Genomic DNA, 144179 nt, shown 5'->3' on the forward strand with positions numbered 1-144179 from the left:
ATTTACACAGAGCTGATGGGAACCTACCTGCAGCTGCACCACCTTACTTAATTTAGTTTTACAAGCACTGACTCCTCTGACATTATTCTCTATGTAGTACACAAAACAGGAACCACACCACCCACAAACAGACAGAGAAAAATGACAAGGAAGTCCAAATAGGATATATAGATCTGAGACCTGACCCTCATAGGTCACAGGTGCACACCCACTGGTTGCAGACAAAAGCTCATCTTCTTCACTGTGATGGAAGACAATGGTTTCAGAGGTACAGATATGAGATAAGCTGATGTCTGGCTACACAATATATGAAGTGGAGATCCAGATTGAATGTTAACATTATCACAAGTGCCTAAATGCAATGGAGTGCTAGACAAAAATATCCAATATTACCTTTAACTGGTTGCTATGTCAATTATGTATATAGGCCAGTGGGGACACGCCAAAACTGCTATAGTCACTTTTGCTCCACACTGCACCCAAGCTAATAAATATTGTTTCAGTAAGGCTGGAGTATATTGCCTTCATGCATCTATCATTCTTCTAGTTCTAGAGCTGGTTCAGTCATTGCTAACTTGAACACTACACTGTGCTGTACAAGCTGACTCCTAAATCATGTTCCGGACAAAATTTCCATGTTTAAAACAGTTGTATTTTTTTTCCATTGAGAATTGCCAGGACAGAATTTCTAATAACTATGTGACATAGGACACTGCAAAAATTATATACAAGTGACCTATTAAATATATGCTTTTTTTCACAAAAGAATGATATTCTGTTAACATGAATGTTGATGTCATTCTTCCATGTTGATCCCTATATATTGCCCAATGTAGCAACCTATGTCTGAATGCTACATATTGCCCAATGTACCCAGTAGATTTTGGAACATATTTAATGGAAAATATAATAGTATACTACAGTGATCACAATGATTACAATCTTAGAAAAGGATTCGCAAGCCATCTCTAATCTCAAGACCACAAAACACCAACTTAACATGAGACTAATTGAGCAAAACCTTCAGGAATCAACAACAACAACAAAAGCCCTTCATTGCTAGGCAAATTGAAGGACAGGGCAATGTTACGCCATAGAAATGATACACATTCTAACAGCAGACCCAAATGGCATATGTTGCAACAAAACTCAGATTGTCAAGATGGTAAAAGAGAGATAAGTAGTCTCAATCTAGATAGATTGAACATCTTGATACTTTTAAAGACAGATCATTTTGTATTCTGTCCTAAAATTTTCCTCTGGTATATCATAGGAATTCAAATAACTTTTGATGAATTTCACTGATGAGTATTGGCTTAAAGAGCTTTTCTCATTACTGCGTTGACATTCAGAGAAAATAGGTAAATAATTCACGTAAGAGACACTCACCACATTGGGATGTGTCTTTTCTACATCAGCAAGCATCTGCCTTTGCAAAATGCAAATTTTCAGATTCTTCAGTTTTAGTGGAAACTGACAAATTCAAATTACTGGTTTGAACAGAATTGACATACATTTTCTTCTGTGGCAATGAAATTTTTGTAAGGAAGGCATGAAACCAATTGAAACTCATAAGGCTGTTAGATATTTATGCATTGTCCTGGTTCTGAAAACTGATCCATACAGTAGAGCAGAAGACAACTTGTTACTTCAGTGTATCCTTTTTTTTTTTTTTTTGAGTTTCTGTTAACAATCAATGTTTCCTTTATTCCTACCCACTCTATAAATGCATATATATGAAAATATATACATATATATACATCTTGATTTAACTTCAGACAACAGAAATTCAGAATAAAAACAACTATATGGCACCTCAGTTAATTTATTTTCATCTACCATAGAAAGTCATATATTATAATCTACAACATTATATACAATTGTCACATGGCAGGAGCTTTTTCATAGGAAAATTATGGCAACAGTATAATAAAAAGAATTAAGATGAAGTCATTAATAGTTCATATCTGAACAGAGCTTCCTCTGCTGTTCTGTACAATTAATTGTAATTTTTAAAGACTTCTTTAGAAATTAAGATTCTTTAGAATAAGAGAATAACAGCTTAAGAACTTTTAAATACTGTTGCTATAAGCAAAGATTTGACTCCTGAGGATATTGACCTGGGACTCTAAACACTACCCTGAGATCCAGCATTATAAACTTTATAGTGAGTATAAATATTACAGTGGTAAGGTGCTTATTAAATTTTAGTTTTTTATTTTTCTAAAAAAAACCTCTTCCTAAATCTTTATTAAAAAAAAATAAAAAATTATCTCCTTCAGAGGAGGAAAAGGGAAATATTTTTGATGTGTCTGAAAATACTGGTTGTACAAAACATGTGTTTAAGGGTACCATAGGACACAAACCCATAGAAGTGCAAGTGTTCAATACATATTACCTATTACTCTGGCTCCAGCCTTTGTGAGAAAGGATCCTTCCAATGCTGCAGGAATTCATTTTCCAAATTTACAGTGCCTTCTTGGTCCATATTAGCATGACTTTGCACTTAATTCATTCACTTGTTGTATTTTATGATCACATAAACATCCTTTTCACATCAGTCTTCACAGTTTACCATTTTGCTTATGATTTTTCTATGCAAAATGTGTACTTAATCTCCATTAAGAACTCTGGCCTGAAAATTAGATATCGATTTAAAGTATACTTCCCAGGACTAGCGATTTCTTTATTCTATCTGTAAAAGACTAAGCAATCTAATAAAAACAGTTATTAAAGTATCTCTTACTTTTACCTAGAACTTTCCTAAAGTTAATGGAATATTACATGAATATATCTGCTAATTTATTATTTTGTAGTAAGTTGACCTTGTTTGAGGTGGTAATCAAATTAAACTCTAGCTATTTTCTTTTGAAAGGATATTTTGATTAATCTTCTAACTGTCTCTCTCGAAGAAAGGAAGCATTAAAGAATAGATAAAAGAGGAGCTTCTCGAAGACAAATATAGTATAATAATCATAAAAAAATAAAGAACCCTAGGACTTCAGTCTGCTGTAAAAGACTCCAATTTTCTCTTTTGACTTTGTTACTATCGAGGGAGTCAAGCAGAGATAGGCTGTAGACAAAGAGACACAGAGATGAAGGATATATCTAAACACACAGATATACCAGGATTCAAACATTTTCTAATTAGCATTTCTTGACCTCCCACAGCTTTTTTACACGAGCTTATAAGTGGGTAGACAGATTGACTCAAATCCAGAGGTCTCTGGAAAGTGAGAAACTGTGAACATTTCCCACCCCAACACATACCTGATATAAAAAATACATGGATCAAGCACAGGCAAGGTCACCTGCACTTCAAAGTCAGCTTTTTGAATTTAGGAGTTTTTCATGTTAGCTTGCTCATTGTTTAAATTATCTAACACATGGCTTAACAAACAAGTTGTGTAATGGTGAATAGTCTTCATTAGTCTACAGCATTCACCATTTGAGACATTTTACTTTAAAAGTCGCATGTGATTCAGTTATCAGTGAGATAAATACTATGGCTGCTCTCTTTGTGTTGTTCTCATGACACGCCTTTGCTTGACTTTCACTGAGTTGTAAGAGGGCTGCAACAATAAATAAAAATGGAGAACCGTTCCATGTTTAGCTATGTTGCTTCTGTATGCTCTCTCTCTCTTCTCATTCAGAGCTTGAATGCGCTGTCGCATCATATAGGGCATACCTGTTTCAGATTTTGTTCACTACTTCAGATACAGCTTCCCTGAATAATACAGTTTGGAAATTGTTTCATGCTGATTAAGGATGATCTATGTATACACTTTTCTTCTGGAGGTAAAACTCAGGATGAACCCACTCAAAAAACCTGTCTGTTTAGTTCAAGAACTCTAGTAGGAACTAACACTTTTCATATTCTTGAAAGAATTTAAGTGTTTTCCTGTGATGCCAGAATATAAACTCTCTTCTTTAGCAGAGCAGGCCTGCAGATGGGAAGAGGTGAACATATGATCATGAATTACACTTCCTCCATCTATAGTAGTAACCATGCCTGAGAAGTATTGCAAAGAGATAACTAATGTCAACTTTCATGCCACATGACTTAATTGAAGGTCTGTTCTTCATTCCATCCTAATCTTACATTTATTTCCATGGTGATGCAGGTTTTGAACACATTCATCCCCGAATGACTTCCACTCCTTTGTTATTAGGCAGGTGTGCAGCATGAAACACAACCACCTCAGAGAAATTCTACACGTTCACATTGCTCCAATGAATACGAGCCTTTCTTGATGTTTTGTAAGCTGCACTTTCAGATGAGTCAACAGGGAGTAGCCTTAAATGGGTAGCCATGCTCATAAACAAGAAGCTTGACTTGTAGGCTTCATAGTCCATATGGGGTGTGCCATCTCTGAAGGCAGTCTAAGAAAGTTCAGGGTAGATAATTTAAAAAAAAAAAAAAAAAAAGTAACTCTATTGAAAGCCCTTTTTAATGATTCTTTTGTTCTGAAAGCTAAACCTCTGTGTAGTTATGCTGGTGTCATTAGTATGAACTTGTTCTTAATTTTTATCCTCATTAAATTGAAATATTTTGCAGTAAGGAGGTCTCCAAGTCACACTTTCTGACATGAATAAAGAAATATCCTATCATTCTGGTCATTTAAGGGTAGATTCACAGAAGAAATTTTAGAGAAGAATTTGTCAATTCTACTTTGATAGTTTTCCTTCTCTTAACTGTCTATATTGCAGATTAGCTATTTATTAGACTTTACTGACATTTGCATTTGAGATCTGAATGAGGCTATCTTAAGAGGAATACTGTGATTCAATTAACATTAACAGCAATGAAAGGATCTGTACAGATTGTGATTGTGACTAACGATTTCAGTGCAGGTCCTCTCAACTTATCCAAGAGTAAAACAAATCTTGTATATCAGACGAACACACAACTCTTCTGTGTGATCTCATAACACCTCAGTGAAAGAATATCTTCATGAAAGATTTGTTTAGATGTTAAACTAGTGGGAGAAGAAGCATATACCACCGGATTCTGTGATCATCATTAATATGCAATATGCCTAGATTCTCAATGCCTAGCAAACTTTACACTATAGCTGTACATTAAAGTATAATAAAATACTTTTGTTCAGTATTTGTCTTCTTTCCCACATGCTCTTTATAAGGCTATGAAGAGTTACCTTTGTACAGTTAGAAGGCAAGGAGATGCAGGGAAAGTACCAGCTGTTGAATGAAGCATCAAAACGTGAGCAGGACCACTAGCTGAGGCAGTTTTTCTGCCTAAAACCATAGGAAACATTATCTACTGGATATTAATTTTTAACAACAGATCTCTGAAGTGACTTTGAAGATAACAGGTGATTAAAACATATTGAGGAAGCAAAGAGAGGCTGACCCTGTGGAATGGGAGAAGCTGGGAGAGATGGAAGGATGTGCTGGGGGTTGCAGACAGGAGCCTGGCCAATCTACTCTCCAACTGATGCTGAGGGTCAGTACAACAGCCTTACTCAAGGTCTCTGTTATCAAGTGTTTTCAGGTATTCAATCTGCGCTAATTTGTTTCATAGAGAACAATGTTCTTTACTGCTGATGGTCTTCACCCCATGAAAGCGGTATGCTCACACTTGACCTGCTGTGAGGCCATGGGGTGAAGGACAGGTCCTGAGGCTCTTGGGAGCAGCTGCAGAGTGAATCAAGCTTAGGAGAAATTGCCCATCTACAGGAACTGCATCTGGGACTAACTGTGGTATTGTCTTGAGGGGATATTGATAAAACTCTACCTGAGAGCGAAAATATTCGTGGGGATAAGTCCACAACATACCCTTCACATTCTCTTAAGCTTATTCAGACAACTTTCTACAGACTATTCTTAACACAGAGTGGAACACAAGCTATCATTTCCTCTTCTTTCAGAAAAGAGTTTACTGCATCTGCAATATCGCAGTTGGTAATTACAGAAACATTACAGAGACAATTAAAAGAATATTGTGTAGGTTTTATCCATTATTTTACAAACTCATGAAAAATCTTTTTATTAGCATAGTTGGCATTAGCAAGCTATACTTCTGGAAATGTTAACTGCCCAAATTGGTACTCTGTTGATGTTAGAATATCAGTAAGGTGCAAAAACACTTCCAGAGCATCTAAACATAAATCTAAATACATTTCTTTTAACTCAAGTGTAAACTAACTTAACTAATTAAAATTTCTCCCCATCTACTATTTAGGGAGAAAAATAAAAGGCTACTTATGCAGTGCCAGTACAATGGTAATCATTTTCAAGCCAGAACAACAGTGCAAATTTTAAATAGTCGTTTGTTATTTGATTTCCATAGTTTACATTTTTTTGTGCTTGACTGCATGAGAGGTTCTTCTTTTTTTTTTTTTTTTTTTTTTTTTTTTGGGGGGGGGGGGGGAGTCCACAATCATTTTGTGGAAAGTGATGCTCTGTGAAGTAACAGCAGTTCACAGATCATGGGCTGAATAATATTAAACTAAATCAGGAAACATTAAAGCTGTCCAAATAAGAATGCAGTGCAAACCTAGTGCCCACAAAGATGCCTTGCATAGGCATATACTGCAGAAGGTAAAGTTATAAAATGCACAATATAACTTGCATATTAAACCCAAAGGTTAACATAAATAAATAGTCTACCTCCCTTGAGGATGTTTTCTCAGAGAAGGCAGATTGCCATATGAGAAGAATAGAGATGTCTCTGTGCTCAGCAGCAGGTACGGCTTCAGACTTCTTGCAGGAATGGGAGAACTAAGGGTTTCCCCTCTTAGGACTTTCTGCCTCCTGTGTCACATGCTAGAGACATGCCCAAAGCTGAGGGTGGCTATCGGGTGCAGGAATGGGACACACACCACACCAGGCTGCTGTCCAGAAGTGCAGCTCCTCAAGCTTCAGAAGGACTACATGGATGCTGGAGGGCCACACAGCAGCCATTTCTTTGCAAGTACCCAAAATTACAGTGGAAAAGCAGAGAGATGGGATCATGAGAAACAGGACCAAGTGCCGGCAAGAAAGTAGAAAAGCAACTTCTCCAACTTTCCAGATTAATTAGGACCACAGGATAATGCAGGCAGGAAGAGACCTCAGGATGTCCCCCATCCGACCTCCTACTGAAAGCTGAGCCAGCTGTGGAGTCAGGCCACGTTGCTCCAGGCTTTATCTAATAGGGTCTTGGAAACCTCTGAGGACTTAAACGGAACAACGTCTCTGGGCAACCTCCTCCATTTCTGGACTGCACTCATGAAGGAAAAGTTTCTTCTTGGGTTTAGTCTGAACATCTTTTGTTTCAGATTATTCCCTTGTCCATCCTCCTCAGTTCACACCTTCCTATATACTAACTAGCAGTGACATTGATCTCCTTTGCAAAGCAACATGAGGAAGGTTTTGTAGTAATGCTCACCCCAAATCTTCACTAATCTGAAAGGTTAGTAACTATGTGTGTTATGTGTGTTTAATCTGCCCCACAGATGAACAATAGAGAACAGAGTTCAAAATCAAAGATAAAAGTGAAATATTTATAGCAAAATAAGTTTCAGAATAATATTTAAAAGGAGTTTCTAGTGAATCATGTTTGACTGTTCATCCTTTCAATTTTGTATGCACACTCTTATTTGAAAGCCGGTGTTTATTCTGAACTGGATGGGCTGGAATTTCTGATACACAATGACTGAATGAAGTGGTCAGCCTATTCTGGAAAATTTTCATAAATCTTATCAAATTTACTGAAATAGCTTACCTTAGAGGGACAAAATGAAAATGAGAATCAAAATGGAAGTGCCTTCATTTCAGAGCATTAGTATCTTCCTCCAAAAAGCTTTCAGCTAAAAATCCCTCACCAGCTACAGTCTGTGAAATTTATATTCAAAATTTATATTCAGTCTACTTATGATCTTTTGTTTTCTTTAAGGAGCGATTAGATTTTATTTTTATTATTTTTTATTTATTTATTTATTTTTAATTACCAAGATACAAGTTTAAATGATCCTCTTATGCAATGACGTACTGCTAAAGATACTAGTTGCATGGGAGTAGGTTGCTGGCATAATAAATGATGAATATTGTCAAATAGGAAAATCTATAAGAACTCAAAAAAAAAAAGTTTGATTTTGAGTATTTCTGGTCCCATGTAGATGCTGTGTTCAAAGCACTTTTCAAAGAGTGTTACTATCAGAGAGGTGCTCAGTGTTTCATGAAAATCTCTCTCTTCCAAAGGATTTATTGCTGGTTTTCTTAAAATACTTACACAGACTTTTGTGGCTTCAGAGAATGTTGAGGCCAATATCCAGATCTACAAACAAAAGGAAACTGAGAATGTAACAAGAAAATTAAGTTTCTGATTTTGAAATAAGCTGCCAACTGATGGTGGGATTTATCTGTGCTAGCACAGTGCCCAGTAAGGGTGTGTAGCACATCGTTATGTAGTCAAACTTAGCCTCTGGCTTACAGCAGGTATTTCAGTAATTTCTTCAATTAGTGCAGCCACTCCCTCAGCAGGGCTTAACAAAAAGCTCCTTAAAGCATTTAAGGTTTGGGAGCTGCTGGCAGAGTTGCAGGTAGTTGATTTTATGTCTTTTGTGCAATGTCAGTGAGGAGATGAGCTGAGGCTTTCAATGGATGAGTGTTTCCACATGTGCCAAGGGGTCAACCCAAGGTCCTGGGAAGAGGTTTCCAGCCCCAGACCCCATGCCATTTCCCCAGTGTGGGGTCTTCATCCAGGCACACCTCAGCCCTCCTCACTGCTCAGCTTTCAGCCTCCTCACGTTAACAAGGGCTCCTTAAATTTGGGCTCACCTTGGAGCGATTTTGTAGAGCCATCTGATTCTGGCTGTGGCTGGCAAAACAATACTTTTGACAAAGAGTAAAGTGAAACTTTTTTTCCTGACTCTGCAGAAGGTGTGCATATCTTTATAAATTAAGGCTATCCCAGCTGAAACCCAGACAACCTCCATCATCCTGCTCACTAGCAGCTTGCTTCCTTTCTGCAGTGTTGTGTTTGCTTCACTCTCAGCCCCACAAGGAGAAGACACATTCATCCCTATTGTTCATCCATTTTCCCATCTTGGAAAAAAATCATGGGGAAAAAGTCAGATACCAAAGCGCATTTAATTCTACAAATGTTAAGCAACGTTTCTTGAAAAACAAACAGAATTAGCATTTTATTGCCATGGTAGATTTCCTAAAGCAAATTCAAACACTAATTTAAAAGCACCATTGAAACTAGTACAATGATTGAGGAATGAGTCATGTGCAAGCCTTCTTAGTTAAAATTTCAAAAGGACAAAGATATGCAGACTAGCTTCTGCTAGTATTGTAAATCATGGTGACTAATGTTAAAAGAGATTTACACGGCACAGTTGTTCCCATCTCTTTCATGAACCTAAAAAGTTAGATCCAGCCTATACAAAGAAGCCTAGTTGTAAGTTAGGGAAGTAATTTAGCAAAATGATGAAGCAGAAGGAACATATTCAGCACTCTGTTTCAAAGGTTCTAATAGAATTATTAAGGTTGGAAAAGCCGTCTAAGATCATCTGGTCCAACCATCCCCCTACCACCAATGTCACCCACTAAACCATGTCTCTAAGCATCACATCCAACCTTTCCTTAAACACCCCCAGGGATGGTGACTCCACCACTTCCCTGATACATACAACTGAGAAAATTAAAGGTGGATATCAGGGGTGGTTTAGGAATTTTTACCATCTAGCAGTAGCTAGTTGCCATGGGTACAGGGAAAATATTGTAACTTGTTCCTGCCAAGATGAAGATAAGTAAATGGAAGACTTTTTTTTTTATTTTATTTATTTATTTTATTTTTTTATTTTTTATTTCCTTGGGGTTACTATGTGCTGGAAAGAGCAAACATGGACCAAAAACTATATCAGCAAAAGAGCCACCTGCACAATACTCATTTTATTCACCTTGATACAAACTTTTCTGGATCACATTGATCTATTAGATTAGATCATTTCCCTGACTCCAGGTCATGGCACTGAGCCTGCAGGAGTTCAAGAAGCATTAGGACAACACTCTCAGACATGTGGTCTGATTTTTGGGTGTTCCTGTGTAGAGCCAGCAGTTGGGCTCAATGATGCTTGTGGGTCCTTCCAACTCTGGATATTTTATGATTCTTTGATTTCAAGCCTCAAATTGCTTCCTAGTTCCAGCCTATCTGGAAAAACAATGGACACCAGTCAGTTGTCATTTTATTCTTTTGACCATTAAAATGTTCTTTAAGGCATACTTAGATCTTGCTGGCAGAGAGAAAATAGAAAATCATCATATCTCTTACAGCTGTGCTTTTAAAGTTTCTCACCTAGGCTTTCCTCCATTTATTGTACTTGAAGTACCTGGTCAATGTACACATGGTCTGTGTGCATCCCTTGTTGGTGCAGAAGGTTCACACCAAGCTGAGGGGGAACTAGGAGCTCCTCCGGAATTTTTCCCCTGCCGAGCATTACTACTGAATCTGAGCAATCAGGTAGCAAACCCAGATAAGAAAATGGTGCCTGTTGTCTTAAGGCATTCAGTCAGGGTTTTGCATCTAGCTCTGCCTCTTTATTTTAGCTGAGAGGCCAAATGAAAGATACAGAAATGTGGTTGCATGGTCTGTTTAGAAATCAAGTCCTAACTGGTTATGTAAGAAACCCGTGGAAGAACTGCTGAGCCTTAATCTCCCAAGCACTCGTCCAGTCATTTATTTAAACATATTGCCCATCCTGAAAATCAGGACTTGGAACTACTCTCTCTTGGGTGTAAATCAGCATGGAAATTGCCTCAGTGTTATTTAGATGTAGCAGCTGTATGCTCTAGTATTAGCTGGAAGTAATGAATACATTATTAACTGGTTTGTACAGCCAGCAGTATCCATTCATTCATGCTGCTTTCATTTTATGAATCATCTTTACTTTCTCATCTATACAGGGAATATGCATCATGTACATGAAAAAAAAAAAAAAAAAACCAACACAAAAAGATGTTTGAAAAAGTCTGTCATCAGGTTCTTCTTTTCTATACCCTTTCTTCTGATGATCATCCCTTTATGCTTACATCATCATCATCATACTGAAAGAAAATTAATTACATGTTTCCTAACTATAATTTCATATAATTGATTACTAGCTAAAGCAAACCTCAAAGAAAGCGCTGTTCTTAATTTTGGAGGCCAGTGAGGAACCATCTGCAAAACCAGTCCTATTTATTAATATGCCCTTTATTCTGAGGCATTTTGCTACTTTGCTAGGCCAAGTACATAAATATTAAATATGTATTTATTATCTATATGTTACAGAGGTTATATACATATATATATATCAATCACTGTGTATAATCAGTAATCATATGAAGACTACCATGAAACCAACGCATTGGTGCCAAATCTCACAAAACATGGATTTAGTTGTCTGTTCTGTGATTGTGTCTATATTTTTGACAAAGCAAAAGAGGAGAGGTATCTGGGCAGGCTTTGACCCACGGCTCTTCACATACTTCAGCAATGTCATTATAACTATGAAAGTGGTTGTACCTTGAACATTTCTGTAGTGTATCCTTGTGTTCTCAGCAGTGACCTTCACTACTCTGTACTCACAGACACATGGGTAACAGTGAGGGGAGAGAAGGAGTTTCTTTGGGGAAATGAGGGAAAACTGAAGTCCAGATAATTTACCTTGATAGCAGGTATGAAATTTTCATCAGAGGAGGAATACTATGGACCAGACTTTGCTTGAGACTTCTCAGAAGTGTTTACAGGAACAGAGATATTAACTCACCTTACTGACAAGGTCAGATTCCTCCTTATTATGTTTTTATGTTTCTTTTTGTGTTTTCTAATGGAGAGCTGAAAAATTGTGCTGGTGCTCCTTTCTGCTTCCTCGATGCTTAAAAAGGGGGACTTAAAAAATATGAGGGTGAAGTAGGGTGGTAAAACTTTTCCACTCTTTCTGTATATGTGGTAGTCAAGAAGATAGAATAGTTTCAGTTGGAAGGAACCTATGAAGATGACCTGTGAAGTCCAACTGTCAGACTATCTTGGGGTTGACCCAAAGTTAGAATATACCACTAAGAGCATTATCCAAATGCCTTTTAAGAATTAAGTATTAGAATTCTCCCCAGGCTTATTCTGACAGAGAATAAGCCAGAACACCATACAGGTCGTCTTCCTCTAGGCTTGAGCTCCACACCTGAGATTAATAAATAGACAGGCTTATGGAGATACCTACAGAACGTTTGGATGGGAACTGCCTGACCAGGTGCTGAGAAGCATTAGGTCCACCAGGTGAGGCAGCATGAAGGGCACCCTGAGCACTGTGGTGGCACATATTCAGGCTCACCCCAGCAGTGCTCAGTGGAGTGGCAGCTCTCTGTTCACACAAATCACAGAGGTTTGTAGCTTTTGCAGCTTTCTGAGATTAATGTTTAAAGACCAAAGAAGCAGGTGGTTATGGTGTTCTGTGTAAAATGGTAGCCTGTGCTTTATGATGTTCTTACTTGCTACCTTACTTTGTTTGCTGCTTCAAAGGCTGCAAATGTGGTTTGTTGCTGACAGAGAATTAAAATATGCCAATGCAAACTTCAGCTGCCTTGGGCAGATGAAGACACTAATATCTCTTTTCTCTGATTCTTTTTCCTATTTAATTAAGAGATTTATAGGGGAGTATTGAAGTACTATGATATGAATACTTTGACCCATATTTTCTCTTGCTTTAAAACAATTTCTAAAGAGTTCAAGGGCATAATGGTTCCTGCTTCTCAAGTAAGAGGAAAAAGGTATTTAATTGCTAGTACAGAATGTGCTAAAATATTCTTTATGGTATACTTCTCAAAACTTGAGACAGCCAAAATTTGCAAGGTCATATCTTTTGTGTTTCCTATAATTTTGGAACCCAAGGCAGTTGTGTTAATGAAGAGATTTATTTAAAATTCAAAGAAAGAGGATTTATTAAGTAATAGAATGTGTTTGATCTTGGGGAATGAAAAATTAAGTTTTTTTCTTTTTTTAATAAATGTATTTTTTGTGTTTGAACTTATATATTTATATTTAATTAATTTATTTATTACTCAGACTTTCTAAGACTTGTCATCTGAAGATGCCAATGCATTTTTTGAAAATAAAATCTCTGAGTTGTCCATATAACCAAAATTCATTATGCTATTCTCTGGAAAGCATCCCCCTCTGAAGTGCATCCCTGGGACATCTAATGTGTGACTGACGGCATCAAAATCACCCAAGTAATTTTAAAACCTTAAAGATTTTAAAAACATTTTTTTATCTCCCCTAAACAACAGTGAGAATTAAGTAGGATTACCTTTTCAATATATGCTTGTCTACAAATTATAAAAAATCCAGATGAAAGGCTTAATTCTCCAACCCAGAAAGAAAAATCTGATCTATCTCAGTGGTTTTGAAAATGGGACTTCAATTTCCAAATCCCTGCAATGATTCTTTGTATTTTACTTCTAAGTGGAGCATGAGAGATTTATAATATTGTTTCCCTACTAATTTTTAAAAGATTGTGTGTTCTAGATCTTTATGCAGGTTTATAAAGAAATGTAATGCTCACTCTTTTTAATGAGGTTAAATAGTGCCTGCTCAAATAAATGATGTAAATAGAATAGAATAGAATTAAATAGTTCACTCAGAGGGGACCTACCAATATCATCTAGTCCAACTTCCTGACCACTTCAGGGCTAACCAAAATTCAAAGCATATTATTGAGGGCATTATCCAAATACCTCTTGAACACTGACAAGCATGGGGCATCAACCACCTCTCTAGGAAGCCTCCCACAGTTTTACTTCACTGTTTTACCCCCACAGTAAAAAAAACTTTTCCTGATGTCCAAATTGAACCTGCCCTAATATAGCTTTGTTCCTTTCTCATGTGTCCTGTCATCGGCTACCAAGGGCATAGCATTCTCCCTTTGCACTTCCTCTACTCAGGAATGAAATAGATGTTGATTGCATTCAGATTGTCAACTATCAAGTTAACTTGCTATTAATCAGTCTCTCAAGGTCATGAGATTAGCACTGTTATAATTGACGAGAAAATAATTCAAATAAATTCTAGTGTTGTGAACTGAATTATATATCGTCTGTCAACCTAAATACTATAAACTGTAAATTCTCTGCTGAGAAAGTCTTCTCTTTTAAACTGCAGAACATTGTTAAATATATTTGATGTCTTTGGAGCTAATCAAACTGGAAATATATATAAATACGTAAACATATAAGTTTCAAAATCAGGTGAGCCTTGACAACAAATATCAGCTCTGTAACAAGTGATACTCCACAGAAAAAATATTTCTCAGTGTAGATCCCACAGATGGGTGTATGAAATGCAATAAAGAGGGTATTAAACCAGGCTGTGAAAAGTGGTTTAGAAGACCAATGTATGAGGTGCAACTCAAGCCTACCAGTTTTTGACAGAGAGGTAAAACCAATCGGTAGTGCACAGGCCCTGTGCACTAGAAGCAGCAGTGTGAACACTGCCAAGTGTTTCTCACACAACAAAACCAAACAAAAACAGAGTTAAAAACATCCAGTGTTGCGGATATTGTCATGAAACGAATTATGCACTCCACTTGTAAGAGAGAATGGTCAACATATTTACTGAGGAAAATAGTGATTTAGCAAAACTTAATCGTGAATAGGATGGAGATTTAACAGAGTTCTAATGGCAAATGTGACATTACCAAGTTTTGTGATGGCAAGGTCACTTAATTATTTACTGCATAGAGGACATGGTCAGACTAAAAGCATCAGGGAGACCCTCACCTTGAGTCATGAGGTTCAGAATGGGGTCTCTTTTGCCATTGAAACTCTGAGAAGCCTAGATACAACCAGATCCTATTCCCATCCCAAACCTGATGGTTTATGCCTGAAGGACTGCATGCACAATCAATGCTTTATATCCCTTAGTTAGGATTACAAAGTTTCAGCTTGCTTAGCAAATTACTTGCAAAGTTTCAACAAGCTACCTATTAGTCACTTACAGAGTATCTGTCACAGGTAAGGAATCTCTCAACCTCAAGGAATAACCTTAAGAGTCGTCCCTTCTCCAGGGTAAGATCCTGGCACACAGCCCACTGCAGTACAGGGGAGCTCAACAGGCTCGAGGCTGTCCCGTTTATGAGGTAAGATGACTGACTACCATCATATGTGCGTACCAGCCATATCTGGCTGGTGCATGCCCTTGGATCTCTCTCTTCAGAATCCACCCGGAGCCTGGGCGGATAACAGCTGTCATGACTAGACGTGTTCATCATAGCCATTACTTATGGCTATCACCTAGGCAGGGTTACAGGTGACAGGTAAGAGGGCTAGGAAGAGTACACTGCCACAGACATTCTCAAATTCTGTAGAGGGAGGCACACTTCTCTCTTGTGTCTTATTCTTCCAAAAAGTGAGGACACTCCTTTAGATCCGTGACTTGTGATCCTGTCCCTGCCTGGTCATTTAAAACATTGAAGGATGATGGCACGGTCCTCTGGACGACTGCAGAGGGGCTCTGCTGCTCTGAGCTTCTTGACTGAAACAAGAATTTCTACAGCAAATTGCCCCCACCGCTAAAGACTTGCAGTGCAGGGACCATCCAGTGGTGGTTTTCAGTAACATAACTAGAAAAGCACAGTTTATTTTCTTAATTATCAAGTAACCGGTGACAGATGTTCTTTATGTGGGGTGTGAGAATAAAATTTTCTGACAAACAGGCTTCTGATCTCTCCAGTTCTTTTTTTCCTCCATTTTCTTGTGTATTTTCCCCTAAATCCTTGCTCTGCTCAGATGAGGAACAAAGGATACGAATCTTGAGGTATGCGTGCCACTTATTAGTGTGCTAAGCTTTAATGCAGCAGCCACCTGATTGTATTGATTGCTGTAGTGCTTTTAATTATGGGAAAACATCATGTAGAGTTTCTGGGAGCACCAGCCCCTGGCTGCCTCATTGACTCTTCATTCATAGACTGAGTCCTCATCAGTGCTTGGATGCAGGTGTTCATGGACCTCAGTAATGCTGTACCAAACTGTAAGAGCTGACAGTCTGTCCCACCTTGGAAAGCACAGAGATATTTTTATTCTGAAGAGCAAGTCAAAAAGAACAATTGTGAAGGCTGTGTCTGATGGGCTTGAAACTGGCCATTACACACAGAGAGTGTTGTTTAATCTTTTTAACTACTGAAGTGCTGATTACCTACTGACTTTTATAGCAATATAATGCCTCAAGTGCCACTAGCCACCATTCCTGGACAAAAAAAATAGCTGGGTGTCTCAAATACAGTACAGAAGCCAGTCATTTTTGAGATATATGGGGAAAAGCTGTCATATACAAGGATGTGCAATATAAAAAGTAACAGTTTTAGAGGCACTTAATAGAAGCGTTTCAGTTAGTAAGTGCTTGTCTGTCTGCTAACCAAGAGCCAGTTTAGTGGCTTTCCAAGCCATGAGTGTTACTGGCAAGGCCAAAGCATTGGCATTGGATGGAGGTAGAACGAGGTGACCACGTGTCTGAACTGATGGCTGCTCCTGCTTGTAGTTTCAGTGGCGATTCTGGTCCTTAGGCTCCCTATCCACCAAGCGGGGATGGCAGCTCTAACTCAGCTATGACCAGTTCTTGGAGATTCAAGTAATTCTGCAATAAACTTCAACCTAGTTCATCTGTTTTTCAACATTTTCTGAAATACCGGCATATTTTAACTTGCATATTGAATGGCATACACATACTTTCCTCTCAGAAACTCTCAGATCCTGTGGTCTTCAGTCTTGTCTTCATTTGGCTATAGGCATAGATTCCTGTTTGATCCACTTGATATATTGAGAAAATTAAAGGTTTCATTTTTTCAATATTTAACTAGTGCTGGAATGCTGCAGACAGAGTTGCCGGCAGGGTGAGGTTGGGTTGGATGTAAGTGAGGGAAACAGGAAGAATGGAAGAGGTGGGAATTACAATGAGTTCTTGTAGGTAGGAGCTGAGAAAAGGCTTGAGCTCAATTAAATGAGATGAATTTTACTTTTATTTCTACATAAGTAGAAGTTCCTGTCTAAGTTGGAGCCTCAGCATTATGCATACAGGTATGTGTATGTGTGCCTGTATACGCATCACCACAACTCTAAGCATTGATGTTTTCATAAGTGGTCACTGAGTAACCACCTCAGTGTTTTGTAACCTTTGTTTTTTTTTTCACTTCCTCTCCTCCTCTTCATTTCCTTCCTCCATTAAGTACAAACTGTAAGCTGTTCAGAAAGGTTAGTTTCCTACTTGTTTTCCAAAGGAACCAAGAGATATTCGTGACTGAAAATCAATTTCTCATTAGCCATTCAGTCGTAGTGTGCACTCATGCATGGAGAAGTTGCTGGAAGCTAATTCTGGCAAGCAATGTGATAGAAGTGTTTTTTTTTCAATGGTACTAGTAAGGCGAGGGGTAGGGAAAACAGACTTCTGAAGGATGATTCATGTAAATAGGAAACAGGAAATTAAGATGGACATGGAAGCAGGAAACAGAAAAGACTACTCAACCTGACATCATGAGTAGGACAGGATTACCAGGAAGCAAAAAAACCCACCAATATCAGAGCAAGGAAGTGATACAAGGAAAGTAAACATGGGATAAAAAATATATTAAACCTTACTCAATTTAATTCTTGCTTTAGCTTATTGCTTATATTTTATTTCAGAAATTTGACATTAAAGTGATGTCAGCTTTGGTCCTTTCTCCGTTTGGGTGGACTGTGGGTCCTGTACAAGGTACAGCAGCTCAGCAAACACAGATGCTGCCACATGCAGCCTTGAGACCTCTGTTTACAATTTGCTCAAGATATCTGATGCCACTTTTTTAAAAGACGTTCTAAATTTTGAAATGAAAAATGGTAATAACAATATGAGACAGTGAAAACAAGAACACACAAATGAGCTGAGCTTTAAAAGAAACATTTTATTTGGTAAAAAATAGAAGTAATAAATTATTTCAAGACACTTTTTGGTTTGTATCTGTACATACACAGTATATCCATTACATAGTTGCTATGTAATCCAGGAATTCCATATGAGAAAAAGGATTTACATATCAAGTAACAATTTTAGATGAAAACCAAGAGTCGGTTGCTGCCAGTATTGGAACCAACATATCAGTATTAAAATCAACTTGACAGAATTCCTTTTTTTCTCCTCAGAAATTACTCAGTAATACCTGTTCTGGGTATTGTGTGCTTGCAGCACCCCTCATGACTGTTTTGCATCTTCTACATCAGCGTTCCTCAGCTTTTTTTATTCAATGACCATCTAATTATTATTACTACTTGAGTCCTTATTTCAGTTCCGCAGCATTGAAATACCAGCTCTGTTTGAACTGATAAAAATTATATTACGAATGTTCTCTTGCATGAATCTTTTGATTCTACTTGCTTCCTTTGTTTTATGTGGAAATATGGGATTTTTTATTTTTTTTTTTTTGGTCTGGTCATGTTTTTTCAGTAATCTGAACTCACTTCCAAGTCACCTTTTGAAATCTTATGGATCATCAGGAATCCACAGACTCTGCACTAAGGAAAATTAGAACCTGAAACCATGAGCAAAGATACTCTCACACCAGCATAGGTGAGACTTGGAAGAAACATGACCAACACGATGTCAAAATGCAGCCATGATGTCATCATGGGTCAAAATTAGACATGGCCCAAAGAAAACAATGAAACTATATAGTCAACTGTTTCCCAAAATATATCAGCTAAGACTACACTGAGATTTTGACACCAAAATCTAACAAAACAAAAATGTATGGCTGGTGTTATTTTTTATCCCAGGAGGGTTTAAACCATTCTTCTTGTTTAAAGTTAAGTGGGTGTTTAATGCTTCATTGGATTTTCTGGGATTTAGGAAACTATAGACAACCAGTCTGCATTTTGAGCATGCTGATTGCTAAATGAGGCAAGAACAGACAATGTACAACAGACATGTAAGAGGCCTGTGTTTGAATGCTAACAAATAAGTTGCATTCATTTCTCAAACAAAACAAAACATTGCTACTTGTTGTTAGTCTTTAGGATAATGATTCTTGGACTGTCGTAAATTGTCTGTTTCAGAGAGACAAGAAATGTTTTTTTTTTCTTTTTTTTTTCTTTTTTTTTTTTCATTCCCCCCTCCTCCCAGCTATATTTACATTTATTTGTTTATTTGAATCCAGCAGCTTCTTCTCAAGGGATATCCAGTCTTTTTTATTAAACTAGATTCACTTCCAGAAAAATGCAAATACATTCTCAAGATATACAAATAATTGATTTGCTAATCTAGCACCCTAAATCCTCCCGGATTTTCAGAAACAGGACTTGCCTGCTTTTTAAAGCATTTCAATATATGGAAATTGCTTTTAAATACTGACCTGGAGGGGACTGCTCTAAATAAGAGGGTGATGAAGCAAAACTTAACAAATCAGTGTCACTTCAGTAGAAATCCAAACTACTAGCTCTGCCTAAGAGTAAAGCAGCTCAGTTCTGAGCTGTCCAAAAGCAAATGGTTTCAATTCTGTTTCTCAAAGCTGTTGTCAATATGCAATATTTCTTTGGCATCATGTCCGAATGTGAAAAAAGGAGACCTAACTGAAACTTAGTAAAGAGTTGAAAATGAAAAATTTCAGACTCTACAGAAAGGTACTAAGATATCTGTAAGCGCCTGCATAAAAGAAAGAATGAAATGGCAAAATGGCATTTGAGCAGTGAAGACTCCTCTCTTGTCACTGGGGTGCTAATGGAATACGTACTCATGCAACTGAAGACATAATCGGAGGAACATCTCTTAATTATGAACAAAATACTTCAGATTTATGTTGGTCTAACTCTAACATAAATCAAAATAAACTCAAAAAAAAAAGTCACTAGAAATATTGTGCTGCACAGTACAATATTGATCTGGGGAATAAGTTCTTACTGATCTCTGTGTGCTACGTGGTTGTACAGATACTTGTCAATTGTACAGCTTATGCCAAATGGAAAAAAAATATATATATTTATCATACACATTAGTGGAGCCATTTTACATTTTATTTTTAAAATACCTGTCTACAGATTTTGGTTTTATTTTCCTAACAACTTTTTTATAAACCACAACATTTCCTTACACATTTCAGAAAGTTGAAAAAAATGATTAATTTTTTTCTGTGAATGGTATTGCTCCTGCACCTATCAATGCACAAACATCTATTGCCTGATAAGCTTTTATTTTCTCAAGGTTTGTGACAAATAATACTACCCTCATGTGTTAGACAGTTGGAAATTTAATTTGTCTTATTTTTTAACCTTTCTTTACAAGCAGTTCATATTTCTTAGCATGAAAAAAGAGTGCTGCATAAGCTCATTAGTAAAATAACCATCATTTTGCAATCCAAGAGGCAGTAAAAACTGTTTATTACAAGGCTGAAGAAATGAAGCAATTAATTCACTGGATACTATGAGCACATATCGGGGTGGTTTATTTATGACATTAATTGTATGTGCACCGTATGCGGGGTCTGTATCTCCTGGCTGCATTGCCCAATGCTGTGTGCTCCTGAGAGCCACATTCAGAACTGCATAGCTCTGATCACCTGAATCTATTAGGGTGCTAATGGAGTTTTATTTAATGTGGAAATGACACAACATTTCACAACTCCCAAGCCATTTGGCCAAGTGACTGTCACGCATGGTAATAACTATTACTTCATAGCCTTACAAAACTGGGAGTGCATTGGGTGTGTGCGGGGTGTAACAAATTTGCAATGTGCAGAGCACATTTAGGACACATTGAACAAAGTGCATCTCCTTGGCAAAAGCAGAAACATCACAACAAGCTTTGGGAAAAGGAAGATCAAAAATATATCCTCTGTTCCAAACACACACATATCCCTTTTCTTTGCAGATGCAAAGAGCATGTACATTTTTTTCCACACTTTTCCTTTCTATTTTTGAAACAGCTGGGTTCCCACACAACCAGGAGGCAAAACAACACGAATGGGCAAGCACTGTTTTCCCACCTGTAATGAACAATTCTGGAGGGAACAAAATAACAGCCGATCCTCGCACCAGCTGTCCTTGGAGCTCCCCAGTGTGCTCCCCCATCTCTAAAGCAGTAGCTGCTGGCAGGGCATTGGGCTGCTGTTCCCATGGTGTCTGAGCCACATCCTCCCCAAGCAGCCTTCAGCCTTGTAACACTTCTAAAATAGTGGTGTCAGTGCATTAAGTGTCTGATCCAACTGCCACTGAGGTCAGTGGTGGTCTTTTTCATTCAGATCATATGATCTTTGATCAGAACTTAATGCAGACACATTCTCACGCAGGTTCTCTGAGGAGGTATCTGAAAATGAAAAAGGAAATTCTACTACATTTAATTTATTGCATTATTAAGTGTATGAGCAGGATCTTCACTGAAGGCTCTTTATCTTCTGTGCATAAATACAAAATATAGCTATCTATCTAAATAAGTGACTTGGTAAATTAAAATATCTGGCTTCTCAGGACTCTATAATTAGCAACCCACTCTGGAAAATAGAGTAAAAAATTTCCCAAGTGTATCAGATACATTTCCCCAGTATTACTACAAAATGCAAAGAACTATCACTTCAAAAGTTGCCAGAAGGCCGTCGTCCTCCCTCCCTCATTTCCTTCCCAAATCTAGTATTGCTTACAAGTGTATGTCAGAGCTCATAAGAGTATAAGGAAAAACTAAATATTCTCCCCAAACCTACCTCCACCATTCTTAGCACCTCCTGCATCTCAGTTAAGTTCATTTGCTGTACAGTTAATTCAGGCACCATCCTGAAAAACTGTCTGCCCTGCTAAAAGGTGTTAGGACTTGCTGTGCACTGCTGCATTGCTGTTTGCTGGGTAGCTGTGGAATTATGTTGTGCCTGTACTGATAATATGCCTGGAATACTAAGGAGACATCATTTGCCTTGGGATCAGAGTCTGAAATCGCTGCCTCTGGCAGGACAGAATATTTCAGTGTGAATGGCCATTTAGGAAAAATACCTGCTATGGCGTTTTAGCATGGAGTGAACAAAGCGACCAACGTTCGTTAAGAAGTTCATAAAATGTTTTCCATGATCAGGGGTAAAGAGGAGAGTGAAACTTTCAGCATAGGATTGAGACACCAGATCTAATCACCCTTAAAAATAAATACTATCCCCATGGTGAAATAATTGCTATAATGCATCAACCTAATAAGGCTGCCTGAGAAACAGTTTGAATGAAAAGCTTGCACTGCTTCACTGAAATCACTGCCAACAGCCGCGGTGAGTTCATGGGAGCCAGCAAGGATTTTCAGTGATGAGCATGAACTTGATTGAGCTGGTGAATGAAATGCCTTTCCGGTGTCTCTTTTTAAAGAACAGAGCCAAGACCTTCAGAGTGGGACTCCACCATAGAACACTGCATGACCTTTCAGATCTAAGAGTGAAGTGGTCTCCTAAAAGATGCCTCAGAAACATGAAGACCCTGTATAAGATATATATGCTTTCAGCACCCAGATTTCTGAATTTCTATTGTTGAAAATTTACAATACTACCTAAATCCCCAAAGTGGTGAGCTGTATGGTGCCTGCTGCAGGTATAAACTACCATCATTTTTTTTTTTAAAGAAAAAAAAAAGTATTTTTCAAGATCTTACTTGTGGAGCTTATTTTTAGTAGTTGTTCTCAAAGCAAGCCTAAAACATATCCTGAGAGGGGCAGCAGTGCTACCAAGGCAAGGATGTGAATATGCTTTTCTAATGTGCTGAGTGCCCTCATCAGAGAAATGTCTACCTGTTTGTCTCCAGCCTTCTGAATATGTAATTATTTGATGTGTGGTGGAACAGCCTTACCGAGTTTAAGTGGAGTAAGACTGTCCCAGAGCATCTCACAGCTAAATGGCTATGAGCATTAAGGGACTCTGCTAAGAGATAGAGTCCACAACAAGGAGGGCTGGGAGCCAGCTGAATGCTCTGGCTACAGGTTGCAAATGAGAAGTGGATGCCATGGTGCTGCCCAAACACATCACCCTCTCTGTGGTTTCTGTAAGCACTAATCTGGTGTAGGCGCTTAATATCAAGAAAATTCTTATGACTGAAAGACCTGGATGAACACAGATATGTCCCCTTAAATTGTAGTTAGGTGCCTAAGCAGCTTCGCTAAGTTTAAACAAGTGCTGCTATTGCTCTTCACTGATACTTTTTTGGCTTAGGAGAGGTAGTGATTTATGTGGTGATTTTCATCAACCTCATTTTTAGATGCCTAATTGCTCCTGGCCTTGTAACATTTATCCTGACGTAAGGCAACAGGGCATGGAAAATTTAAGCATTGCAGTACTGAGCTTACAATCTTCATCATATACCTAGTCTAAAGCACTTACAACCTTATTACAAAAAAAAAAAAAAAAGGTTATTAAAGCTAGAGTTGCACATAATCTGCCAACACCTAAAACATACAGTTACATGTGAAACTCAAAAACTTACCTGGGAAATGTAAGTCCACATTTTTTTTTTTTTTTGGAAACACCAAACAGAAAAATCTAACAAAAAATATTTTTAGACTACGTTACAGAATACTGGCATGTTATACAAATGTAATTAATCCATTGAAATTTAAACCAGTTAAGCTCTTTTCAAGGCACTTTGTTTTATAAATATATATATATTTTACTTTCATCCTACATTCACATTACTTTAGCCATGTAAAAAAGTCTGAGAAAGATGGGATTAAGGTCACTTTAAGATTTGTATGCCAAATACTTCGGAATAATATCATATTGCATGGAAAATTCAATAAAGTAATATCCATCTGCTGCCTAAACATTTCAATAAATGCTAAGGGGTAAATTATTACCAAGATGGAATCTAAAAGAGGGTTTCAAAATGAGTTTGAAGTTAAGTAACATACAATGCATTAACATTTGTGTTTAACATTTGAAAAAGTACATAAATGCTGAAAAGATGCAAGCCACTATTCCTAGTGCTATCTTATTTTTAAAGGGCAAATCTTAAGAAAAAGTATTATTTGAAGTTTAAAAACACTCTCCATCTTTTTTTACCAGCACATACTTTCTTCAAAAGGAAAATGTATAAAAGTAATCTTACAATATAAACACTATAAACAACTTTCTTGAGATATCTTCTGGACACAGAATTTCTGTAGACTTAAGCATAATAATTCTAGAATAATTATGTAAAAGTATGTACATTCATTCAAATGTCCTAGACCCTGAAGAAACCCAAGTAAGCTCTACAGAAGTTGCTTGTCACTCTTATCCAGTTAAGAATGTACAGCTTTGCTACTCTTGCTGTATTTCAACATAATCAACAGAAGTTTTATTTGTTTTTGTGTAGGAAGTTCCCAAACTTTTGCATAAATCCCCTCAGTTTATTTTCATTAGGCTGCAGTGGATGATAAGCAGTTGAGTTGTAGCTGACCAGGTGATTACTCCTGCCGTAGTTATTTCCTAAGGTCTTGTTTTTGATATCTGGAAGATGTGAACTATTTGGTAAATTTCCTACAAGTTGACTAGGATTTTCCATCTTACAGAATGGCTCAAAGCGACTATAAACACGCCTTTCACTCAAACGAGATCTTAGCTCCTCTTGATGTTTTGAGCTTGCCAGTTGTGGTGTCATTGAACTTGCTCTTTGTAGAGCACAAACAGCAGGACTTTCAGGGGTAGTATTTGTGGTAGTTTCCTTTACATCTTGATATTGAATCTGTTCTGTATTAAATCTTGGGGTAGATGCATCTCCTGCAGTTTCTATGAACTTACTTTCAAGGGGGCACAAGACAGGACACTTTTTATTGCTTTCATCAGATGGAGGTTTTTGAGGCTTTGGTGATTTAGGAGACTTTGGAGACTTCGATGGGCTTGCAGCGACATCTTCTTTACTTCTGTTCAAGCTACCTTGGGAATTTGATGTGTTTCTCTTTCTTCTTGGGGAAGAATCTGTCTTATTTTCAGAGATCTTTGGTTTTTGATTCTCTTCTTCAGAAACCAAAGTGTCAGAACTACTACACATCCTATAAAAGGCAGGACCTTTGTTTTTTGACAAGATTTCCTTCTTGTCTGGTGTGAGATTAAGAAGTGACCGCAGTTTCTGGGATCCTTTCTTTAGAAAACTTGGGGAGTTCTTACTTTCTTTCTTTGATGTGCAATCTCTACTAGACTCCTCTTTGCTCGCTTCAGCAAGAACAGCCATAGAGATTGCCTTGGTAGCAGTTGGGCTCTTCAGCTCTCCTTTGAGGTTCTTTTCCTCCTGTGGCAAATGGTTGGTCACACTGTGCAAACTTTTAGAGCTCTTCAGAGTGTCTTCTGGAAGTTTTGGACTAACTGGCTGCTTAAGCCTATGCCTGTTCAATGTGCTGTAAACATAACTGGATGCATGCTTGTCTGCACCAGGGTCTAATATGGACTTTGAATTAAACATGGGAAAGCTTCTCCTTTTAAGTATATTTTCATTTTGAACGTTCTTCAGATTTTCTGCATGTTTGTCGGCACAGAGGGTTGCGTATAAGTAGATAGGTGGGTCCCCTGCTGCATGTGAATTTACCATAGGTTTTCTGTTGTCTGCAGTATGAATTCTGTGGTTTTTTGGTGCCTCTGATTTAAGTTGGACATTTGTGCTAAGCTCTTCTAAAGTATTGTCTGTTCCGTTTTCCACACTTGGTGCATGATTTGATGTCCCTTTAGGTGTTGCACTTCCCTCTGACCCAATTATAGTTGAATTTGAAGAACTTGCACAGCTGCTTACCTCCTGCTGTTCGGGTAAAGTTGGCTGAAACACCAATGACGATCGTAAGCGAGAATGAGAGTACAGGGCATGAGCTTTAATATTTTCAGCTGTGTCATAGCTATCATATCTGTCACCCAAGGCTGACCCATTAGACTCCACTGGATAGTCAGATTGGTCATTTAAGTATGACTTAATTCGCCAGTTACGTAGGAATGATTTCGTTGTGTGTTCTAGGGTCGGCATCCTTTGCTGTAGATGGCGGATTTGATGATCTGTCCCATTAAAAGACCTCCTCACAATTGAATTTCTTTCTGCAAGATTTACCTTTGGTCGTGAAAACTGATCAGCGAAACTTTGTTGGGGTGGATTGCAGTTATTTGCATATCCTCCTCGTAACGAAGACACAATACTAAGGCTATCAGATGGCATTTTCCAAGTATTCAATGGATTATTGGCTCTATTAATAGCCCTGTTGAGCAATAGGTAAGGTGTCCTTTCTGGCTTCTCCCCAGCATAACTATGCCTCTTCCAATGCTCATTTTTTTCACTAGGTTGATACTGCTGGATTGGATTTTGCATATTAAAACCTGGATGAAATGGTTGCTTATTATAGGCTTGATTTCTCAATCCAAATTTATCTATTTCATTCACTGCATATCTTCCTCGAGTTTTCAAATACACAGGATCTAAATTGTGAAGCTTGTCTTGCCTACCAAAAAGGTTTCTTTGGCTAGAAACTGAAGCTAAGGAAGACACTGAGTGTTGGTACGTGTCATTATCCCAGAGTGTCCTGCGACTGTTAACCCGCACTAATTCTGGGGCAAATGAACTAGGAACAGAAGAACGAGCATACAGTGTCCTGAATTCTTCATCAAAGGATTCAACCAGCTGTCCTGTGATAACTTGAACCATACTGAGGTTGGTTTTTTCAAAAGACCACATAAAGCTGTAAGAAGAACAAATGACCATTAGAAACAGTTCTTTTGAACTAATGTATTTCACTGGACCTTCTTGATAGGAGAAAAAAAAAAAAAGGTTTTCACACACACTTGGATTTAGCACAAATACTTTCTTAATTAATAAATTATGGCATGATTCATGTCATTTGGATTTGAAAGGTCTAATCTAATACAATTTGAACTCAGTGGCAGACTTCCAGTGCTTCCAGGGGGAGCAGGACTGTGTCTATAACTACTTAATTGCTCTTATAAACAGGGGATATTGGAAAAAGGTATTCACAAGTGCACAACATCAAATACCTAATGGTGCAAAGTTACCTCTACAAAGACTAAGCCAGGATTAACTAGACCCACTCCTAAACCAGAGACAATGCATGGTTAAGTTGTGAAAAAAAGTATGTATGAAATAATACACAGAACTGTTTCCACAGGTATGAATAAACTTTAATCTAAACACATTCTCAAAAAGATGCACCTCAAAACTGTTAAACAGTTTACATTTTCTACCATGCACACCAGCTTGGATATTAATTTTTCTATTAACTGCAGTGTACTGTATCCTGATAAAGGAAGTTTTCCTCTTTTCTACCATACTTATAAAGGCTGAACACATGCTCAAAGATAAGTAGCTATAACTACTTTATAGCTACAAAATGAGATAAAATACATTAACAAGTACAGTCAGGATGTTTCAAAAATCCTGATATCATGGTGTTGAAACCATGTAATTTGTAGATTACACCAAAAAAAAAAAAATCTGTCCTATGACCCTTATTTCAAGTGAAGAAAAGTAAGTGAAAAAATGAAATGAAATCAATGAACTTGAACTTTGCATTTGTCTTCTGTAGGTTATGAAGGTTTGTTGTAGTCACATAAATAATTTGCTGATTTCCTTGTAATTGTTTTTTTTTGTTTTTTTTTTTTTTTTTTAGGAAATGATACTGTGCTGAAATTAAATCAAAACATAACACATTTTTTTTTCTGTTTCTTTCTTTTTCACAGAAGTTCTTATTAAGACATGATATTTTGCAATATTTGTAAATAATTAACTTCAAATTGAGTTCGGAGACCAAGCATTCAAAAAAACTCATCTTTGCTGTTATAAATCACTAGATTCTTTTTCAAAGCAAGTTTAATTTCTACAGAAGTTCATGATTCCAGGTCCTGTGCTAGATCTTAAAGCAGTGTTATTTTTCAAAATGAAATGAGAAAAACTATCACATTCTCACAGACTCTAACACTGTGTGTAGATGTCAAAGCAGGCAGACTCTCTGGTCTCTCTTACACTGACTCATTTATGAACTTGTCACTTACCTCACTACCATTTATACCTATCAATCTGAATTTGGGGCTGCTCAATTCTCAGAGGAGATAAAGAGACAGATTTTCAAAAGCTTAAAGTAGTTGAAATCTACAATAATCAGCAGCTGTGGATCTGGCACCCAAGCATCAGGCTGGCAGAAATTAATTCAGGAGACCAAAAGAGAGAAGCATACCATGAAAAGAACACATATATTTAATAATGTGTGAGATAAAACTGCCCCTGCTTTAACATATTTTTTTCCAGCTCTGCAAAGATGCAAGTTCTTCTGACCTATGCTTTGTGCAAATATACTGGAAATAAAATGGAAAATAAAATAAAATAAAATAAAATAAAATAAAATAAAATAAAATAAAATAAAATAAAATAAAATAAAATAAAATAAAATAAAATAAAGCTTAACCAAATATAGACTATTTTTGACAATTCTGAGTTTGACCATGCTATAGTATGAAATGCTATAAAGCTGGTCTACAATTTTAGCTTTAAAAGATTGCTGCAAGGATAAACCATCCAAGAGAGCTTATGAAATACTTTGGTAGCCTTTTTTGGAGTTACTTTTAAACAAGAATAGTTCTATATTGAACAAATTGGTATTTTTCTCTCTTTTCTCCAAAACTTTGCCTAAATCAAAAGCTATATACTTTATTTCTTATTTATGAAAAATTACGAGGGGACCTCAAAATTTGGCAACATGTTATGTTACCTATCATTAAGTATCTGTGACAACTTGATAGATTACTGGAAATATAATCAAATTTGCCCATGGAGTTTCCTGGAATAATTTTCAGAAATAGAAAAAATATATTTTGCAACAGGCAAAATTCTGAGATCACATGTTTTCTATGGGCAACTCAGTGACTGATCTTACCTGTAAGAACCGTATATGACTTTCTTACAGTCAACCAGAAGAAATTTTTGTTCCATTTTTCCATGGAATTTTGCTCCTGTTTTAGAATAGTAATCTTGTCCTTTTACTGTCCGCACCCTCATGTTCTGAAAAAGATAATTGAAATACTTTAATTGGTACACTATATTCTACATTTAGCAGCCAGGGCTTTAAATGTCAATGGTACAGTAGGAGTTACATTATTGCATATCAGTAAATTCTGCAGGACAGTAAATTCTAATCAAACCTGTCCCCTGGGGACCCAATATGGCAAGTTATTGCTTTGTCTTCAAGAATGATGAAATTTCCTAGGCCTTGGAAAAATGAATTTCCCCTTTTCCATAGCCATCACTCTCAGAAATGAGGCTCTGGCACAAGAGGACTTTGACAAGAGAAAGAGATTTAGTAGTGAAAAAAATCTTTTTAGCATCTTATGTACTATATATGATTTCCGAGCAACTCAACAAGTCAGAAATAACATCTAAAGCACCAGTATCACTTATTTTAATTGAACAAGAGCAGTGTATCTACACACATAGATATTTCACTCTGAGATGGTCTATCAAAAGATATCACCTGGCCTCAGAATGCCTTGCAGTTCCATCACCAAGAAGATTTCTCAATTGGCTTTCCAGCATGGGATCAATTACATTTCTAAATCTGGAGATGCTATCACAGCATGTATAGCTAGCACAATCCCTACAAAGCAGTTAGGCTTGAATTCCAAACTCTATCCATAAGCTTTCTGATTTACTCATGCAAACTCAGTAAATTCTACTGAGGAAATTTGCCATGATGGAACCCCAAAATGTGGTCAGTTTTTCTCCCAAACTGTTAATGAAGTTGCCTCAGCTGAGCCAGTATCTTTTCTGCACATGCAGTTCTGAATGACTTCAGTCATCTTTTTTTGCTTTAGTGTCCTTTGTTTTTTTTTAAGCTCTTAGCAAAAGAACAATTCAAAAGAAGTGTTAACAAACCTTTTGTACTGTACTAATAATAAATTTCAAAAATTTCTTCTACAGGTACAGAAAGAAATATAATAGCATTCATCATAAATTGTTACAGAAAGGTGTTTATTTATAACAAAAAGAAAATTTATGTTCAATGCAAACCAACCTACACCATCTACCTTCTGTAACTGTTGGATACAAAATGCTTCACAAGATATAAAAAGAGCTTGGAATACATCTGCGAATGACCACAACATTTACTGTGGTTTCTAGCCTTGAAATATGTGTTCTAGTGATGTTAATTTGTGGTAATTTACAGGTATTCCAGTTGGAGTGAAATGTGTAATTTAGCATTGGCGGTAAGAAAACAGAATCTATATGATTGTTGCCTAAACTATATATACAGAAATAGTGGAATATGACTTCTGAATACAGAAATAACTTGTTTCTTGTGACTATTCATTAACTGCCAAGGTTCATATCTGCCCCAAATTCTGCTGCTATGAGGAAAGGCTGAAAATCACAGCAAGTGTGCTCTGTAAAGTCCAGGTACAGGAGATGGATTAGATCTGTTTATGAAGTAGAATGGATCAGACTGTACAGCATAAACTCAGATTGCAGGATTTATAACTGTAGTCTCCACTACAGTCCACTGAACTCTCTCCAAACAGAAAATTCCAAAAATTAGGACAAAATCCGTATGAAATGATAAATATCTCTAAGTAACACATCCTTTCTAAAACCCTATATATTTTATTGTTTGTGGCTTATTTTATTTTTTATCTAAAGACAAATAATTCAAAGAAGCAAAACTTGCACATAAGAACTGCTGAGTTGGCAAGGTATAGTTTAACTCAAGCTGTTCAAGTTCTTTAAATTTGTTAGATGAGTTTTAACATAGCATTTTTTTCAAGCTGTTTGAACAAAAAATACAACTTAGTTAAAATGTACAGAGACAGCATTTTAAAATAATAAAAATTGTGACCTAAATGTCTTAAAAGTGTGCAAGAAACATAAAGTTTATCTCCTAATTTGCTGCATCAAGTTGATTCAATACATAGGTGTTAACTAGTAGTCCTGTAAAGTTTAAAAGTACTTGGGTTCAGTGAAAATATAGATGAATACCTAGATTATTTTCAGAAACAGTTAAAAAAAGAATCAGTAACAATAACAACCCAGTCTGCATTACTACATTGGAGGCTAATTTTTTGTCTCTTTAACTGCATCTCTAACTGCAATCACCTTTCACTGTCTTGCATTGTGTCCATGTATTGGGTTAATGTTGCAAGATTTTGGTAGCAGGGAGCTGCAGGGGTGGCCTCTGTGAGAAGAGTCCAGCAACTGCCCCATGTTAGATAAGGGTCAGTTTCAGCTGGCTCCAAAGGGACCTGCTGCTGGCCAGAGCCAAGATAATAACCAAAGTTGCTTGTGCCTCTGGGAGAGCAGATTTAAGAAAGGGAAAAACAAACAAACAAACAAAACAAACAAACAAACAAAAAACCTGCTGCACAACAGCAACTGAGAGACTGCGGAGTGAGAAGCAGCCCTGCAGACACCAAGGTCAGTGCAGCCGGAGGACAGGAGGTGCTCCAGGCACACAGCAGCAGTTCCCCTGTGGCCTGTGGAGAGGCCCCTGGTGGAGCAGGCTGTCCCCCTGCAGCCCATGGGTCCCACATGGAGCAGATCTCCACACTGCAGCCAGTGGAGGAGCCCCTGGTTGAGCAGGTGGATGTGGCCTGGAGGAGGCTGCAGCCCATGGAGAGCCCCTGCAGGAGCAGGCCCCGGGCCAGAGCTGCAGCCTGTGGAGAGGAGCCCACACAGGAGCAGGGGGCCTGGGGGGAGCTGCCACCCACATGTGGGGGACCCGTGCTGGAGCAGTTTGCTCCTGGGGGATGGACCCCGTGGTATGGAGCGGTGTGGGAGCAGTTCTTGAAGAGCTGCTGCCTGTGGGCAGCCCCTGCAGCATCAGTTTGGGAAGGACGGCATCACATGGGAGGGACCGCATATGTAGCAGGAGCAGAGAGTGACCATGAAGGAACAGCAGAGATGAAGCGTCAGGGACAGAACACAGCCACCATTGCCCTGTTCCCCTGTGGTGCTTGGGGGGAGGAGGTAGAAGAGGGTAGGTCAGGGGGGAAGTGAGGTGTTTGTAGTTTCCTTTATTTCTCAATGTTCTAGTCTCTTAGTGATAGGTAATAAATTATATCAACCTCATTATGCTGAGTCTGTTTTGCCCATGACGATAATTGTTGAGTGATCTCCCTGTCCTTATCTTAGCCCTTGAGCCCTTTCCATTGTATTTTCTTCCCCTTTCCCTTTGAGGATGGTAAGTGAGAGAGCACTTGTGCTGGAGCTAAGCTGCCCAGCAGGGTAAAACCACCACAGTCCTTCAGGTTCTCACTACTTTGATTTTTAACTTGGAATCTAAAAGAACAAATTCATTTTTCCTGCTTTTCCAATACTGTTGAACTTTGAACAAGCCAATTCCAGTGAAGAAAACTATTCTTTCCCCACCAGTTACTTTGACAGAAAGAAGTAGTTAAATAAAAAGCTTGTTTTTTTCGTAAGTTAAGTAGTGCGTAAATAGTAAATAACTTAAAAAGAAAAAAAATGCCCTATTCTAAAGATTATCACAATAGTAAGTCCTTATTTACTAAAAATTAAAATTGTGAATTACTTATTAATTTTACATTTACTTCAATGATTAAGTATTTAGATCAATTATATCATTTAACTGCATTTGTATGTCTGCTTTATATTTACATTATAATATATTTATGTCATAATTTGATGGTCACTTGAGATTCAGTTTATACATTTTCAAATAACTATAACAGATAATGTTGACCTAATGACATGCCAGCTGAACCCATCAAATCTTACTGAGATAAGACCTGGTAGGTATTGGACAGAATATCATTTAGGAGTCTGGAATGCTGTAGGCACAAGTAAAGCTAACGGTTTTCAATTTACTGTACTGTATAAAGAAACTTTTCCTTAGGTACTCATAAGTTAAAATATAACTTCAAGTAGGCTCTAAACCCTCAAAAAAATTACAATTCACATTAAATTGCTGTTTTTTTTAAACATCTTAGTTACTGTTTCCTCTATTATCTTCAGTTTTCCTTCTCTTCTGCAGTATTATTCCTCCTGCAGCATATCTGTCCTGCTTCCTTAATCCTGCCAAATCTTTCCCCGTCTCAGTATGTCATGCACTTAAAGATGGGAACATGGCATTATGAAGGCATGTGCCAGAGATCACGCTCACTGTTCTCATGTAACACTTCCTCTTCCTCCACAGCTCATCTGGCATTCTTCACTTACTTCAAAACTTCTAATTAGTTGCCAAGGATGCATCCTTTGAATAATCTCCCAAAATGCGTACTATTTTTGAGAACATAAAAGAACAATATGTTCCACTTAAGATTATTATACACATAATCACAAGCTTCATTTTGTATGAAATGCTGGACTTCTCCTTCCTACCTGGTTGTATCCTCAGGCTACAGGACTGCCATGCTAACAGCACTAACAAAAACCTGTCACTGATCAATACAGAAGTGATCAGTAATCAGCATCACAGTGGATAAAGCAATAATTCACTTATGAATCTTGAGAGAAAATTCTGGGCAGCTGGAACAAACAAATCCACACATTAAGAAGGAATTGAGAGGAAAGAATTCCTTGAGAGGAAGCTATCCTGAGAGGACACACAACAGTTTGTGAGACCAACTGTAGCAAGTCAAATGGAAAGTCTGTCTGGTCCTGTAAACTGTTTTTGAAAGTGACTGCTAGTGAATACATATGGGGGACTAATTTAATTGAGGACTTGATATTTTAGCAGGTTTGTGAAGCCAAAAATGGGATTTTCTCCCTCCTCCAAGAACTGATTGTACAACTCAGGGACTGTTTGCATTCCTGATGTTTAAACATCCACTGTCTGGATGTCTGAGCTGCAGATTGAGGATGGCCATCATAGCTATCCGATTAAATGACAGCTAAACGATGAACAGGAAACAAGCTCTAACTTCTCTTTTTATGTGTGACTGTGCAGCTGACTATCTTCCCCGAGATAACCACATAACCACGATTTAAAATGTTGAAGTATAATTCAACATTAAACATTTATTTTCATCAGTAAAAAAAACTCTAATGTGATAGATAAGAACAGTGAATACACTGGTCTCAAACATTTCATTGCAGCTCTTTTTATTTGTAGAGTCTGTTTTTATCAGCATTCAGTTACTCACCCCGTACTTGCTGTCAAGAAGTACATAAAGAAGAGAATGAATGTCCATCTAATACTTAGCCTAGCAACTTTAAAGAAAAATAAGTCGCATTTCTCATATTGTTCATTATTACTAGTATTATCTGTTATCCTAGGCCTCTGTTCTCACTACAAGATAGTAGTTTCTGTGCAAATGCAAAGTAGCTTTCCAGCTATGTTCTGTCATGACTTCCAATCAGGTTCAGTGACCACTGAAGTCAAATTCTCCATGACTTTACTGGAATCTGGCCCTAAGGACAGAAATTTGCTCACTGATATGACACTGAGCTTTGCACACCCATTTAATAACCAAATTTGACTTTGACTTGGAAGTACTAGAAAACTTTTAATGATTTTGATAAAACTGGTAAAAGATACAAGAGATAGAATGGCATGCAATCAGTTCTCATGAACAGTTCCTCCTGTGCATTTAAGCATGTGTATTTGGGAGTAGACTTCACAAAAGGAAAGTAAAACCAATTCTTTACTGGTACTATTTTCTCATTTCTCCCATTAACTATAAATACTGAGAAGACTATCAGCGGGTAAACAGTTCCTGCCAAATTGCTTTCAATATATCCTGTAGCAAGATGACTCTTCATAATTTCCAGAGAAGTAAAAATAAGTTTCTGCAGAGTATGGAGCCTCTACCACATGCCACAACTCATATCAAATAAAACACTAAGATGTGTTATCAGCCAGGGAACTTGGTTTTCTTCTTGGGTATTGAACAGCATTTTCTACATTGGTTCACTATTTGTAATCAAAAATGAAGTTACAGCTTAAGCATTCTGGTGATACTGGGGATTGCCGTCTCAGTGCTGTGTTTTGCAGTGCAAATCTATCTCACAGTTTGCTGCAGCACCTGTCAGCAGCAGAAAAAAAAATCTCTAGAAAAAAAATAGCAATTAATTTTTATACAGTACCTGAAAAAAAGTCATAATCTGTACTGACTCTTCATCTTTCAATGAAAAGGAGTTACTCACCAAACAGCAAGTCTGACTGGTGACAAAGTTAATAAAAAGAAGTTTAGATAGAGAAAAGAAAGAAAGAGAAATACATTAGCTAATAGGGAAAATGTAGGACAGTCAGTAAACAGATAAATTAAATTGAAAATGGGGAAGGAGAAATGGAAGAGTACAGGAAAGGAATTACGTATTTGAGTTGAGTTCCACTGATGATGTTAAAGTGAACTTTAAGTAAAAACCAACCCATGAGAAGAAATGTTGTACAAGAGACTGGAAAAGCTCCTAGTAAATTCAAGTTGTCATATTCTTCCGTATAGAATTCACATCATAGTCACATAATACATAGTCTATCAATACCTTCAGTATATACTCTTTCAAAAAAAGATGGAAACATGCCGTGGTATGGATTTGCACTACATATGAGACATTTAATGTAGATTTATTTACAAATAAATCCTCTTTTTTCCATATAGAAGACCAGTGAATTGTAAATCTGAATTCGAAAATACAGTCTCTCTCATTACAACATTTCATTTTTTACTGATTCAAAGGAAGAGATAAAGAGCCAGTGAGTATATTGACTAAGTCATAAAAGCTTGAGAGTAACTCCTCCTCATGAGTGCACAGGATGAAGAAATGTCTGCCATACTCAAGACTGAACCAAATCATGCCAGAGAATAACAAGGCCAGTGCTGCTGTTGCTACATCTTGAGGAAGAAGAAATATATCCTTACATCTGTCCTCTTCTTGCTTTCACTGAAGAGGAGAGGAGGGCCAAAAGCACAAAAAGGCAATGAAGCACCAAGGCAATGAAAAAAAAGACAGAAACCTTGCCAAAGTATTGACTGCTCTTTCACAGTCACCAGTGACTTCCCTTCATCCTGAAGAAAGACACAGGATAATTACCGTGGGAGCAGGAAGCTTTTATTCTTAGAGCAACAGTCACTGGGAGTAGCACCTGGATGAGGAGCCTGAAGAGCTTTACCACAAGCTGAACTGGAAACCCAGTACACAACAGGATTACTGTTTAGATCTTTGGCATACATTTTTCATTTTCTGATAAACCTTGAAGCATTCCAAGCAAACCTTTCAGTGTAAAAATGTTTCTCCCATTGATACAGAACAGAAACACATAAAGAATAAGGTCACAAAAAAGGCCAAATCTGAAACTCTCCAACCCATACCAAATCCATACCAAATCCACTGTAATGTATGTACTTGAGTTCTTTCAACCACAGTGTAAATGCCTGTAGGTCTATAAAACAACAGTAAAATGAAAACCTCCAAATCACTCCCAAAAGTTAGAAATAGCTATAGATACATATTGCACGGAATCAGTTTGAAAATGCATATTACCACATTTTTCAAGATAGAGCTTGAAAAAAATATTCCTAATTTCTTTTACATTGGCAGGATAAAACTCATGCCATTAAAAAGGAATGTACTCTGTTTTTATCAGCATTTATGGCAAAGTTAACCCAAGTTATTGGGAGACAATGCTGTCTGAAGTTCCAGTGTACTGCCAAATACTGACTTCATGAGGGCAATTACTACCAGGGTCTACAGACCCACAATATTTGTGGCATTTTCTTTTCAAAAATTCCCATAGCTTTGTGTATTAGGCCACCAGAGGGCAATCCCACATGCTCAAATCCCCCACATCAGAAATAAATATGGGAAGTGGTTTGGTAATACTTTCAAGGGCCTAAGTCAACACTCCAGAGCAAAACTTGGTATAAAATACAGGTTTGTTCCAAAACTTTAAGAAAAAAGCCTTCTTTATACTCACAAAAACACTCTACCTCCATCTGTATTTCAGACTGGGTTCTTAAAATGCATGCTTGTAAGAAGAGCTTCTGAGATATTTTTGCCAGGAGTAAACATGGCACTACTAGTTAAGAAACAAGGAACTGCAAATGGAGCTATATGGAAGTTCAGCCACAGAAGAGTTTAAGGCTTTGCAGAGAAACTCTGGTACTGTGCTTGGAACATTTGCAAAGATATCTACAATGACAGTAAACCTAGAAGTATTTATGAAGCATTTATGTCAGGTCAGTGCAGCATATGGTTAGCATTCTGTTCCCTAATATAGTAGGGTGGTGCAGGACATTGGGTGAAAAATGTAAACATCAGTCCTCTCTTAATTATCTTTCTTATAGGGCAAATTACATATGTAATGTATAAAAGTAAGCCTACTCATACTGTGTGCTGTAGACAGACAAAATAAGAAGTGCTTTCTAAACAGAAACTAAAACAGAATCCTAGTCCTTTTAATGCATTTTAATAGTAATCACATTTAACAAAAAGATCATGAAATGAAGTATACCATTTATTATTCCAAACAATTTGCATAAGCTTTATGATTTTATTTGCAGGTTAATTTAACATAAAGGAAAAGGAAGCAAAGTTTTTCAAAGCTGTACTATGCCTAAGGAGATAATAATGGAAAAAGGTTTTATAAATAACATGGAAAAAATACATAATTCTATCAAACATTCTTGTTTTGGCACACGAAAAAGATAAAAGCTTTTCTAAAGAGAATAACATTTGTAGAGAAGGTTCTGCTGAGAGTTTACCAGATTATACTTCATAGTTAATTTGATAAAGCAGTATTTGATAATGAGGTTTTGAATAATAGTGTCTTTTCTTTGGTTTGCAGAGGAATGACAAGCGAATGTTCAAGCACAGGAAAGAAGAAGTCTTACCCTGAGCCTCTGAACTTGACAGCCTTGTTTCTCTGTCATTTTCAGAAAGTGACTGAAGTTTGACTCATCAAGCAGGAGATACACTGCAATCCCTCTTGTAGATGCTTCTACAATTTCTCTAAAAATATCGACATCTGTAAACATATCCATAACTATGGCAATGACCTGAAAAAAATAAAAGACAAAAATTACTGTGTTGTATAAACACACATTTCAAACTCTTCACTGAAGTTTGCACTGTGCAGCTAACACACCAATGCTATTCATGCATCAGAAAGTTCTGATATTTCCCATGGGGTACCACTTAACCCAGAAGGCTTCTCAAGAGCACTGCATCTTCTTCTTGAGAGGACAGGTGACTGTTGATACGACAGTCATCACAAACTACAAACTCTGGCAAATTGTTGTATTATGTGTGAGCTTAGGAATGGGTGTTATAGGGAAAAGGAAAGCCAGTGGAACAGAAGGAAATGGGAAGTGATATTAATACAGTGAAAAAAAAATAAATGGAGCCAACTCTATTATGCAGTCTGACTGCGTAACAGAAAATCAAGATAACACTATTTTTGTACAAGGTGGTTGTTCAACCTAGTCTAAATGCAGTTCTTCGTCTTCACAGTTTTCCCTAAAACTAATAGTTTGAGAATTTGAAGGAGTCAATAAGCAGACATTGAACAGCTGGAGTTGATGAAGACTTCAGCATCCATACTGACTCATCACACTCACTGGGACGAAACTTCTTCAGCTGGTGAGAGGTTGGTTCAGGAAGATTAGAGAGTGCTGAACACCAGCCATTGCTGTCCTTCAACCTTGGGGAATAATGCAGGTATTTCTGACTGGGAAAAGCAATGTCCTGCTAATCGCATTTTGGAGATGATACACAATTTACTTATCATTAATAATTTGGAATGAAGTAATATTGAAATAGAGGAAATAACAGTGGGAATGTAACTGTGGAAATAACAGTGGAACTTTAAAAAATACTATTCTTACCCATTAGAGTCTTCACAAGAAGTTCCAATGAAACTTTTCAGGTGCAAATTCAAATCAAATAAAGCCTATCACAGGTATAAGAGTAGGCTTGATAGTGAGCTTGCTTTACCAGTTTCACTCATCCTTAAATTTTCCATACTTGAACATTAATGGTATAATTGTAAAGTTACAATCACTCATCTTATTCTGGAACTGAAACATTTATCTTACACACAAAATTTGGTAAAGGATGTTGCTCACACAGAGGTAAATGCTATGCCTCCAGTCAGTCATCTGAATTGCATTTTGAATGTGTTTGCTTAGAACCAGAAGACTCGCTTATGGCAAATATATACTTAGAACACTAGAAATACAAACGGGAGCTGACCAAGAATAAAAAATAAAATAACAATGTCATTAAGAAAGGTAAAGACAGCTCCTGAAGCAATAAAAATGAAAGGAGTTGGCTTATAATAACATGTCACCTGGCAGTAAAAAGACTCCTTACTAATCCACCAGTCAGAAAGGAACTGAATAGCATGAAATAACTGAATTCTTTCAAATGTCCTGTGTATTACCTCACTTTTTTACTGACTTTTGGGGAAAATAATAATTAAAAAAAAAAAAAACACAACACAACCAACCAAACAAAAAAACAACCAACAACACACAAACAACTGTTTTTTAACAGTACAAATTATTTTTCATCTACATTTGAAAGGAAAGAATGAAAACCACAGAAGTTTATTTTGACTCATCACTTCTGCTTGGTCTTGACTCAGATACACAAAGTTAACTGAACGTGGCAACCCTATTTGCTCATCTGTCTTCTTTCTCTTACATCCCAACAGAAGTATGCCAATATAGATCAAGTATGCCAGGTAAAAATGATCAAAGAAGAAAGTCTGCTCCCAAATAGGTTTGTTTCATTATCTGTGTCCCCCTCCCTCTGATCTCCTCAATTTCTTCTTAACCTTTCATTTTCTTTTAGAAATCTTTTAGAAATCTTTTAGAAATAGGTGCTCATTATATTAAAGAATGTTTTTAAATTATGGGATAAATCCTGAGTAAGTAAACTGACATAAATACATAAAATATTTAAAATCTACAGTACAGACTTCAAAAATCCTTCTAACATTTTCCTATGGCAGATATCTACGATGCTAATTTGCAGCATCTGTGGTTACAAAGACTAATATACTGGAAGCATATAGAAAACATATAAACAAACAAAAAAAACCAACAGCTAGAATAAGTAATCCAAATTGAGACCAAAGCTGACTAGAATGGCCACATTTGGCTTAGGAAGAGGGGAAGCGAGATATGAATTGAAAAAACAAGCAGGTATGAGAGTGCTGGCTGTGCACTACTAGTGAAAACAATCACTGCTATTGATGATATGCAGATACACCAAACCTTAGGAATGAACAGGGCACCCCTCTTTGTCTTCACTAGCAGATCTGATCTTAAACCTTTTAATTTCAAAATTTTAGACTTAATTCTATGAAGTACCAAACTATTATTGTGAGAAAAAGCAAGTTTCGCTTTCAAAGTTTGCAAAGGCATTACACTTTGAAACCTGAAATTTGTGCTAGATCCTCAACAGATTTAAGGACATTTGCAAAGCCACATTTGTGATTTGACAATCAGCTGGACATTTATTTTTCTATTCCCTGGAAATCAAAGGTTACTTGTGAAGTATACCCTTGTTAGTCTGCCCATTCACTTTTAGCAACACAATTAATCCTGTCAACACTAATGTTTAGTAGGCTGAATTGCTGAAGGAAGAAGAGAGCCAAATTTGCGTCACGTATCAACATACACAATAGGTAAAAGCAGTAATTTACAGAGATAAGGTTATTTCTATATATAGTTTTCTGTAAGTCAAACTAGATATTTGGTGATAAACCACATATTTTGATGCAGATAGTGGATCCCATAAATATCAGAATATTCTGGCTTTTAAGTGTACTAAATTTCCCTTGATTTTTAATTCCTTAGGTACATTTGCCAACTTTGAAGCAGAAGGGAGTACTGAGCTCGGACAAAGAGAAAGCCAATTCAGAGTCCCAGGTTTTGATTAAGGAGACCAAGACTAGGCAGATCCCCCAAAATAGGTATTCTGTAATGTGAAAATGCCTTTACTTAAAGCTCTAATATCAGCTGCAGGATTAGTTATTTGCTGCATAATGCTGGAAGAAAAGATGTCACTACAGTGTTATAAATTTGTTTCTGAAATTGCAGAATGAATTTTCACACTGCTACTTACAAGAGGAAGCCAGGTAACAATGAAATCCAGCAAGGAAAAGGAAAAGGGATAGAATTCAAAGAGCAGCAAACAGCTCAGAAAATTGGCTATGCCACAAATTCTGTTTCTTTTGGGCATAAGAGCAATCTCCTGTGTCAAGAAAATCCCTCAAGGCAGAACACTTCAGTGTCTTACAGTAAATTTTAGGCTTCCTTATAAGATGCCATTTTCTTTCCAAAAATATTTGTTTTCCAAAAGGCAGGGCTCTCTGCAAAAACAAGCACCAATGCTTTTATAAGGACATGCAAAGGCCATCCAACCATGTAGGGGATACTGGATAGGTGCAGCAGTTTTAGCTGAAAGTGTCAGATTTCTGGAAGAACTTGCCAAATGTAAGAAACTGATTATCACCCTGATCAAAAATGGCCCTTGGGACTAATTAAGCATTTTATATTTTCAGGGATGAGAGAATAGTTGGCAGAGCAGACATGCTGATATTATGCACAGCAAAAGTGGAGTACTGTCACCTGACTTGAAATTAGATAGGGAAAAAAAAAACACACACACACAAAAAAAAAAAAACACACACAAAAAAACACATTTCAATGACCAATTAAAGGTGAAGCCAGTGCAGAAAACAATTTTAATACTACTTTTCTACCCCCCCAATTAAATTTAAATCATCTTAGGTTGTTACTACTGATCTCTTCTTATTATCTTCCAACTCTTTTTCAAAGTGGTGAATGTTTTTTAAGGTTATATTTTGTGGCATCCTTACAGATGAAGAAAATCTGGTGAAATCAATAAACACAAAATTACTTCTAATAAAGCTGATAGTTTTATCAACTTAAATAGAGGCACCAGCAATGCCATATTATATCTTCCTCAGTACTGTCTTGAAACCAAGAATATGTCTTGCAGTAGAAAAGCAGCGCTTCACACATTAACATTTTAGAAACATTTAATTATAGGCAGAAAAATGGCCAGAGGAAGACCACCAACATGATCAGGGCTGGAGGACTTGCCCTGTGAAGAGTGCCTGAAGGATCTGGGCTTGTCCATTCTGGAGCAAAGGTGGCTTCAGGTCACCTTACAACAGTCCTCAGCACCTACAAGGGGTGTCTTGAGTAGATGTAGCTAAGTTCATCAAGAAGATGCAGCCAGTTGTAGCAAGACAAGAGACAATGGACAAAATGAAACAAGAGCAGTTCTGACTGGATACAGGGAAAAATCCTTATCTCCATGCAGAAAGTCCAGCATCAGAGCAGGTTGCCCACAGTGCTTGTGTAGTCTCTGTCCTTGGAGGTTTTCAAGACCTACCGGGATAAAGCCCAGAGCGACCTGGTCAGGTCCTATCACTGGCCCTGCTTGAAGCAGGAGGTTGGACCGGAGACCTCCTGAGGTCCTTCCCAAATTACCAAGTCAGCAGCTCAATGACTAAGATCTCCACTTCCATCCTTGTCAAAATGCAAGCACATCTTGCCATATTTGATAATAAACTCTATTATAAGGCTTAAAGAAACAAAACAGAGACTATGAATAAAGAAAAATGATAAGTTTTTCTCCCATTTTTGATGAGATATTTGGTAAGAAAAACCTTTGCAGTTGGATTTTAGGACATCAAAATCAACCCTTTTAGTGCGTGTGTATTGACATTAGGGCATGGATGTAATTAAAGGCCTTTTACTGCTAGTGATCTTTAGGTCTATGCTACTGACAGTTCCATTATCCCAGTATCTTTACTCCTTTTAGAAGCACTAATTACCATTCTTTGCTGAGTATCTTGCAGAGTGTGTCATTTAACACCTTCTTTCTTATAAACAGTAAAAAAGAGGAATCCTCTAATGCAGCTGCTTCCTTAGGTCAGGCTTCACTGGACACATCTACCATGATATCAATAACCTATTAGGAAATAATGCTAAGGGTCTACCTGCACTGCAAGAATATTGATTTCTTGTAACTTTCAGGAGGCTTACTTTGGGTTTACATCTTGCGACAAAAATCTGTACAGTGCTTTTGAACACCACTGCCCTTCCTCACCCCAGGACCAAAAAGCTACTGTTTCAGCCAGAAATGTTAACCCTATTTCAAATTTCTTTTTACATTTCTCTGTGTTAGGGAGAATCTCCTTGTGGCACAGGCGTGGTGCTGCCTGAATCTCTCCTTTCTCAGGGAACAGTCAAGGCAGGGAACAGTCAAGTCCTTGCAACAGAGTGCAGAAGGAAATAGTATATATATCTTGCTGCTAGGAACATGAGACAGCATGCAAATTGATTGCATGGGTTTCGGGTGCCATAAAAGAAAAAGAGACAAATCTCATGACCACTGCAGACAGTCTTCCTAGTAAAAAGCTGTAAAATATGTCTGTTACAAATTGTCATGTTTTGTTGGGAGTCCATAAGACAGGTCCAGTTTATGCTTGCTGCAATTCTTGTTAGCAGTATGCAGTCGATCTGTTGTGCGCGCTTTCTGTCACTATTGTTCAAACCAGAGTGCTCCTAAGACAATAATTTCATATTAATTTTCAAAATTTAACACAGCTCTGAAATGGTTTGCACAACACATTCTTCCACTGCAAAGTGTACTTCCAAGCCGTTGTGACTTGCACCTGAATATCCCAGGTCACCTTTGGGCTGCCAAACTGCTGAGATCTCACATACCAAATGTAGCAGATCGGAAGTCTAGAGATTAAGTGTTGAAGCAGAGTATAATGTGGGAAGCCCTCCTCTGTAAACAGGAGCGTGCACACAACTAATAATCAAACATCTGAGTATGACCCACACTGCTACAATTACGGCGGCAATATAATGGAACAAATAGGTGATTTACACTTACGCAACTTCCATGAAATTAATGTCACTACTTGTAGTGGCTTATCATGAAAATTGGCTGCTTGAGACCATATTTGATTTATTTAATTTGGCTCTGCATTCAGGGAGCAATAGACCATAACCATACAGCGTACTGCGAAATGTACTTCCATTATTACCTTCTTTAAATGCAATTTAATGAACTGTAGGCTGAAGTCTGGCACTTCACTCCAACATGCAGCTACACAAACCTCAGAGCAAGCCCTCACAGCCCTCACTATCCTCTTTTCCTCCGGCTACTCCAAAATCACATTTGTGCCATCAGTTCTGAAGACACGCAAAGTACACAGCTCAGAACTTAATGCATCTTCTGTTCTGATCACCCAGCCACAGCTTATTGTGTCATGTGCTGCCTACACAGCAAAAGTATTTTAAAGTGAAAACTAAGTTTAAATGGAATAAAAATTAACTTCAACATGCATGTCAGCAGTCTTCAACAACCACAACCTCTATCTGTAAAAGGGTGTGTTCAACATGACTGAAAACTTGTATGAATAAAAACAGCAGGAAAAGAGACACTGTGCAGGATGGAAAACCAAAAAGTCTACAAATCTCCTGCAATATAACATGGGAAACCAATGGAAATTATTCTCCCAAAATTATAAACAGTGAAATAAAGCAGTGTATAATAGTTTAATTGTGCTTAACTGACTGGCCCTCACGGCAAAGCCTAATCTGTTCTGCCCAAGAAACATGTCAGAATGCTGTGTGGTGGGGAACTTTCTAGCAATCAGTAATGGGGAAAAATATGCTTTGATTCTGGCAGCAACGAATGACATGGAAATGCTAACAGCAGCTCTGAAAAATGACATGATTTAACTTTGAAATACACTGGGAAGATCCAATCTTCACCATGTGCCATCTTATAACCACCTGACTGTTATACCTTTCGCTCAGTTTGGCAACTTCTGTGCTGCTTAGCAAGTCTCTAGGAGAGGATGAGGTCAGGATTAGCTCTTCTACAAAAGAAAATAAAAATAACAGAGAAGAAAAGTTCTCTGAAGTGAAGATAATACTGTTTTCTCTGAAAAGTAAATGTATAATAGCCTTCTGCACCACCTTTCAGAAAGCTATCACAGGCTGAGCTAGCTTGTCACATACCATGTAGTGTCTTAAAATGACACCTCCAGTGCTGTCACTTTGAATTCATGCACGAGTAAATTTATAGGTATCTTGCAAAACGTATGGGAGTGAGCTGCATCAATTCTATAAATGTGATCTGTATCTATGGGTTTGGTAGTTGTTATTCTGGCTGACGGATTAGTAAGAAGACAGTTTGATCTGACCGAAATAAGGAGGTGCTCCCTCACTGCGGCCAGCAGCAGAGGTGATGATTTCTCTGAAGCTGACTTCTGTGCAGGCAGTCTCGAGTTTCTGCAAGTCAGGGAGAGGAAGGGGATAGCTTGCGGATTCTTCCTGGGGGCTTTCCAAGAAGCATTTATAAGCCTAACCCTTGGAAGAAAGGAAAGAGCTAGAACACACTGCAGAGCAACAGCAGCTGCCCAGTGACTGGCACAGGACAGACAGGAAAAGATTTACCAAAATTAAAAAATAAAAATTAAAAAATATGACTTAAATCTGCAAAGAGAACTGCCAAGCCTGGTTGAAGCAACAAGCACTCACAGTGCTCAGTTTTAACACTTTCCTTCCTTCTTGCAGTGCTCCCATAAATAAGTAAACCACTTCTGGTATTTAACGAGCAAGCTGTTTTCTGTCACTGTGTAACAGCAGTGGGCAGAGGTCCTACAGAGAGGCAGATAACGCAGAGCAGAAAATCCTTGGCATTATGGAGGGAATGTGTCTGGGAGCTTGCTCTGCCCTTTCTTCTCTTGCCATTGATGTCCTTGCTGTATCAGATCCCATTCTCAGTGCCATGTGTGCTGCAGCTGGTTGGGTAGCAGGATTTTAATAATTGTATTGAGCTGTTCAGAATGTTCTTATTCAGTTGTTGTTTTGGGAGGCTGCCAAGCTTTTCCTGAGGAAAGCAAACAGAAAGGAAATGCCAGGATTTTCTGACAGCCTGTGACCCAGCTAGACCAGAATGGAAATTCATGACAAAAAATAAAAGGTACTTCTCTAGCCTCTGGCTTTCTCTACGATGAATTTCAAAGACTTGCTGCTTTAGAAATAATTTATTATTTAAAAGAATATTAGCAGCTTTAATATGTGGGTTCTCACCAGATCCCTTAATATTTAGAGAATGTTCAGTATGCTTAAATATTATAATATTATACTTTTTATTTTAAATTTGCTTGTAAGTAGAAGTACTCATACATGTGTGCATTAGTTAGTGACTGCCGAAAAACAAACAATGCGTGACCATGTGATAAGTGAGCCTTAATTATTTTTTTTGAAAGTGCCAACAGTAATTAGAACATGCTTTCTGCTAAACTCTTAATAAATTGTACTTTTTGATGTGCTGTGCAGGATTGAAAACCTCATGCCTTGGCGATTAGTCTCAATTTTGAGATTTCCACTGAATAATCAGAGTAAGAGCAGCAGATGTTCTGGGCAAGCTTGTACATCATCCAGGGAAGTATGAGTCTACCATATACCTGATACTACCATATACCTGAAACTATGAATGGCTGCCATGCTTTGTCATGCACAGCTACATATATGGGGAAAAGCCTCCTCAAACTCTGGGGAAAAAAAAAATGCAAAGTGGCAAAAGTGCTTGAAAAACTGTACTAAAATTGACCATTCAAATTGCTCCTGCTTACAAATATTTTTTATGTCAAAGAAAACCAGACTGGATGTCTTTTTTTGCTCATCAAGTCTTTGTTGCTCATCAAGTAATCAAAGTAATTGCCTGAGATTTGAACTGGATGACAATTCTTTAAGATTTTTTTTTTTTTAATCTACATATAAAAAAATGTTTTGGTGGAGTTTCTCAGAGGGGAAATGGAATGAAGTTCTGGGTCAGTATGCCGTCCTACTGCTCCTTTCAGAGGCCTCAGCAATCCCAAGTAAACAAACTGCCAACATTGAACCCCACTTCCCTAGAGTTTACATATTTATAAAATTTGACAATGTATAGAAAACCACAATATTAATAAACACTTACAGGCTGTAGACACTAACCTATAAAAACAAGCAATATTTCTTTAAAGTAGACAACTTTGCTGGCAGTTGTTAATTAGCCCCTTGGAAACAAAGAAAGATCCTCTTTAGTTAAAGGCAGATTTATAGGAAAAAGAGGTGATTCAGACCAACTTTTCTAGACCGGGAAGAATAACTTTGCTTTTAAGTTTGCTTATGCAAGTGCTGTGCAGTGTTTGTCATCTTCAAGACCTTAACAGTAAACATATGTTTCTGAAATGAAATAGGAAGAGTTTAATATCTAATATTCATATTTTATACATAAGCAGCATATTTAATATATCTTATGTGCTCCTGCTACTATATATATTATTTACATTTAAAAATTCCAATAAACTATAAGTGTATTGTTCAGCAGTATAATACTGCCTGCAATCCCTTGCTACTTAAAAGAACGAATATGTACTACAGATACATTCAGCACATAAGAAAAGAATCAAAGACAGGCAAGGGCTTAAGGCAGAGGTGGAAACAGCACTTCTGTAGTAGACCCTGGAAAATAACAGAGGTAGATGAAGTGTTTAAAAAACAATACCTTTGTCAAATGCTTCTAAAAGCAGAGAGATTTTGGTGGATCCAAGTCAGCACATAAAGCTGACATGATTCAGACTTGCTTATAGATCAGGAAGATAGACTTTTGAATGCATGTATGCAGTCCTGGTGATGGCCATAGAATTATAGAACAGCTCAGGTTGGAAGGGACCTTAAAGATCACCTAGTTCCAACCCCATGCCATAGGCAGTGATGCCACCCACTAGATCAGGTTGCAGAAAATAACAGAATTTCATTAGAAATATAAAAAAATAAGATGATTTTTTTTTTTAACATAAAAGGAAAACAAAACTATTTTGGATTTCAGTGCCTAGTGGAAAAAAAAAAATAATTGCTGGATTTCAAATTAGTGGAAGCCTACAGACCAATGAGCATGACCTGATTATACTCAATACTGAGAAGCAATTCCTAATTATATAATTAGTAGTTGGTAGTTAGTCATCTATAGACACCCAAAGCCTCTTCTTCCAAAAGGTATATTTCATAATCCTACAGAACACTGCTGGTGAAACTGTCTTGGAGATAAATGAGGAAAAAAAAGTGGAATAAAAAATTGGATGTCCTTTCACAAGACCTTTTTAGATGTCCACAGAAACCACAACTGAGATGAGAACCAATTCTGGTTAAAAACCTCCCTTACTTCACTGCATAGTGAAGGTAATTGCCAAAGTGGAAAAAGTAGTCCTCAACAGAGGCTCCTGTCAGTATTTGGAAAGAAAGGGGATGATGTTCTTTTCTCATATGGTTAATAAGGAATATTACAATCCATTAGCAATAGAGTAATATTTTGAGAACAACTGCAATTAGCAGACCTGGATAGTTCACACTTCAGTGAGGGAATTCCCTGGTCTGTTGCTGGTCATTTTTAATAAAACTGAGTATCAGGGAAATCCCAGAAAACTGACACAGTGCTCATGCTCAGTGTTCATAAAACAGCTTGATGAGCAACTAGGTCTGACTTCTGAAGGGAAAACCAACACAAGATTCAATGAACACAGAAATAAAGGCTAATCTTGTGTTTAGGGAAGGGTAAGTGGGAAAAACATTATTTCAAATATCACTTAATCTTTTTTCAAGATTACACCTTTTGCATTTAGCTCTATATATTTGATTAAAAAATAAGTAAGACACCTGAGGTGTACACATTTGAGGGCCAACCGGTTAACGGACAGATATTTGAGGCAATTGTCCTCTGAGAATATTATGACAGGGTGGGAGTATTTCCATTAGTTTGTAGGACTTAATGATTTCGAAGATTTTCACACTAATGCCACAAAGCTGCAAGCAAGATAACTATGATTTACAGATTATTATCTTTTTGTTACCCTCCCTCCCCTTTTTTCTATCTCGTTTGTTCTTCCTTCCCTCTCTCTTTCCCATTCTTTTTTTCCCATTCTTCCCTTTGCCTTTGTTCCCTTCCTTTCTTTCTCCCTCTCTCATGAAGAATGTCAAATTCAGTTAAATCTAGGATTGGGGAAAAAATATATATTTTGAATACTGAATGTGGGCTTAAAACGGGTTCCTACACATCTTACACAAACTCTATAATATGTTTTATTGCAACTTTTATGACCATATATAACGTATCTTTATGATATTCACAACAGAACTACTGCTTCCTGCTATGAACTTCACTGCCACTACTTTCAAGCCCCATAGATGGACCAAATTCTATTTAAGGAGCTCAATTCAAGAAATAATGCAGTAGTGAAAACCAGCAACGTAGAGAATTGAGGCCATTTAAAATTACTGGTGACAGTCAGTTATGGGTTAGTAAGAAGGCAAGCCAATGATCCTCCTGAACAAACAAGAGGATGAATAATGAGAAGTTTCCTCAGGGCTTAACTCTGACAAATTCTCAATTCATCTTATACATATATCCCGCAGGGTCATCTTTAATATTTTTCTAGTTCAGCTACGTGACATAGTAAAATGCATTTTTAAGTACAACTACTGTGCCTGGACGAATACCTGCAGTGACTTCTGTGTTGCCGACAAAACCAACAGCAATGGTTGGTCCGATCAGCATTTTGCAACACATATTACAAACTAATTTAAGTCTGTGTACGGCCATATAGCAGCACACCCTTCCATCAGGACACTGGGTAAACAACCAGTGGGATGATTGAACCAGATGATTTTAACTATTTATTTTTTTAACAGGGTGTCACTGAGCAGAGTTCAGCTCTCCTTTGTTTTGCTTCAGGAACCTTTGCTGATATTAGGGAGGAACGGGTGATGTCACCCGCTTGTGGAGCAGCTACTGTTAGTGGTGCAACACGTGGTTAATGACCGCATGCTGCCGGCCCGCATTTCAATTTCACCTGTTTTAAAGACAGGTTGTGAAACTAATTAATTAATTATTGTCTGCAAATCATCTTGAGATCCTCAAGTGAAATCCATTACCCTGGCATGCCGGACTATTTATTACAGATCAGATGAAAAAGGAAAAATAATTGCAGAGTATTCTGAAAGCATCAGCAGAATGTCCTAAAGATAAGAAAAGATTAAGCTAGTTCAAAAGTAATTATGTGTAGCTTTTCAGGGAAAAAATAATTATGCACATTACCAAATGAAGCAAGATGCCTGAAATAGCAGGGAAACAATTAAAAAAAAAAAAAAAAAAAAAAGAGCTCAAACCTCCAGTGGAGCAAACTGAAATGAAGTGGATAAGCAGCTCTAGAATCATTGCATACCCCAGGGGAGAGGATAGCAAATAAGAATGGAATAATGTAGCAAATTTCTGAATCAAGTATAGCAATTAAAAAAAAATAAATTTAAAAAAAAAAGATTAATTACAATTAAAATTACTATTAGTTTAAAAAATTATAATTTAATAGTAATATTATTCTTTAAAATACTGTATTTATAAAAATTATTTTGATTTTAAAACCCTCTGAAAACATTTATGATAAACCTTATTATTCTTGTCCAAAGGTGAATCTTCCAAGGAGGCTGTGTAATCTGAGGGAGTAGCCAGTCAATAGATAAGAAAGGAAACGAGTTTAAGAAAAAAAAAATAGAAAGAAATGGTTCTTTCTTATTTATTTCTGCAAGGTATTTGCTAAACTGATCTTGTGGTCTCAATTTGAGCTCAATTTTTGAGTAACCGTCTTTGTCAGAAAAGCCATACAGCTTAAGAATGATCTTGGTGACACTGTGTGCACATGCAATTAGCATCAGCTCTCGATGTTCGGCATACAGGTCTTCAGCAAGGCCATGGGAAAAGTATTAATTCATCATTTGCAATTTGATACTGTAATTATGCAAAAATCTCTGGTCTTTGTGACACAGTCAGATCAGATAACCATAATGCTCCATCGTTACTATCTACTAGTCTTTTCATTTCAATGTAAAAGTTTATGTTTAATGTTTAGAAGTTTTATTCAGTGTATTTACCGTAGTTGCTTAAATCAGTAGTCCAGGCTGCACCTAGGGAAGAGAAGACCCAGCTGGACTCCAGGACAGAGTTCTGTGATCTGAAGGCCATCGCTTCAGCCATGGACAGGTAATGAGAACCTTTTTTTCCTAGTCTACTCCTCTCATTTTTCTCATCCTCACAAGAATAATGCAAAGCACTACCTTGTGAATGAATAAAACAAACAAACAGTTATTAAAATAAATGAATTGTCAGCGAGCTGAACCCTTTATACACAATTGAGTTAGCAACCAACATCCTAAATTGATGAGATACTATTAATGGGTAGCAAAGAAAAAGGTTATCACGTCGTCTACTATACAGCTTCATGTCCATGAGATCATTCTCCTTTCTACAAAATATTCCTTGTGATGTGCACGGTATGCCAATTATACCCACAAACCCCCAAACATTTGGGTAATGATAATCACAGATCTCATCCTGAAGCTGCTGAACACCTGCGAGAAACACAAAGCTCGTGCTAGGGCAAGGGAGTCTCTTCCAAAACACAGAAGGATTTAAGAGTGAAGGAGGAAGAAAAACAGTCTCTGTGGCAGGAATTTTCTACAGTAGCTTTGTTTGAGATTGGCTGCATATTTGATGCACCTGCAGCCACCAAATGTTCCTGTGTTGAATAGGGGTACACCTCAGGGGTATTTATGGAATATACAGGCTAACATGGGGGATAGAGAGCCTTCCATATCAATTCACTTGTTATGCTACCAGAAACAATATTTTCTGCCTAACCGTAAGGAACAAAGGAAGAAACACCACTGAGCAAGCCACTTGTGGACTCCAATTAAGCCACATTCCAATGGAAAATTTGCTCTTGAAAAATGAGCCAAGCATGGTAATAACATAATATAATACTTGACTTGTGTGGCTTGAAATAAGTATGAAGATGAGAACCTCTGTGGAGGAGAGGTGAAAAATTTATTCCAAGAACACTTTGGCAAATAACTGCTTTTTGATGCAAAATAGTACCTTTCAAATAAACATTTGTTCTTATGAAGAACCTCTCTGATCTCAAAAGAGAGTTTCCCTTGAGTAACCTACAGATTTCATGCCAATAAGGCTCTGTACCCGACTGCTAGGCCTTCTGTGTTTGTGTGCACTGCTAAAAAACATGTTTTCTGTAACACAGCCTTTATGTGTGCATGTAGAGGAATGCACGTGCATACACACACAGAGAGAAAGAAATATTCTAATATTTGCCTATTTCCTTTACATAAAAAATAAAACCAGCATTATATGGAAGTGTAGAAAAAACGGCACTCATTTCTGATATAACAATAGGCTGCTTTTCTCCTTTTTTATTACTGCCTTAAAAATGCATACAGGTTTTGCTGTCCCTCAGAGTCTTTGTTCTGAATCTGCTGTCAGGTGCTGAACACCCGTGTTCACTAGACATCTGAGACACAGCTGTCAGGCAGGAATTTTTCAGGGAATTTATTATTTTTGGTCAACGGTGACTAGTAGTTGGTAACTGGAAGATGTTCCAGTCTCTTATCCACGATAAAAAATATAATCTATATCATCATAATTGAGGGAGAAACATTTTTTTTTGCAGTGAAGCAAGCTTCAGCTATGCAGCGGGTAAGACACAACATTTACATGGATGACTGAGCATTCCCTGAAATGCAGCCTAAATCAGAAACAGTACTTCAAGTGAACAACAAAATTATTTTCCTGTGTCTTGCAGCTGCACAGAAGGAATACTATGACAAAAAAAGGAACCGCAGAACACAGCCTGGAAATGGGGAACTGAACTGTTCTCTCTTGTATTTGGATACAACAGATATATTTCTGCTTGAATGCTCCAAAGCAAGCAACCAAACAACCTCATGGACAAGAACAGACACTGGAATGGCTGATGCAAATTATGAAGTTTTAAACTACTAGAAGAACTTGAGAACTTGAGATTACAGCTTAAGCTCTTGATACTGTGTTCACTATTCTTAGTGAACACAATGCCCTATACCATGTATGTTAACAAAAACCAGTCTGAGTGAATATTCATTTTGATAGATGGGAACCTAGATCTTTAATTTTTGTGGTATTAGAGAGCATAAAAGTCTTCTGAAAAACTAAGTCTAAACAATTTGCCGAAAGATAAATAGGAAGTCTGTGTCCTAAGAGGAATCTGTATGCAAGTTTTATAAGTCATAGACCAATGTTTTTAATCCTAAAACTTTCATATTCAGCAATACAAAGGATACAAAGAATAATATATATATATATATATATATAAAAGTATTTAAAAGATCTTTGAATCTATAAAAATGCATAGAACAGAGAAGGCATTCTAGCATTTTAACTAGTTCTTGAGCATATTAGCATAGGAATATATTTTTAATAGACTAATGTTATTTATAGCCTTCTAAATCATCCCTGGCATACCTATAAAAATTAAAACTTATTGAAGTCAGCTACTTCTCTGCCATAAAAGACTTAGCAAATTTAACAGAAAAACAAACAGCTTTTTGAATTCCTCTTAAATTACTTGCAATAACACTTAAGTGCCTATTGAAAGCTTTTCATATGTAAAGCACAAACCATTTCATAAATGTGGGAATAACATTATTACATCTATTTTTATCTGGGAAACTGTAAATTAACAGGGTGTGTGTGTGTGCGTGTCACACTGCTGTCCTGCACAGGGCCATCTGAGTCAGCCTGTGACTAATTAGTTTTGTTACTGGAAACAGTCTAGTCACGCTAACATGATGCTCTGGGAAGGCGAAAACGCCCTGCTTCTAGTCAATCTCCTCACTGTACTTTACCGTGCCATGTGAACAAGTCCTCAGAAGCTAATGGCCTGTGTTTACAGAGACGCTGAGCATCCCCAAGTCCCTCTGAATGCGATCCCTGCAGCTACGCAGCAGCCCGAGCCTCGCCTCACCCTCCAGTCCTGCATTTGCAATTCTCTGCACCTTCTCCTTTGGCTCACTGTCGTGTCAGAATGATGAGATATGCAAGCACAAAGCTCAGGCAGGGCTGGCCCAGACTTGCAAAATGGGTTTCTTCAAGCAAATTCCATAATTTAGAGAACAGGGATAGTACAGAGTACCCAATCTCCTGAACAGTTATGGATTAGTTTCCCAGTGCTGACTGCAAGGCCAGTGCCCAAGTGTTCTGAGGTCAAATTTATTCTTAGCATCAGCTCTTTGAAGATGCAATAGTGTTAGGCCTCCATTAAGCCTGAAGTCAGATTTCATTATCATAATGGTCCCTTCTGGCATCAAAACCCATGAATCTGTTCGTTTTATCAACCTCAGCTGATTTTGTGAACTGGAAGTGGCTGCAGAGATGGACAGGGAGGGCATCAAGAACACATAACATAGTATGAGATTTTAAAGGATACAAATATGGATTAGAGGAGTATGTTTGCACAGTTATTTTCCAAAACAGCTTCCAATAAAATCGATTAGAAAATTATACCTGAAATTAAAAGCAATGACAGAGCCCAAGGAGAGGACACACAAACACGGTACAAACAGCTGCCTGCAATCAAAAAGTAACTAAGAATAACTTACATACAAAAAATATCATAATTAAAATATCAGAATCATGACTAGTCTAGCAGGGGAGACTGTGGCTTCAAGAACAAGCTCAAAATTAAAGCCTTGCTGCTGGGATTTGGTGAGGAATGACTGAAACACAACAAGTTTACTGAATGCAGGGCAAAAGATCCATTGCCCTCAAAATCCCAGTCACAAAGCACCCAAAAACATGCCTGAGAGCGAGCAAGCCAGCAAATAATGCAAATGGATGATCCTCCAAAACACTGAGGAATGCCTTGCAATTTGAAAACAACTGGAATATGTAATTTGAGATTTTGTTGGTTCTGTGGTTTTTAGCAAATTTGAGAAAAGAAGGAAAAATAAGGTATGGTTTTTTTTTTTTTTTTTTTAATATTGAAACCTCCCCCCCGGACAGCCTGCTGACCTGCAGGACCCAGCCAAGGCTTTGAAATTAAAATGTCCTAAGTGACGTGCCATTGTCAGTTTTCATAATACATTAATTTAGTTAAACATGTTAATAATTACCACGCAAGAATTTTCACCTACGTCATATTCCCAAGCATTCCATGTTTCAGCCTGTGTGGTGCTCTGCTTGTTTCGGTAGCGGCTGATAGGCAGCTTTTCAAATTCCAGAGTGTGTGTGTGCATATTCATTTATACAAATATTATATAACCTGTTTACACAGGTCTTTTGAAAATTATTTAAAGGCACTTTTTTTTCCCCCTCTGCTTACAGGTAAACAGATTTCTGTAGTCACAAGATTAACCAAGCAGTTTGCTTTATGTTTTAGTGTTTCAGACTAAAACCCCTTCCATAGCCACAGCAAAGCAATTTAAGAACAAAACCAGAACAGATCAATGCCTGTTACTTACATCCCAATTGCTATGGACTTTATTCATAGCTATTGAAAAAGTATATATATATTGAAAAATATATCATACAAAAATATAATTAAGTATTTTTACTGTAACTCAGCACTATAGAACTCAAGAGGAGTAATTCAGAAAAAAATGCATCCTATTAGAGGACTTTTAGTTTATATGTTACCAAAATTTCCATATTTCTGAAATCCTCCTCACTAGAGAAAAAACTCAAATTCCATTCTTGCATAGTTTCCAAATTTTCAAAGAGGAAAATATTTAGTGCAATTATCAGTAACATCTCCACTGCTAGGACAGCAATACTCCCAACAGGCATTGCCAAGAGGTTTTTGTACTTTTGTGTCATATCGGGGATTTTTTTTCTCTAAACTCTGTGACATATATTCAGCCAAGACCAGTCAAGCATTCAGAACTGTTGAGCAAGACATGCTTTTTATGCTTAAACCTAGATCCATTCTATTTGTACACAGACTCCATGGATCCCACACAAACTGTGTTTTCAAGCTGTTTTGAGTAAGCTCCTTTTTGATTTTTAAAACTAGAATGTCTATGTGAAAACCAGTGTAAAATGAAATGTACCAATCAGAATGTTATTGTTACTTCTGAATGTCTTTAAAACAAGGCCAGGAGATTTCTCTATTTGGAATAAAAACACTGCAACTTTTTATTGTTTATTCAGCACAATAGTATCATACCATGCAATGCTATACAATTGTGCTGCTAGAACATTTCAGTCAATGCACTTTGCTGTAAATCAAAAATAAACAAACAAACACCTAGATTTTTGTGTTCTTTTAAAAATAATTACAGTTTTTTGGGAAAAAAAAAAAAAGCCTGTTAGAGATCATCACCTAATTCCTGCCTGGAATCCTACTATCCTACTCAGATTAGTAACTTCAATTTCTGTACTTAAGTACTATTATTACAAATTCCAGAAATTAAAGCTTTTTTTTTTTGTTTTCAAAGTATCTGTATTTTTGTTAAGTGTGGTCTACTACCTTCAACACTACCTTCAGCTGCGTTATGAACTAGTGAGTATAGAACTGAAATGCTTTCTCCTTTTACTTTATATCTCCAGAGGGACTACTTCGTATAATTAAATGTAGCAAGTCATCTCCTCAAATAGCATAAACAATGTCTCTCCATGCAATTTATCAGAGTACGAAATTCTGATCTCTACGAGTTTTTGAAATAACACTAACAAAATTCACAATAAATATGTCTATCTGTGTGCACAACATTTCATATCAGCATAGTGTCATAATTGGCCATGAAAGTATTTCTCAAGGTGTTTTGATAAATATTTAAGAATATGCGGCATTTAAAAATTAAAATAATATATTTTAGACAGTTCTATAATAATAGCTAGATTCCAGATATTCACTTCTTACTGAATTTTCTTTCTTGTTGCTTGCTTGCACATCAGCATGCATGAAAAAGTACGTGTGTTCTAAATATCTATTTTGCAATCACTTCAAAAGCGTCAGAGTACAAATTGAGAAACTCTGGTAAGGAATTTTCCTTGCACTGTGAATGAGCTAAGCAAGTATGTGCAATGTGGCAGAAGATAATGAAGCTTCCTTCCCAAGCACAAACTCTTAAGGCTTGCTGGCAGAGAACTCAATCGTTTCAATTCAGGCCACTCATATGAAGTTAGAGGAAAAAAAAATATTTTTGATAAACATTCTACATGGACAAAACTTATTTTTGCTCTTTCTGCATCAACACGAGAAATTAGTCTTGCTCTTAGAACTGATTTTTTTTTTTTCCCCTTCTGCAACATTCATGTGTGCGTCCATTCCCTCGGGTTAGACTCTGTGGCACATGTGCATGTGCACACATGCCTGGATCAGTAAAGGAGAACTGGGTGGTGCAACAGCACTTTGGGAAGGGAAGACCTTCTACCAGTTTCCATGCCTTCTTTGGGTTTCAGATATTCAGATATTATTTAGAATTAAAAAAGGAAGGCTGTTCGCTTGGAGAAGTGCTACTGTTTTTAATTGTTCAGAGTCAAAATCAACTAAAGATGCATGTTCATTTTGTATTACAAATGTACTTGTGGCACAATTTAATAGAAGATGATTATTTAAATATTTAAAATCCAGATCTTAATGATATATGGTCAGATCCCTAGGCATCAATCCTGCAAACACATAAGCGTATTAAGTTAATGGAAATTCTCATGTACATAAGTTGAAGTATTTAAAACCTTTCAGGATTAGGAATCTAATTTTGCTTCAAGAAAAAAATGTGTCTTCTTTGAGCAAGTATTATTTTTCTCTCTTTGCCCTTTACTAAATGCCTATAAAATTTCTTTTCAAGTTTTATTAGATGTATTGCTTGACAAAATGAAACAAATTGCATATACAATTCATTTTTATAATGAGTCTATTGCAATTTCTGACACACAAGTGCTCAATCTCTAAACTTCACCATTGTTCCTCCCCCCCAAAAATAAATAAATAATCAAAAATAACATTTCAAATCTTAATTTATCGCTAAATAAAACAAAGGACAAATAAGATGGTCCTATACAGAAAATATCTACTCTAGTGCTTAATTTTTTAGATCTATGACTGATAATAAATTATCTGACACCTGCCAATAAAATCAAGTGATTTTACTAATCAGGGCAGATAAGGGATGGGGGAAAGAAACCATGTACCACAAGTGCTTGCTTCAGGTTTGCAGGCTTGCATCCTCAAAGGCACATTTCTTTTGTGATTTAGGAGGGAGCTTAAATTCCCAGATTTCACACCTGGAACTGCATTCAAGCAAGATGACAAAAGTACCTGGAGCAGGCAGTGAACGCTCACCTCTGGCTGAGGTGCATGATGAAAGGAAAAAAGGCAGAGGAGAGAGGGTTGTCTGGTAGGAAGAGCTGGAGTTGGGGGCAAAGAGGGAGGGAAATAAAAACAAAATTTATAGGTTTCCTATCATACTGTAAGCACAGTCATTTCAGAGGATGAGAGCAGAAACGCTTGCATTTTACAGAAGCTGTACACATAGAACAGTCATAGAATCACAGAACCACCTAGGTTGGAGAGGACCTTTGAGATCACCAAGTCACTACTGAGTCACATCACTAAACCCTGTCCCTTAGTGCCACGTCTCTTAAATATCTCCAGGGCTGGGGACTCCACCACTGCCCTGGGCTGCCTGTTCCAATGCTTGACTACCCTCTCCATGAAGAAATTCTTCCAAATGTCCAATCTTAACCTCCCTGAAAGTATGCCTTACTGCTTTCCCTTTGATACTGACTCACAGAGTCACTGCTGATCAAGGTGTGACAGAGTGGAACAGAGCCCAGCTGAACCAAATATTGGCCCATCTGCATTTATCTCAAGCTGTCCCCTTCCTTCCACACAGATAGACTTAATCAACCCCAAGCTGCCAACATTTTCACCCTGGGTGATTGCTTCAGAGAGTTATGGTCCCCTGGGAGGTCCAAACAGCATTTAGCTATTGCACTGGTTTCTGAGAGGATAGCCTCCAGCAGCTGAAAGACTAACAGAGATCTCTTTCTTTGAGCCCCCAAAACTGCACATCTTTTCTTTCCTTTTTTTTCCCAGCAAAATGCACTCAGAGCCCTGACTCAGTGAGGCTGAAGTTTACAAAGAAGAACTTCTTGGGCTCTCAAGAGCCCATTGCAAAGGCACTGTTTAATTCCCCTGAACTTCAAGTCAGAAGTACCAAGCCCCTACTCGGGACAAAATTCCTAGGTCAGGAGACTGCAGTCCTTCCTCATAGCACTTCAGATCAGGGCTGCACCTCCGCCATGAAATTTAACTTATGCATAAGGAATCAAATCATCTGGTTAATATGATTTCTGGTTCAAGTGACTGTCACTGTAATTCAGTCAGCCTAGAACTCACAAACAAAATACTGATATTACTGCAAAAATAACTATTTCAGCATTATTAATTCCAGTCATTCACATACACTGTCAGCCTGGTGATCACATAGTGCTAAGAGGTGAAACAAAGTGACAGAAAATAAATAAACAAATACAAGAATCAGTCATAATTCCCAACTTCATCTCTATGTTTATTTTCCTCATTTCAGAAGAACTTCCTCTGAGCAAAATAATATAGTGTCTTTATGTTTTAAAGCAACTTTCTGTATATTTCTATCAGCACATATGGAAGAGCTGGATCCAATGAACAGCTGATATTTTTGCCCCTTCCAGCAAAGACAGGTTACAGAACCCTACCAAATAGTCCTTGTGCAATCACTTATACTGTCTATTATTAAAACAAAACAAAACAAAAACGCAACAACAACAACAACCAAATCCACAGCCTTGACAGCGACTTTCCAGGCAATTATTCTGTGCCTGTGCTAATCTACTCTTAGGTAGTGCCAAGGAATTATCAGCAGAGTAGACAGCTTCAGATATTGTTGTTATTATTATTGCATTTGTTGTGCTGGCTGCAAACCTGCTTGCTGTGACAGGCAATATATCCCTGGCACTTGTGCTGCTGGCTGACACGGTCACTGCTCGGGAGGTACGCTTCACTAGCAGTGAATTCTGCTTGGCTTAAAAAGGGTTGCCCTTCAGTGGCTATGTTCTTACTTCTTGGGAAGGTCCCTTAAGAGAATCAGCAGCTACCTGATTTCCTTCTGTGCTGCTTATTTCACCTTTTTTCACCTTTTTTCATCGTTTTTATGCCTGACGTATTGAGCATTAAAAGCCTAGTGGGAAAACACTAACTCCAATACCTTCTGTAGGTCAATGCCACTCAGATTCACCTGAATTAAAATATGATGTCTGGTTCTTTATCTAGTGCTCAACCCATAAAAGAAGTTTATTGAGCTGAAGTGCAGCCTGCTTGGTAAAGAGTGCCTGCAGCTCCAGGAAACAGCATGAAAATAAGGCTAAGATGTTATATCTGCTGTTTGAACTGAAGGCACACCCAGTTGGCCACCTGAATGTACAATCCAGTGCCACTGTTCAAGCCTGACTGCTAAGGGATGAAGCAGATATCAAAGTTCTCTTTTCATCTCTAAGATACAGTGCATAAGTTCTCATATTATCCTATCGCATGGCTTCATCTCTTACAGCAGATCACTTGCAGAAGCAAAAAGGCCTGAGGAGATCTGGTGCTGCAGTTAGCAAAAAAAAACTCTGGATAAAAGGTGCAGCACAGAAGTTTTCTGAAGGCAGCTTTGTGCCCGCATGCCTCGCTGATGAGGGCAGGGGTCACAGTAGACCCTGGTTTTGAGGAATTTGTTCTGGTTCCCTCAGGTCTTACATCTTCTGGGCAGCGAGTGCAAGCGCTCCAGACCAAGAGACAGAACTGGTTAAGGTAATCTGCTCTTACCTAAGGTATGAGAACAGCCTGGGTATGTCTTGAAGAAACACCCTCTTTATCTGAAGATAAGAAAGACCTTTACACTTTTAAAAATATTTTTGTAAAGTAAGCACTACAAAGCTACTGTCATATACTGACGCAAACATGTCTGGAGAAGTACTGATGTTCCTCAGACATCAGTTTTCATAAATATAACACTAAATGCACGATTACGATGTTTTATCAACCAGAACCACAGAGACGAGAAAATAAAAATTTGTTATCTGGCCCCTACTTGCTTTGTTTGCTAATGTATATTACTCTCAGGCTTTTGGTTTATAATTGGCTCTTTTTGAACTGCGATATATATTAATTCAGTGCCTTTGTGGCTTAGCATTCTCATCTACTAAACTCTAAACACTTTGGTCATGTTCTTTGATGGCTAAGGATAAAGGAGAGCATATAAATTCTGAACCTACTGTTTATACTGTAGCAGTGGCATTTCTCCATGGGCTGGCACCAATCGGGACAACTAAGATACCAGTTGAACTGTATGATATACAAACTTGTAGCAAAACATAATGATGTTTACAGCTTAAGAAAACAAACACCCAGGATATGGGAAAAGATGTCAAACAAAGGCAGAGGAGCACAGACAGCTAGTTTGGTTGCTTCCACTTACATATTTATAATGTAAATAATACTACTGTAAATTCAAGTGCCTTACTGATACAGTACTTCAGTGGACTGCATTCTGAAAAATTATTAACTTTGTTGATCAAGCAAGCCATCATTGGGTGGGCCTTGTAATTATTTATTTTGAACAGCTCTACTGAGGTGAGTCATTTTATGGATGTCAGTAGAACCTCCTGTGAAGTAACAACCCCAGTTACACTCCCTGATTATTCTGGTGGCCCTCGCTTCTTCCCTCTCTAAAGTAAATCAGGGTCGGATTTTTAAGTATAAAAGCCCTGTGAGATCGCAAGCATACTGAAAACCTTTTTGAACACAAGGACCATAACTTTTATTGTACAGAATAGTACCTTTTTATTGGGAAACAGTCACAGATGTAATTTAACAGCAGGCTAAAAGGAAAATTGTGATTGCACTGGTATCATTGGCAAGGTCTGCACTTGCCTTGAAGAGGTGAATTCTAAAGTGTACTTTGACTATCAGTGCCTGCACTGGAATTCTTGCACTGCTCCTTGGGGAAAATAGCACAGCTACAAGAGAGCTGTTCAGAAATAATTACAAGTGAAGTATATACTCGTAGTCAGATCTGACATATGAGGGAACTAAATACAAATAACTCAGTGGCATTTTCTCCCACCCCAACCAAACAGGAGAATGGGAACTTCTGATAGTAGCTAGTAAGTTTCTGTGCTTCAGGACTGTTTTATTCCACATCAGCATTTCTCACACTCCATGTAGTTTCTGTTGCATTGTATTACACAAATACTCCTACAGCAGGGCAGAGTCTGTATATGCTCCTTTAAAACCCGTTCATAGGTAGTAGAATATTTTGGTTTCCCAATTCGCATTCACGACAAATGAATTTAAAGATTAAAATTGCCCCCAAATGTGTCCCCCATCCCTGAGAGCATTGTTGGCTATGTTGGAAAGCTATTAGAGATCAAACACTATGCTAAGTCTGCAAGAGATCTAAAAAGGCCGACGGCAATACTGAATGTGAAGTCATTAAGCCTAGAGTTCTTCAGGCAAGATTGTTCCCTGGCTGAAAAAAAATTATGAAAACTCAGATCTCTTGAGGATAGGAATTCAGAAGAACAAAAATAGCACTTCCAACATTATTAGTCTTCTTTCTAAAAGCCAGAAAAAGAGGGAGGGAAATGCAAATACACTGGGCTGGGTACTAGCAGAAGCATTACGCCTGGGCAAAATCAACGGTTTTATATTTATAGCATATCTTTACTTATAATTGTTTCAGCATATTGTAGTACAGAAGTATTGCTGAATATGATAAAGAACACTTTACTGAATGCACAAAAAGTGTGAATGACCTTTTAATAGCACTCTTTTGTTTTGCCTGACAAAGATTTATGTCAATGAGAGAACAGGTTTTAATGAAAAATATTCCTACGAAACATATGTATGTGCTTAACTCTTGTATATATGTGAATGAAAGACCTTAATAAATACAACTGCCTACAAGATCTGTTCTTTAATTTTCTTTATTGCATTTTGAAATTCATGATAGATGTCCGATATTTTCATAACATATTAGCACAGTGGTGACGTAAAAATAGCAATACCCATACATCAGCCCATGGTACCTTTAAGTATAAAATGCAAGCATCAAATATTGCTAAATAGTCTTGTAAACCTGTGATATGACAGAAGCCTGTGAGTAAAAACACCACAACTGATGAAAACTATTTTGTTAGATTCCCCCTCCCTGTGCTAGCCCTAGCCTTGGTCTGCTCTTTAACTTTTGATCCTTCTCCTGAATGGGGAGGGCCACCAAGGGAAAAAAAGGGGGGAATAATGTGTAGAGGAACTATGTGTAAGAAATGCATTTAACAGAAGTCCCAGACCTCCTGGTGTTCATTTGTGCTCTTTTACATCCCTTCCCTCCTAAACCGTCATGTCTCAAAATTGTCCCAACTTCTTGTCTAGAAAACTTAAAAAAGTTCTGCTGTACGTTAAAAATTCAGGATGTATTAAAATGATTTCCTGTTGGCAATTAAATTAGCATTTCCCCACCCTTTAATTTTAAGGACAGTTTAATAGTTCAGTCCTTGCACTTTTCCCCTATGAAATCCGAACGGTCACTTCAAAGGACAGAATGTGTCCCATGGATGCCTCTTCTCTTTGTATGTATTGTCATTTGCATGACTATGCTTACGCAGAGAGTGGGAGGGTGGGAGGCGAAGGAGACAAGCAGATAAAAAGGGTGAAGACTCCAAAGGCAAATCCGAGCAGGTAAAATACCTAACATGGTTACTCGTGAGCAGATAAAAAAATGACACCAAATCATATAGTAGGAGAACAAAGAATTTGACACGTTCTAGTGCAATGCATGGCATGTGTGCTATGTGATTAGAAAAGCTGGGACACAACCTCACTCTCTCTAATAAATCTGTCAAAGGCTAACCACTGTGTTTCACCTGGAAACTATACACGTGACTGCCATGCTGGTTTTCAGATACGGGGAAACCATTTGACAGAAGGTGAGCAGAAACAAATGCTGAATGTTCCTTTCACCACAGAATCATGATCAAAAAGCACCTGTTGTTGGCAGAATATTTTAGCAGGGAAAATGTTACCTATACATCTACAGCTGAGAACTTAAAAAAAAACATCCATCATTTATCAGATGCTCTAAAAAGAATACAGAGCATTTTTTGAGTAGGATGGCTATTTCATTTACCTGTCCTCTCACTGGATTCAGCAGATTTCTCTAGCTTTTCTGAACAATAAATTGTAGCCCCTCTCTCATCTGCTTGGACTGTTGCAATTAATGAGCTAAGACAAGCATTGCCACAAGCACAATTCATTATCATTGTTCCAGACTCTGTTCAAATTGTATTTAAAATAGCTGGCAAAGAGTATTGTTGAGAGAGTAAGAAATGATTGCACAACAGTCTTCCACACCCATATTCTACAAGGTTCTTTCTGTATAGAGGCATCACTCTTCATGTAGGCATGCAAAGAGCTTGATTTTCTTTCATACTAGAATGCAGCTAGTACTAGGTCATGATTACTGCATTTATACATCTAATCAAACAAGGAGATCAACTGTGAATAATCATTTTTTTTCTGTTATACACAACCTCTCACTCTTGCCTGAAAGAAACCAAACCAAACCAAACGAAAAACAAACAAACAAACAAAAAAGAAACCAGAAGAAAACATTTTCCTTTTTATATGGTTATAAAATGAGTCAACCGTTTTTGTTTATTTGACTTGGGCTGGGGCTCTATAACACAACACAGAAATCATACTTAGATTTTGTACAATAGCTCTCTCTCACGAGAACTCAAAAAAAGTCCTCTGTGACTTACTAAAGGCCTACATGCAGTGGATCCAGCAAGACTTAATAGCAAATTACACTCCTTTACAGTGTAACTTAATTCTTTCCCAAGGGTCCAAGTTTTGCAAACATTTCTCCCATTAAAAAGCACAACCATGAGTAATTCAGCTAAAACGTCTGCCTTTTTTGATTTTCTAAAATGGTAATACACTATCTAAATTTCCATTTAACCTTCTTAGCAAATAACTTTTTAAAAAGTCTTACAACTATCACTGATTTTATAAACCCAGGTTTAAGACTGCTAATAAAATGAAATGAGTGCTGGGTTGCATGTTTATTGAATAGCCAGCAACTTAAAACACTCCATCAGAAATCCCAGAAGTATGTCAGGGAGGTCTTTCAGTGTTTTCTGGCTTGTGCTGCAAAGCAGTAACCCTTGGGTTGTCTAAACAACGTGGTTCTTTACAAAACAGGTTTGAATTCTCTCCAGGAAGAGCTGATCCTTATTTGGATATCAATCTAAAAGACTCAGAGCTATGCATTCTCTCTAAAACTATGTAGGAATGTCTCAGTGGTGGAGAGAGGAATCCAGTTAATGCAGTGGGAGAAAAACAGAGCCAGAAGGACCCCTTATTGCTCTGTCCTGTCCTCTCCCCACTGCCTCACCCTGTCAATCACGCCTGAGAGACAGTACGGGATGTTTGTTGCACCCATGTACAAGCCTCTGACAGTTCTGAGGCATCTCTTACGAGAAGTCATGCAGAGAAAAAACACTTCATTATTGAAATTTCTGCGTTACTTTATAGTAAGAGAAGGAAGATTCACATTAACCTGACACAGATGACTAATCGTCTTGATACCATTTCCCAGATGAATAATCTTGTCAGGAAAAACTGCTAAACATTATCAGTTGTGGTTCAGACAGCCCAGCTGGGATGAGTCAGGCTGTAGGAACACCTCAAGCTTCAGAGAAGCCGGAAACCTGCCAATGATTAAAGGCAGAAGCCTCCAAAACACACAAGAAATAAGGCTACCGGTTTGTTTGCAAAAGTCTGTCCATCATCAAGGTCAGACAGACCTTGCAGTGTTTTGTTTTGTTTTTTTCTTTCCCACACGGCTGTATTAACATCTGAAAAAGACTCCTGTTTCCCTAGCTGACACAGTCATGGCGAACAGCCTCCTCATATGAACACCAGTTATGTCGACAGAGGAGGGCGGCTGGCAAGCTGTATCATTTGGAGATGAGGTCTAGTTACACCAACAGTAAACCCATTTTGTTGGCATGTTAGGTTTGACCTAAGGCACTCTGCTAACCTCACTCTGACAGCGTGCCTATCCCACAGAAGTGCTGTAGCATACACTGTAATGTAATGTCATCCTATGTACGACACAGCTCCCCTATTAGATGTTCACAAACACACATCGCAAACATGGACTCATCTTCTTGAAGTGGCTCATTTTCTAGGATTCAGTAACACTGACCCTTTTCTGTAAAAAGCCTCCATTATTATATTGACTGTACTTACCATGAAGGCGATATGCATAGTATTTCTACATCTTATACATTAAGAAACACGAGACGAGATTTCCTTATGACACTTTTTCATAATCACCGTTTTCAGCCTAGTGTAGCAAAGCCTTACATATGATTTTCCTCTTTAGTCAGGAAAAAATCACTGTCAGCCAGCAAGTTGCCTAATGTTGTTTACAACGTCTTCTTAAGGTCAGAATTAACATATGTAATAATCATTTTAAGGAGTGACACTGTGATGCATCAAGCATGAAAGAGGTCAAGAGTAAGTCCACTAATAATGTCATCTTATCCTTGTATATCTTCAAATATTCAAAAGAATCTAGGTTTCAACTAGCTCAGTCTCATCTATTAATTTTGGGGCTTGTATATACATATAAACATATCAAATAGTTTTCTTCATAGGGCAAATTGGTGCAGAAACATTCTCTGACTTGCCCTTGTAGGAGTTGGTTTCCCACTGCACCAAGCTCGGGTAGCCCAGGGAAATCAGTGCCTGAACCCGGGCACGCAGGTTTGGTGCTTAAAGTTAGGTGGTACAAATACTCCCAACTCCTCTTTTTTTTTCCCACAGAAGTATGCTGAAATTCCCATAGATTTTGCTTATTGGTTTAATGTGATTTGCTGAAGAACTTGTTTATTCTTTACAGGTTTCTTTTTTTCATGTGTGACCTTTTTCTATTTCCTTTGAATATTCTCATATGACTACACATCTCCACTGCTACATAACAAAGAACCATGTTTAATATAACTATATTTTTAAAAGTGGCTTAGGAGAAGTAGGTTAGCCTGTTTACAAAGTGTTTTCCTGCTGTAGGCATGTTTTAAATGCCTTATTTTACCTTACTTAGAAATCCTTTAAACTCTTCTATTCATGTCACTTGTATCTGCAGACAGAAGAGACTACGTCTTTTAGATTTAATTGCTGCTTCCGAAGCAACTAACCCATATCACTGTATCAAAAGTGTTATGGTTGTTGATCTTGAGGTTTTACTGATCAACTAAACAAGCCTTTCAGCTGTCAGATTTGACAGTGACACATATATTATATCCTCTTTGTAACGTGGAAATGACACAGCATATCAGAGAGCTAATGTAATATATATTAAACTTCTTTTTCAGAGAGGTAAGAATCACACCTAGTTTTTTTTACCTAACTGAATTCAGAGGAGGCATACTCCCTAAAATGATGTTTAACAAGACAGTACCATGAGCCAACAGAGCCCTTGGAGAGGGCATGGTTTGCACATAAACAAAACAGGCAGAAGAACCGTGAAAATTGACTGGAAACAACACTTCTTTACAGCATTTTGAGACCTAACAGAACTGAACTAGCCTTGGCATTGGAGTTAACTCCATTTTCCTTGTTTCCCTTACAATAGATACATTCATAGCTCAGAAGCTGCCGTTGAAAAAGATAAGAGTATGCCAGCCAAGTCAAGGTTAAAAGTCAAGTCTTACTACATCCAAAACCAGAAAACACCAACTGTCATTTAGAAAGGGACACAGAGGGGAAAAAGCAATTCCTCTCTTCCTTGTGATGAGAGCAGACTAATTCTGTGCTGTAAACTGCTTGACAGAAGGTCTAGTGATAACTCTATTGTGGCAACAAACTATATACTTTATCTAAATAGAAAAGAGACATCATAAAAAGATGTCCTTCCCTTCCACGTCCATGTCAGTCCACTTCTATTACACCCATTTACAGACACTCAAGTCAATATAATGTTTACAGAAGCACTTGAGCTGGATGTCCTACAGAGTAAAACCCTCACAGAGCCCAAATGCAGAAATAAACTGAAGAAAGGAGAGTGTGGCATATTTGCTAGGAATACTTCTGAAACTTTGTAAGATCTGTTTAGTGAGGTAATTTGGTGCAGAGTCAAACAGAACTGCACACTTACGTGCTTTAAAAACAAAACAAAACAAAACAAAACAAAAACACCCACTTGACACTAGGAAGTAAGAGACACTTTGTACATCTAGGTCTGAGTCTTAGGAAACTCAAGATGGAAGTGCCCCTAAGCAGAGGCAAGTACATTTGGAGAAGTGTTCAAATTTCTTATAAATTAGGCATTAGCCAAAAATGAAGGTAAGGAACCTAGTTAACACCCATTTCATTGTTTCCTAAATCTATTTTTTTTCTTCCCAGCTCTCTCTAATACTTTCCTGACTAATTTCCATGATGACAGTTGGCATGCAAAATCACAAAAGCTGAGAACCTTAAGGTACATGAGTCCCATATACATAAAGTTGTTATTTTCTTATAACAACAGGCCAGCATACCAAACCGATGCATGTTCCAACTGTACATATTCATTCCCACTGACACAAGGGAGAAACCTTAGGATATATCCTGAAGTTGGATAGAACTGTGTCATCTGAGGTATATTCAAGTGAGGTCAAAGAAAAGGTATGCTGATTATCTACAAATTTCTCATGGACTGGTCAGCATTATAGTAAAATGGTAATTATGCTTCATTAATCTCTCTAGTTAATCCCTGATCCCTTGTAAATGAAGCTAATAACATTGGTGCATATGATATAGCAAGGGACTGATCTCAGCCTGGGAGAAGTTTTCAGTTTAAATAGTTAGCAGCCAGATATTTTTTTCCTGCCGGAAGAGAAAAAAAACACACTTTTGATAAGACACCTACTAGATTATTACTGCTACCTTTTTTTTCCCACAGTATTTTTCATGTTTACCTTTCTTGCATCTCGTATCATCTTGCGAACAGTTTCCTTTATGGTGTAAGGCTGTGCTCGTGGAGGATGAAAAAGCAGATCAATGTTTGTGCCACCAGAAATTCCAGGCATCAAGTAGGGCCAACCTAAGTCAAGATTTGGAGCTTCCACATCTGATTCAATAGGCCAGTAGGTTCCCGAGGAAGAGGTGTCATCAATGGCATGGTTAGAGGAATAAACTGTGTTTTGGGGAAGTTTATGAACATTGTTCAAAATATATTCGATTTCCTCATCTGCAAGGAACTCTGAACATCTCTCTTTGGAAAGAAATTCTTTGTAGGCTTCTAAACCTCCTTCAATTAGAGCATCAATTGCTACTCGGTACCATTCCTTGTAATGAGGTTCAATGTAGTTGTCTGATCTGCATTCATCATGTAGAGATGACAACAAAGATGAAGTTTCCATTTTCACATATATTTTGTATAAAGCCTCTTAAACTTCCATTCGTGAGCTGATGAAATATGTCTGTAAGGACAGGAAAGTAAGACAACAATCAGAATATTTGTAGTAATCTGAGACACATACACAGATACTATACAAAATACTTTGCTGAGAATATTGCCATAAGTTTTTATAACACCTTCCAAGAACCTAAAAATGTTTAGAAAATCCTTGGGGATGACCACTCCCAAATGACTATTAATGAGCTAGTTAAAAAGCTTCTTCTACTTAAGGCAATACTAAACACGTATGATATTTAGTGACTTGGTGAAGCTCTTATACTAAAAGCTCCAGCAGAACTCATAATACAAGGTACCAGTAACAGCAATACATACCCAGGGTATATTTCAATTCATGACTACAGATACTGTTTCAAAACTCTTTGTAATAGCTGACAGAGTAGTGTTGAGAGAGGCACCTCAGAACCCAATTATATTTCCTAATTTTTGATGCAACACGTACCTTTTCTCTGCCTTCTTTGAAACCACAGTCATTCAGGCCCTTCTCCTTATCTATCTGTCCTCCCATGCTGATCTAATCCACTTGTTGCTCCCAAGCAGGACCAGCCTACCTCATTTCAGGGAGTTATGAGGAACTCCAGAATGATGTCTCCTCCCACATCTGGAATCAAACTCTGAATCAGCAATCTGATGTCTAGTTTCCACCCTGCTCATCCCTTCTGCCAAAAGGAGCGGCTGCTTTAATCTTACCTTTTTTTTTTTTTTTTTCAAAACATTAATAATAAGTAAGCTGTTTACTGCTGATGATTTATAAATTCATTCTTACCATCTTTTTGTTTCGTTTAACAAGGATTGAAAGGCTTGGTTCCTGCTACGTCAGTTTGGGATTTAAGGTCGACAGAGGACAAATGGCCAGTGTCTCTTCCCTCACACTGGTACAGCCCTATGAAACCACAGCTACTATTCGCCTAAAACCTAAACAGCAGTGATTTTCTGCATTGGGCAGGAAAGCCAGAAAAAGGGGGATTTACATGAGAATGGAATGACCGCAGCCATGTGAAACAGAGAGATGATGCATGTTTCATCTCTCAAGGCTAGGGCATAAGGCTTGCATCATTGTGAAGCTTAGGAGAAAGACAGTAGAAGTAGGAAGAACAGCCAGTGAGGCGAGAATAATTATGATAAGCATATACAAAGTATTGTTTGAAAGTTAACACTGGGTTTCCTTGCAAGCCTAATTATTGGTATAGCAGTATAATAGGAACAGTCGTACGGTGTTTCATTTACTGGCATATAAATATAATTCTCACATCAAGACCTTTCAGATATTTTTGAAAACTGCGCATTCATTTTCCACAATCTGCTCAGAATAGCTTAAATCTTCTTAAAAGGAAATTTAAGTTAGCTACATTAACCTACAGAAGGAAAATCAAAATCTCCATACACTACCGGTACTCTAAAATGCAATTAAATGTTCAATGAACTGAGATTTCTGGGGAACTTGGGAAGTCAGAGGTTAAAAAAAAAAAGACAAGGAAAGAAAAATCCAGATCTGAGGCTGGCATCAGCATGTCATATGAAATAATCCCATTTGAATCCTGTCTCCCAGCCAAGTAGCAGGATAGATCTTCCCAGATAGGATTGCTTTCGAGCCTGAGGGAAAGGAGTGTTTCTGGCTGCTTCCAGAGTAGCTCTTTGTGGTGAACTGGAAAGCAGCAAGTGAAAGGGATCTGATGGCTCTCCACTGATCAAGAACTACATGTATTCCTGTGACAGATGTTCAGGGCTTCATTCTTCACTGCATTAACATGTAGAAATACAATGTTACCAAAGGGGAACAATACTGTTTCCATGCACACTTTGTTCTGTTGCAGATGACAACCTGTGGTATACTATGGCAGAGAACCAAGCATGCAGTACAGTCAAAACAGACCATTTCTAAGGTCATACTCTTAAAATATTGTACAACTAAAAGCTTCATATCAGTGTCCCATGAAAGGCAATCACATGGAACAGCTTTTCAAGAAAATTTAGATTAATGGTGAAAAACTGCCAAAAGTACAAAGAGTTACTGAGCTGAGTTGTTCTGAGTAGCCTGAACACAAATATAAGTAACTTGCCTGAGAACCTAACATACCCCTTGCTGTAGGACCTTCCAGGACTAGAATCAATCCAATGAATGTAAGAAAACAGTCTTAGTATGACTTTAAAGGCTGAATCCTGATTTTAATACGGCAAAGGAGAGATATTTCTGAAATGATTATTAATTTAGAATGGATATAGTCCTTGAACAGGAGTTTTGCCACTTATTGCATATATATAGTTGAGAAAGACAGCTACGTGTTTGTTTCAAAACCTTTTCTAAATCCCTTTTTCTTCTCTCTCTTTCCTTTGAAAAATAATATAAGGGAACAGGACTGTATTTAGTATATGAACTTGTGCAATATAAAACATTGAATGTTATGAACAAATAAAAATGATTGCATGTATGTGCCTGTGTGTCCATACAGGTGTATACACTGACTCATGTGCTTTTTTTGTTTTGTTTTGTTTTGTTCTTTTGATATATATATCTATTTTTTTGTAATATTGTAATTTTCTTTTTCTTTCTCTCTCTCTCTCTTTCTTTCTTTCTTTCTTTCTTTCTTTCTTTCTTTCTTTCTTTCTTTCTCTCTTTCTTTCTTTCTTTCTCTTGCAGTAGTACAGTATATTGTTTGACTTTTTATTATAATTGATGAACTAATTAATTGGAGCATGGATCAAATGCAATAACATAGGCTTAAACATACAACATATGCTGAAAGCAAGGTGTAAATACACCGTCATCTCAGAAAGGTGAGACTTTAGTCAACATTACTGCACTATCTTCCAAACAAGAATAGTTGCATTTCAGGGAACATCTTTGATGTTGATCTTTGATTTACAAGTGCTGTTTATAAAAGACATTTAAAGCTGTATACATTTATTTAAGAAAATAAATGTTAAATCTGTCAGCATGGAAATAAATCACAGAAGATGAGACAAATGAAATAATTCCAGTTCTACTTTTTTGAATTAAGGATATCTGCATGTGATACATTCACGAGAAGAAACAAAAGAAAACTCTCAAATTAAAATTATGGCTTCAGGTATATTTGACAAAAGCTCTAGAGGTCTTGAAACAGGGACTTTCCTCCTTGGGAGACAAGAACTATTTCATAAGAAATTCATTTATGACACCACTAAAATCTTTGATAGAGAGACAGAGGTTTAAAAAAATTCTAAAATATATATTTTTGATGTCTTCCTCAACCATGTAAAATGATTTCTGCATAATCAACTCGATTCCTCAAAGATCAGTATTTAACCTCCTCAGGTAAACACAAGTCTATCAGCAAGGTGGTGTAGAATGAGGCCCATCTCTGGAGGCTTCCAGGGAGCCCGGTTAAACCCATCTTCCCACCTTTGTAGATGTCATCTATGCTTTACAGGGTTTTGTATACATGACCACAAATGTTACCAGGAAAGCTGTTGTTCATACCCTGAGAAATAAGCTTAACTGTTAGTTCCAGTCCAGTGTATCAGCCATCTTGAATGCAGCAAGAAAGCTTGAAAGAAAAGTATATTTGTGTTTTTAGAGGAAGATACAGAGTATCCCAGCTTCCACAAAAGCAACAGATGATGAGTGCCCACTGAAGAAAATGATGCAATATTATGCGGTGGTTCCAGGAGCACAGACCTCCAGGCTAGAGCTAAAGACAAGCAACTTCCCAGCCTTACTAATATTCTCAGGATTTCAAAAATTTCCTATTCAGCAACTCTGGGGAGCAGCTCTACCCTCAGGCTCGCACAGCCAGTCCATGGGAAGGCCCTGGCCGTGGTGCTCTCCCAGGGACGTCCTTATCTCTTTCGCAAAAGAAGCCCGCTCAAACTTGGCCAGTTTCTGCACAAAGTTGCCATCTTGCCACCTCGGTAAAGGGGACTTTAAGCCATGTGGGCATCCCCCTTGTGTGCTAAAGGGATCTCGGAAGGCTCCCCGGCACTCTGGTGCCGCTGTGGCCAGGCTTTTAGGGAATAAACAGGCAATTTTCCACGCCTGCTCTCCACTGTGTCAAGGAACCCTATGAATCGCAGACGATAATTTCCAGCAGCGGCCGGCAGCAGCTAATCGTTTCACTCGTGGGCACCAGACCCGAAGGCAACCCCTCGAAGGCTCCCCCGCTCGCCCCGTTTTTGGGGCTAGAAGTTCACTTTCCAGCCCAAACGGCCTCCGCGGGCGCCGCCACGTGCTTGGGCACGCCTCAGCCTTGGGGACACCGCGCGGGTGCCACCTTCGGCCACCTCCACCGCGTCCCCGAGGGGGGACCCCGCAAACCCCCTGCGGGGCGCGGGGTGGCCGGGAGGGGTTGTGAGCAACCCCCCGAGGGCCGCCAGCCCCCCGCCACCCCGACCCCATCCCCACCCGTTCCCTCAGGTGCCGCCGCCGCCTCCTCCATTTTGTGCCCCCGTTCGCGGTTACGGGGCGATGGAGGGGGGGGACACACACACGAGGCGGCGCCCCAAGGGCTCGGCTCCACGGGGGGCCGAGCGGCCGGGCCGGGCCCCGTCGGGGCAGCGGGAGGGAGAGCCACTTACTGCCGGGCTGCCCCAGGGGGGACTCGCCTCCGGAGCGGCTCCTTGGCGGCGGGGGGGTCGCGGCTCGTTGCGATCGCGGCTGCGGGGAGCGGGGCCGGCCGGCGCACGGCTCCTCGCAGGTACTTCCCGTCCGTCGCTCTGAGGCGCGGTGGGTGTGGAAACCAGTTACAACATGTCAGGACGGTGTCGCACCACAACCCGCCGCCGCCGCAGAGAAGCGGGGCGAGAACTTGTCTGAACTGGGGAAGCCCGGCCCCAGCGCGGAGCGAAGGGCAGCGCCTTCCCAGGGGCGCGGCGGGGCCCCCGGCACGGCTCGGCTCGGCTCGGCACGGCCCCGCGCACACCGGCAGCCCCTGGGGTGTGTGTGGGTGTGTGAGGGTGTGTGAGTGTCTGTGGGGGTGTGTTGGGAGGGTGGACTTGGGAGATGAAGCCCAAAGCTGAACGATGAGTTGGGGAAAAGCTGCACCCCTCCGCCTCGAGTCGCAGTTTCTAAGTTAACTGCAGGGAGACTGTCACGGCAAGGGAGCTATACCTGGCTGTACCCACACCTTTACACTAGGTGATGTGAACGAGCCTGCTTTTCATCGCTATATTACATTAAAACGCTCTTCTGCTTCATGTCTCTGGTTAAGAAACGCCACAGCCCCCCACCCTGGCCATGATGCCCGCTGGGCCTTCCCGCAGTCCCCTCAGTGCTGCACAGCCGACCAGGCATGCCAACACGGCTGTCCTCTGCCCAGCTGCAACTGACGTCCTTCTCGGAAAGGCTCTTCCTTCCAAAGCACGGCCATCCTCGTAGCACAACCATGTAAGTGCCAGTGGATCAATGTATCATGCCCACGCTTGGCTGGAGCATGCTGGGTTTGTCAAGCAGACAATGAAGTGTCACCCATGGCACTTGATCAATAACAATTTGTCCACTCAGGCTTTAGACACAAACTTCTACCCTTCGCTGCCCAATCTGTCTTTAGACAAACTTCTACCCTTCACTGCCCAATCTGGCTTCCGACGTAAACACCTACCCTTCCCTGCCCAGATGTAAGTGCAGGGTATGTCCTGTTTCTGGAGCTAAGCGCAGTTCCACTGAGACTTTACAACTTTTCTGTAAGGAAAAAAATATGAACGTGTGTGTGTATGTGTAAAAATATGCAGTGTCTACATAACAATATACATGGTTGTGTATGAAAGTATTTATCTGGTGGCTGCCAGGCAGTAACTTGTTGCACAGTGAATTCACAAGCGGAAATAGCTGCTGTCAGTATACTTCTGAATTACTGTTTACAGACATAGGATCACCTGGATTAACTGTTTTAATCCTTCTTACATCCCCAAAAGTATTTGCCTGTGTTTTTTATGAAGCACTTTTTATCCCATGGAAATATGTGGTCAGGAAGAACATGTATCAATGGAAACTTGTCCATTAAGAAGTGGCCATGTAAATTCTTAAAAGAGTAGATCTATTTTCTAAAATTATTTTAGGAAGGATAAGAAGGTGAACAGATGATCCCAAAAGGACTTTTGATCTCAAATTAATTGGTTAAACTTTACATGAAATTTACAAGTGTCACTGGGTCTCAGTTTTAGAAGTCAGTGCTTGAGTACAGGCTTAACAAAAACCAGTAATGATTAGAAGTTTTCTAAATAAGGAAATCTACATGAAAAAGAACTTTTTTTTTTTTTTTTTAACCTTAGCATCTGCACAAGAAAAGTTTATTTTTTTTTATTATTATTTTATTTTATGTACCTCTATAGTGTCCAGCTCAGTGGGAAACTGGTCTGTTATTGAGATCTTCAGCTACACACATGCACATATGCAATACAAATGAACAATGCGGTATAAAACAACAACAGTAATGTCAGTAATAACAGGGCATTATTACTACTGCTGTTGCTACTAAGCAGAATCACACGCTCTCTACATAGCCATTACCCCATGCTAACTTTAAAATTGATGGGTAAACAGAATGATGAGGAAAGAGATGAAGGAATCTTAAACATATCTTTATAAATCATGAGCAACCCTTTACAGAGATGATAGAAAAAGGGGATGGCAAATGCTGATGCAGATTCTTCCATGCAGTTAGGGGATGCTTGAGATTATCAGTGGATACAAGGCCTGACATTTCATAAAATCCAGCTAGGATAATGTGTTTCAAAAACCAGCTACCTATAGTCAACTGTTAAAATAAGGAACAATTTCATTCAGCAGGTAGCAAACTTCTGTGTCTTGCATCCACAGGAGGTGATGGAGGGAGACAGCTATCAGCAAGCTCAATAAGCAGTAAGACAAATTATTGAACACCAGGTATAAAACTGGATTCTAAAAGGAATAGGCAGGGATGTGCCTTTTAGCATCCTTACTCCTACAGCTGTGGAGCTGCAGCAGTTTGAGCAGAATGGACTGCACAAAGTGGACAGGTTTTCATCTGCCTAAATGGACTTTGATTTCACAGGTTTTGGAAATAGAACTTTGGGCAAGACAAAATTCCATTCCTATTGATTGTAATCATGTTACTGGAACCCCACCGATTCACGAAAACTACAACAAAAAATGTTTATGTTCTAGAAGTAGCTTCATGGGAGACAAGAAACTGCTGATATCACCATGTTGAGAATACAATCAAAAAGAACACTGTCTGAAATGACCTAGGAACTCTGATGATGGTGCTGATGGATGGTCATCTCTGTGACTTCCATCACTTTTCAGTTGTCAAGTCTAGGACAGAACATTTTGCCTTTTCTGGGTCTAGCTGAATGCAGATTTTTATTGCACATACAATGACACCAGCCCATAAGGTTAGGATACGAGTACTTTTTAATGATAAATATTTATATGAATGATACTTTTATCCATACTGCATATTAAATATAATTTAATTTAGATTTACTGAAGGGGTCTTTGATTTGGAGCAGTAGATGTTTATGCAATACATGATGTTTAGGATTTGAACTTCATTAGATTTTAAACAGATGAAGAAAGAGTATAATTTGGAAGATTCATGCTATTTAAAAATCAAGGGCCATCTCATCCAAAGCATAAGAAAAGAGATTTTGCACAGTAACCTCAAAGAAAATGTACAATTACAGATATGGATATATATGTGGGTATAATGAGCTGTACTGCATTTGTAAGGGTTGATTAGTACTAAAGAAACTCCCACCTCTCATAAAGCAGTGGAGAGAAAAATGACACAGAAGAATACAAATGAATATGAAAAGGTTAATGTCCTACACTCAATACATACTTTTTCAAATTAAATAATCATAACCCACTCTTTTGATATCATATTCCCTAGTCAGGGGTACAATAAGTTGTTATAGGGACATAGTGCAAGTTCTCGGGAATGTCCAAATAATTATTAGTTTTCCAATCACCCCTGCAGGTTCTATCAAGAAATGACCAATACTTCACAGCACAAGAAATTAAACTCAGGATCTTTCACAAAGAAAGACTGGGAGAGGGTTCCTAACCCATAGATTTTGGCCGGATATATATGTTATATACTGCACGGCAGATTTTTGTCCTAGGTCAGGTCCTGTATCAAAACCTTGTAAAAACTTAATTACTTCAGGAAGTTCAACTGTGAAGATAATCTGAGGGCTTCCTTAAGAAATTTGTGGTAAGAGCTGAATAAAATTATTCAAAATGCTTTATTTCTGAGACACAAGTACATAAATAAAAATGTATCTGTCTTTATATTTTGCCCCTAGTATATATAGCTTACAGATAGGATTAAAGAGCAGTGTAAGAGGGGTGATCAAAGTGGTAGAACAGCTTCCATCTGAGGAAGAACAACACAGACTGGGACTCTCCAGGCTGGGAATGTAGTTGGTACCTGAGGCCATCTGATGTGGTTCATCACATAACGTGTAGCTCTGCTGTAAAACAGGGCTGAATACAGAGAAGGAAACTTCTCTGAGATCTCCTCTTGTACCTACCAGTTAGGACTCCAAGCTTACCAACACCTTCATATTTTCTGAGGTCTTCTGAGATTTTATGTGTCCTTGTGATTCAGCCTAAATATTACAAATCTTTTCTCCCAGGTGATGATAGCCATGTGGTTGTCATAACTGCAATACGTACTTCATGTGGCTCTTGTTATTCTTTTTTTCACCCTCAGTAAGTTTGCAGATGACACCAGGTTAGGTGCGTGTGTCGATCTGCTTTAGGGTAGGAAAGTTCTGCAGGAGGATCTGGATAGGCTGCACCGATGGGCTGAGGTCAACTGCATGAAGTTTAACAAGGGCAAGTGCTGGGTCCTCCACCTGGGGTGCAATAACCCCAAGCAGAGCTACAGGCTGGGAGATGAGTGGTTGGAGAGCTGCCAGGCAGAGAAGGACCTGGGAGTGATGGTTGATAGTCGGCTGAATATGAGCCAGCAGTGTGCTCAGGTGGCCAAGAAGGCCAACGGCATCCTGGCTTGTATCAGAAACAGTGTGACCAGCAGGGCTAGGGAGGTGATCGTCCCCCTGTACTCGGCTCTGGTGAGGCCGCACCTCGAGTACTGTGTTCAGTTTTGGGCCCCTCGCTACAAGAAGGACATCGAGGTGCTTGAGCGGGTCCAAAGAAGGGCGACGAAGCTGGTGAGGGGCCTGGAGAACAAGTCCTACGAGGAGCGGCTGAGGGAGCTGGGCTTGTTCAGCCTGGAGAAGAGGAGGCTCAGGGGTGACCTTATCGCTCTCTACAGATACCTTAAAGGAGGCTGTAGAGAGGTGGGGGTTGGTCTGTTCTCCCATGTGCCTGGTGACAGGACGAGGGGGAATGGGTTTAAGCTGCGCCAGGGGAGTTTTAGGTTAGATGTTAGGAAGAACTTCTTTACCGAAAGGGTTGTTAGACACTGGAACAGGCTGCCCAGGGAAGTGGTGGAGTCACCATCCCTGGAAATCTTTAAAAGACGTTTAGATGTAGAACTTAGGGATATGGTTTAGTGGGGACTGTGAGCGTTAGGTCAGAGGTTGGACTCGATGATCTTGAGGTCTCTTCCAACCTAGAAATTCTGTGATTCTGTGATTCTGTGATTCTGTGATTCTTTTCTTACTTGCCTTTACTTTAACATCCACCTTTGCCTTACTATTACTTACTTTACTGTTACCTCTACAAGTAGACAGTAATGCAAAATAGAACAGAAAGTAAAGTCTATATATATATCCATATATATACATGTATATATACTCACATATATATATATATGAAGATATATATATATGGTATATATAACCATACATATACATGGATATATATATATCCATATATACATACACATATATATCCACATGTACGTGTGTTTGTGTGTATGTTTGTATGTATATCTTTTTTCCAGTTAGTTGGAAACTCTCTTATATCTGGCTCTCCACCTGCTCACTTTACCAGGAAGATAAATTTACTGAAGTAACTTCCTTACTGGACTTAGCCTGTCCATCACACCTTCCCAAGAACTTTAGCGCTGATGGAGATAAAATGACAAGATCATATCTGTGTTTTGTGATCTGGGTTCAAGTCTTCAGAAATAAGGGACAAATATACTTGTGTCTTGAAGCCAAAAATTTGGGGTAATGCAGAAATTAATAATGAAAATTTTATATTAATTCAGCGAAAGGGAAACTTACAGAAAATTTTGCATAATATAAGTTTTAATAATATATAAACTATTATATACCACTTGGAATTGTGTAAAAGTAAGAATCAAATTAGGAAAAGCTAGCCTGAGACTCAGAACACTAGCTTGGCACCAAAGTTTTCTGTTGATACATTAGTAATGGATAATATGTTTTCCCATTTAAGCTGTGTCACCTCAGTACAGGTTCTGTGAGTGTTTAGCTCTTTGTAGGAAGGGAGGATAGTTTCCTTTAGGACTGGCAAGCTTTCCACTGTTCTTTGTTTTTAATGTTTTAGTGAACTTTGGCCCCAAATCTTGCATTAGGCTGTGGCCATGGACCCAAAACAAGGATATGATGCTCATATAAGCACGCTCTAGCCATAAGGATCTTCTGTTCACGAAATTTTACAAGTAAGCTCCTATGTTGTTTCTGACTGAGAAGAAAGGTGAACCCTGCAAATAAATGCATAGAAAGAGAAAAAGGAAATAGGGCTAGAGGGAACAAGTTGTTGCTCGATTTGCACATGGCTTATTTTCAAAGCTATTACCATTTTGACAGGCCTGTGTTGGCGCTTACAAGGACCCACTTTTGGCCTAGTATTCACCTCTGTGCTTGGAGGTGAGGTTGGCAAAAGGATGAAAGGTCTTTGTCTCCTTCCAATCCCAGAAGTGCCTGAAGCTAGTTTTCCTCCCAGTGCTGGTTACAGTGGATGCTTGGAGCCTTCAACGTTACCGTAGTGTTTACTTGAGTGCTTGTGGTCCTAGTGAGCTTTGTAAACCCAAGACCATTTTCCTTGTAACTTTTTTTTAGTGCAAACATTCAGAATGGAATAAAGGTCTCTAGATGCCTTTGGGAGGTCTCTGGCCGTCAATAGTAATACTGGAAGATGTAGAAGGGAAGAATAAACCAGGGAGTAAAGCAACCCACATCAAATAATGAAATCATATAAAAGTCTCACCAACATAGCAAGGTCCATTAATCTTTAAATGTATCAACATTGTAAGTCTGAATACAGCTGCTACAAAGGGCAGGCTTATTCTTTTCTGGGTAGATTCTTGAGCTGTCAATACATTTATAGCCAAGAAAATTTCAATCAACTGTATAAGCTGAAAAAAAAAAATCAAAATATTCCAACATTACAGACAAGGTTTTCTTAACTGTTCACATACCTGTTCAGAAAACACAAATGACTTATCATTAGGGTTCTTTTATTAGAAGAATGATGCATGCTCACACATGAGCTCAGCAACTGCTTTCCCATAAATCTGTTGTTTTACAATTAGGGTTGTTAATTGACATGTGCAATTAATGAAATAAGCATTGTTTACTCTGCTTTTACCGAGCTGTCCTCAGAAATAACTTAGAAATAATGTTACCATGACTATGATTAAGGAAGGATATAGATGATGCAGTTTTAAGTAGGTGAATTAGTCTTTCATCAGGTCAGCTAACACTGTTATGAAAAGTATACAGGCTTATGGATGCTTGAGCTTCTTCAGGTCTGAAGCAGAAGGAAACATCAAATCCAGGAACAAATTGTGAACTGCTCTGAGTTGACTTACAGATGTATCACGTACGGATGAGAAAGAACTTACCCATACAGGAGTAGCTGCACTAGGCCTATCTAACTCAATATCATGTCTCTGACAGTGCCCATTAAGTGGTTAGAACAAAAGATTTGGGCAAGGTTGTAGTCTCACATCTTTGGTTGCCAGCTTTTTCAAGGGACATACAGGAATTGAGGATGATTGGTAAGGTATGCTGAAAACCCAAGCATAACTGAAATTCCAAGTAGAGAGAGAGAGTCGCTTGTTTCAATATCAGTTTTTAAAAGCTCTTGCCGTGAGGTTGCAGGAGGAAGCAGATACACACAGTGCTGCCCGTGACAATGAGATGACGAGAAGCAATGTTCCCATGTTGCAGCAAAGGAAGTTCTAATTGAGGACTGGAAGGAAGTCCTCTCTGCGAGGGTGGTTACGCACTAGCGTGTGCTTCCGGCCAGACCATGGGATCCGCCTCCGTAGAGATTTTCAAAACGTGACTTGACAAGGCTTTGGCCATCCTTTTCTAAACTTTTTGTTAGACAGTCTTGGACCAGGAGTATGGACTAGAGGACTTCCAAAAACACTTTCCGAGCTATTCTTTCTGTGATACCGTGATTCTACACTTATTGTCCTTCCTACAACAGCTGTAATTCAGAAAGTTTACTTCATATCTAGAATAATAAAGAAGTCCATAAAACTTCAATAAGAAGCCAATTTTCCATTAGGCTTCTCTCTCACAGTCTCCCCAGTCTTTAACTGGAATTACCTGGTGATAAACAAAATTTAGGTTTCACCAGCATAAAAGTTTTTTGTTATCAGCATGTAAGAGCACTGTAGAAGCTACCACAAGGAAACTGATGGACTTTCCAGTTCTGAAGAGAAGCAACTGAGAGAGATAATGAGTAAAGGAATAGCTTGAGATTATGAAATAATGTTACTACCTGATGGTGTCTATTAATATTATTGGTGCAGAATGGCTAATTTCTCAGATATGTAAATTGTCTTTTGAGTTGAAACATCAAGAGTAATGGAAACTATATATTCCCAACACTGGAGTCATCAGTTAGCTCTGTCAAAGAATTACAGAATGGCTGATGTGGGAAGGGAACTCTGGAGGTGATTTGGTCCAACCCACTGCCCAAGCAGGGCCACCCAGAGCAGGATGCCCAGGTAGCCTTGGAAGATCTCCAAGGAGGAGACTCTGCAGCCTGTCTGGGCATCCTATGCCAGCGCTCAGTCACCTGCACAATAAATAAATTTTTCCTTCAGACAGAATATCTTGTGTTCCAGTTTGTGCCCATTACCTCTTGCCCTGGCACTGCGCACCACCAAAAAGAACCTTTCTCTGTTCTCTGCTCCCTCCCTTCAGGTTTTTATAGGCATTGATAAGATCCTTCCAAGACTCCTCCAGGCTGAACAGTCCCAGCTCTCCCAGCTTTTTCTCATAGGAAAGGTGCTCCAGTTCCTTAATCATCTTGGTGGCCCTCTGTTGGACTCTTTCCAGTATGTCCATACCTCTTGTACTGGGGAGCCCAGAACTGGTCACAGGACTCCAGGTGCAGTCTCATGAGTGTTGAGTAGAGGGGAAGGGTCACCTCTCTTGACCTGCTGGCAACACTTAGCCTAAGGTAGAACATGTTCTTAAGGTCTGTCTTGAAATCTTGAAGACCAGAAATATGTATTATTTTTAAATGTGCTTCAATCTGAAACCTTAATTCCATGGTGTTAGGTGGATTCCTTGTAAATGGACTATGAATGACTATTGCTTAGGAAACTGCAAGTCAATCAAAGTAGATACTGTGAGAGTTTACTGTAAATTTACAGTAAGCACTGCGAGAATTATAGAATATCCTCGGGTGGAAGGGACTCACAAGGATCATCAAGTCCAACTCCTGGCTTATCTTTGGACCATCTCATGTCATAAAAAAAAAAAAAAAAAAGTCAAATATATACAGACAGACAAGGTGAAAAGTTTCTGTATATTATCATTAACATTGATAGAGCTGCAAAAGATACTATTATGCAACAAACCTTGAAATACTTGAATACTTTGAGCCCTATACAATATTGGAAGGTTAATTTGAAATAGTCAAGTTCATAAACAGTATCTTGGGCAAAATGTACTCCTAAGTTCTAACATTTATGGATTCAAATCCCTTTAGCTATCTGAAATGGAAAATTGTTAACTTTTGTGATAAAAGTCCAGAGGTACATTCAAACAATCATTTTAAATTCATTGATTAGAAGACATATACTTACAATTTATTTTGACCAAGCAGATGCATTAATATTTAAGTGGAAATCCTATACTGAGTTGTATTTAGTAAGTAAATAAATAAGGGTAATTCAACTCAGGATAAAAAATCTGTAGGCAAAGGAGTCATTCTTTAAAAATGACTGGTTCTGAATGTGCAAATTGGCAGTTGCCTCTGCCAAGGATCAAACTTCTTTTAAAATGGAATTGTTACACAGAAAAAAAAAAAAAAAAGTGTTTTGAAACTGAACAAATTCTGGAGTTCAGTTATGCAGAACTATAAATGTATGGCAAGCTAAAATGAAGCAGAATATCATAAAAAATATAAGGCAGCATAAAAAACTTCTGAAAATTAAATAAGTGCTCTCCTTTCATTCTTTTATCGAAGCCTAGGCAACTTCTGAATGAAGTAGCCAAAATGATTTCAACTCTAAGAAGGGACTTGATGACTAACACGAGACCTCAGGCACCTGTGCTGAAAATTGCTCATCTAATAAGCCCTACTCAACTGTTATTTAAACTGACTCCACAGGGTCTTATTTTTCCATTTGAAAGCTGCAGGGTGCCTGTTATTCTATGCCTTTACATACACAGATCTTTGCCCCCGTGGGCACATTCACACCTAACTCATAAGCCCGATCAACATCCAGAAGCTTTGATTACCTCCTCTTACAGACCACATGATGCTCAGATTAAAGGCTTTTTAGGTACTTAAGTCCTCTGTTGCATCTAGTCCTCTCAGCTATATTTCATTTTTCATTTACTGTCTGATTTGCAGTGAAATGAAAGAAAATGCTTCCATTTTGATTTCCTTCAATCAGCCTTAGTTCAAGCCTTCAGTAAACAGGAGAAAATGTAGTAGAAAATTTTGAAGAGAGCACATCAAAGAATCATCTAATTATGGTTTGGGTTGAATGAGACCTTTAAAGATTATCCAGTTCAACCTTACTGCCATGGACAGGGACATCTTTCATCAGATCAGGTTACTCAAAGCCCCATACAATCTGACTGAACAATTCCAGTGGTGGGGCATCCACAACTTTATGGGGCAACCTGTTCCAGTGTCTCACCATTCTCATAATAAAAAAAAAATTCTCCCTTATATCCAGTACAAATCTACCCTCTTTGAGTTTTAAACCATTGCTCCTTGTCCTGTCACTGTGTGCTCTGGTAAAGGATCTTTCACCATTTTTCTTATCAGAAGACTGATGCATAAACTGCAGTGACTAAGGAAGGCTTCCGGTGACCTCAGAAACATACAGTACCAGTGACTTTCTACATCATGAACCAGCATGCAACGTGTCCACACCTACAGGAAGAAGAGCAAATACAAGGTCATGTCCAGATGTTATTATGTATATCCTAGTAGCAGGAAGCAGTTAAAAAATAGTGGATTTGGAAGACAAGTAAACAACCGTACTTAGATTTTGATCAATAACCTCAGAATTGGCAGTAACATTAAACATTTAATTCTTATATTATTCATAGCAGAAATAGTTTTCCATAAAGAAAGTTCACAATGAATCATGGACTGAATTTGGGAGACAAATGTGTATGTGAAAATTAACACAGAGAGAGACAAAACGGTGAATGAGAAATATCAATACAAGTAATTGCAGATGTGATAAGACCAAAAGTGTTCCTCGAGGGCTATTTTATAGGCAAATGACTTAATAAGCTGCTGTGTAATCTCCCTTATCCCCTTACCTGAGATGTGTACACACAGTGTTGTAACATACCTTCTCAGCAAAATAGTTTTCATTGTTAGTATTTCGCTCTTTTCATTGTCTATATTCAGTTTCCAAATAAAGCCTGCCATTTCTGAAAAACTAAATTGTCATTCTCCTCTCCCTTGTTGGTTTGTCCATTGATACATGATAGTATTTCTATATCCTGACAAATTGCAAAATATGAGTCTGAGTATAGTGAGCCTGGGTACTGTGTCAGTACATTCTGGTTTGATTTTATTTCAGATTGGATACCGCAGAAAGCTAAGCACAACAAACATCCATGATCATTATGGTAAGAAGTGCTTGACTGACTATGTGTTTGACTGAATTCTACTAAGTTTGTTGCCAGATAGATAGTACAGAACATTATGGTGTCAGCTGACACACAGGAGTCACACTATCCCTAGAACAAGCCTTGAAAGATTTCTTAAACTGTTTGGATGTAAAGGTGATCTTGACCTTTGAGACTGGAAATCTGAAGATGGGGAGAAAGGACATTCATATAAGTTTAAATTCAGCATAGTGTGAAATAAAAGTATTAATATAGTGCTATAACTTGTAAAGACTACTTGAATCTACTTTGTAAACAAGTAGGACATGCACTAACCAGAATGCTGAAAAATGTATAAGAGCAACTGGCAAATTTGAGGACAGCTGTTGCAGTGGAACTGAGTAGATGACTCCAATGAATTACTGACATCACAATAAATGGAAATAGAGCTGGAAATACAAATGATCCATACTAAGCTTAAAATATTCAGGTTAGAGCTTAAAATATTCAGATTAGTAAATTTAATAGAAAAATGAAGTGCATAGAACATTTAGTGGAAAGGGGGAAAAAGGACAATTTGACATCACATGACAACAATGATTTAATTCATAAGAAAAACTACTACATGCAACTATTGGTGGTTTGACCAAACACATTTGTCCAGAAAATACTGGTGCTTATACTTGGACTATAATGTTTTTCAGATTAGGATTAGTTATTAAGAGGAGAAACAGATATTGTAATGCAGGAAAGATTGTAGTGAATTAAGGACAATATTTTTGTGTATTTATCTGCATTGGGAAGCTTTATGCTTCATATGTTGTACCCTAAATGCAATGGAATTTCTGTGATATTAAATGACATGATGCTAGTAAATATATTAAAGCCTGAATGTGTATGAACTACACATTTATCTACATTAAATACAGATAAATACATTAAAGGCTATTAAATGCTCATAAATACAATGAAAACCATTTTCTAGTCAATGTAGATTTTATTTCTTGTCTTTCATCAATTTATGAAACCCCACAGAGTTTTGGCTAAACCTTACTAAGCAGCATGAACAGCTCATTCTGTTTCTTTTCTTTTCTTTTCTTTTCTTTTCTTTTCTTTTCTTTTCTTTTCTTTTCTTTTCTTTTCTTTTCTTTTCTTTTCTTTTCTTTTCTTTTCTTTTCTTTTCTTTTCTTTTCTTTTCTTTTCTTTTCTTTTCTTTTCTTTTCTTTTCTTTTCTTTTCTTTTCTTTTCTTTTCTTTTCTTTTCTTTTAGAAGGAAAGTTGTTTAGATTTTATGCTGCTTGGTTTTGCAGGACTTTTCCAAGGAAGAGAAGTGGGCTTTAAACAAAATGAACAAATTGGAATGTCTTGATTAGAAAATTTAAGACTGAAGTGATGCATTCTGCTTATGAAATGCAAATTGCTAAACATGCAATGGTTATTACTTTCTCTCCAAAACAATTTAACTCTTTTTGGAATGACCTGCAAAACATTCCTTCTCTTGGAAACTCACTCTATCCTTATGCAGAAAGTTAGATTGTTATGCACAAACATGCGTAAGAACATCCTATTGGAAAACAAATCTCTTTTAAAACTTTTTGATACCATTTGGACCTTTTTGTATTGAAAAGTGTTATTTTAAATTGTCTTTAAAAAGTCTATTTGTTCATTCATCCTACTTCAGCCATTATGTAATTTAATGAAATTTAAAATTTGAGGAATGTAAAAATAAAGGATTCCTGTGCAAATAAATTTGATTCTGCTTTTTTTATACATTATCAGGCAGCGTTTATTTATATGATTATACAGATATTGTTTTTTTCTCTTTGAGAAATTCTGCCTTATTCAGTGAAGGGTTAGTTACTCCATATTTCTTATTATCTTTTTCCTTCAATAACTGATATCAGATCTTACTCAGCATTCAACAGGCAAATCCTGAATAGAATGTAAAATTAACTAATATCTTCATGGATGATTGTGCTGTGCTCTCACCATGGCATGTAAGTACTTCATAAAATTAGCTGATGTATGGTTCTCAACACAATTAAGTGCCATTATTGGCACTCATTATATATCTGGGAAACTGAGATGCAAAAATTAAGGTTAGAATTGACAAAAGTATTCCCTAATTTTGGCTGCCAAACTTCAGTTATCTCATACTTCACTTTCAAAGTATGATTCTATTCGTGATTTTACTTATTTATATATTTATATTTATTTTTAATCTTCAAAGCACAGCTTTAATCATCCTCAAGTGCACCAACTTTAAGAACAGTATTGTAGCTGTGTCTCAGCCTAGGGAGAGACCAAGACTGAATCTATAGCATATGGATTTATAGCTCTGCATCTGAGAGGTGAGGTACACTGAGTGTCACAACTACTCATTGACAGAAGAGTAAAATGGTGCTTTGTAAGGGTGTATACTTTAACAGTTTGGGGTGTTCCTTTGATAGCATGGAGTGCATTATAGAGACCCCAAGATAGTGTCACTTGAGTCAACATGTCTAAATGATGTTATTCATATTAGGAAATACAAGCACAGATCCTATGGTGTAAGATAAGTAATATCTCTATATCTGCATGGTGACACACCTCTAGTAACAAGCCTCAATTTTCGGATAGACTAATTAGCTCACACAGTAATTTAATGGCATGTTAAGTTACCTTGTTTTGGAGCCAGCTTGCTTGTTTCACTCCATTCACAGGGTAACCTTCCCATAGAAATATCTTTTCCAGCTGTTCTTAATCATGACTAATACCCCCCTCTTGTGTCTATCATGTCGCAGCAGCATGTAGTCCTTCCTCATAGTTCTCCTCATAGTTTTCTATCAGTCCCAGAATTCATGCTTACCATTACAGGTGATCAGAGTACTGTAAAATTTATCTTCTTTCAATGTTCTTTGTTCTGTTTCTGGTCTCAGTTTTCCATTAATGGTTCCTGGCTTCTTGCTCCAGCCATGTGGAACAGCCAAGTCCAGCCTTCCTCCACACCTCTCCCTCTTTCACCCCTTGTTGCTCATTCCTTTGGGTTCTAGCACCAATTCTTTTCCATTTCTGAAAGAGTCCATGTGCTTCCACTCACAATCTCTTTCTGCTTGACCTGTCAGCTGGCTAGGTGGCATGTGAACCGAACAAAAAAAAGCCTGCTCAGAACTACTGCATGATGGTGAAGCACAGGGAGGCATCTTTCTCTACTGGGCAATACAAGAACAGAGATGGAAAAGTAAAAAAATGATCAACAAGATTCCTAAAATAAGAGATTCCTGCCATGGAAATTAACATTTCCTTCCAAGCAGTCAACATTTGACCAAACTTGAGATAATGTTTGTAAATTTTCCATTATCCATGAATCAAAACCAACTTGTCTAATTTTCTAATTGACTCTTTATAGTCATTTTAATAGAATCATAGAAATGTAAAATCATTTAGTCTGGAAAAGACTTTCAAGATCATGAAGTCCAACCACCAACGTGACCTACTGAGTCCAATCACTAAACCATGTACTTCAGTGCCACAAGGTTTTTCTTACAACTTTTATTTTATTTTATTTTATTTTATTTATTTTTTTTAGTACATATCTGTCTCATGTAAGACTCCATCAAACACAACAATCTTAGCTACTTTCTCAAGGCCTCATGTTTCCACCATAATGTGCACCCTGTCAGGGCAAGATCAAGACATCTTCCTTCTGACTGATTAGCCATTCAGGCAGAGAAACAGAGGACATGGGAAGCTTTGAGTCAGAAACAGAATTACTGTGGGTTTCTTTTCCCTCCTCAGAAGCCAGTTTTTGTAAAATTCACAGCAATTCAATCAGGTGTTATCTACAAGCTTATTTGCAGTTAGCCAATAGATTAAAAGTACTGAAGGAATGGAAAGGGGAGGCAGACACCAGATGGACTGATAGAGTAATCACAGACAGACTGGTCCTTAGGTAAAATAGGCTCAAAAGTCATTTGGAATTAAAACTGGATCGCTGAAGGAACTAAACAAAAGCTTTTCATTAAATCAGTTTTTCAGTTTTTATGACTATGTTACCAACCTTTAAGGAGATAATGCCAAAAGTGTCTAGAATTTGTGAAAAATATGTACTGGTGCTAGTGTTTACAGTAATAAAGCAGAGTCACTAAGGAATTGGAAATTGGCTGCTGGGAAAGGAAAAAAAGCCAAAAAGATGTCTCAAACTGTTTTTTATATTTATTTTTATTTATATTTTAACTTGAAGTAGTGTATCAAGAAATTCCTATTAAAGAAATAGATAGGTAAAGGGAGAAACCTTTCTGAATAAATTAGGATGGAGCTTAATCACAATGCCTATTTTTTAATGCTTTTGTGGCCTTTAATGGAAACCAAAGTAACTGATCTGAAAGATGATCTGTTGATAACTACTGTCCCAACTTACATCCAGTCTAAAGGTAAATTGAGACAGACATGCTTAATTATGTTAGCACCTGAGCAGTCTCAATTAATCTGAGATGTGAACACTTTATTGCTATGAAAGACATACGTGCCTTGACAGCTTTTATGATTTGCTGGAAGTGATTTTCTGTTTCGCAAATTTATTCACAGAAAAGATGTTACTACAAGGGAAAGTGATAGTAACATATTATTTTAACTGACAGCACCAAGGAAAACCTCTTTTCTCTTTCCTTTTAAATGAATGAGTGTGGGCTTGAATTTTCACTCAGTTACAAATTTCTGTATTTCTTCTCTGCTAAAGTTTCTGTTAAAAAGCCCTGTGTCTTCTTACTATGGTACCTTAAAAACCTTTGTTTTATCATTTTCAGGTGTTACTAGTTTTACTTTCCTTTATTTACTTTACTTTTTGTTGGTGGTGGTGGTAGAATTTTTGTATTTTATTGTACTGGTAACCATATTAAACCGATGTCTACTCTTCTCGTGTCTTACCATTCCATATCTTTTATGGAATTCAGTTTAGATGTAGGAACATATATTTTGTATCTTTCTCATTTTTATTTCACTTACCCAAATGCATTTTCCATCATGTTTTACATGTATTTAGTATGTCTACCTTTGATTTAAAGTTTTCCTTTAGCAGTATCAAGTTTCTACAGAAAATAATCAATTTTTTCTTTCTCCCACATACTTGTGACTACATGCTGTTGGCAACTGCCTAAGAGAGGGGCTGTACTAAAACTCACTGCCTTAAGAAGGACTTGGTTACCTGCTTTCAAGGACTGCCCTTCTCTGAACCCATCACTACATGCCTTTTTGGAGTACATTTTTCTTTGCCATGTGTGGAAAGCTGCCACTATTGCATGATGTTTGGGAAAGATGAAACCAAGCTCAGCTCATCTTTACTTCTTTCCACATCTCAATTTAAGATCCATGCTCCTAAATTGCATTAATAATAGAGTAGCTCCAATGTGCCCTAAAGTTAACTGCTGTGTTTGTTTGACGTAATGTAGGCCATGCAAGATTGGTTCCTGTCCTCAGTTCCCTGTGCTCCTCTATATAGACATGCAGGAGGGAAAGGAGGACTATCCATAAGGACATAAGGACATGTCCAGTGTTCATAAGGACACTGTGAATGATACATTTTTCCACAAATATTCTGTACTATACTTCCTTTCACACATTTCTAAATAACAAATCACTAAGCCTGTGTGATGATATGCAATCAGGTTTTAGTGCACTTTTCTGCAGAGTCCAACGGGATCGCTTTTATCGTTGCTATTATTTCAGTCTGAAATGCACTCTTAGAACTGATAAAAACCAGTGATATTGCTAGCATGCTAATGGCATATCTGAATTTTTGTGTAATAGTAATGTGGTTTTTTTTTGTGTTGTTGTTGTTTTATTTTGTTTTGTTTTCTTTGCCATTGTTAAGGATTTTATCAAGTGTGGTCTGAGCTCTAGTTCAGTGTCCAGTGCAGAAAAGATAAGGAAAAGGAAATGTCATACTATATATTGCAGAGTAATATGTTGGAACTTGTTGAAAATACCTGAAGAATTTTACATCTTTAGTTAGTGCTGCTAGTGAACAGCTTATTTTTGTATTGGGTTTACATGACAAGGTAGTGGTGGGACAGAAGGGATGGGCTCTTTGAGAGGACCTCAAAAGCTGCGCCATCAGATCAGACCCCACTTCAGCTGTCTCCAAAGGCACACACTGCTGGCCAGAGCCAAGCCAATAAGTGATGTTTGCACCTCGGTGAGAGCAGATATAAGAAAGGAAAGGAAAGGAAGCTGCTGCAATAGCAGCTGGGAGAGAGAAGAGAGAGAAAATGTGAGAGAAGCAGCCCTGCAGCCCCCAAGGTCAGTGCAGAAGGAGGGCAAGAGGTGCTCCAGGCACGCAGCAGAAGTCCCCCTGTGGCCTGTGGAGAGGCCCCTGGTGGAGCAGGCTGTCCCCCTGCGGCCCATGGGTCCCACATGGAGCAGATCTCCATGCTGCCAGCCCGTGGAGGAGCCCCTGGTGGAGCAGGTGGATGTGGCCTGGAGGAGTCTGCAGCCCATGGAGAGCCCCCGCAGGAGCAGGGGTCTGGGGGAGCTGCTGCCCTTGGGGGGACCTGTGCTGGAGCAGTTTGCTCCTGGGGGATGGACCCCGTGGTACAGAGCCATGTGGGAGCAGTTCTTGAAGAGCTGCTGCCTGTGGGCAGCCCCCACAGGCTCAGTTCAGGAAGGATGGCATCCCGTGGGAGGGACCCCATGGGGATCAGGGGCAGAGAGTGACTGTGAAGGAGCAGCAGAGATGAAGAATTAGGGACTGACGGCAGCCCCCATTGTCTGTTCCCCTGCGCCACTCGGGGGCAGGAGGTGGAATAGGGTGGATGGGGTCTGTTAGCAACAAGAAATAAATTACATTAATCTCCCTTATGCTGAGTTTGTTTTGCCTGTGCCAGTACTTGGTGAGTGATCTCCCTGACCTTATCTGAAACCATGAGCTTTTTTCATTATATTTTTTCTCCCTGTCCTTCTGAGGAGAGTAAGTGAAAGGATGTTGTGGTTGCATTGAGCTGTCCATTGGTGTTAAACCACCACAGACTTACAGAAGCCTATCACACTTTGTAGCATGGAAAATGCTTTCTTTCTGTTTTGACTCTTTCCATTTGTAAGTATGGGCAGAGGAATCTTGCTTGTCATCCTATAATCTATTACAGCTATTAGAGCTACCTCAATTCTTTGCCTGGGTTACAAACACTGATTGTGTCTTGGATGTTGACAGATGTGACATGCTGGAACTTGAAGCTTGTTTCTAGAATACATGTTATTGAAATTTAGTATTCCTATTCTTATCATTTTGCCCGAGAATGGTAATTTGTAGACAAGACAGAACTTGGAAAAATATTTGGATCCAATAGAGCTATCTCCATGTTGGGCATAGTTCTCATCCCGGGAGATAAAGGTTGCGAGGCCTTTGGTAAAATGGTTAGGATGCAATTTACATGTGAATTATTCCCTCCCAGTGTCAGCTTCTTTAAATTGATGCACTTGTGTCACAGGATTATATGATAGAAATAGGCCCATATGGATCTGTAGATGTACAACTCCATCACATTCATAATGTTGTGGCACAATGTTTATTTCAGCTCCAAGAGCCTTGCACAGACTTGTAAGAGCATTTCGTGTTGCTGATGGGTTGTGCTGTTCAGCAATCGCATCCCAGCTTTCTTGCCTGGGTGAAGCACTGGGTGAAACATTGAAGCAATAACACAATTCATTATTAGCAACTGATGAGCTCAGTCAATAAGAGGGAGTAAACAACTCTGTGCCTATATGGATGTGTCAGCAGATAACAGGTGGTGCTACTTTCGGTCACTTGGACATTGCCCATTATCTTTGAAGTCTTTTTCCTATTACCAGGTGAACTTTTGGAGAACTCAGGAGTTTTGGAGAATGGTTACAATTCTCAGTGCACATAAAAAGAGTGACCTCTTACACCGCTTCAGGTAGATATTTTGATTTACACTGGAACCCGTAAAAGCTAAAGTAGGGCTCCTATTAAAAACAGCTCCACATATCGTAGGAATATTTTGTCATTTATTCAGTGATCTATTTCTGTTGATTTTGCAGTGTTAAAAGACAGATTAGTTGTTATTTTGAAAACAGTTTGAGGTTAATTGATTGTTGTGACCTTTTTGTTTACTCAGTTCTTACATGGCTATGAGGAAATAAAGACATTATTACCTGCCCAAGCAAGATCAATGCTTTTATTAACTACAAATGAAGTCAACATGTGTAAGAGCCATTCTTAAGAGTAAAGATTTATGAAACTTTGTTTTATTTGACTGTGATTTCATATGAATAAAAAAACACCAATGTCTGGTAAACAGATTAAATGCTGTATGGAATTTAATGTTTATACTCACTACATGTTATCGGCAGTCTTCCTGTAGCCGGCATCAAGCCAAAATTAAAAACATTAATCTGACCGATTCAGCGCATCATGTTTTGTGGCTACCTGCAATGGGATTGTATACCGCTGTGTGACCCAGGACAAGTCTGGCTTGTTCAGTGATGTGGTAATGCACACGCCTGGTCTTTAGAATGGTGAAATCTCAGCCTTGCTTCCTCCCTGGGTTGTGCTCTCTTTTGTAAGTACTGAGTAGGCTTAAATCCTCTTTTTGCCTGATATAACAAACTCAGAAGCAAGCTTAATTAAAACTGAAAGAAACATTGCAAATATAGCTGCACATCTAAACTCAAGGATTTTAATCAAAATGTAAGGTATTTGAAGGGCAAATTGTACAAAGGGTGTTTGATGTTTTTAGGAGTTTAGAACTGTATATAAAAGTGATAAAAGTGATAAAAAGTGCCATTTGCTGACACTTTGATACAATATGAGAAGTCATACTTCTCAGATCATAAAAGATGACTGAGATTTCTTATATCTACAAAGCATGACCTATGCAGTGACAATGTGCTGCTGAAAGTTACTGTGCTTCATTTTTAGCGTGGCAGTAATTTACATGGCTTTTACTGCTTGTATGAGACTGAAATTGTGTTTGGGTATTGCTAATCCATTAAGAAATATGTTTATTCTGCAATGAAATTTGCATGAAGTAAAAAGCAGAGAAAGAATATCTAGTAGGCACTGTGTTTCCCAGATGACTGCTATTTGACAGAATCATGTCAAGCAGGTACAGGCAAATGTTGGTGTAGGTTTTTTTCTGAAATCAGAAAAAATCTAGCTACTATTTTCCTTGGGCTCTGAAGCTACCATTCCTGTAAGTTATGTGATTTCAACGATGTGAAATAAGCCAGAAGGAAAACTTCTAGTTAATATTTTCTTAGACAAAGAATTTAATTCACTACACACCTGTAACTTTTAGTGATAATGGTCAAGGAGGAGGGTCTATGCTTGTTAAAGGCACAGAGATATATATGGCTGCATGTAATAACGTGGCTATAAACCATGACAATAAAAACTAGCTATGTAAATGAAATATTTTTAAACATGACTATGTAATTTAATGCACTGATCAAACTGATGTAGTAACTGACTTGGAATAGTTGAGATATATTGAGAACTACTAATCTGGACAGCAATGTCAGATCAACCCCATTGTAATTAGGGAATCACATAATAGAGATTGTTACTTTATTTCCCAATAAATTGGGATAGGCGTTTCAAGTCCAGCACCTGTGAAATGGCCTAATGCTTTCTCTTGTTTTGTGTTTTTCCATCAAGCTTAACTTATTATTTGGGAGGCTGCAGTCTCAGCAGTGCCCATCATGTTTGCACTCTGAGAATCTCTGGTTACTTCACCAATCTCATGGGCATTTTAGTTCCTGAATTATTTTTACTTTTTCTAAAGGTAGACCTGACTGCACTGAATGCCTTCACTCAGAAGGCTCACTACAGGTTCAAAAGACATATTCAAGCTAGTTTTACACAGCTTAGATTGGTATTGCCACTCAGGCAGTAGCAGTATAGTACAGCAGCGTGAAGCTGGGTGTGTTCGTTGACTTCTAATCTGTTTACTTGGCTTTCCTGGTGGATTTTACAGCCTCATTCAGGTATCCCTGCAGCAGTGTAAACAAAAGTGCAGTGTAAATGTATCCTTCACATGAATTTCTCTCCCACAGCCACCAATGCCAGGGAGACAGTGGGGTAACAATTCAAATACAAACAACAGTAAGTTTAATTCACGTAGCTCTGAAAAAAAAAAAAAGAAAAAAAAAAAAGAAATATACCTAAAGTTATATTTTCATTTAGCATATGGATGACACTGATGAAAGTACTGCTCAGGAGATGTTACAAAATGGAGTTTGGCAATGGTGGAGAGGAAAGTCAGAGTCACTAACTGCAACTGAAAAATCAAGAAAAATAGAGGGATTTTTGTGTGTCATGGGCCTTTAACACTGCAAAATAAATGGATTCAGATAAACTTTACATACTACCTTTTGGTGAGTAGATCATTTCAGTTAAAATGATCTGTAAACCAATTAAACACCAGCAATTTCATAGCTGTTAGAAAGACCATCCAGGATGCATTACACAAATCTATTTTTGTGTGAGATGTGTAAGTTATTGTACTCAGGAAAAGAATTGCAGCTTAAAACAAATAGACATAAGAGAATACTTTAGAGCAGCTATATACTCAAATATAGAGTCATAAAGCTTTTAAATGTCTTCATTGATGCCTTGAAGACTTCAGTCTCTCACAGAAGCAGAACTCTACTGTTTTAAAGTGTGCAAAAATTTTGGAGAGAAGTAAAATACACCAATAATAGACTTAAACTGTAAATTATTAAGCTGAAGCTACTATATGTAGACTTAGATATAAAGCCACCCATTTTAATACTGTTTCAAATAGTAAATTGTTAAATATCTACATTTGTAACAATTGTTCTGGGTTTGAAACAGAAGGAGACGATATTTTTGTATGTTGTTAAAATAAAAGACATTAAATAGAAATTACGTATACCAACTAAACGTATATTATTTGTCAAGTTCTCTTTTATTTTAAGTCCTCTGGATATACAATTTCTCCCTTGCCAATTGTATTATACAGTTTTTCTCAATATACCTGTAACTGTCCTTAAAAACTAAAAGCCATAAAAAGATGCTTTCTTTGGCAAAATTCAACTGGCAATAAACTTGAGAAGTGTAAGACAGTATTAGTTCTACAAAAACAAACTGGAACTAGACTCTGTCATATCAAAGATTTATTGGAGTTTGATTCATAAAGAAAGGTCCACAGAAAGTAAAAATTACTGAATTCCAATAGTAGGCGACTTCCACCAAAACAATCCATTTCATGAGGTTGGCACATAGGCAAGAAAACTTTATTAGCATGTAAGAGTGAACATTACTTGCCTATGGATAATATTTTTTTAATAGACTTTGCTGCAGCTTTTAATTCACATGCTTTTAGACACTAACCCAGCAACATGACGTTACTTGAGCAAGATGTTGCAACGTTAGCCAAACCTTCCAACAGAGCACAAAGAAGTGATGGGTAATAGACAGCCAAAACACTACTTAAAGAAACCTATAAACTTCCTTCCATGAACATTTACATGAAACCTGTTGGATATGCAGGATGACAGTACAGGCTGCAGCGCCAATGGTTTTCAGATGTATCTGTCATTTTTTCAGTGGTGTAACCACTACCACTAAAAAGATACCACAAAACCTTCAAGAAATGATTTCCTCAAAGAGGAGCAGCTTCCTGAATCTTAAATTGTCCAGACAAATATGGATTTTTTTTACAGATGTTATAATAAAAGCACTCCTTTCCTGCCTTATACTACCAAACTCTTCACTGTGGACAGTCATTAGTCCAATTTTGCTATTTCTGGAACAGATGTCTCATGGTTCTATGCCTCTTACTTCCTTGGAGATAAGATTATCTAACACATATTTCTTCTTGATCTCCAGAGAGGTATTCTGGACATAGTCAAAACTTCTAAACAAGCAGTGAGACTGTGTGTGTGAATCTGTACTGACAAAGATTAAAATAAGAGCCTTTTTAGTCTTGTAGTAATCCCTCTTAATGTCAACTGCTGCTGCAATTCTTTCTCTGTCCTGCTAAATTTACCACCATCACTTCTAAGCAAGCCAAACTGCTTGTGAAAATCTGGGATGTGGTGATAGGAGAGAGAATGAGCGTGTGATGTTATCTCCTTTGCCTATATCTCCTCCACTGTTGTTGGGGTAACAGAGCTGAAGCTCATAATAAGAGGAAGTGGCAAACCTGACAGTGCCTGTAATCAAAATGATAGGCAACTCCCTGTAATTGCTAGAAAAGCCCTAAAGCTGGGGAAGACATAGCAACAGTACATAATACTGGCACCTTTAACATGCTTGTTTTCAGTGCATGAAAGACATATGCCAGATTGACTACATTTTAAGCCCTCTCTGAAGCAAAAAGTCCAGAGAAAACCAAGTCCATGAAGGTGGAAAGGACTAAACATCCATCCTCACCTGTGCTGTGCAGGAAAAGACTGCAGTCCTCCAATGCACTTGCCTCTAAGGGTTTCCAGATATAACAATTCCCAACACAGGCGGGCAGACCAGATCATACTAAGGGCTTCAGAAAACATTTGGGGCTTCAGCAGACAGGCAGCAGTCTGTACTGAAAGCAGGAGAGACTGCCTCTGTGTTCTGCTCTTCAAGGTGAACTTTCTCCTCTTCCTCATAAGCTACAGAGCTGATGGTCCAAGGTGATCCAAGGGTCAGGGTCATGCAGCATGGCAATTTTGTTTGGCTGTGAGTCATCAGGCCAATAACGTTGAGGATACTCCTGCATTTGTATTGCTAGGAGAGAGGTACAATGCCAGGACAAGTGTGACAAGGTTTATTAGATTAATTAGGAGCTGTATGTATTGATCAGACCCATGAAAAATGAGTGGCCCTGAGTGCAGAGAAGTTGGCCATCCTGATCAATATAGGAGACATGCACTGCAGGACCAATGCTTCAGAAATTCATCTCAGAAAAATAAGAGATTCTACTTTGACTTCACTGGAATTATTCCAGATTTATCTTACTGCAAATATATACAGGGTTTATTTTTACTCTTTGTCACAAAAATAACAGAATTTTGTGGCCCATTGTCTCTATTTACATTTGGGGAGCCTAAAAATAGATATTCAAAATGGGGCAAGAATTACTTCTTCATACAGTCACATGCTGTGTTAGATTGCATGCATGCAGTAGGTCTTTATAAACTTTTGCAGTGCAAGATCACCCTCTGCAAACAACACATGCACTAACAGTAAAAATGTAAGTCTCAGAGATATAAGCAGCTGATGAAATGTTCCTAGGATCAAAATGTGTAAGTGCTTGCTTATGGGTATCACTCCGTCCTTTAACTATTACATCTACATGTATGTTAGTCTCTCTGTTTAGAAGACTGTGTACACCCATATGAACACGTGTCTGTGTTAACATACGCCTTTCTCACTCATATACATGCAAGCTTTCAAATCCCTTCTCAGATTTCACTGCACATCCACCCAGCCAGAATGATGGGTTTTCTCAAAGCATCTTCCAGCAGTTAACTTTCCCCACACTCAAGCTTTGAAACCATTTGTCTTGTTACATCTCAAATATGATCTCCAAGCCCACTGCTGTAATTTCTTACCCACTGTTACCCAGCCACCAGTAAGCCCTGTGGGCAAAGTAGGTTTGACTACCAATCCAAATGAAACAAAAAGAAAACCCACACCCAAATATTAACATTTGCAGCCTTGAGTATACTCGAAAGCAGCATCTCCCAAACACTGCTTCTGGACTTTCTCACTGCATATCTTTCACCAAAGAACTCACATGATGACACTTCTGTGCAGCATTGTAGTTAGGTACTATCAGTGCACTTTTATTTTTTCAATGGAAGCTAGGTTCTTAGTAATAGGCATAGAAGTAGATTGGAAATAAAGTGGGAAACATAAACACAGAGGTCTCCACCTGCAGTTATTTACATATCAAACTTCAGGACTGTGTCTAGCTCCACCAGTAATCAATGAGATGGCTCATGGTAATAAGTTCAATGTGTATATAAATCACTCTCAACTGAGGGCTCTATCTGATTTAGACTGGAAGTTAATTGAACGTGGATTTTATTTGCCTTTATACTTGTGAAATGGAGTGCATATCTTTGGGACTATCATGTAGCATAAGAGTGATCTGTGCGTGAAAAGAAGGTGTGGGTGAGTTTTGTACACACCAGGGTGTGTTTTTAATTTTATAAGTGTCTGTGTAGATTTTTGCATATCTCATCACCTCGCCCCTGCTTTTATCTTCCTTCTCGTGTTCCTTCTGTTCTTCCCAATCCTTTCATTTTCCTGCTCCTTTTATCTGCTTTGCTTCCTTCCTTCTTTCCTGCTAGAATACTTTTTTTTTTTTTTTTTTTTTGCTTTCATTTATCAGACCCTCTTCTCTGCAATCTTCCCCCCAAATGCGTATCTCCAAACCAACTCTCTTCTTTATAATCCACATTAATAATCCCACACATTTATTTATTTTGGGCTTTAGTCTTATGTTCTAGTATGCTGTATTGAGGCTCTGTAGGGCAGGGAAAAAACCTTATCTACTACTGTAGTACTGTGCACAATTCCCTACACAACATAAAGTGTAAATTGATTTTGCACAGATTTTTTTTTTTTTATCCTGTACCTGTCTGTCTTGTTTGATAACATAAGATAACCTGTACTCAGGTAATTATTTTTAAAATCAGTTTTTACTCAAGAAACTACTCAGGTGTTAGATGGTAAGAAAGTCAGCTCTTTTTAATATCTGACAAAAATACTGTATTTCTGTTAAAAATAATTTTGAGCTTGGTACTTTCTTCCTGATATCATCTTGTAATTGCATTGTTCATAGTGAAAAAAATGAGTGTGCTCATCATGAACAGAGTGTATTGATCTCATCTGTGGGAGGTAATCAAAGAGTTTATGCAGACTTTCATGATTACATTGTGACAGCCACACTTGCCTTGTATGGCAAGAGCAACTCAAAACAAATGATTGGAAAACTGTCATCTATTCTTTGTCTGGATTTGGAAGCCTCTGGGCTATAATCATCTTCAAAATGTAATAACAAGTGAACATTCAGAGTTACTTTTGACTTTTTTAATATGCTCTGGCACCTGTCAAGTAAAGCAGTTGGCATATTTTAGGAACATTTCAGATAGGTTGAATTTTAGTCAGAAACTACTCATTTTATGACTAGTTCTGAAAGCTAGATTCATTTTTTTTCTGAAAAAGTATGTTTGCTGTCTTAACTTAGGTACATTATATCCATCTCAACTTAAAAATGGGAGAGAAATATGAGGTTATAGAACTTTTCAAATGGTCTAAATCTGTAGTTATAATGCAGAACATATCATATGATTCATAAATGAAGAGAATGTAAGCTGTGATCAATAATAACCCTTTCTGCTTAAAAATAAATAAATAAATAATAATAAAATCACAAAATTTGATGCAGACATACTTTTTGAACTTTTTTTTTTTTTTTAAGTAATATCCTCAAAAACGTCAATATTTTTATGTTTTACTCAGAACATGAAAACGTTCTGGATGTACTGGAAAATGCACTGTAGTACTGTGTCCAGTTCTGGGCTCCCCGGTACAAGAAAGACAGGGATCTCCTGGAAAGAGTCCAGCGGAGGGCCACAAAGATGATACGGGGCCTGGAGCATCTTCCCTATGAGGAAAGGCTGAGAGAACTGGGTCTGTTCATCCTGGAGAAGAGAAGACTGAGAGGGGATCTCCTCAGTGTATATAAATATCTGAGGGGTGGGGGACAGAAGGATGTAGCCAACCTCTTCTCAGTGGTTTGTGGGGATAGGACAAGGGGCAATGGCTGCAAGTTAGAGCACAGGAAGTTCCGCACTGACATGAGAAAGAACTTCTTCACGATAAGGGTGACGGAGCATTGGAACAGGCTGCCTAGGGAGGTTGTGGAGTCTCCTTCTCTGGAGATATTCAAGGCCTGTCTGGACACCTACCTGGGCAGCCTGCTCTGAGGAACATGCTTTGGCAGGGGGGTTGGACCCGATGATCTTTTGAGGTCCCTTCCAACCCCTACAGTTCTGTGATTCTGTGATTCTATGTTTTCATATTCTATCAGCTAAAATATGATTTTTCTCATCTTGCCCTTCCCTCCAAATTGAGACTTTAATTTTTCAGCAGAAACAAATTCTAGAAATGAAATTCCAATAAGAATGTTTCTCCATTTTTTTTTTCTCAGTTAAATGGTGTTTTTTATTTATTTTTTATTTATTTCTGCTCAGCTGTACTGAACAGAGACAAAGAGAAGGAAAAATAACAGAAAAAACATGTTAACATACAGGTAGATGGAATAGTTGTTAATTGCTATAATTTCTGTCAGTTCAATTTACTCTTGAAGTTTCTTTTCAGAGCAGACATCCCTGGTATCTCTAAGATCAGAGATAATGTTAAATGAAGCTTCCTTATCTCCTGAGCTAATGTGAAAATAAAACTAACTTCTCTTACTTTCTAACACATGATCTCTTCAACAGGTGTTGCATCCTTGTCTGGAGAAAGCACTAAACTTATATATCCTTTCAGACCTCAAAGGAGTTCCTTTCACTCAGAGGCTGCATGCTGTTTTCACTTGTTCTATCCGATTTCTCACTCTCCAACACCAGGAAATTGCACCAAATGTTAGCCATCTTCCACCCTTCTCAATTCCCAAGTTTGAATGTGCAATTTCCATCTTCTTTCTCATTTCTGGCCTCAAGCAGGAAGTCTCCAGAGACCACAGAAATCCTTAAAATGGCTGAAGAGTCCTCATCATCTGAGGATAGCCCCAGGCAATTTGTGTATTTGAAGTAGGAATGCAAATGTGGAAGAAACCACGCATGAGGAAAAAATGTTTTGACTTGCCATGTGTTATAATATAGGATGCCACAAAACTTTGGGCTGGCTCTAATACTTTAGTGAGAACTCACCTTTCATTTATGACGTATATACAATATTATTATATTAATTTAAGACAATTTTAGAGTAAATAGTGTTGTTTTCTTAATATATGTAGGAAGAACATGAAATTATCTCTATTTTGCAAAAAGAAAAACAAACAGGAAGATCTGTATGATACAAAGTTTTTTTTTAATTATTTTTTATTTTTTTTTATTATTTTTGCCACTGGCATTTGACTGCTCGTGAAAGAGCAGACTCCTGGTAAAAATGAGAACTGAAAAATAGCCTGCTAGCTCTGACTCCCGCTGGCCATTCAGCTGGCCTTGTCTGATTCATGCATTTCTACACTGCCCCTTCAAGCAGCCATTTGTGGCAGACTGAGCTTTATTAGGGCAGATTACACTTGTCACTTCCACAGTACCCTTAGGGATAAGAAGTCACCTAAAGATAGTTGAATATAAGGACAGCTGAAGTTTTTACTTTCTCTCCCTTTGTCACATTTCTGCCTGATGCTTGAAGCCCCATATGGACATGTTTCATACACGGTTTGAAATGCAGGTGCAGCTGAGTTTCCAGTACATTTGCCAACAGTGTACTGTAGACTCCTTATGTCAAATACAGGATGAAGGATGGGACATAGGACCACCAATCATCCAGTATATTGATTTCCCCTACCTGTGCCAAGCATTCATTTGACAACAGAGAGACCTAAATTTGGTCAGTGTCCTGATTTGTCAAGGCATCAAGCTTTATTTATTTATTTATTTATTTATTCATTTGTGTGGATATCCGTTTCTGATGTAGTGATATAAGCTTCCCACGTTTAACAACCTTTCTAGCTTTTAAAAAGAAATATCTTCCCTTCATCCAGAAAAGAAGCAATAGGAAAGTTACATGCATAACTTCATATTATTACATAGATTATCAGAGGATCAGGTTGTTCAGTTCTCCTCTCAGTCTCAGAATGAGTAATAGATTTGACTCGTGTAAAACTGGTGTAAAGTAGTACAGATTAATGTCAAAGAATGTGCAAGCTGAAATAAAATATTAGGTCATCCTGTCACCTTCTAGAAGTGTAGGATTGATCCTTAATACTGTTTTTATCAGTTAAAATAGCATGGTTAATTTTTAATATGCTGGGCAATGTGATTTTTCTGTTTCTCCTTAATGTTTTCCCACATTTTCTTTTGGTGAATTAATCTCACAGAATTTCTTCTATCCATATTAGATGGGACTTTAAGTAACCTTGTCTACTGGGAGGTGTCCCTGCCCATGGCAGGGGGTTTGGAGCTAGATGATCTTTAAGGTCTCTTCCAACTCCAAGCATTCTAGCATTCTAGGATTCTAGGATTATGCATAGACACAGTTACTGTGCTAAAATACACCTTCTCTTTGCCCTCAGTGCTGGAAGAATGTCAGAAGGAAACAGGAAGCAAGGTTAGAAGAGCTGGTCTCTTGGGAGGTCAAACACCATACCGATAAATATGTTCTCTGTTTACAACTTCTGAGTATTTTCAGGCTCTGATGTCCTTTATTCTTTCTCTATACCTGTGCTGGTTTAACACTGACAGGCAGCTCAGCACGATCACAACACTCTCTCACTTGTTCTCCTCAGAAGGACAGGGAGAGAAAATACAATTAAAAAAGCTCATGGTTTCAGATAAGGTCAGGGAGATCACTCACCAAGTACTGTAACAGGCAAAACAAACTCAGCATAAGGGAGATTAATGTAATTTATTGCTTGTTGCTAACAGACCCCATCCACCCTATTCCACCTCCTGCCCCCGAGTGGTGCAGGGGAACGGACAATGGGGGCTGCCGTCAGTCCCTAATTCTTCATCTCCGCTGCTCCTTCACAGTCACTCTCTGCCCCTGATCCCCATGGGGTCCCTCCCACGGGATGCCATCCTTCCCGAACTGAGCCTGTGGGGGCTGCCCACTGGCAGCAGCTCTTCGAGCACTGCTCCCACACGGCTCTGTACCACGGGGTCCACCCCCCATGAGCAAACTGCTCCAGCACAGCTCCCCTCAGACCCCCTGCTCCTGCGTGGGCTCCTCTCCACGGGCTGCAGCTCCAGCCTGGGGCCTGCTCCACCAGGGGCCTCTCCACAGGTCGCAGGGGAACTGCTGCTGTGTGCCTGGAGCACCTCCTGCCCTCCATCTGCACTGACTTTGGGGGCTACAGGGCTGCTTCTCACTGCCCTCTCCCAGATGCTGCTGCATAGCAGTTTTTTTCCTATTCTTAAACTTGTTCTCCCAGAGGCATAACCAGTGTCACTCTCTTGCTTGGCTCTGGCCAGTGGCGGGTCCCTTTCAAGTCTTGTGGAGCTGGCTCTGATCTGACAGATTTCTCTGGACTGTTTCTTGCTAAAGAATCTCTTTCTCAAGAGCATATGGACTTCAGGTGGACATAAGATCATTGTTGTCACCTGTGTTGCAAACACAATTGCCAGAATTCTCTGATCCAAGCAGCCTCTGACTCTTCCACAACCCAGGTAGCTCAGCTCATGCTGGCAGAACTGCTCACATGACCAATGCAGTGTATTTGTGCAGTTTTCAACTGATTTACATGTGCAAATTTTACGTGTCACCTACTGCATAGATGACTCTTTCACAAAATGAAATGGTGATATTTCACCAAGTGAAAAGTCCCCATGTAACTATGGTTCACTTTGGGGTGTTTATATTTGTCTTGGAAAAAATATGACTTTTTAGAAGTTTAAGGAACCACTGCTTGACTGCTGCAAAGTCACAACATGTATCTAAATAGCAAAGGGGATATTCGTTTTTTTCTTCCCTTTCATCCCTTTTTGATCACTCACCTTTGTTTTATTTCTCCAGACCCATTTCCTAAGGGGATTTCCCATTCTAGCAATATCTCTGGTGAAGGTTGTGTTACATGTATGACACCAGGAAAGAGAGTTTCCTTTGAAACTTACCTTACATCTTTGAGGGAGACTTCTAATGAAATATGCATGCTGCTATTATTAATACTTAATAAACAAGCATTTTGACACTGTATTAACCCAAAATTGGTAAGACCAGTCATAAATACTTTGTCTCCCAATGCTTTCTAGGCAAAAATCTGCTTCAAATCATTCAGAAACATAAGACTTTAAGACTTTGTGTATGCTGATCACACTAGTGGCTTTCACTGCTTCTCAGTGGCTTCTGGTGGTGTGCAACGGCTGGCAATGTCTTCTGAGAATCTCCTTGCCCAGTTTCTTGCGTCCATTGGTACTTTGCCATCCCTCCAAGAATTACTGCAGTTAACACAAATAATAAAATACTGTCAGTTATCAATGATTCTTCTGATCTTTCACTGGCATAGCTATCTCTCCAGGAACAATGAAAATTAAACTTTCCTATTGCTCTCTCTTAAGGGGTTTCAGTATCTACAGGTGGAAACCCTATTCCTTATTATACTGGACTTGTCTCTCAGAGGCTAAAATTACAACTTTTCTCTTCATGTGTATTCATTGATACATGACAAGCTGTATCAGGTGTTTAAGTTAACATATGTAAGGAGGCATACCTCACATTTAGGCATAGACTTGACCTTTAACACTATTTCAGTGGTTTGGATTATAAACAGATATCTAAAAATCTGTCCCCCATTAATTCACCAATGCTTTTATAGGATCTGTTTTATCTCTAATTGTAAAATAGTTGGTTACCAGGAGGAAAATGCTAAGCAGCACAGTTGCAGCTGGTTTCATTGCAAAATGAAATGTTTGATGCATGTGATTAAACTAACAGGACACCTGGGAACATCCCAGGGTTATTTCCAGGCAGTGCTGGCAGGAAGGCAGGCTGAGGTAGAGTGCTATGTCAACCCACCACAGAAGAACCTAGCAGGGTTTTGATTATCACACGGATATTTATATCAGCACCCCATCACTTCCCAGTTAAACACAGTGCTGTAAGTTTGGAGGAGCCACAGATAAGAGGGATGACAAAGAGCAGAAGGAAGGCTAAGTGCAGCAACTTAAAGCAAGCACTAATGCTTTGATAACCAGACACAATAAAAGTGTCAAATGGAAGGGTAATCTTGGAGTAAAACATAAAAATATGCTTATGCATCTGACACACTTTCACATAGCTCTTTTCAAAGATCCTTTGTTCTTTTTCTAATCTTTTACTGCCTGGGAGAAAACTCTACATGAGAGCATCCTATGCTTGTCAGTTGTTGCAGTAGGAAGCAGATAAAAACCTACAATGTTTTAATTTTCAGGTACAGCATTTGGGCCTCTGGATCCAGAAACATGAGCTACATCTGTCTGCAGATATGTACGCAATGGTTTGTTGCCTGTCATTGCTATCAGAAGGAATATGGAGATTTATTATCCTGGGATTTCTCTCTGAACTGTGGCTGCTGGCTGTTTATCTGCATCTTCTGGGATATAGAGACCAGGGACAGCATTTCTTTCAGCGCTTCCTCAACTTGGGAAAAGCTTCAAAGAGTCCCAGCATAAGGTGACAGGTATAGTGTACTTGCCTTTAGGTACTGCAGAAAATGTACCGTGTCCTTGCTTGCAAGTTTAGAGAATCCCTTTGTTAGGACAGCTTTGTTTACATGTAGATGAGTTAGTCATTGTGATAGCTTGCAAATAAGGAAAATGAATTAAATTTAAGTATCTTTTGAGCTGTTGTCTTCTTGAGAGTAGAAAAGGAACAAACTTACTAACTTACAAATTTATTTCAGGGGCTTGAAGAGGACTGATTAAAAGAATAAATTGTTATGCAAATATTAGGTTGAATCTGGGGTGAATCACTGGAAATAATAACAATTTTAAGACTCATCCTTTTAATTTTTAGGTTCCCTGATTTTGCGATCCTAGCTAATTAAAGGAGTTTGGAACAAGGTTTGTTATCTTTAGCCAAAATTACATATTCATGACTGATTTTATTGATTTAGCTGGCTGTACAGGAACAAAAGTAGATACATGTTAGCACTGGAGTCAGCTCAGAAGAAGAGATAAAGGGTTAAGCAGTATAGTGTATGCAGTGGTCTGATAAGAAGACCACTGCAAATAGGCCAAAGAAATACATAGGAGTAACAAGTGAAAAGACAGAAGCCTCAGTTAACAAAACAGCCTTGTGTTTCAGACGCTTATATGAGCAATGAATCCCTCTTTATAGCAATATTAATATCTTTCTGGAACACACAGGAAAAAAGCAAAAAGAAAGTGAAGGAAGAAATCATGTGAAGATGTTCAGTTTTTGTTTAAGTTTTTGTGTCTATTATGCATTAATGTATTTCAAACCAATAGCTTGTTTCCAATACTTTCTGTACAGGATTACACTGTGATCTGATTAGGGTGGAAATTAATCAGTTATGCTGAGTGTGAGAAGATACCTGCAAAATCCTAGATTTAATAGAGAGCCACTCTTTTCATTATGGCTTGAAGCAAAGAGTTTCATTGTGTCACAAGAACACTGAAAGTACACCATTTGTGGATCGATGTATCTGAATCACTGTCTAGCAGATTTGAACCTTATTGCCTTTGCTTATGCACAGTATCATGGGCTGTGTCTCTGAAAAGGACTGTAATAGCAAGTTTTGGGAAGTAGAAGCTTGAGAAGTATGAAATTAGTACAGAGTTGCACACAGTAAAAACCCTTTTATGCCAGCTATGAGCTTCTGAAGGGATTATCTCTGATACAGGACCTCAGTATTAGAAGTAGCTTTGGACAGCCAGAGAATGAATTTCATTTCTGTCAGAGAAATTCCATGTTATCATTGAAGCATTGGTTCAAACTGTCAATAAGAATTTTGCCATCCTCTTTTACGTGTTGTACGTGTTGCTTCAGTTGGAAAAAATGACAACAACAAAATCATTAGAAATGGTGTGTCCTCACAAACAGTGCTGACATAGTTGAGCATTTACAGAAATATATACTAGCAGTATTGCACCCATAATTATGTGGAGCAATTCCCAGTGTGTTTTGTAACTGGATTTTACTGACAGCCAGTAAGTTTGTTTTTCACTGTGGTTGCAACAAAGAATGTTGTTTTTCTAAAGCAGAGACCCAACAAATGTACTAAGTGACATGAGAGGGCTACCTTTAAAGTGTCATTAATGGAATGATTTAAGTTATTGGGAATCATGAGGTCAACGTCTATTATTTTTTTTCTAAAACTAAACATTGGAAAACATTTTTTGAACAGTGTTAACAGACAGTAATTCATATTTTTAAGCTTATATTTTCACTTCAGTTAGTCTGAAAGGGTAGGTACGAAAACCCATTTGGGAATATTGTACAAAAAGTGGATGTTGCATGATATGAGTGTTATTGCCAGTACAGAATGTTCACATAAGATATAAATAGTCACAGTCAGTGTCATAGGATCATATGGTAATTCACGTGTGAAGGGACCTCAGGAGGTCTCTAGTCTGGCCTCTTGGTCAAAACAGGGTCAGGTATAGGCTATATATTCAGGCCAGGCTCTTGAGGGCTAGACCAAGGCAGGTCTGAAAACCTGCACAACCTTTCTCTGGGGAATTTGCTCTGCTCCATGCTGCCCTTGTGGTGATAAAGTTTCTCCTTATACCCACTCTGAACTTTCAACTTCCAATTTGCTCTCTCATCCTCCCACAATTCATCACTGTGAAGGGCCTGACTGTCTCCTCAATAGCTTCTCAGTAGGCACTGGGATCTAATGTTAGGTTCCCTCCAGAGTTGTGTCTTCTCCAGGCTGAAGAAGCCTCTCTTCACAGGCCAAGCGCTCCATCCCTGACCATGTTGTTGGCTTCCACTGAAATCACTTCAGTTTATCAATGTTTATCTTTTATTGAGGGAGGATCCAATGTTGTAGGTGTGGCCTAATGAGTGCTGAATAAAGGGATATAAACCTTTGTCTTGATCTACTGATCATGCTTCTGTTAACACAGCCCTGAATGCTATTTACCAACCCTACTGACAGGGCTCACTGATGGCTCTAGTTCAGCTCTCTGCCCACCAAGCCTCCCATGGCTCTTCAGCATGGCTACCCCCTAGTCGGGCAGGCCGCAGCCTGGATCATTGCCAGAGGTTATTTGCCTTTGTTTGTCCTCATTGAATTTCATATTTTGTCCTGAAAGTGTAAGTTCAAGGATTTATTCTCTGTGGTAATGTTTCAAGCTTTACACATAACTGTGAATCAGACAAACTGATCTGAACCAGGAGACCAACAACCACTCTCCATCCTGCTTTTGGCCTTTTATCTTCCCCGTGCAAGTCATGTCAACTCTCTCTGATTTTGATTTTGTCATCTTCAGTTGTGTTTGTTGGCATATTCTGTTCCCTTTGCAGAGCTCTCCTGGTCAGGTTTTTCAGGGATATTTTATTTCTTTCTCTTGGAATCAAGAAGATGAGGACATTTAGGATGGAAATGAGCTTTTCACCTGTGGAATCATTTACTGCTCAAAGATACATAAACCCAAGATATAAACATAAATGACAGGCAATTAATCAAATAAATAAAAAATTTTGGCTTAAATCTATTTCTCAAAATATCTGAATTTGAGCAATAACACAAATTTAATCTTCATCAAAGCTATTCCATCAGACATCTAAGTGGAGTACTTACAGACTAACTCTAGAGTGGCAAAAAAATCAGATTCTGGGTGATTCTTAATTAATTGTCTCTGTCATTTTTTTCACATTTAATTTTTTATCTTTCATCCCTTTTCTCCATCCTCTGCTGTAGATGGTCAGTCATCTGCTGATACTCTTCCCTTGATAGAGTACTTAATTGGCACTTTATAATGCTGTGACATCTGTCTTGGGATTTACTAATTGGAAAAACTGCCTCCCAAAGGCGATGTTTCCTGTTAAGCTGAAGATTACAGAAGCAAGGAAATGTCCTCCTTGTGTCCTCCTTGTGTTGTTCCCAGGTAAAGTTTGTACATATATTTATTTTTTTTTCCAACTGCTTTGGGACTGCACTCAACAAAAAGCAGGCCAAACTTTCAAACTGTTTCCTTCTGTGATTCATAGCAAGGGAAATGTGCTGTAAACCCCATGCAGCAGGGTGTGACTTGACTTGTAAACATGTTCATACAGATCCTCAATGAATACCTTTAAAACACGATTATTTTTGACTGAGAACAAACTTGCTCTGTAAGTAAAAATGCTCTTGAACTATCTGTTTTCATGCTAAGTTTTTTTCTTTTAAAAGGCCCACCATTTATAGATAATTCCAGACAAAACTTCAGAGGTATCCATTGGAAACCAAGTTTTTTTTTTTCTTCTTTTTCCTGAGAAATACAGCAGAAAGTGAATCCTTTCACCTCTTGATCATTATTTCATCTGTTGAGCTGTTAATAGTCCTCATGGTGGCCTGCAGCTTCCTCATGAGGGGAGTGAAGGGGCAGCATTGACCTCTGCTGTCTGGTGACGGTGACAGGACCCAAGTGAAGGGCATGGAGCTGGGACAGGGGAGGGTCAAGCTGGGTGTTAGGGAAAGGTTTTTCAGCAAGAGGGTGGTCAGACACAGGAATGGACTACACAGGGCAGTGGTCAGAGCACCAAACCTGCTGTACAATACCCTCAGACATAAGTGCTGATTTGAGTGGTGCTGTGCGGAGCCAGGAGTTGGACTCAATGATCCTTGTGGCTCCCTTCCAACTCAGGATATTCTATGATTCAATAAGAAACTGCTAGCCTCTAGAAGCTATTTAAAAGGTTATCTAAAATATAGCTTTTCATATATGATCTCTTGGTTGTCTGTTATTCCTCCCACAAAACACACCAAGGCAAAATTGTCTCTACTAGCATATTTGTCTGTAGACTTAAAAGACAGAATGAAACATTCTCCTTTGACATTAGTGGAGTCTCACACTGGTTTTGAAGAAGATATATTAACACTAGTGCACAAGAGAGAGAGGAACAAAACACAGAAACCCACCCAGGTTTTCTCTGTAGACAATAAAATACTTCAGATGCAAGCAGTTCCAACTCTACCTTATCCACAAACACTAGAACTCCTTTCATGTATATAAAGAAAGCACTTGGAATCCTCCCACAAAATTCCTCTGGAGGAGTCGTACATAGCAGCTGGTTTGTAAATATCAAGATAATTCTGATTTGAGAAAAAAAAAAAAGAAAAGAAAAGCATTCAAATGCAGTGGAAACAAAGATATAAACCATGGAAAATGAGATTTCTTAAAGGAAACATTGCTTAGATGTATTTTTTCTCTCCCACATGAAGATGTGCTGCACTGACAGTTTCTAAATGCTGTAGGTGTGGTTAGCAGTAAATCATGACTCTTCTGGTGAGTTCATTCCTCTGCACCTTCAGCTGTACTGTGCCTCGAGGGTAGCTGTCTCACAGCGTACTCACGCGTAACTCAATACTTAGGTAAAGAATCTTCAAATTCATGTTACAACATGGAAAAATATTTCTCTAACATCAGTACTTTTCCAGTTGAATTTTCTCATACCTGATGATCATTCTTATTCATACGAGCTATTGAAAAAAAAAAAAAAGAAAAAGAAAAAGACTATGCACACAGCAGGAGCCTATAGGGTTTTCGCATTTTTCTGGATTTGCAACTTTTGATAGAGTGCCAAGCATTAAAAGACTGCTTACTGTATTAAAGTTAAACAAGCCAAGTTAAAATAAATAAATAAATTAAAGCCAACCAACCAACCTTTTCCTTATTCATTATCGTAGTCAGCAATCTTGGAAGAAGACAGTGAATGGCCGAAATAAAGGCCAACAGATTATGCATTTTGGTGCTCCAGTTAACAAAAATAAATATTTAGGTACCTAATCTTAGTGGTACGTGTATGATACTATAACTGTATCATGTTATGTGATACAGATGATGTGACATGGCAAAACATCTAGTCATTAGTGAACTATAAGTGTGTGTCTAATGAGGCCCAAGTTGGTTCATTTTTTTTTAACGTTTCTTGCTTTGTTAAAGATTAGTCTGCTCTTCTGATTTCCTTTTGTTCTTTGACCAGTCAAAATATTGTGCATCATGCAGCATTGAGCTTAGATTTAGGAACACACATTTGAACATTGATACATGTGGAAAGTCTTAGAATTCATCCAGTAATGAAAATGTAATAGGCCATGATGGTTACACACTGAGTGTCTGGGAAGAACAAAACTATTTTAAATAATTGTGTTGAAGACTCTCCACTTTTGTCACTTTTGACTATTACTTAACATTTTAACAAAGCTATATTTAAGATTAAACCTTTTCCATCTACTAATAATGATTTCTATTTTTAAAATCAAAACCACAAACCAAATGAAGAAATGCTTTTATATAAGCTTTTTGTTGTTGTTGTTTTACTGTACATTTTGCAATGTTTTAACCATCACTTGTGATTGTATTTCAGTGAGGCTGTGAGAAATAGGCAATTTTTAAAAAACAAAACAATGTGACAGTTAGAAGATCTGTGATAGAAATTTTGTTTATATTAAGTAGAACCTGTTTTTTCACCCATGGAGTAAAGATAGAAAGAGGTTATCTGGTTAAAAAAATCCAGCAAATTCAGGAGTTGATTTTTAATGTAGAAGATATTTATGATTCACATGAAGATTTATTTCAAAATTAATAGGAAATAGGAGTTTATAATATGATTATGATAAGAGTTTAATGTATAATTACCAAGATAAATGCAACAGGATATTTATGATTTCTGTAATTTTAGTTAAGCTCAGTCAGTAATCTCAAGTACATGACTGTTTTTTATTATTCTCCTTCCAATCTTTTTAATTCCAATAAACAAATAAAAATAGGAGTGAGAAATAGTTGCTATACAATGTCTTGTGTGTTTATTCCAGATATAGACTGAGGATCTGAAAGTTGTGCAGGTATCTGTAGAGCTCTTCTGTATTAACTGGAGGATATTGTTTGTACCTCGTTCATTTTCTTTTCAGTTCATGTACCATGAAAGCTCCATCAGTTTCACCAGCAAGCTGTTAAATTCTATAACCAAGCTCAACTGTAATCCTGTAGTTCTGTGACCCAAGAAAAGAGAAAACTTGCAAAACTAACCTTGCGAAGTGGTGGTTTCTCCACTCTACTTTCTGTTTCTAGTGAGATAGGGAAAAAAGTGAAAGATATGCTGTCACCTCCCAGTATTTGCCTTGACATAATGAGAAAGAAAAATGTCTTCAAAGTCAGCTATGGAATATGTTCAGAACTTTACAAACTGTTACTTAAAAGGATCAGGGTATAGACTATGTAATATTTATTATATCTAGTCTTTCACATCTGTCAGTTTGAATTTAAAAAAAAAATCATTACTTTCTGTGATGAGGCTGTGAGGGAAAAAAACAGTAATACTTCTGATTTCTTCCTTAGGGTTATACTTTGGCATATTAGAAAATTTGTTTTCTTAAATTTATACAGTATGTAGCTCCATAGAACTTTAATAATAATGGAGATTTTTAGTATTGTTATGACAGAAATAGGAAATAGTAGCAACCAGGAAAATAAATAAATAAATAAACACAGGATTTTCCTTGAGTTGTATTTTCTATTAATTTAAACTTTGTGTGTGTGTGTGTTTGTGTGTGTCTGTGTGCCAGCGGAATAGGAATTAATATTTTGCATTTAATGTTGCAGTCTTATTTTGCACATGAATGAGATTTCACATTAGAGTTACATCAGAAAACATTTACAAGAGCATTTTTATTCAGCCAGAGTTGTAGCACCCTAAAAGTTCAACAAAGTTTAATACTCTGTCATTATTTTCAATTTACATATGGATTAGTCCTAATGCGGCAGACGTAACACCTAAGGTAAATCCCATTGACTCTCATTAGGACCCTGGTAACTTCAGATTTCATGACTATTCATAAGGAAAACAAGAATGGACCTCTTTTATAATCCTAAAAGTTATTTTAATTGTCTAAGACAATCATCACTAATTCTCTTTTATATAGTTAATGGAAGAAAATTTACACTCCCCAAGGGCTAAACAGCTTATCCTAATGTAATTGTTTAGGACAGACAAAATGTACTGTTTTGTAGGAGCTCCCACTGACCATAAGTTGAAACAAGGGTGACTGTCTTTCATTTAGATGAGTAACTCTTAAATGTTTTATACTGTATTGTATTGCTTTGTATTACAAGAAAAAGTAAACAATTATTTCCCAATCACTCTGTATAGACTACTCATGCCAGTTTTCTCAGAAGACATCTATGCAGTAGCCAGCCTCATTAGCATTGTTGGGAAATCCTTTTGGATCAAACGGACAGACGATTTTTGTGTAGTGCGTGTTGACAAGAATACATGCCATCTTTTTTTTTCTTCTCTCTGCATTTTATGGTATCATCTCAGAGCTTCAGTCAAGGTGTATAAAGTGAATCTCTTCCTAGAGATTCCACAACAAGAATGCTTGGAATTGTTCCAGGAGCAGCTCAGCAGTCTGTATGGTGAAGACCCAGCACAGATTGACATAGAGGACAGTGAAAGAAAAGAGTGGGCATTGTTCTGCCCACCCACCCACTAGCACTACCTAATATATGGAACCTCCCATTATAGGTGTGGGAGGTTACTTTACTATGCAGCCCTTTCCTTTCATCATCAACCTCATCTCAGCTTCAGCCTCAATCTACATTAGCAGCATGGATTCTGAGTAATTTCTTCTCACTCTCCAGACACCTCTCTTGACTATAGATGGGCTCTAATTTGATTATTTTGCCTTACCATGAGAAAGATTTAATTAATAGCCAATGATAGAATGAAATATTTCATCAGTGGTAAGACTATTTTGTCTTGTTTTGATTTTTCTGGAGCACATCTAAGCAAACAACAGAATACTTTATATTTCTTGCATTTTTGTTTTAAACATTCACCAATTGGAACAAAAAGATAAGCAGTAGCATAGCAAAATAAAGATGGCGTTACATTGTAATTCTTCTTGTATTAAAAAGACCGATCCATTGCTCCATTATCCCTAAATAAGGGAAAAGACTAACATCTTTCTCTTTGGTTTTCAGTAGACACATCAGAGTCAATCTTTGATAAATAGATCACCAAACAATTCACCTGAGATACCAAGTTGCAGCAGTCATTCCTTTATGAGATGGGGAATAAAAGCAGAAGGTGAAATAATACCTTTTCTTAAACATTTTGATATCCCAAATGTAAAAGTGAAGTAGTAAAAAGGAAAATAAATTTATTTTATTTTTATTTTATGATTCACTATGAAGTAGTAAATAACAGTATATAAAAAAAATGTTCTTTTCTGATAATCCTTCCAAATAGCCTATGTTATTATATGTGGGGAGGGGGTCACTGACTGGTTCTAAACACTTCATACAAATTGAAGAGCAAAAAATACATTATAAAAGAGAATATGTTCACATGTCTAAAATACCTTCCTCAAAACCCCAGTTCTATACATCCAGAAAAAGTTATACTGGAAGCTGATAAGAGAAAGACAGTTTTGCAGATGGACAATTATTTATTTCAGGGAGAAAGCACTATTTCAAAATGAGGGTATGGGGGACTTCATAGTGTTCAGGTCCTGGTGGAGCAGTAATAGGAAGTAACCAGATGATCTCCATGTCATAATGCCTTTTCTGGAAGAAATCAAATAAAACTGAATGCACTAAGCTGAACTCTTCTGTATTGTTCACTGCTGTTCTGGAAAAAAAAAAAAAAAAAAGCCAAGCCCTCTCAGTAATCTTCCTCTATTGCAGGTTACAATCAGCGTATAGGATCATCTGGGCAAGAATGTTGTTTTCTTATCTGCCCACAGTGCTACATGTGTGGCTATGTTTCAGGCACAGGTCTACTGAAAGCAAAAAAGCTTTAACTTTTCCTCCTTCCAGCCAGCCTCAACCAGAGTTGTCACATAGCCCAGCTTTGAACTTGACTGCAAAGCCCTCCTGACAAAGTCCTTTATTTGAGATAGACTCAGGTCTGCCTGGAGAGCTATCTTTCTCAGTGCCTATTGTGATTAGCATTTATGAAGACACCTTTTGGGATGTACTAAGGGGCTTCCCAAAGCATAAGAAGCTATGTATGTCTTTTCCTATCTGGTTTATACCAGTCAGATTTTTGATACAGGTCTTCACGGAAGCAAGGCATACAGTTAACTACCACAGAAATGGATCATAATGTATTCCAATAAAATTTCAATGCTCTTCAAAGGCTACAGCATCTTGTTTGGTAATCCAGCTGCTACCGTGGACGGAAAAAAATAAGCTATATCATAATTTGCTGTAAAGTGAATATTTATGTAATGCTGGATTCATTGCAGTAGCCTAAAATGTCGATGTGCCTATGCAGTCTTCCTATTCAGCTTCTCCAGCTTGCTCCCTTACACTGGTTTCTTTGTGTGGTTATTGCATTTGATTGTGACAGGGGAGTTCAGAATAGCTTCAGCTTTGAGAATGAAAGCAGAGTATTTTCAGTGAAGGGTTTCTCCCTTTGGAGAACATTGCTGCTGGAGATAAGCCTGTCTTCAAATCTAAGGTAGCTTTCAGTAGCAGATTGCTTTCTACAGGTGCCTTGCTACTGACGGAGTTGCTCCTGGAAACATGCTGTGGGAAACACTGTTGTGGATTATTTCCTGTACAGGAAGAAGAGATGAAAGCAAGCAAATTCCTCTGTAATGAAGGATTAGCTCTTTGTACTTCATGAGGTGTTGCCTAGGTGCTATAATGATTGATGTCTTTAAAACACAAATAATCTTGCACACAAAAGAACATTATTAAGGTTGCAGTGTCAAGTACCCAAAAGATAGGAAATTTTAGAATTAAGATTGCCCAGGAAACCTTAATTCAGCCCTCTTTTGCTGAGTACACTGTGACACTAAGATTACATAGGGACCCTATCTCATTAAGCACAGAGAATAGATGGCACTCCAACAGTGAGCAGTTGTATATTGTATTTGCCTCTTTGCTGTTCACTGTATACCCCATGGCCTTATTTGCTTCACATTATTCAAACACTGCTGTAAGGTAGAATTATTCATTTCCTCTAGAGTGTTGGAGTGCTTCACAAACAATTAATTCAGTCTCACAAAGCTCAAATTAACTTTTTTTTTTTTTTTTTTCCTCCAGTAAGAAAACCTGTATAGAATTTGTTTAAGGTCAAAGGTTTATGGCAGTAGTTTGGTAGTTTGGGATGTCAGTCTGGGAGATCTAAACCGGCAGCTTTCAGACTTCACACTTGTATTCAGGAACAGTCTCTGTTTATTACCAATGTAATTTTTCCTAAAATGATATGTAATACATCTTTGTCTCTAAATACATACAGTTTGCACATACACATAAATACAGAACACCTGATTCTTGAGATTATAATAATATGTGTATAGTTTATAGTGTTCTGAAAGATATTTTGAACTCCAACTTTCTGAGTCAGTGGTCACCACATACATTTGTCATCAGAGACCATAAACTTAGATGTCAGGTATGCCTTCAAAATGCCTTGAAGACTGTTTATAATGTTATATTCCAACAGAGAGGATTTAGCATAGTGATTTCTTACAAGATATTACCTTTGGATACTAAGTTTAATTTTGTTTGTTGTTTTATTTATTATTTTAAAAATGAAGGTCTAAAGGAGAACAGATTTTTTTTTTTTAATTGCTAGCCACCTTGTCTAAAGGATACTTTCATCAGATTGTCATGAATAGACAAACCTGATAGTTGCACATTTATTAAATATAGGATGAGCAAAGGACCCAGTGGAAGTGGCTTCCCTACCAGAAGAGGTCTGTAGCCTTTTAAGATTCTTTGAAAATAATGAATTTACCACTTGTTAAATACATTCACCAAGACATTGTTCATTATCCAAAAAATACATTCACCAAGACATTGTTCATTATCCAAATTCAAAAGGGTTTCACCTTTTCTGAACCTCCATTTCAATGTTCATTAAATACATGTAAAGCATATGAATTGTTTCTATAGAAAAATACTTTTGTTCTCTGTATTTTAAGAAAATTATATCCCTGTCTACACTATTAGAATATAATATATTTAACGACATAAAATCATCTATTCTACATATGAAGTTCTGCTTTCACTTTCAGGGTAAGAGGAGTTTCCTGGCAGTTATAAAATCCAATCTAAGATATAGTGAAATATAGCTGTTTCCCTGAAAATCTCATATTAGGGGAAGTTTGGGATCTGCTTTTTCCATAGTATTTCCATAGTATTTCCAGTGTACATGTATTTGTGCCTAGAATCATAGAATCATAGAATATCCTGAGTTGGAAGGGACCCTTAAGGATCATCAAGTCCAACTCTTGACACCGCACAGGTCTACCCAAAAGTTCAGACCATGTGACTAAGCGCACAGTCCAATCTCTTCTTAAATTCAGTCAGGCTCGGTGCAGTGACCACTTCCCTGGGGAGCCTGTTCCAGTGTGCAACCACTCTCTCTGTGAAGAACTTCCTCCTGATGTCAAGCCTAAACTTCCCCTGCTTCAGCTTAACCCCGTTCCCGTGGGTCCTGTCGCTAGTGTTAATGGAGAAAAGGTCTCCTGCCTCTCGACACCCCCTTACGAGGAAGTTGTAGACTGCGATGAGGTCTCCCCTCAGCCTCCTCTTCTCCAGGCTGAACAGGCCCAGTGCCCTCAGCCGTTCCTCGTACGTCTTCCCCTCCAGGCCTTTCACCATCTTCGTAGCCCTCCTCTGGACACTCTCCAACAGTTTCATGTCCTTTTTATACTGTGGTGCCCAGAACTGCACACAGCACTCGAGGTGAGGCCGCACCAGCGCAGAGTAGAGCGGGACAATCACCTCCCTCGACCTACTAGCGATGCCGTGCTTGATGCACCCCAGGACACGGTTGGCCCTCCTGGCTGCCAGGGCACACTGCCGGCTCATATTCAACTTGCTGTCTACCACAACCCCCAGATCCCTCTCTTCTAGGCTGCTCTCCAGCGTCTCATCGCCCAGTCTGTACGTGCAGCCAGGGTTTCCCCGTCCCAGGTGCAGGACCCGGCACTTGCTCTTATTGAACTTCATGCGGTTGGCGATCGCCCAGCTCTCCAACCTATCCAGATCCCTCTGCAAGGCCTTTCCACCCTCATTCGAGTCCACAACTCCTCCAAGTTTGGTGTCATCGGCAAACTTGCTCAAAATACATGCCTACATCAGACAATTTATGAAAACAAAAGAAGAGAGAGCAAAGTCACACTTAGATAACTGCACAGGTCACAATATCCTGCCATAAAATGCATATTTGACTTTGCAAGACCTGGTGAAACAGTCTTTAGATGTTTGCCTAAAAAATTTAACAGTCTAACCGTATTTGTGGCAGGCCACAACTTTTTTTGTTTAAAAACGAAGGTATTTTGCAATGAAGAACTCTGAAGCACTCCTGCGAATAAGAAAGCTTTATCTGAAAAAAACACTAAACTAAGAACTGTATAGTTGAGAAAGGACTCTTACAGGGATTTATTATATGTGGTTTTGTTTTGTTTTGTTTTGTTTTGTTTTGTTTTGTTTTGTTTTGTTTCACGATGAATGACCTGTTGAGATAACTGTGTGGAATTGTCTCCAGGTTGAAGTTGCTTCTTTAAAAAGAAAAGAAAACAGAATTTTAGACTTCAGAGTCAAATTGGAACATAAAAAATAAGCTTAGTTCTTTCTATTTTGTATAGTGGACATGACAATTGATTTTTTTTTTCTTGCTGAAATATAGAACCCTGATTTGACTACCTTTTTTATTTAATGAAAATTGAATCAGACAGTTAATTATTCCAGCAGTGATATATAAACTAGCATAGCCCTTTATTTTGCTTAGTATCAGTAAAAACTTTATCTTGTTTTGTTGCTCAATTATGAAATGAATTTTAATACACCCATTATGATGTACATGGTTAGATTAAAAACTAAGGTGATATCATCACCTTTTTGACTATGGCCAAGCTTTCTGAAATGCTATTCTAATCATTTTTAAAAGTGACAACACCTTTTTCAGAACTTACAGATTTTAGTTGGTTCATTTCAGATGTATTATTCTGAATTCATTTTCTGCAACTTTTCTAGGCAAACCATGTAATCATGCTTTGTCTGATACAACCTTCAAGAATCTAAGTAAATGATCAATGTTTTCATGCATATGGAAGAGGTTCTGCCACTTGGAAGCTACAAAACATCGGCCAACAACTAACACATATAATGAAATTGTTTTCATTTGCACTATGAGAATGACATAGCCTCCCTAGCCACCTCTGTATTGATGTCACTGCTGTGGTATCAAACTCATCAGCAGGAAATTAAATAATATTTATTTGCTGTGAAGTTTGGAATATTATTTCTTTACCGGGATGTGAAATGGTGGCCCAAATTCTTTATGATCCCGATGATCCTCAGACAACATCTTCACTTTTGGTATCGTTCCTATTCATCAGGTGAGAGATCTAAAGCAGCAAAAAGTATCCTAGCAGAAAAGTATCTTGTGGTCTGAGTTTATTTTCTCTTTAAATCTGCTTATTTAAATGTAGAAGATCGTATCTTTCTTAACTTTGCAGGGATTTTGATAATGATACTGAGAGCGATCATTTAGCTAAACTGGAAGTGTGAATTACTCCCACAACATCTACAGCACTTGCATTCACTCAGTCAGAAAATTGTGAATGTCATTTAAAGACACTTGTACTCTGTTCTCCTGGACTTTGCAGGTAATGTGGGAGAAGGGAGAGACAGAGGAGGTGGGAAGAGATAGTTAATGAAAAATGATGAGTTGACATGATTACAGAAATAAATATTTTCATCCTGGAACATCAGAGTAAAATACTGCAGTTTGATAGCATACACTGATGTATTCTCCAAAACTATGTCACATGTGTTTGCTGAAAAAATACGCAATTGTTGTTGTAATTGTCCTTAACAGAAACAATTAACTGAAATGTCAGTCAAGGAGGCCCTAGCTAAAGAAATCTGAAAGGAAAATTGAAGAGGAATTAATATTTTTGTAGCTCTGAGATTTAATTCCAAAGAATATTTTCATAGTTAAAAAATAAATATTATTGTTTTACTTTGTACTAATTATTTATGTCTAGACAGAAATATCTTTAATATAACATGTAATATTTCATTGCTTATTACAAGAGTAGTTCATTCTTACATCCTGTCTTGAATGTATGATTCTTTTGAATTGACCACCATTTTTCATTGTTTTCTTCCAAAAGATGCTGGATATTGTTTCCTTTTGACTATGAAGCTTTTGTTCTTTTCTCCCATATTATTTGTAATCACTATGATCCTATCATTTACAAGTTATTTTTGAATACTTGCATCAATATTTATTTGTCTGAGTTGTATAACTTCCATGTGTGGTACTGAAAGGAGCTTAGTTGAATTTATAGATTTATATTGAATTGAATTTATAGATTTATAATGTAAGAGTTTAGACTCTTGGCTTTTGACATATTTCAGCCATGAGAAAATATTGCTACAGAAAGGAACGTCTAAGAAGTCCTCATGGTTGTCAGTTCTAAAATGATGACTTAGGGCACATTTTACTGTCTAATGCAAGGACACACACACACACACAAACAAACAAACAAAAACATATTTTTTTCCCAAAGTAGCTAAATATTGCAATGCTCTTTCAAGTCCCAATAATCAGCTGATTTACACAGATTTAAATATGCACCTTACTTAGTTCATTAAGGTTTGTTTCTAAAACTCCACCCCTCAAATAAGCTTCCAAAAAGAACTTAAAAAATGCTTATGATTTTTTTTTTTTTTTTCAGGAAAATCAGATCTTCTGAATATCTCCATTGCTTCTTAGTGTGTAATAATTCACTGGTTTTTGCTTTTGTTGTAGATGTGGTGGAATTGTAGGAGCCAGTCATTTTCAAGACAACTTCAAAAGACCATGTGGTTCATGAGAAAGAGGAAGGCATTGTATCTGCAACCACTATCTGTCTGACTGCTCTTGAAAACATTCTTGTTGAGTGTCTTTCTCTTGAAGAAGTAGGTTAGTGGTTTTCAATTTACCTTTTCTGTTAGGCAGTTGGAAAAAGCATACTGGAAGAGACTGCTAATATCTTTTCTGTCTAGATGTGAAATATTTTAATTAAAATAGGGTAGAGTATATATTGCTGAAGGATGTTTGAGAAAAGCTTTTTTTCCTTTCAGATTGTTGAAAAATTTGGGGAAGAAATAGTATTATACATCCCAATAAAACCTACCGTCAGCAGGTGCAAACACTAATGTCCTTCTCAAATAAGTTTTATTTCTAATAAATGTAGAAGAAAAATTGGAAGGATGGGAATGTCCGGGCAACAAATCACTCTGTTATGGCTGGAAGGAAAAATACAAGCTCTTTGTAGTTACACTTGCAAGCATTCAATGAGAGAAATGGGCAGATAACAATATGATAGAGTAAAAAGACAGAAATAAATGAGTAAAGTAAGAACTGGGATAGGACCAGCTGAATAGTTTAATGAAAGACTTATCACCTCTACTGAGAAGACGTAAAGCTTAGACTTGGGGAGGAAGCCGTATCACTCAGTAAGAAGTGCTACAACAGCAGAATGAAACTGTGCCCTTTTAAATGGAAATTTCCATTAGGCAGGTGGGATAGCATGTTTAAATATAAATGCTCTCAAACCTATCTTGAAAACATTGTGTAAAGAAAGGAAAATTGGTAGAGATATGTTTTCTGGAAGTATAAAGATAATGGGTTATATGTGCCTTTTTTGTTGTGGGCCATACATAAACTTATTTTACGTTGCATGTCAGTAGCATGGCAACTCTGAGACAGTGCAAAATTTTCCATAATTTTTTTTTTGTCTCGTTATAAAATCTTTATCTTCCTCTAACAGAATCGACTTTGGACAAAGAAGTGAAACTGATAAATACACTGATTGACAGATTTTGCACATTTCAACTATGACTAGTGAAATTCCCAGGGTGCTTGTGTACATACAGCAGGCTTGAAAATTTTCTCACAAATAACCTACTAAATTCTCTGCAGTGGGCTGGGAAAGGAGGCTGTGAGAAGCTGCATGTGCTTTCCTCAACAGAAGATGTTGAAAAAAAAAAAGAAAGACACGAATAATGAAATGATTGTTTCATAGAGCACCACATTTGCATATTTATATCATACCTATAAGACTATGTCAAAGGGAAATTGGAATGTGGTCTCTTGGGATAATATAAAAGAACTGACTCAGATGTCAGAAAAGTTTTCTCTTTTTAACCAAAGTTTTTTCATCAAGAGAACTAATAGGATTGCTATAAATTGTAGCTTGGGAATGAACTAATATAGGCATGTTGTGTAAAATGTTCATTTGATTGGTCCCTGCAAACTAGAAGACAAAACAAAGTGGCAGCATAAAAGTGGTCACTGCACCAAGCCTGTCTGAATTTAAGAAGAGATTGGACTGTGCACTTAGTCACATGGTCTGAACTTTTGGGTAGACCTGTGTGGTGTCAAGAGTTGGACTTGATGATCCTTAAGGGTCCCTTCCAACTCAGGATATTCTATGATTCTATGATTCTAAGTATACGAAAGTGTCCCAAAGTCACTTACATTTAGTTAAAACACATTTGTTTTCCATCAATGGATGGCCCATCATTAACTCCAGAGGTGAAAAAATGTTTCTATTTATTAAATATATGTTATTCATATACACTATACATCTCTGACAAGCAACATTATGAACATGGATGATAATAAATCAATTTCTAACATATATAATATATGCAATAAATTTTAAAGTGTTCTACCCATGGCCTATCAGAGAAGGCACTGGCCCTGAAACCATTGGATACAGGCTCTGTTCCTATCTCTGCTGATGATCAGCTGTCAGAGATATAACTCAAATATTTGATTAAAGATGAATATTTTGATAACAGACATTCTATTGGCATAGGAAGATGACAAACCGAAGAAATTCAGCCAATCTATGCATCAGCTCTCTAACTTCTGGTTGAAACAGATACAACTTTCTTTTGAAAACAGGTTTCATTTTTCTGACCAACAATAAGAAAGTACATTGTTTCTGTTAAAAAACAAAATCCTAATTTGTATGTACACAAAGATTTCAGTCATGCCATTATCCACATTCCGGGTTCCACGATATAAAAAGAGGAACATAAACTACTTGAAGACCTTTGGATGAAAAAAATATGAGAATATCTTTGGTTGTGCTTTAAATATAACTCAATTGCTTGAAAACCTTTGGATGAAAAACATATGCAAATATGTTTCAGGGGAGGTTCAGGCTGGACATCAGGAAGAGGTTCTTCACTGAGAGGGTTGTCACATACTGGAACAGGCTCCCAAAGGACATGTCATGGCAACAGGCCTGTTGGAATTTTAGAGGTGTTTGGACAGTGCACTTAGTCATATGGTCTGAATTTTTGGGTAGACCTGTGTGGTGTCAGGAGTTGGACTTGATGATCTTTATGGGTCCCTTCCAACTTGGGGTATTCTGTGATTCTCTGATTCTATGATCTTTGGATGTGTTTTAAATATAAGTCTTAACTTTTGATTAAACTTCTTCCCAACAGAAATTAAGTAAAATGTATTTTTCAGCACTTTTTAAGTTAAACTTCACTAGCCTCAGAAGTTGCAACACTCTTCTCATTCATTTATTTTCTTAGCTACAGTATTATGAGTAGGCAAATCCAGATCTCTTCATCTTTTTCTTTCCTGAAACATCTAGTTGCAGAATTATCTAGTTATCACAAGTTAAACAATAGCCTAAAGCTAAGAGTTATGTCCTTTATGTTTCTTTGAGCATAATATAAAATGTACTAGGAAAGGTTGAGGTCTGGTGACAAAACTTGCAGTATGTCTCTGTATGAGGAAAAGCAGACCAAAATATACAGAGCACTGGATTAGTGGTTGGGAAGAGTCACACTGTGGTAATGCAAGTTAAGTAAAGCATATGTTTGGCTGAAGGACAGAACAAGACAGGATGCAACAATCCTAATCTTAACAGTTGATACTTGACAGATTAGTGAAGCCCAGATCAGAATCATTGGCACCAAAATGAAAGAAGCTGCTGTGCTTCCATGAATGTCATCTCTGGGTCCTGAATTTTCAAGATGACTCAGATGACTATTAATAAAGTGACTGAAGTTTCCTCAGAGTATGAAAAACATCTTCAAGCATCTTCAGAACTGGTAGCACAATCCTGAATTTGACTGCTCCAAAAACTTTATAATCACTGTAATACTCACAAAATGCTTGTGGCAAAAGCTATTACCACTATTATCATGACAATCTTTCCTCCTCCCCATCTAAATATGAAAAATCTAAATAGCACAAAACAGGAAATTTCACAATGCATTGTACGTAAGATCTATACAGGGAGGAGTCTACACCACACTAATTTGTGGCTACCTTTACCTTAACTCACAAGTATCTCAGATGGTTTAATAAAAAGTAATTCTTCTTTCTTGCCTCATTTAAAAGCAGAGCAACTTATTGCAACTCAATAAAAAACAAACAAACAAACAAACAAACAAAAACATAGGACACAACAGCCAATGAGGTCTGCAGAACCCAAGTACCTGTGTTGGAGATGGCTGACAAGTATAACTATGAGTGAGTATGGAGCTAGGGTGTATAATCTTACCAATTCAAAAGGGAAAAATGGAGACAAAATACTCTGGTGGTTTTACTTTCAAGGCTTTCTTAGTTTTTTCTTAACAGAAGAGGGACATGAACACACCCTGCACTCAGTTTCCTCTGGCCCAGTTCATCTCCCAGAAAGGCTGCACCCCACTTCTTTCTCACATCCTACCTGGCTCATCTTTGCTAGCTAATCTGCCTTCCCCAGGAACCCCAGGAGCTCGGTTGGGCCTCCTCTGCCTTCATGCCACATCTTTAGTGTACTTTTACATCTGTCCAAGCTCTGTTCAGATACTGCTGAATGGACATCGCAGGCAGAAGATGTGTGTTCAGATTCCTTCATGAGGAGAGGCGTGAGGCCAGGACTCAGGATGCTGTTGGTTGAACATCTCAGCTGCCCAGCACCCAGCAAGGAGCCACTCTGTGGAGAAACACAGGAAACCAACTGCAAGAGGGCAAAGGGCACCATGTCCTGATTGTAGCAAAGTGCCTTTCTGCAACTGGTGATCAGGTATGTAGGCCTTTGAGGAAAGAAAGTGTTACTTGGTTATCTGTTTAACTTTCCACGAGAAAAATCTGTGGATCTCCAGACTGGGCATTTTTTTTTCTGATTATGAGCATTGATAATTCTCCAGTTGCAGATCCTCCTCTCTCCCTTGTTGTCTTCAGAAATGATTCCTCCATTTCAGGTAGATGACACACATCCATCCCAAATCTCCGTTTATCTAGTGTTAATGTGCACTGTCACTATCCCTCACTGTTCTTCTGGCTGTGGGCTGGAGGCTGGAGCTGGCCCAACACCACCAGCCTAGCAGCAAAGCATTGTCAGCTCCACATAGCCAAACTGAAACCACAGAAAACTTAGCATACACAGGCTTTTAATAAACTTGTTTGCTCTGCAATCAAGACATCTGGCAAACACTCTAAAATTGAAAATTTCCAGGATGGACCCAGGCGTCTAGCAAGGTTAGTACTGGAGTGACAGAAAGCACATATGCTACCTTACTCCAGCAAATTTGCAGCCTGGCTTAATCTGCCAGTAGAATTGGGTTTGAGCTGCAATGTCAAAGCTCTTTTGTGTTGACATTGGAAGAAGCTTTGTGCAGAAAGGAGGACACGGGGCTGTAGGTTTCAGCAGATGGGATGGCTTGGACACTACCCATCTCCTCTGCATGTTCCTCTCTAAACAAGGCATTTATGATTCAGGCTTTTGCTGTCGTGCTGTGTCAGCCAGGCAGGGTGAGAATAACGGAGTTTTCACTGGGTATCAGTAAAGGCTGCCAAAAGTTGACATCAGTAATTGAACTGTTTGCAAACTGAGGCAGAAAGTGAGAAAGTATCACTAAATGATAAAATATGATCAGAACAACTCTCTGCTGAGCAGCTAAAAAACAGGCAATGACTCCTGTGAAGTGAGAGAAAAGCTGAAAATAGAGCAATTAAGACCTTTATTTAGCAATAAACAGGCAAGTACATGAAATACCATATGCCTTTGCACAGTCAAGTTCCAACAAGTTAAGAGACGTCCTTCAAATAGCACTGCTGTAACAATACCCACTGGGATGCATGATAGGAATATGTTGGCTGCTCCTGTTTTTGAATAAAGGCCAGTGGAACTAGATCTGTGTAATGGAATGTGGCGTGAGAGAAAATGTTACTCAGCTTAAGAGATCTTTTATAGAGGCATCTAAAAAGTAATCTCTTGCAACCACATTGTGTTGGTTTTCTCTCTCTCTCTTTTTTTTTTTTTTTTTTTTTTTGATTATATGTAATCATTTGTATGGCTGTAGATAACCATGAAACAGTGAATCACAAAGGTTACACAAATGTTGAGTTTTTCATGCTTATTCACTTTACACTTCTCAGAACAGAGGGAGGGCTGAGTATTTGCCTGCAATGCTTTCCAGCAGCTATATTATTATTTCAGTGCCTATCCTTTCAAAGGAACAATTTGGCCCTTCCCATTGTCTCTGCCACTTTTCTTGTTTTAGGATCCCAAGGACAAGCAGAACTTACAGGTTGCTGGCCCTGCCTTCTTTCGACACCATGGGAAGATATATTTGAAAGAATCTCAGCTAATTTCATCTCATGACACTCTCTGGCTTTCCTAATCTCTTTCTATGACACAGGGAATGGAGAAACATTAGGGCCATAAATTAAGTACTGGATGAGTTAAAAACTCTTCAATGTCAAAAGCAAACAAACAAAATATTGCAACCATAAATGAAAGCAAGAAAAACAACAAAACTGTATAACAGCAGTTGATGTGGTTAAGAAAAACTATTATTCTATGAGAAACAATTAAACCAAGCAATTAAGCAGGAGGTTGGCATAAGGCAGCTAGGTAAAGTCTAGGAGTATGGGAAAGCGAACAGGTTAAGCAAGTTTTACTGCTGTCTCAATATTCCCGAGGTACCTATGGATAATACTAGGCTTGCTTTGCTTGAGTTTCATTGGAGTTACATCAGAGATGCCAAAAAAAAAAAAAAAAAAAAAAAAAAAGGCATTGTATTTAAAGGAACCCTTCCCCTACCAAACCTCTTACTGACAGTTACAAAAACAGGGAAGCCTTTAATAAATGCTTTCTTGCTCAGATTAAATAAATGAGCAACTGCTGAAGATACTTTGGTGGGAAGGCAGTTCTTCCCACATTTGGAAGACAATTCTGACAAATAATTGATGTCTACTCACTTACTCATTTGTTTCAAGATTTTCATCACCACTACAATGACTGTTTCTTCCTATTTTTTGGAGGATAAGGTAACCAACCATGCATAAGTCAAAACTATTCCACCAGAGTGTAATTCAGAGTACCTAACTTTGTTTTTTTTGTGAAACAAAAGCAACAATTCTGGTGCTCATTTTAAATGAGAAAAGGCCAATCAAGAAGTTTTAAATAAATATAAACTCATATTAATAAGAGGAATAAAAGAAACGGGATGGTTTCAAGCTGGTATTTGCATACTCAGGGTGTATAGAAATTAAAAATATTCACTGCATACAGGGGAAAATATGCCTCCCAGATTAAGTCTACAAAGTATTAGAAAATCTAAGCATTCACCTCCATTCCTGATTATGTGAAAGTAATTTTCTGTTTTATTTTGTATTTTATAAATGTATTTTATAAAATCTAATGATTTTATATAACTGTTATTTTATGGCCCTCATTCAGTGTCTAATTAATATAAACTGTAGAATTATTTTAACATCTACTTCCCATAGCCATTTATAACACCAGAAGTGTAAAGGCAAAATAGGGAAAATATGCAAAATACTGAATTGGGCAAAACGAAAAAAAAAACACATACAAGTTCAAACAAGTGTTCATATCCTGTAACTTGCCTACGGCTTTCCTGATCTGAAATTAGTTGTTTATGCCATTTCATTAGAGTTGTGTTCATAAGCAAAAGGCACAACAGGCTGAGTAACACAAAATCACAACATACTTTCCATACCTGTGGAAGACTACATGTGATACAGGTGTAGATAATCCATGTGCTTTCAAACATCATGAAATTTGCATTCAACACCTTGCAGCCCCTTACACTAAAGGCTATGGGAAGAGACAGATAGAATCTCTTTCACAGATATGTATTTTGAAACTGTCCTTGCACCCTAAGAGGATGCAGAAAATTTCTTCTGCTTCAGTGGTACAAGGGCTCTATTAACAACCTAACCACAATTTCCTCCATGATTTTGTCATTCTAGTTGTTCTGTGCACCAATTTTCCCTTCTTTACAGCTGTGGTAATACTGGCTACACGACAGTATTCTAAAGATAATATATAAGAGCTTATAAAGCACAAAAAAAATCCCAGAATTATATATCTAGAATACACTTGTGATATGTCAAGTTTCTTGTGCCATTGCAGTTTTTTGTTGTTTTTTTTTTTTTTTAATGTATTTTAGAGTAAATTACACTTTTTATGAGTTTTAAGGTGATGGGTTTATTTTGTGATTTCAGTTCTTAGGATGACACTTTGTAAATTCTTCAAGTAACAGAGTTGTCCTCTTAAAAATCAATAAAAGAACCACACTAGCAAAATATTTCTTTGACCTATAGAGAGCTGAACAGCCTAATTTTAACTTACAATTCTCAGATACTATATTACTATATTTCAACTTGTTGGTAAGTTTCTGATACCATTATCTCATGGTTTCTTCTACTTAAAAGCAAACCAACAAACAAAAAACATTAAAAGGTAGAATTGCATAAGCCCTCAAGAGGTTATCTGGTACATAGCTTTGTTCTGATACCAGGACTAGAGCTGCCTAGACCATTCCTGATAAATTCTTGCCTGATCTTTTCTTAAAACCTTCTATTTCAATTCATTTGCTCTTCAAAACTCCCAGAAATAATTATCCCACATTTGGAAAACTTATTTAAATAATTTAATTCAACAATATAAAAAAAATAGCCTGAGGATTTAAAGGTGTGTGTGGGGTGGAAATCCAAGCAACTACAAAATATTAAAAAATTGATAATACAGTAGATAATATTTTAGATCTGAAAGTCAGCCAATTTAAAAACCGGCTTATCAGAAATCCTAGAAAATGCAACATTTAAAAAAAAAATGCCTGCTACATAAACCTCTAACAAAGACCAAAAAAAAAAAAAAATCATTAATAATCATAATATTTTGAAAATATTATAGAAGTTAAAACACTATTGGATACTTAATTTACATTTTAGGTTATCTCTTAAACATAGAGAAAGAATTATAGGATATAAAGTTTTATAAAAGTTATCTTTTTGTATTAAGTTATTTATTTCAGAAACACACATTTCATTCTGGTCAAAATCAGAAGATGAAGATGAGATTTAAACAAGGAATGATAGTTCCTTATTTCATTAGTCCTCCATTCCATTTTTATGGATTCAGAAATGATAAATATTACAGTAGACCTCAAGAAGAGTTGAAATACTGGTATATTTTTCTGAAAATATGAAGTAATATCTATCCTTTGCTAAATCAGAAATAATAAGTGAGAGCTAATTCACACCCCTCAAATTATATAGTTTGCTCTCAACAACTGTTAATCCAAGAAGAAGCTTGTCAGTGGGATGGAACGTGCAAGCTGTAAAAGCTCTCCCAGAATCAAGTATGTGGGAGGTGTTTAAGAAAGAGCCAGCTCTAGCAATGTTGGCACAGGATGCCTTATTCTGTCTTCTTTTCCTTAATGATACTTTTCAAATTACTTGGAAGTTCATCCCACACATGATTATCTAGCATCTTCAGGACAATTAAACAAAGAGTAGGCTGTATTAACAGTGCCTTACCTAAAACTGTCTTTCCAAATTATAACAATTTCCTCCTGAGCAGGCCTTTGACCTTCAAAAAATATCAGTATTGCCCTCAACACATTGTAAACTTATGCCATGTATATTAACATGTGAAAGGCAAGTCACTCGCCTACTAGTCTCTCATGCCATTCAAGGTGTGTCTTGCTAGTCCTAGCTTGCAGAAGCAAAGAGTTTTCATTGATATGCTACAAGGTGCTCAACCAGTTCTCACTATATCTGCAAATAAGCAACACTTAGAGATATAGATGCATATTTTATCCAAGTGAAGGCCATCATATAAACATGCTAATTCTCAGAAGTGACAGTCCCAGCTTCTCTGTATACTTTGATTTTAGAAGGACACCTGTGCAGTTTCTCTGTATAGGAACACATATATAGGAAGTTCAGCTTGCTTTTCACAATCAAAATTTGATATTGCACCCTTCCAAATTTTCACAGAAATGGAAGAAGACATGGACACTGAGAATCATCTTCTGCTCAGTGAAACTTTCAGCTCATTAATGTCTCAGGAAAGTTATGATTAGCTCTGTGTTCTCTTTCATACTCTGGCCAACACAGCATCATTATAGAGAATACACAAATGCAGTGATGATGACCTGAGCCCAACTCATAGGTGAACTCCGATCCTAAACTCTCCCTCTAAGTCAGTAAAGTCAGTAAGTCTAAGTAAAGTCTAAGTCAGTAAGTTGGGTTAATTTCCCAGAAAGTTCAAAATAATTATGCTCTTTAGGGATGCTGAGAGAAAAAAACAGGTTTGCTGTGGATTCCTTCAGTACCACTATGATACAGAGTTGAAGACTGGAAAGGATCCAGTCTAATGAGCTAATTAGCTCATTAGCATGAGCTAATTTTGCATGTGCGATACAGGCCTCTTCTGATTAAGGCATAACACCTATAAACAAAAATTCAACTTCAGTAACAGTATCTGAAACTACATATATATATTCCTTTTTGTAAATCAGCAATTCCCATCTAGTCTCCATTGAGAGACTCTCCATCCCCTTGGCAGTTCCTGAAATTCTTTCTTATTTGATTCGCTACCTTTTCATGAGAGTTCTGACTTGACAGTACCTTGACACCCATTTAATCCAGTACTGGTGTCTCTTTTTTTCCGACAGTATCATAATTATAGATTTCAAATTTTGCACAAAGGCATGCATTTAAGTCTTTACACCTTCTGGAAGTAAACCAAAATAAAACAAAACAAACAAAAACAACTTTTCCCATTAAGAGATGAATTCCAAGTGTGCACAGTGTGCACAGTTTCATCATCATTGGTGTAATGCAGGATAGGGAAAAGCTAGATGAAACAAAAATGTGGATAATAGCAAGCACATGAATTACCCTGTGAGAGTACATTTAGTACATTCTCTTCTGAAAGCTTAAAGAGTCCTGTTTATCCAGATTTTTTCTCAAGAGAGGAGTAATTTTACAAAACAACAGACAGAGTTGGGCCTGTTAGGATCAAGCCCTCTTTATTATGTATTTTATGGGCAATTCTGTGTGATATGAACACCGAAGAGGAGGGAATGGTGGAAGGTGTGGTTGATATACACTTCAGATAAAATGTTCTGAATAATTCAGTTACCTGAAACCTCTAGTCCCTGCACTTCTTCCTATATTACTAGTTCTTCTATTTATGATGTAACAGATGCAGGTACACATGCCCAGTTTAAAACCAAAAATACCACCTGAATTCATGACAGCTGCTTTATTCTTTTCTTGCAACTCTCTCTCCCACAAAGAACTCCTGGTAGCTGACAGTGCTGTCATCATCTGACCATGAGGCATATGCTGCAAGGCAGCTTCAGATCTCTGTAAGAGTGATGAACATTGCAATAGTGGATGAAGTTTTGTGCAGAATATGATGCTTTGTAGCTCTTTGAATGGTACTCAGTTCTTGAATACTCCTGATTTTCAACACTCTTCTGACTGCCATCATTTTGGATTTCAGTGTTGGTGTTGTGTTTAGAGAACAAGCTCTACTTAAGACTGGATGATTTTATTTGCTCAGCACATTCTAACTCCTTACCTAAGAGGTAATGCTGGGTTTCCTCAATATATCTGTGAGATTTGGCCCATATCCCAGTCATGATTTATCCTGTTATCATAGACTCCATTAACCTCAAAAACTTGTAGAACTGGATTTGCTGCCCTAGAGTAGAGATGAGCTGATTTCTGAGTATTTTTAGCTTTTTTTGAGTTTTTGTTGTTCTTGTTGCTGTTGTTTTTTGTTTCGGTCACTTTTTTTTTTTTTTTTCAGAAAAAAATATGTGTTTTACACAGAATGTTGTATTCCCTGAGCATTTCTAATATGCAGTTTCATCATTAACTTGGGTGATGGACTATGCATTATTAGGAGCAAGCCCATTTGTTGCCAGAAATAAGACCACCTTGAATTAGCTAGCACTCATCATTTACAGCTATGACACGGATTGCTGTTTAAGTGTTCTCCAGTACTACATGTTTCTAAGGAGTGTCAATGATGCTTTTAACTGACCAACTAAAGGTGATTTTTAACTCCCTTTAATTACATTAATGTGCCTTTGTTAGTCAACATCCAGAGACAAGAGTATTAGATAAATCTGAACATGAGCTCAAGCACAGGTGTGTGATTGTCCCCACTGCTCAATTGCTGGTGTATGCCCCGCCGCAAGGACAAAGTGGCTGTGCTTGAAGAAGAGCACTTACCTTTAAGGACATGAGCCATACCATGCCATTTGGTCTCAAGACCAGAAAACAACTCCCAACATTTCATGTTTGGTTGTACATACATAGCCAGAGTCTGACAGGAGTCTACTTTGTTTGGTAATTAAGTTTAACTATGCAGTTATAAGCCATTGAAGAAGGCAGCTGGTTCCAACTTGTGTGACTGACTATAGCAGTTCAGGTCCCAATATACATTGCCTATTCCCTTAAAATTGAAAGTGTTTGTTTTTCTTTTTATCCACAAAAGTGGTAAAAGTGCCAGGGAGCTCAGAAGAGGTTGGAGGCTAACCCAGAGGATCTCAGGGGAGCTCCACCAAGGACCAAGTCCTGTCCCTCATCTCCTTGCAGTTTGCACTTGCTGGCTCATGAGTGACACATATGTATTATTATTTAATACAAAATAAGTCACACACCAGTTATCACAGTTTAATAGTCAATCAATACTAAGTGACTACTTCTGATAATGAATAAAAAACGATGACCAAAGACAATGAGTTTGATACAGAGACAGTAAACAGACAGTGTTCATCACCTTGATGGTATAAATACTAATAAAGCTTTAGCTAAGAAATGATGCTTGATATACCCAGCAGAAATATAACAGGGAGTTTTCCTTTAAAATTACAAGATTTATGTACAGATTATCTAGTCAACACATAGCCTGTCCATTTCAAATTGTTAAAGCCTTTTCATCAAAATTTCATGAAATGAAATTAATGTTTTTATAGAACTCCAAGTAAACTAAACTGGCACTATTTCACTAATGTTAAGTTAGTTTGACAGGATAAGCTTTCAGTAGGTCTTTTGTATTAGAAGATTAATATTAATTATATTATCATCCTCCAGCTTTTTATTCATAATGTTTCAAAGCAGCTTTTCTGTCATCTTAATCTCAATTCATAAACAATTTTCAGATCTGTCATTCTCTGGTGATCAGGTTTAGCCTCTCATACACTGCAGACCATTATTTGTCTTTGATTTCTCCGGTCCTTTGAACAACAGCTAAAGATTTGGTTTGATATACAAAAGCAGCCAATAAAATCCTTTTTCCTTGTCACATTGTCTTCTATAGAAGATTATGACATAAAAGAAAAATTTAATTCTCTAAATAGCTTTCTTAATAAAAATTTATTTTCACTTGTATGATTATTAATCATGATAAAAAATTACCATTTTTTCTATCAACACAGCGATGAACAATATCAGTGGAGATATGCTAATGACAACTTAGTTTATCTTTCTTTTCCTCTTAACAGGGTATAAGAGGTTAATTGTAAATCAGACTATTTGCACAGATATTTATTTATTTATTTATTTATATATTTTCAGCAAAAGATATTATGTTCAAAGATGAACAATCCCCCAGCATTTTTCTTTTAGGTGTGAATTCATCTCTCAAATTCCAATTAAAATAAATGCTGCAGAAATAAGACTTCTGTTATATATTTTGGAAACATTTGGAAGCGTATAAGAAGCAAGAGCCTAAACGTGAACTGCTCAAATACCAGAAAATGATCTAGTAAGGACAGAATAGCAAATAAATCATTTTGTTTTATTTTTTATTTTATTATTATTATTATTATTTTTATTTCCATCCATTGTTTCTGATATTTCCATAAGGTCAGAACTATTTGAAGGCACGTCAGAGAACTATTCTCTATAAGTTATGAATTCAAGCTGCCTGATAATTTTTGTGGTATTTCTACAGCTAGCTTACTGCTCTCAAGGATGTTAGATGCTAACCCAATCTGTTTCTGAAGGTGGAAATAGGGTATGTCTAACTTACTGCCTGCTTTCATGGTAGTAAAAACAGAGTGCTTTGCTGGTCTGTCAGAACCAGAAGACTTAGTTTTTCTTTCTCACAGACCAGAGTGCCATCCCACTGAAGGGAGCAGCAGTTATGTCATCAAGTTCAGTGAGGCTAGAAATACATCTTAAGCTGCAAAAACATCATCAGGGTAAGACCCCACTTCAAGTGTTTATACTTTGTTATTTTGTTTTCAGAAAGGCAAAGATCATTAAATTAATTTTAGAAATAAATTTATTATTATTATTTCAACAGAAGAAAATGAACTGTTTAAATTGAATATGAAATATTTATATTCACTATGTTTTTGTTGCTTAACAACTCATTAGTTTCTGTTCATTGTAACAGACCTTGCAGGGCTTCAAACACAATATACTGCTTCTATTGCAAAAATTAAATTGTGAAATCCATACAGCGATTTCAGATCATTTTGCATCTGTGTCTTGCTTTAAGTGCTCAGTGACCTGAATTTCTCCCATTGCAGAGGGCTGAGGACTGTAAGATCGGACACTGTGGCATCTGCAGAACTCATTGGCGAGGTGGCTCCTGAGGGTTTTCACATCTGTTACAGAACAGCTTGTATAACAGCAGTTTGCACAGCAGCCTGGTGTTAAAGTCAGGATTTCATTGATCGATAGACAAGTAAAATAGCTAATATCTGAACAGAATTATATTCGAAAGGACAGCAATATATCTAAAGACAATTAGCTGAACATGTTCACATGCATGAACAGTATGGCATGTTCCACTTGGCTCTAACAAGTTAAGCTAATAATGTTACACAAATTGTTTGTATTAATATGAGTAACAGGACCCCATGTCATTATTAGAGATGAAAATAGCCAAGTTTTCTGTTTGGAAAGATGCAGCAAACATGGGATAATTCAAAAAAAAAAATGGGCCCAATTGTTTTCATGCAGAAAGTTTCAGACAGTAGTTGTTTTCCATTTCCATAGAAACCGTTGCATCAATTGACAAGCACCTTTCTCTCTCCTCTCTGGGGATCCTGCAGGAGTGCACAGATAATTAGAGAGGGCTCCACAGGGGCTTTCACCACATTTTGTGATTTTCTCCATTCACTTTGCACCTTAGAGGGCAGAATTCCATAGGTAACTTTAAAAATCAATGGGTTCTGTGTCTTTTAGGAGGGCAAAATGCTTGTTGTGTAAAATGCCAAAGAAAAGGAAGTAAAGAAGAAAGAAATAAAAAATAACTATTGCCCAGTGATGCATGCTCTCATTCTATAGACAATTACATCACATGGGAAATTCAGTTAGAATTAGTTTAAACTAACTTGAAATTGATCAAAGATGATCAACCGATGTTTTTCACCCACAAGAGTGTTTCTTTGTAGCATTTCTCAATTAGTATTATACTTTTGTCTCCTTTTTTAAAGACACTTTACATTTTTTGTAAAGCTTTTTCTGAGCGGCGTACAAAAATAATATGCCTGTACCAGGATTTGTAAAGCAAAACTAAAACATAAATACTATTTAAAAAACATTTGTAATTTCTATGGAGAATGATTAAACATAAGTGCTGCTTATATATAACCTAAAAAGTCACTTCCTAGTTTTAAAATGCCTAAATCTACAGTTTAAATTAATTTGCTTTGAGAAAATAACTGGGATTGATCAGGTTGGGGGCAGAGGGGCACTGGGAGGATCATATTTATGGGTGAGAGAGGCAGAGTATGTTTTGAGCAGCACTGAGAGAAGAGGGGTAGAATTAGCAGCAGAGTTGGCTCTTTTAGATGTGGAATGGCAGAGGAGAGCTATGTGGGATGCTAAACAAGAGGCAGGAGTCAGAAGGCTCTGAGCATCTCCACAGGTCTGGGTGGGAGAATGGAGTCCAGAGAATTTCACTGAATGATTTCTGTAGCAGATATGCTTGGGGTAGAAGAAAAAGCAGGGGGTGTTCTTTCTTCCTTCTTTTATTCAACATCTTCCTCCTTTCTCCTTTTCCATGGTGTAAGAGCAATGCTTCCCTTTCCTCTTCTCCTAGCAGTCCTTTTCCACCAAAAAACAAACTCAAGCCATTTGTTGAGCCTTTGAGACCTCTTGGTGAGGGCAGGGCAGCTTCCTTTTGGAGGAAAGCACCAGGATGCCTGGGGGTGGTGCGATGGACTGGGAGCTGAGCAGGTAGATGGCAGAGCCCTGAGCCCCAAGACACTGCTGCCCTCACATCTCCTTGAGTGCATGTAAAGCCGCTCCCAAAATCGCTCCCAAACTCTCCCTGTAGGGCTAGCCATTTGTGGCAATGATCCTGAGTCCCTGTTGGGAGAAACTGTAGGGCTTCAGTAGTTGTCCACTGCAACCAGTCACTCTGCCCGGAGCAAAGAGATAACCAGAGAGTGGAAACTGTGGGCTTGGGTCATTTCAGGACAAGGAGAGAAATCCTCTCACTTCTGGGTGATGGTTTTAAACACGAGGCCCTTTACATTTTAGTAGGGAAGAAGACAATGCTTTCTGAAATATTTTAGAAAAAAAAAAAAAAAAAAAAAAAGGATTCTTATGAAAGAAAAAAATTTCTTGACAACCTTTTGTGCAGAAAGCATCTTCTGCCAGAAGGTGACAAGGCAACATAAGTCCCAGAGGGATTGTCCTTGAAATTTCCCATATTGGCTAATTCCAGTCTTCTCTGTATGCCAGCTTCTGAACAGCACTCCTCCACTGTGCTGGAGGCACACAGGGCAGGCTTTTGATCCTACTGCAGCAGTCAGATAAATAAGTCTCTTTGGGGAACTTGTTCAAAGGAAAAGTGGAAATTAGTACAATTTAATCTTTCCGTTGGGATGTATATTTAAAAAGGCTAGGACTATGATTCCTATACATTAGGAATTCCAGTCACATTCCAGCTAATGGGGATGGAGACTCTGAATGAGACCAGAAATAAGCAGGATATTTCATTTTGTCTACATTGGTTCAACATATATGAAAATTAAATTTTGTTAAAGGAAATGCAGTGTACTGGTCTCAGTATCACTTATGTACTGAAAACTCATCTTCATACTGTGAACTTCATCCAGTGGAAGCTGTTACCAATGCAGGCATTGGTAACAAACAAACAAGCAAAAAATCCTGCACCTGAATCCCAAATTGTTCCAATCTGACAGTCACAAATGTTTCCATGCAAGCTAAGGCCAGTTTCCAGCAGACAATTATTGTTGAGGAACATTAAGTGGAAACACTTTTGATTTGAAGAGGTAGCTGAGCAGAAGGAACTCCACTTAACTATGACTCTTAGAGCTACTACTGCTCAGAGCTCCTCATTTTCTCTGTGTTCCTCTTCCTTCTTAAGAGGCCTGGGCAGGACAATAATGCTTTGCTCACTCTCCATTTTTGCAGCAGGACCTGTTTGTACTAGGAAAGGTAGAGTGACCTCTATTAATTCATAACTCAACTGAATGGTTACTTCATCTGAGTTTTGAAATGACTGGCATTATAAAAGTCTGCATCTCTAACAGGCTCTGCTCTGTCAACAGAGAAGGTCTAAGGCAGACCCTTTGAAAACTCCCTAGTTGCCTGACTCAGACTTATTGTGTGGAAAAAGCAAATGTCCATTATTATGATGATATAGACACAAATGATGTTTCTGAAAACTGGCATGACATGGACATTATCCTTTCAGTTTCTCTAAATCAAGATCTCTGTCTTTCTGGCAATACAGGAAGTAAGTTTCGAATATAAAAATAAAGTTTTAATATAGTCAGATCAGGTCTGATTGAACATCAGAAAATTTGGCTTTGCCTGCAACGTCCATCTTTATAATTTTGTTGTTTCATGCCTGCTCTCATCTGAACTATTACAGCATGAAAATTAAGCTAAACTGGTACACTGTACCTACAGGAGGCTGTAAGTACAGCATTCTGGACATGGGAGTGTTACCAGGAATTGAACTGTATCCATTAAAATTCATTAAAAATTCATTACAAGTTGTACCACGTACCATATACACCTCAACAGTTTATTGAAATAAAGAAAATATGCAGGTAGGCTTTAGCACTAAAATATATACTACTAAATACAACAGGAAAGATAGTTTCTTTACATTGGATATTGTAAAAAGTCATTACATGATTACAATTACATGATTTGTAACCATGGCAGAAAAGAACAAAAAAAAAAAAAAAAAAAAAAAAGAGTTTGCCTCAAGCATTTCTTTCTTTTGCATTTGTTGTGAAATCTTTTCAGCACTTGGCAGCAAGGTTGAGATTTGCATACAAAGGCAACAAAAATAGTTACAATTTTATATATTAAAACAAGAAAGAAAGAGAAGAGATTTTAGGGAAATTTAGCATATACTAGATTTGGTCTGTTATATGTAATGGACTGATGTTACAAGAAAATAGGTGCAGTTGCCTTTGAGAATTATTTGAGTATTTCACTTGAGGATTCCACAAAATAACGGAGTAGTCAAATAATTGAACTGTCTCAAGCAATGCTTAAGTGCCATTTTCCAGAACAGTGAAATCTAGGGAGTGAAACCTGAATTTTGTTATTAAATAAGTAGAGTCCTTCAATACATGCTTTCGCAATTTCTCAAAACGTTACAATAAACACAACTTCATTCTGAAGTGCCAAAAAAAAAAAAAATCATCCTCTGTTTTTCATCTGGGAGAAGCATCTGAGGAAGTGATGATTGTAGATCCTAGTGAAACTGAAAAAAAAAAAAGTAAACAAAGTAGAACAATGCTTCATAACTCCTATGTACAAAAGTACAGAATGGAAATAATCAGAAAGTGATTTTATTCTAGAGGTTGAGTGGAGAAAGGTCAAGTCCTCAGCAAGAATTAAAACAGGTAAATTGTTTGCTAGATGTATTAAGAACTGCAGACAAAACAGAAATCTCACGATTTTCTGCCAGTATGTAATATTTCACACAGATCTTAAATATTCAGTACCATCCTGACCATCTATATCAATAAAATAAATCAAAAGGGTAACAGTAATGTCTGAAGATGTGAAAGAGTTTGATGAATTGCTAAAAAACAAAACAAAACAACAAAAAAAAAAACACATGTAAAACTCTGGCTAAAATGTACGTGAAGATTATGAGAAAGATCTAGAAGTCACAAACAGCAAATCTGGAGGAAGTGAGTAGGGCTAGATAATTCACAGTTTATAATATCTTGGGAACAACTAATGAAATACAGTGTTAGAAGATTTATAGCTAAAAAGAATTACTTTATTCTACATAATGTGTAATAAAACAAAACTCATTGGAGGAAAACATTACAGGACATATTATAACGAAATTCAAGCAACGAAATAAATGGAAGATAGGTCCATCATTGCTGAGCACTAAAATCAGTGCTACTTCCAACATTAAATATTCCTAAGTAAACAGAAACTGGATGGATGTTCTTAAAAAAATGAAGTTCACTTTACCATGCTTCATATTTTATTTTAATACACTTTTTTTTTTTTTTATGTACTTCTGACCAAAGACCATCAGGAAATAAAAATCTTTTGCATTGGGAAGAACTGCAGGGCTACACCAAATGACTTATGGGGGGAAAAATATAAAAGAGACAAAAGAAGGGGGGAAAAAAAAAAAAAAAAAAAAAAAAAAAGGAAGAAATCTGAGGTTTGAACAGTCAAATCAGAGATGCAACTGCTCTTCACATACCCTTTCACACAGCTACCAAAGCAGTTAATATTATGGGCTAGCCTGGAGGCAAAACAAAGCAAAGGATGTGCAGGAGGCCCAAAGGCGTATATGTGCAACTTGGTAAAATAACAGGACCAGGACACCAACTTAGCATCATTCCTATCATCCATAATGTTTCATTCCTAGCAGGCTTCCAGGCATGTTTTAGATAATGCTCAGGAGAGGTCTCAGGAACAGCATGAACCAGGGAACATTTCCAGTATGCAATTTGGACAAAGCTGGGTTGTTTGAATCAGGGAAAGGAACTGAGCTGTGGCAAACTGTACTACACCAGTTGCCCTCAGGGCCAGAGAACTGTCCCTGTTTTCTGGTATGGATACAATCACAAGGACTCCCATTAATTTTTCATATAGGGGATGAGCTGCTTGCCTTTGGAAGAGGTTGGACAAGGAATTCCTTTGACTACAAAATCATTACAGATACAAGACAAGAAGCTGAGAAGAGTATCATAGAATCACAGAATGCTAGAATACCCTGAGTTGGAAGGGACCCCCAAGGATCATCAAGTCCAACTAATGTCTCCACACAGGAACACCCAAAAATCAGACCATGTGCCTGAGAGCATTGTCCAAATGCTTCTTGTACCACAGCAAGCTCGGTGCCATAACCACTGCCCTGGGGAGTAGTTCCAGTGCCCAGCCACCCTGTGGGTGCAGAACCTTTCCCTAACATACAGCCTGACCCTCCCCTGTCCCAGCTCCATGCCGTTCCCTCAGGTCCTGTCGCTGTCCCCAGAGAGCAGAGCTCAGCGCCTGCCCCTCCGCTCCCCTCGTGAGGGAGCTGCAGGCTGCCATGAGGCCTCCCCTCAGCCTGCTCTGCTCTGGGCTGAACAAACTTCATCTGCTTTTCATATATCTTCACCTCTAGACCCTTCACCATATTTGTAGCCCTCCTTTGAATATAACCAAGATCTCAGTATAATGTTATACTGGGACTGAAAAAGAAGTTGCAATATGACGTGCTTCCTTGTAGTTGTGTGCAGGTGTCTTCTTGTCAACACAGAAAATGAAACTAAAGGATAGAGAGCTTCATCAGCATTGTTTGAGTCTTGGTGAAAACAAAACCTACATTGCTGTATTTGGGGCAGGTGTAAGGAGGATGAACATGAATAGAAAAATACATTTTCACATCAGTAAGTTATCAGTAAGTCTCTTCAAAAGCATACAAGGGTTGGTTGGTGTTTAATTGTTTTTTTGTTTTGGTTTGGTTTGGTTTGTCTCCTTTCAAGGTTTTTGTTTCTATCTTAGGCTGCACTGGGTCCTGCAGGTGTCCTAAACATTCCACTAGGAGAGGAAGGAAAAGGCCTGGCTTGCTTCCACTCTTTTTCCTTTCCCCTTTCAAACCTTGCAAAGATGTACATCTTCCTAGAGATTTTACAGAGCATGTCTCTATTTATCCCATTTATCTCAGCATCCCTTTTTTAGCTGATTGAATATCAAGCAGTTGCCCCATCTCCAGCCATAATATCTATAAGTATTTTTTAAATTCAAGGTGTAGCAAAGATCATTCAGAGAATATATAAATTTCTATATGCATTAAAAAGTTTCATACAAATGATCATTTCCGCATCAGTGTTGTGTTCCTATTTAAAATTCACAGCAATAAGCAGGGGAAATAGAACATTTCTCTTCATGCCTGTACCCCAAAACTGATGGCTGATCAACAAAAGAAAATCCTGTTTATAATGAATGTATAACAGTGGTGCAGCAAGTTTTACAGATCTTAGTGTGAAGAATCAAATATTTCTACATAGCCTGACAACACCCAGGCTTGTCCTTGCTTTCTTTATCCTCACAGACTGTCCCAAATTATACACTTGACAATCAGACCACTGCAAAGAGGGTCTACTGGGCCCACAGGCTCTGCCTTTCATTTAATTTCTTTTGGAAGAGAAAGAGAAAAGTTATGGTATTTCTCAAACGTATTCCAAATTTGACATGCGAATAAGGTAACTAAATAAATTATGTAAATCTGTAAAATGATTTCTCCTTCCCAGTTCCAAGTGGAAATGTGTAACTGCTGGCAATGTTTAAATAATCATCACCACTCACTGACAGGAATAGGATGATGTGAAGCACCTGTTGCCTAGTGTGTACACCAGAGTTTTGTTTTCATCCCCACACTCACTTCAGAGCAGAGTTTTGTTGTCAAAATGTCTACAGATGAATAAGGCAGAACTAAATCTAAGGTTGTTGAAAATCAGGTAGCAACATCAGAAATCTACATGTATGGCCAGCAGGCATCAACCAGCCATTTCCAACAGAGATGAGCAAAATAATAAAAGACCCCATTTGTGTACACAAATGAGATGGCATTTTAACTAAGACACATTATTATCCCTGTGAGTATGATGGTAGAAATGTACGGGAAGAATTAAAATTGCTAACCTGGTCATATCTTGGCAATATTGTTAGCGAGAGTAATCTTTTTATTATTATTATTATTTTTTTTTTTTTTTTGAGAGAGAGAGAGAGCTCCTTTGGTCTACTCATTCAGTTTTCTTAGTTCCAAGAGCCATATACAGAAATAAAGAGAGCTGAAAGTTACTGAATTCATTAAGGGCGTTAGAGACATGCAGAGCATCAGACTGTGCAAACCAAAGCCAAAGGAGCTCCTTCTCATAGGCCCACTAATTTTGGAAGATTTTCTCACTGAAAAAGGACCTACCATCCTGAGAAAAAACTGATGGAACTAAATCTGATTGTATCATTCAACTGCTTTGGACAGGGAAAGGAGAGGAGAGGAGAGGAGAGGAGAGGAGAGGAGAGGAGAGGAGAGGAGAGGAGAGGAGAGGAGAGGAGAGGAGAGGAGAGGAGAGGAGAGGAGAGGAGAGGAGAGGAGAGGAGAGGAGAGGAGAGGAGAGGAGAGGAGAGGAGAGGAGAGGAGAGGAGAGGAGAGGAGAGGAGAGGAGAGGAGAGGAGAGGAGAGGAGAGGAGAGGAGAGGAGAGGAGAGGAGAGGAGAGGAGAGGAGAGGAGAGGAGAGGAGAGGAGAGGAGAGGAGAGGAGAG

The 144179-nt window shown here is 37.9% G+C and overlaps 1 protein-coding gene and 2 long non-coding RNA genes across 4 annotated transcripts; 2 read left to right on the forward strand and 1 right to left on the reverse strand.

The window, feature by feature from the left end:
* Positions 1–17895: 17895 nt before the first annotated feature.
* On the reverse strand, positions 17896–74247 carry FAM83B (family with sequence similarity 83 member B). 2 transcript variants are annotated; one of them, XM_027455094.3, is made up of 5 exons: positions 73905–74247; positions 68851–69354; positions 37758–37922; positions 28850–28974; positions 17896–26644 (listed from the first exon to the last, which is right to left on the reverse strand). In XM_027455094.3, exons 2-5 carry the CDS (start codon positions 69292–69294, stop codon positions 24292–24294), a joined length of 3087 nt encoding a protein of 1028 aa, XP_027310895.1. In that variant the 5' UTR covers positions 69295–69354; positions 73905–74247; the 3' UTR covers positions 17896–24291. The 2 variants fall into 2 exon arrangements, with proteins under 2 accessions (XP_027310895.1, XP_038033238.1); XM_038177310.2 differs by lacking the exon at positions 73905–74247 and adding an exon at positions 69793–70368.
* On the forward strand, positions 45239–63345 carry LOC119716494 (uncharacterized). The gene is made up of 3 exons (XR_005264625.2): positions 45239–45915; positions 50919–51009; positions 52622–63345. It is a non-coding gene; the product is annotated as an uncharacterized lncRNA (long non-coding RNA).
* Positions 73890–77558, forward strand: LOC140002242 (uncharacterized). Its single transcript, XR_011808538.1, has 3 exons — positions 73890–74023; positions 74537–74712; positions 77288–77558. It is a non-coding gene; the product is annotated as an uncharacterized lncRNA (long non-coding RNA).
* Positions 77559–144179: the final 66621 nt, after the last annotated feature.

Source organism: Anas platyrhynchos, chromosome 3 (assembly GCF_047663525.1).
Source record: "Anas platyrhynchos isolate ZD024472 breed Pekin duck chromosome 3, IASCAAS_PekinDuck_T2T, whole genome shotgun sequence".
Lineage (NCBI taxonomy): Eukaryota > Metazoa > Chordata > Aves > Anseriformes > Anatidae > Anas > Anas platyrhynchos.

Excerpts from the sequence above, each read along its gene's own strand:
- FAM83B (XM_027455094.3), bottom strand. The coding sequence starts at position 69,294 with ATGGAAACTTCATCTTTGTTGTCATCTCTACATGATGAATGCAGATCA. Across the intron at positions 37,923-68,850 it reads TGATACGAGATGCAAGAAAG|GTCATTGCCATAGTTATGGA; the intron begins GTAAACATGAAA and ends TATTTTTTTCAG. Across the intron at positions 26,645-28,849 it reads GTCATATACGGTTCTTACAG|CTTTATGTGGTCTTTTGAAA; the intron begins GTAAGATCAGTC and ends TTCTTCTTACAG.